This window comes from Acanthochromis polyacanthus, chromosome 2, assembly GCF_021347895.1.
Source record: "Acanthochromis polyacanthus isolate Apoly-LR-REF ecotype Palm Island chromosome 2, KAUST_Apoly_ChrSc, whole genome shotgun sequence".
Taxonomy (NCBI): Eukaryota; Metazoa; Chordata; class Actinopteri; family Pomacentridae; genus Acanthochromis; species Acanthochromis polyacanthus.
In genome coordinates this window covers 46,825,399-46,945,340 of record NC_067114.1, presented here as the reverse complement: position 1 = coordinate 46,945,340, position 119,942 = coordinate 46,825,399, and the positions used below count along the sequence as shown (strand labels likewise).

Sequence of the window (119,942 nt, the reverse complement as noted above, 5' to 3'; positions counted from 1 at the left end):
GTCAGACTCTTCTGATGCTCAGAACTCACAATGAACCAAAAGATCAGAAAAACACACAAAGCAACATTATTAGATGAAGTTGTAAAAACATAATGCATCATACATGCATGAAAGTCATTGGTATTCATAACTTTTCCGAACAACTGATCGATGTTGTGATACATGTAATGTTTTTTTTTTTTACATTTTTACTACTGTTGACTTGCAACGATCTGTCGGGACAGAACTCAGACGTAAGTCGAAGACCCCTTGTACAGTCAGATTAGTTTCACCTCTTTATAATGCACATTTATTAAAACCATTTTTATTTGCTTGTGGAATGAGCTGCAGCTTTTCTCTCTCTCTGTGCCACTGATTTCTACACGTGTGAACAGTTAATGCTTGAAATAAATTCTAAAGTTGTGATCAGTTGATGAGTAAATAGAGTTTTCTTGTGTCATTGCTTTGATTGATTCGATGTAGAAAAAACTCTGGTGGAATCAAAGACATCTAAATGTGTTCAGTTAGCAGACATAGAGAAACTCCCAGAGACTAACATTAACGAATTATTCAGCAGTTTGGTAAATGTTTGACATTTAAGCCTTTACTGGTCCTACGAGTGCGGTCCTGAGCTGACCTGTGTTCTCTACATCAGCGATCCCCAACTACTGGTCCATGGACCGGTACCAGACCATAGATCATTTGATATCGAGCTGCACAGAAAGAAGAAAAACATTGGAGACTGCACAGTGTTTTATTATGACAAATGACTAGATCGTCTGTGCTTGTTTCCCTTTAAATGAAGCTGTCAATCTCACGTTTGCCATAATGAATTGAAACAAACATCTCTGGAGAGGTTCTTAGAAAAGGGTGAGAGGCTGAGACAGAAGGACAAGTAAATACATATTTAACAAGAAAAAGTAATTTTATTCATTTAGGATACCTTTTTTGTTAAGAATTTAAAAAATGATTATTAGTTATGTGCGCAATGACTGATCTGCAGTAAATTATCTTGCTTGAAATGATACATGGTACAAGAAAAAGGTTGTAGACTGCAGCTCCACATGATGTCAGTAAATGTAGATCAGTTGCAGGTCCTGGTTGTTCCACCAGGTGGAGCTTCTTCCTGTTTAATCCAGGCGTAAACTAACCGTGACGTCACCCGTTGGTTTCAACGGCGAGAAAATGAAGCCCGGATTTTGCTCCTTCCTGGTCGCCGTTTTGGATTTTTTGGAGCCAGTGACGTAAAAAGCGTCATCAAACAGACTGGACCGGAGAGCAACTAGGGGCAGGATTGGCTGAGGACTCTCTTATCCCGCCCACATTTTACCGCAGAGGCTTCTGTTGCTGTCAATCAAGTATAGCCACGCCCCCTGGCTCCGCCAACTTTAACAATTTATTTAAAATTCAGTATTGATTTATTTTAAGATCGGCCACCTGATCTCTCATTTTGACCATGAAAACTAACGGGGAAAAAATCCTGAGCTGTAGAACATCAGTCTATCAGATTTTATTTTTTCCAAAAATGAATTGGGGTCTATGGAGAAAAAGCTTTTTGGAGCCAACCCTAGCGGACGGCGTGATATTGCAAGTTTTTGACACTTCCGGGTTGGCTTCAATTCTGGAGCCAGATGCTACGTCCACTATATATACAGTCTGTGGTTTCATCCTGTAGAGTCCAGAGGAGGCGTCACTCAGACTGCGGTTCACGTTAAAGCAGAGAGCATTGTGGGAGTTTAGCAGCTGTTACGTGCCACAGTCTCTCTCTCTCTCTCTCTCGCTCCTTCTCTCTGGTTTGGCTCTCTCTCCTCCTTCTGCCTGTTGCTCACCTGAGTGCAATCAGCACTCAGGTGATGAGAGGAGGAGGAGGGAATAAAAGGGACAGGGAGTGCAGAGATTGGGGGGCATGACACGGCACAGACACCTGGACAGGTAGGAGGGAGTGTTTTCCTTCCTCCGTAGTTTTCTTCCCTCCAAGCAGGTTTCTCCCCGTGCATGTTTAGGTGCCGGGGTTTTCGTTGGTTTTCTTCGTTGTATTAATTTGGGCTGGAGATCACCGACAGTCTCGTTATTCGTCTTTTGTTTATTTCAGCCTTAGTTCTTATTTTTAGGTAGTTTAGGGGGAGACGATGGGAGCGACGGCCCACTGCGTGGTTGGCCCAGCGTCTTCCCACTTTTGTTCTTTTGTCCGGGGTTTCCAGCCCTCTTTTGTTTCTGTTTTCGTTTATGTTATCTTCATTGATTATCTTGGGGTGGCCAAATAAAGCCTGTGGGTTTAATTGGAGATATTTTGTGTGGCGTCCTTCTGTATATGCTGCGGTCTCTCTCCCCTATTGAGCCTGTGTTTTTCAGTCTATGTGAGGGCCGTAACAGCAGCAGCGGACACCATGACAAAGACTAATGTGGAGGTTAATGACCTCCAACCAGAACTGGTGTTTCAGACGACAGACAAGTTTTATGGCTATATTATGTCTCTGAGAGTACTCTGGATTTATATTATCAGTTAACCAATTACTGATCAATTAGCACTGCAAGTAATGAATAAAGTCTTTAAATTTACAACATGAAAAGAACTGGACTTAGGTTCTTACTGATACCAATCAGTTAAGAATATATCTTTGGATATCTCTGTTTTTTTCCTTATAAAAGACACTCAGATTTAATTAGTTTTCCAGACTGAACACCAAACATGGTTAGTTCCATGGTTTGACTGAAAGTTAAAAATCTGACAATTCTCCCTGTTCTTACAGTTTCTGGGTCACGACTGGCGTCTTATTGACTTCTTTTATTTAAAGACATGTCTTTTCAACATGCTCAGAGTGTTAATCTCCCCACACCTCTGTTTTTAGGTGATCCTGATCAGGACATCCACAGTTTTGTCTTTTAAAAATCAAACACACATTTTCATTCACGGTACAAAGTGAGCAAACGCACAAGACAAGTATGAAAATCTTTACAACCAAAGAAGCAAGTTAAAGTCTGTTGGATAGAAATCTATTTTATAAATGAAACTACATTCAGATCCAACAGCTTCTGTAGTTGTGAGAAAATGAGTTTGCTCTAGATTGTGGCTAATAAGGTCAAACTAACTTTAAACTGACACATCCTTTGTTTTACTGACAGAATGAACGTCCTGCAGAGACTTTCCTGCTTCTTTCTGGTATTTTATTTGGTTGTTTGTGATTCTAAAAGCTAAATTCTGGTATAATTGCAGTGCAGCTGTCCGTCTGTCCGTCCTCGGTAGGAAACGTCTAAATAAAGTGAGTTGAGCTCATCGGTTCTTTCAACGGCGACATGTGACAAACAGCAGCTGACAGGAAGCAGGTCGGTCCAGAGCGGTGAGGTCATCGGCTGCCATCTTAATGCGATTTCACCTCAATGAGGAAGTCATTATTTCTGAGGCGGGGGGCTGTGAGGAGTCTGATGAATCCACAGTCGTCATGTCTGTTTGAGACGATGTGAAGCTTCAGGTCTGCTGCTGGTTTCATCCACAGAGTCAGAACAAAACTAGAAAAGATGGTTTCTGATCAGTAGTGACCGTTCAAAAGTTTGTGGTCACTTAAAAATGACCTTATGTTTGAAAGAAAAACATGTTTTTTCAATGAAGATGACATTAAATGAATCAGACAAAGTCTCGACATATAGACTGGTATATTTCTGGGCAATAGAGGACACAATTTGTGGCAGGATGTAGACATTATTATCATTCAGTAATTAGTTGGCAGTTTAGTTTCAGTTTAGTAATTTATGAGGTGACAATTTTTGAGACAATTTGGACTGTTTTTGCAACATTCTGCGTAAGCTTAGAGTCATTTTAGACAAATTTATATTCAGTTTAAACATTTTTTGAGTCTTTCTCAACAAGTTTCGAGTCAATAAATACATATGTACGCTACCATTCAAAGGTTTGGGGTCACTTAGAAATGTCCTTATTTATGAAAGAAAACAAGTTTTTTTTAAATGAAGATAACATTAAATGAATAATAAATCCAGTGTAGACATAGTTAATGTGGTAAATGACTATTGTATCTGGAAACGGCAGATTTTTAATGGAATATCTCCGTAGGGGTACAGAGGAACATTTCCAGCAACCATCACTCCTGTGTTCTAATGCTACATTGTGTTAGCTAACTGCCTTCATTAGAAAGCCCTTGTGCAGTTATGTTAGCACATGGATAAAAGTGGGAGTTTACATGGAGAACATAGAATTATCTGGATGACTACAAACTTTTGTATGGTAGCGTACATATAATTTATACAATACATATATGGACATATTTGTGACTCAGAAAGTCCTAGTTGTGTTGCGAACTTTGGTGGCTAAAGTCTGTCATAGCATCAGTTTTTCATGACTTTTACTCAAACTAAATCTGAGTTTAGGGAGATTTGTTTCTCCAGAGATCGACTGCCTTCAGTAATTGTTGATTTTGACTCTTCTGGGCTTTTGTTTTTCCAACTCCCATCTCATTTTTCTTCACTGTTGGCCAATTTTTCCTAATTGGGGGCCCATTTTTCCTCTCCATGGGCTAATTTTACTTAACCGTTGGCTCTTTTTTTTCACTGTGGACTAATGCTTCCTAATTGTAGCTCATTTTTCACTACAATCTAAAGTCCTGCAGCTCCATGGAAACCACGGCATGAAGAAGGAACTCTGAAAGGTCTTCTCATGCTAGAAATCAAGACAAAACAAACATTTCTTTCACTATTTATTTTATAAAATGGTTTAACCTGAAACCAACATGCTTCCACAGATGTTAAAACACTGGAAAACATGGACGCTCCGCATACTACATGTATAGACATTTAAATATTTTCCTTTACATTTGTTTGCTCTGTGGAATCACTGCCTACGGTTCAGCTAAAATTTTAGATTTGATTATTTTCCTAACTGAACAGCACATATCAGATGATTAGTTCAAAGACTCTGAAGGAAAATCTGATGCTTCTTCTGTTTTTCTATTTTCTGGCTGATAAATTGAGTCCCTTTAGTGATTTTTATAAAGACAAATGTGTCTCGTGATGTTCAGAGGCTTAATGTTAAGAACTGGAAGGATCTTTTAAAGGAAAGTTGCTTCCTGCAGACTGTAAACCTTCTTTTCATATCAAATCAGATGTGATGTTTGCTGCCTTCAATCACGGCCCTCAGAGACGTAAATCTACCTCCTGCCTGAGCTCGGCGACCTTTTCTTCTCCCAGAGTCCTTCACGCCGGCGGAGGCCTGTCAGAGTTTATCCATCAGGAGGCTGAGGCGAGGTAACGGACGGGGACCGACACCTCCAGACGCCAGCCACTCAGGAGTCTTATTTGTTTTTGTGTCTCCAGAACGTCTTCTTTCTGCGGAGGATGAGACTCGACGAGAATCTCAATTTCAGTGCAGCAGATTGGAGACAGACGAGCTGTCAGGACGATGGCAGGTGATGTTTGGAGAAAGTCATCTGTATTCAGGAGACTTCTGGGCAAAGGCTCAGTGTTTTCTCTCATCTGTTGGGCTGACGTGGCTGTTTGTGAACCACACAGCTTCATAACCTCAGTGTGTTTATACAGATAAAAAACAGTCCCATATGGTGCACTAAAGCTATATTATAAGCACACATTTCTGCACAAACACTATTTCTGTAGAGCAGAAGCTTGACAACAAACGAATACATGAGAATCTGCTGAAGAAGAATTAATAAATACAGGAAAATTACTAATTATCACTTGATATCTAAACTTACAGTAACAGAAATGTGTAAAATCACTTAAATGTCAAATAATTCTAAACCGTAATATCTCTTAATAACTGCGTTACTTCTAAGTTAAACAGCTGAACATTTTCCACTGATGAACATAAAAAACAAATACTTTATATTTTCTTTCAAATTCAAAGTAAAAACCCAAAGCAACCAGAACTAATCCAACAGTAATCAGTGAAACCAAACTGAGTCCAGCTGTGATTTGTCCAGATGTGTTCAGAATAACTTAAAATTTATCAAAGCTAGCTCAAAACCCGTCCAAGACAAGATAAACCTGGTGGCTGCTCAGGTCCAGGTTTAGTTCCAGCCCTTCGTCCATAAAGGTGAACCCTCAGATGATATTGGAGAACATTTAAAGAAGCCTGACGGATGCTGGAGAACATTCTTTGGTCAGATGAAGATCAATGAGTTGGGTTCAGATGGAGTCAGATGTTTGGTAGAACCTGACCAGGACGACCACAGTGGATGGATGGTCCCGACAGTGAAGCACTGAGGTGGGACCTACGCTGTAGGTCGAGGACGTCGTAAACCGAGGACCTGCTGTATGTGGAAATTAAAGGTGTCTAATTGTCCATAGTTTTAGTCAGACAGGTAAAACTGTGCATTCTGTCAATAAGAAAAGACTCAATAATCTCAAATCTAAAATAAATTCAATAAAAAGTTCCTTTAAAATTACAGTTTCTGCTCCTGAAGTTTGCTGACAAAAAGAGATTTCTGACACTAACTGATGTTACACCCCTTTGTGGAGCATATTTAACATGGATCCTAGATTTTATTTGATTTTTTGGAGAGTCGAGTGTTTTCATATAAATCTGAAGTTTGGGTGAAGAAGCTGCAGCTTTTATTCTGCAGAAAGCACAATCACTCTAAGCTGAGATAAACCCACTGTTGTGTGATTTCCTGCTGTGACTGGCTTTCTCTCCCACAGTGAGCGCTGGAAACCTGCTGCATTATTTAGAAATCAGCCTCCTGGTTAGCGCTGCTGCTAATGTGTGCAGAGGGAAGGCTTCAGAAAACCCAGAACGTGACTCGGACCACCCACGGAGAGGGCGGCAGGCGGAGGCTTCACGTCTTCATCAGCGCTCCCCGGTGTCCTGACAGATGGAGGGAACAGAGCGGCAGCGTTCGGCAGCCGGAGGACGACAACCTACTCTGCAACCACAGAAAGTGGAGGCCGAAACCCTCCAACACAAACACACAGTGTGGAGGAGGCAAAGCTGGTGAAGTCACCGCACAAAGCAAAGCATGAGCACATGTAGAAGTTTGATTAATGCTGCTTCTTAGCATAGGAATCTGATGTAATTAGACTATTAAGGGACAAAAGGTTTCCTCGTTCATAACCTGGCTCTTTTTAAGTCAGATGTTGGATTGACCCTATTGTCTATTTGATATTAATGAGCAGTAGACACAACAATCACTAGTTTGAAATGTGAGCCACCTTCATTGTAATCTCATTTTTTAGATAAAAGCTAAACTGAGTCGACTTTAAATGCAAATATTTGAGTTCAAGCATCACTCTCCTGAATCTAATAGCAGCTAATGTTTAAAAAAAAAAAAATTAAAGTAGCACCCAAACTGGTTCGTTTAGGGAAAAATACCAGCTAACATTACCTGTTCAAGCTAATGTAGTGGCTAACATCTTGTTTAGGGCTAACATAGCAGCTAATGTTACTCAATTAGGTTAAAATATCGTCTAACATTACCTGTTCAAGCTAATGTAGTGGCTAACATCTTGTTTAGGGCTAACATTAGCAGCTAATGTTACTTGTTTGGGTAAAGATTTAGGCTAACATAATGGTTAACTTACTTTTAATATAGTGGCCTATGTTATTGTGTTTAGACTAATGTAGCAGCTACCGTTACTTGTTCAGGCTAACATAGCATCTAAAGTTTTGTGTTTAGGCTAACAGTAATTAAAATTACATCATTAGATTAATGTAATGGCTAACTTTGTCTTAACACAGCAGTTAATGTTACTTCAAACCAACATAGCAGCTAAAGTTTCTTATTTAGGCTAACACAGAGAAACAAAATTACATGTTTAGGCTAATATAATGGCTAATTTTATCTTGATGTATTAGCAACATCTTGATAAGATAACATAGACCAGCAAACATAACTGGCCCATGTTATCTTGTTGAGACTAATGTAGCAGTGAAGCTAACATTACTAATCTTATTTAGGCTAACATAGCAGGGCCATTTAGCAGCTAATGTTTCTTGTTAAAGCTAACATATCAGGTAAATTTTTTTTATTTAGGCTAATATAGCAGTGCCGCTTAACAATGTTTCTTGTTTAGGCTAACATTACACGTTTAGGCTAATGTTGTAGCTAATTTTGTCTTCACATAGCAGCTAATATTGTCTTGTTTAGACTAATGTAGCAACTCACATCTTGTTTGAGCAAACCAGCAGCTAGCGTTACTTGTTCAGGATAATGTCACGGCTAAGCTCTTATTTAGGCTAATACAACAGCTAGCATTATTTGTTTTTAAGCTAACATGGCAGCAAATGTTACTTCTTTAGAATAATGTAGCAGCTAGCATCTTGTTTAAGCTAATGTAACAGCCAACATTAATTGTTTAAGCTAAATGAAGCAGCTAGCATTACTTGTTTAAGATAATGTAATGGCTAAAATCTTGTTTAGGCTAATGCAGATGTCAACATTGATTTTTAAGGCTAAATGTAGCAGCTAACTCTATTTGTTTAGGCTACCATTACAGCTAGTGTTACTTGTTATGATAATGTACCACTGACTGTCTTGTTTAAGCTAACATAACAGCTAAAATTTTCTTGTTTAGGCTATTATAGCAGCAAATATTACCTGTTTAGCCTAACATAGCAGCTAGTGTTACTTATTTAAGACAAAGTAATGGCTAACATCATGTATACGCTAAAATCTAGACATTGCCATTATCATTCAGTCTTGTTAGACCATTTTTTTTCTAAAATATGAGTTTATGTAGAAATAAATTCATCAGATTATGGTATTTCATTTATGGTATCATTAACCTTAAATTTCAGACACCACCACCGTCTGATTTTACATGTGAGTCTTTATAGTCTTTTTTCAGACACATATTTGAGTCTCTAATTTAAATTGCTGACAGTGAAAACTTAAAATGTAGTTTATGACGCATTTTTGTGCATAAAATAAGAATATTTTGTCATCTTTCTCTCCTTTAAAAGAGGGTTGAATCTGAAAATCTCTGTTTTACTGTTTAGTTTGGCTATGCTAAGCTAACTGCATCTGAACTGCAGCTTCATCCTGGATGGACAAGAAATCAGTGCTGATTTTTCCATCCTGCTCTGCAAAAAATTAGCAGGTATGCACTTTCTGGTGATGACTAATTGTTGTGATAAATACTGGTAATATTTGTTTTGGTTTTAGATTTATTCCATTGGTTGTTGTTGTCTTGTAAAATGTTTTGTTGGTTTTGTTGATAGAACTATTGAGTCACATTAAATTTGTCCAGTGTGACGGATCCAGTGATGTTTACAGCTGAACTTTATGAAGCCTCTGCTGCAGGAAGGAGTTAAAGGGCTCCAGATGAATAACTGAACTGTGGTGCCGCTACATTAAAGCTTCTCATGATAAAGTGCAGCAGGTCACCTTGCCCAGAGGCATCGCGGTAGCAGCATCGGTGGAGAGTCACCCGGCGAGTCGTCCTTTTATTTCTGGCCTCAATTCAGATTCTGCTGCTGTTTCCCGCAGACTGTGAGTGAAGGCTTTAGCCCATTAGCATAGTTACCCGAGCAGAGTACTAATTCAAACCAGGAGGTGAGAGGAGCAAAGTGCACAAATGTTTCAGACTTAATTTGCAGTTGAACTGTTTCTGATATGATGATGTCTTTATAGATTTGTACTAGCAGCGTTCTTAAAGGTCCCATATGATGAAAATCTATTTTTATGATGTGGTGTTTGTACATATAAACTGTTAAGATATAAAGACCTTTTGTCATTTCTGAAAAAACATTGTGCTTTTGCTAACATAGCAGCTAAAGTTAGGTATTTAAATAATGTAAAGACTAACACCTCATTTAAGCTAATGTCACCACCAACATTACTTGTATTTATGCTAACATAGCAGCTAACGTCACATGTTCATAGGCAAACGTGGCAGCTAACGTAACTTCTTTAGGCTAATGTAGCTGCCAACATTACTTGTTTTTACACTAACATAGCAGTTCAGGTTACTTATTTAGAATAATATAAAGACTAGCATCTTGTTTAGACTGACGTCACCACCAGCATTACTTGATTTTACACTACCATGTCAGCTAACCTCAGTTGTTTAGGCTAATGTCACAGCTAACGTCTTGTTAAAGCTAATGTAGCTGCCAACATTACTTGTTTTTAGGCTACCATGGCAGCTAACGCCACGTTTATAGGCTAACATGGCAGCAAATGTGACTTGTTTAGGCTAATGTAGCTGCCAACATTACTTGTTTTTAGGCTAACATAGCAGCTCAGGTTACTTATTTAGCATAATGTAAAGACTAATACCTCATTTAGGCTAACATTGCTCCCAACAACACAGAAAGAATCATGTACAGAAGGTGTTTTCTCTGGTACTTATAAAGCTAGGTGAGCCAACACATGGCTATGCTAGCTCATCTTAGCTTAGTTGCAGGAAGAACTAAGAAATTATACTTTATCCAATTTAGAAAACTTTTTTCCCTTTTAGGATGAGTGTCTTTTATATACATTTTATAATTACATTCAAATATAAAAAATAATTAAAATGAACGGTGAATAATTGATGTTATATTTAATTTACAGGTTTAATGTCAGTTTCGTGAAGCCACGCCCCTGAGTGACGTCACATCAAGGTGAACTTTTGTCTTTCTTCATTAATCACGTTAAGCTGTTGGTTTGAGGTGATTTTAAGTGTTTTCTGGTTAGAAAACTGTGGTTTTAGGAAAGTTTCCCATCATCTGTGTGTGTTTAATGTATTTATAGACGGAACAGATCCTCCTATCAGCAGCTCAGACTCTGGTTCAGTCCGACCCCACAGCAGCAGCGTTTATCTGCTGTTTCACTGTTTTTACTCTTCTTACTGTTCTATTAGTTCTTCCTCCGCTGTTTTGCTGACAGCGGGTCTTCGGCTGCAGCTCACGCCGAGCAGGGAGCTCCGTCCGCCGCAGACTGAGCTGCCGGAGGCGGTGCCGCAGCTTCCCCGGTCGGATGTGTGAGTCTGTCGGTGAGCAGCGGAGCGAGGAGCCTTTCGGACCGCGGAGCTCGGTGAGTTACCGGTTAGACCTCCAGCAGCCTGATTTAACCGATTTAACACTATGTGGACTGATTATTGATTATTGCTGCGTTTCTGTGTCGATCTGTGGTCGTTAGAACTTTAAATATTGTAACAATATATCAATAAATGAAACTAAAACAGTGTAAATTAGGCTAATATGATGAAAGTGGTTCATTTTTAACAACTGCGCTTTAATTTATTTTATAATTTTTCAGTTTTAGCATTTAAAATCTGATGAATGTGTGAATATTTAGCATTTAAATATAATAAATGTGTTTGAGCACAAACAGAATGAACTAGTTTTATGTTAAACAGTTTAAATCTGATTAGATTATCAATGTTTAAATGATTTTATTTTCTATATCATGTGGCATGTTCAGTGACATTAAACTGCAGTAGAGGATCAAACGCACACTGTTAGTAATGATGGTATATTATCTACACATGTATGTTATGCAATATCATGGAATTTACTGGAACTGCAACTTAATCAATTAATTGTCAACTATTAAATTAATCACCAGCTACTAGTTTACTCAATTGTTAGGTTTTTAGCTATTTTTTATTTTAAAAAATGTAAATTTAGTGATTTTGATAATCTAATCATCATTTTTATTCACTTTTGAGGAAAACAATCTAAATTCTGGGACTGCAGCTTCTTGAATGTGAATATTTTCTGTTTTTTTCCTCGTCTGCAACAGAAAACTGAATATAATTGGACAAAATCAGACATTTGTGACATTTTTCACCATTTTCTGACATTTTAGAGACCAAACAGTGACAATAATCCTTCAGTTTACTGTCTATTATTCACAGTAATTTACCTGTCATGGCTTTTCATCCCTAAATTATCCGTCCGACATGTTGTGTTTGGCTGCAGCTAATGATTATCATCAATCAATACTGATTAGTCAGATTTGCTGAATTGGTCGTCCTCCTGTGTTTCTTGCACTTTGCAGGAAGAAAATGTGTTTTTTTTTTTCTGGGAATCAGAACAAACAATGACTGAAACATTTGCGCTTTATTAATTTTTGCACATTTTAATCCTGTCATATCTCAGACAGAAACATTTATTCATTTTTTTATTCTGTGTGACTGAATCCTGCTGCTGTACTGTGACTGTCTGATCCACCAGAGAAGACAAACAAAGGAGAGTTTTTAGAGAATCTGTGTCAAGACGACTAATATTTATAGATCTAAAGCAACTTCAGTGAGAATAGAAAGTGCTTTAAATCAGGTCAGGATGCTGCTTGTATGAAGTATATAGAAGCTGCTGCAGTTTTTCCATACGTTGGTTTTTTTTTGCGGTATAGCTATAGACTATTTTTCCCATTTTAAATCCCCTGTTATTGCAGCGCTGCATCCTCAGTCTGAATCTGAACCTGTTTTTTTCCTGCTGAGTGGAATCAATGCAGAGTTAATCAGTGTTTAGAACCAGGAACACCTCTGCACAAATCACAGCTGAATACGTCTGGTTAACTCTGATAAATTAGTCCACAGTTTGTTCTCAGAGACAGTGTGGAGGAGATCCAGTGTTTTACCTTCTTATCGTGTTGTTTCACATCAGGAGTGAAAGTTTCCAGCTTGAAGCTGCAGCGTTCCGATGACAGATTCAGACTTCCAGAGTTTCATACGTCACAAACCTAAAGAACCAATCCTGTCAGCTGGTAGGGGGGGATTTATTTATCTTTATTCTAAAACATGCAACTTGTTGGTATTTCATGTAGATGGATGGATGGTAGATAGATAGATAGATAGATAGATAGATAGATAGATAGATAGATAGATAGATAGATAGATAGATAGATAGATAGATGCTTTTTTTATCCAGTAGCTCACACATTGCATTTATAAAAAGTAAAGAATCTAATGTACAAAGAACGTCCAAATCGTGCTGGTTGACTAGATGACGTGCAAAGCTGTACTGGTGTTACAATACAAAAAGAGTATTAAAAAGTCTGATGTGTCCACAGGGTAGTTTTTCCTCTCATGGAAACGTACTACATCTAAATATCGCCCGCTTGGTGGTCGTGTCACTAATGGACCACTAGGTGGTCACATGACTGCCGCTTGAGCTTCAGTCTGATAGAAGCATCGGACCAACATGGCCGCTCAGTCGCAAACTTCCTCTTTGATTACGAAAACAGTTCAGTGAACAGTATTTCTCAAAACATTTAATATGAGAAATAATCGGTTTAGATATTTTGCGAAGGTTTCGTGAGACGTCGGACCTCTGCTTCTCACACCTCATTTGCACAAAGTTGAAGCTAAGCCTACTTTATGCAAATGAGCTGCAGGAAACTTGGGTGTGAAGCGCAGCAATATAGCTGGAAACGAACCACAACGCAACCACAATGTGACGCAGTGTTTCACATAGACAACGAATGGAAAGCTGGAGAGTTTAGCCTCTAAACTGAAGGACCCTGTGGAAACATACCCTAAAGGTAGATTTTCCATTTATTGTCACATTCTAGTAGCATTGCATTGAGTTTTGAGCAACAGAGCGTCTTGTTGCCCGCTAGCTGCTCTTGACCTCAGCTTTAAGGAAATGAGGCACTTAGAGCGTAGGTCTGACGCCTCATGAAACTTTTCAAAGCCTCTAAACTCGCCGTTGTTGAACTCAAACCAGGACAGATTCTTATTTCTCGCCTCAAATGTTTTCAGAAATATTTCTTGCTGAACTGTTTGTGTAATTCAGCAGCTAGGACCACATCATCGATTCGAAGCTCGATTGTTTATTGGATGCAGAGGATCGTTGGTGAAGACTGAGATGAGCTGATGTGGTGTGAGAGAACAACTTAGTCAGAGATCAGTAGCTGATCCCAGGTCTGTGGACCACCTAGGAAAAGGAGGAAACAGGAAGAGGATGCAGAAGTAAAGGGAGGGTGGGTTAGAGAAGAAGAACTAACGAGTGTAAAGGACAGAGTAATAAGGATAGACGTAGGACAGGAAGGGCAGTGATGGAGGTCTGAGCCTGAACCTCAGCTGAAGGTTTTACCTCCATGTGAAGAGAAAGGTAGCAACTTATCCGACATTTTGGTCCGACGCCTCTGAAGGTAAAGCTCCATCATGTCACGACCTAGTGACACGCTAGTGACACGCCTATCAAGGGTGTGATGCTGAGAAACAACTCGTTGCCTCAGCTGAGGACATGAACCATGAATGTTTCGTAGTTTTTCAGTGTTTTAGTTGAAGGTGAGCTGGTGTGCTGAGCTGCAGCGACCGGTGGATGTGTGGGTTTCAGAGGCAGGAAGTGATTATTTAATGGAAAAACTTCTGAATATGTATCTTTGATAGACAGAAGAGTTTTTAGGGATTTAATCTACAACAACTTTGAAGTATCTAAGGATGCGTGTTGACCTGTTCAGGTTTGTTTTAAACATTACATGACGATCTTTTATCGTAGAATCACAAACTGAGGTTTTGATTGCATGTTTTTTTACTCTCATTTTGAGCTGCAGATGCTCTCATAGAGGATGTATGGATTCATTCAGTATCATATAACTGTAACGGTCTAATATGTCGTAATATTAAACCTTAAACTTTGACTGGTTCAGCAGCTCAATCTGATTTTTCCTCTCAGAGTTTCCTTCCTCCGTCTAATTTCACTAATTATTTCCTCGCCTGCTCTCGTCTTATTTCCTCCTCCAGAGGTAAGAATGGAGTCGAGGAAACAGATCCTAAACTAAATGAGACATGGTTTAAATCGGTGTCAGTTAAAAATCTGGTTTTAGTGTTTTTACTGTCTGTTTGAAGCTGAAACATGAAGCAAGTAGAAAATCATTTTATTTAGTTTATTCTTTTCCCAGCTCTAACATCTGACTTCTTCTAATGTCATATAGAGGAAAAAACGTGTTTATGGACTCAAAAATATCTGTCAAGATGTTTAGACCCTGATTGTTGAACTAGTTCAGATCCAATTTTATGTCCTTTTGTAATAATTATATGAACTATATTTCTATTTAATGTACTTTTATTTTCACTCTTATTATATTTATCAATAAATATTGTGTTTACATTTATTTTTATTTGTATAATGTAATAGTGAATGTATTTTTATTTACATTTTTATTGAACTCATATTAATAAATCTAATTTTATATTTGCATTTTTATTAAAATGTTCATTATATTATTAAATAACTTCACTTTTTATATTTATATTTTAAGTATTATTTTATGATTTTAATAAGCATTTTTATTTTATTATTATCATTTATTATTATAATTATTTTTTTCTTGCATATTTTATTTGTATTTCATTATAGTAATAATAGCTTAACCTTTTATATTTTAAATATTATTTTATTATAATAATATACATTATTATTTTATTTGTATTTTAGTATTACATTAATACGTTTATAATTTAGTCTTAATTTCTTTATTTAAATTCATATTTTGTCATATTAATACATATTTTATTTGCATCTACATTAATATATAGCTTAACTTTTTAAATTTCTATTTTAAGTATTATTTTATTATATTAATAAACATTTTTATTTTGTTTTTATTTTAGTATTATAGTAATACCTATATAATTTATTATTATTTTTATTTACATTTTATTATAATCGTGAATGCTATGTAATTTTTTTGTTTATTTTTTGTTTTTTCTTTATGCTTCATGATGCTTTGACTGACAAACTCAAACCCAAAAACAGTCATTTTACTGTCTTCTACTGCAAGTAAAACCTGCAAATGATCTAAATCTCTCAGTAGAAGCAGCTTAAATGAAAATAGATTGTTTTTCTTGTGAGTGACTTCAGGTCAAATGTTTTATCGTCTCTTAGAGGCCAGTCGGAAGCAGCACAGCAGGAATTTATGATGACAGAAAAACAGGCTCCGATCTTTAGAATGCAGCTACTTTAATAAAGTCTGAGAACAGTTTGATGTGTGTGAAGCAGAATGAATGTGACCAGCAGCCAGTTCAGGAGTGAAACAACATTTGGCTGCTGGTCGAAGCTTCTTCTTCACACCTCCTGAAGCTCAGCGACTCTCCAGTAACCCTCATGTCACTTTGGTTTTCCTTCCAAGCTGCAGCACCACAACGTCCAAGTTCTCTCTGCATTTAGAGTAATCCAGTCTGGCATTAACGTGAACCATCTGCAGGAGAATGTTCAGAATCAGATTATATTTACCTCCTGAAGTGCAAATCCACAGAAATTTATTTATTTTCAATCAGCGCTGAATCTGCTGTTTAGACTTTTAGTAACTGAAGCTTCTTAGATGATAAAAAAACAGAACTCAGAGTTTTCTTGCATTTAAATGAGTTGACTTGTCAAAATTAGTTCTGAATATTTGTAGTGAGTTTTGAACTAAATTTTTTAAATATTTTGGCAGAATTTTGAGAATTTTATCTGTTTTCGGACCTGGAAGTTTTCGTATTTTCACCATAAACAAAAAAAAGGTTCGGTATCTCCAGAAATAAAACTTCTCCAGACAGATTAATGTATAGTAGATCAGAATGATTGAATGAATTCAACAGAAGACACGTTTTTAGTTATTGGTCCAAGAAAACCGAATATAAGTATAAAATCTCCAGTCCAGGCTGGTCCAGTGTCTCCATAAAGTTCCTGTAAGTGTATCTATGGATCCATCCATCCATCCATTCTCTATACACCGCTTTATCCTCACTAGGGTTGCGGGGGTTGCTGGAGCCTATCCCAGCCAACGAGGGCGAGGATGGATCCATGTTTCTACTAAATCCAGTCTTTGGTCCACATTTCACCAACTGTTGAGGCTCTAACATCAGTAGAATCTGGAAAAAGGTTCTAGTGATGGTGATGTGGATCAATCAGAGACAAAATCAGCCTCAGATGTTGTTAAATTTCTACATCAATCAATAGGAAGTATCTTGTAACTCCAACATCTAGACCTCTATGAACATCTAGACCTCCATGAACACCAACATCTAGACCTCTATGAACACCAACATCTAGACCTCTATGAACACCAACATCTAGACCTCTATGAACATCTAGACCTCTATGAACACCAACATCTAGACCTCTATGAACATCTAGACCTCTATGAACACCAACATCTAGACCTCTATGAACATCTAGACCTCTATGAACACCAACATCTACACCTCTATGAACACCAGGTTCTGGTTCCTACCAATGAGTCCCCATCAACATTTAGTCTAAACATCTAAACCTTGTCTGACTTTCCTCACATCAGGTTCTACTGATGTTAGAGCCTCAACAGTTGGAGAAATGTGGACCAAAGACTGTATTTTAGTAGAAATATGAATCATCCATACTGTCTGAGGATATAACACCAGCCTTGTTTGGAAAGATTTTTGCTTTTTCCCGTTTTCAAGAACCAATAATTAATTCCTTCTCCATTCTGGATCTGTCTTGAACTGTTGTTAGCCACAACACCACAACAAAATATAATTTTTTCAACTAAAACCTCCTCATTTTGTCCCTTTCTTTGTTTAACAGTTTGCAGCATTTAAATTATTTAAGGTCTTTAAAAAATGTGTTTATTATAAATCTGTTGAGATGCTCACAGTGAATATTGTGATGTTGAACTCAGTAAATCAGTGACTATTTATTGTGGTGTTTAACTCAGTAAATGAGTGTGTTTTCAGCAGACCAGTGATGTCTTTAGACCCCCCACCAGTCAGAGCCGGTCACCATCTGCCTTTTAATTCACTTTGACTTTAATCAGGTTAAAGTGGAGACTCTGAAGCTGCAGCTTCATGTGTGTTCAGGACAATCGGTCCAGTTAAAGGCTGTTAATTCAATCAACAAATGCACCCAAACGAGACCTTCTTCCTGCTCGTCTTCCTCCTCCTGTCAACTGGTTACCGCTCAGACCTGCAGATGTCTCATCAGCACAAAAAGTCTGATTCAATTAGACGTCGTAACACGTGACGGAAGGTCAGAGGTCGCTTCAGATTCACCGGAAAACAGAAGGGTTTTATAGCCAAACATATGTGTGTGTGTGTGTGTTTAAAAATCTATAGATACTAATATAGTAATGTATTAATACAAGTAAAGATATGCGTTAATTTATTATTATGATGATGATTAATAATAGTCATCATAATAATAAAGTAAAAAAACATGTTTAAGTATAATAAAAAATTATGTGACTGTAAAAATATATAAAAATATTTTTAATATTTAAAATTTAAAAGAAAAAATATAAAATATACAAATTAAAATTTAAATGAAAACGTATTACTACCATAAAATAAATTATTAATATAACAAAATACACATGAATGCAGATTAAAATATGTAATAATAGAATACAATAAAAAAAATTAAAGGCATAGATATTAATAATATAAGAAAAATAAAACTATCAATACTTTTTAAAAATTAGTTTCAACAATAAACAAACATCAGACAGAGTTTTGTGGCTGCTCCTTAACCAAACATCAATAAAAAATAAAATAATCTGCTTGTTTTTTTTTTAGAATAATGAAATATTTTTGTCACATCAGTCAGAAAATGGTAAAAAAAAAATACACCAATTTTTAAAAAAATCTTAAGTTAAATCATCAACTGAACCTTTGAGACTAAAACAGCAAAATTAAAGTAAAACAAAATAATTTACTGATGACATTATAGAGTAATCTTTCAATTGTTTTGCTTTGAAACGTGAGAAAACTACACGTTTATCTATATTTACTAAAAGAAAAACATTCAGTCAAACCAAGAAAACAGAAAATCTGAAATTTCTTAAATTTTAAAGGCCTGAAATGAATCAGTGAACAGAATTATAGTTTCAGAATCTTCTGTTTTCTTCTGTTTAGTCTCACTGTAATCTGAATATCTTTGGAGTTTCAATTGTGATTTTATTTCTTTTATAAAGAAAACAACCAGCTGCAGCTCTAAAATCCACTAATCATCAACCTGATCCAGTATTTCAGAGCTTCAGTTCCTTCTGTAGTCACCATGTTGGTTAATTGAAGGACAAATGAGGCGGATTTCCTTCAGATGACAGCAGATGTCTGAGGTCTGAAGGTCTGCCTTGGACCTGCCTCCTCCTCTGTTTCCCCGGAGACCTCTTTGTCCGACCCGGCGACCTGCTGTGATCCACAAATAGTCTGAGAGAGTCGGTGCTGCAGGGACAGATGGAGCCGAGGTTCCCCGGAGATAAACCCGAGGATGTGGAGCTGCTGGGAAAGAAGAAGAGGGAACCAGCAAGAGAACCATGTTGGAGGATGTATCACTGCTTTAACACGGAAATACACCGAGAGGACGAAGTCTGGAAGCTTCGAGTGAGAAAAATAATATTTACTGTAAAAAAAACACAACTGGTTCTTTGTCTACAGTCACTTTAATTTATCTAATGAGTCCTTCTCCTTCTGCCTTCATACTGTGAATATTTCCTGAGCTCCAGGTCCTTGAAGTCCACAGAGATAGGTCCACATTTATCACCTTTTAATGGACTTTCCCCATCATCTCTGAGCCTCAGAACTTCATCAGTCCAGCAGATAGAACCATGACATTTAGGAGGAAAAATATCTGAGTTCTGGGAAAAACTGCAAATAAAACTAAAGAAAATCACCACAAAAATTGCCAAAGTTATCAAAAAAAACATAAAATTTCCCCCAAAACAGCCAAGGGTTCGGGTTAGCAGCGTAGGTTAAAATGTGAGAAAAAACCCAAAATCACCACAAAACAGGTGAAATTGTGACAAAACCTCAAATTCGGCTCAAAAAACTTGCTGAATTACCCCAAAAAGAGCCAAATCTACCCCGAAGCGTTCAAATATGCCGGCAAAAACATGGAAAATCACCACAAAAACAGCCAAATTTACCACAAAAAGGACTAAAACTACCACAAAACAAGTGAAATGGCAACAAAATCTGAAATTTGGCATAAATAGCATGCAAAATAACCACAAAAGCAGCCAAAAATTACCACAAAAAGACCAAAATCTCTCCAAAAGTGCCAAAACTAAATTGAAAGGTTGAAATATGCTGACAAAGACATGCAAAATCACCACAAAAACAGCCACATTTACCACAAAAAGGACCAAAATTACCACTGAAGGTATCAAGATTACCACAAAAAGGACCAAAATCACCACAAAACAGGTGAGATTGCAACAAAAACTCAAATTTGGCAGAACACGCAAAATAACCACAAAACAGCCAATAATAAAAAGACCGAAAATCTCTCCAAAAAGAGCCAAAACTACCTGGAAAGGTTCAAATATGCCAACAAAACCATGCAAAATCACCACAAAAAGTCACATTTACCTCAAAAAGGACCAAAACCACCACAGAACAGGTGAAATTGCAACAAAAAAGCTCAAATTCGGCACAAAACAAATCAACCAAATAGGACTACAGTTCCTTCCTGAACATCTGGTTCTTCATCTCCAGTAACTTCATCAATGATCAGAGTTCTACCTTCATGCTGGCCAGTTTTCAGTCATTCTAGATGTTTTCAGTCACTTTGGAATAGTTTTGCATAAATTTGGACACATTTTGAGTCAACTTTAACTGTTTTTGTGTCAAGTTCAGCAAATTTTTATCTTTGTTTTTTAATATATTTTATTTAATCGTTGAGTGAATTTATGAGTTAATGTAGACATCTCCATCAGTCAGTTTGGACTATTTTTGCATCATCTGAGGCAACTTCTGAACATTTTTAGACAAATTTCCAGCAAGCTTGGACTGTTTTGAGTGAATTTGGGCAATTTTTTAGATAATTTGATAAATTTTATGTACAGTTATGGAATCATTGAAATGTTTTCTGTCCCCTTGAAATAGTTTTGAGTAAATTTGGCCTAATTTTGAGTCAACTTTAACTGTTTTTGCATCAGTTTGGGCCAGTTTTTAGTAACTTCAGACATGTTTTAGTCACTTTGGACAATTGAGTGGATTTATGCCCATGTAGACGTCTCTGCAGTCAGTTCAGGCCGTTTTTGAGTCAATTTTGGGCAATTTTTTGCATCTGCATCAGCTTTGGCAACTTTTGAGTTCAAGTCAATGATTTTCTTCTGCAGATCTTTGTTGAGCTCCTCAGACTTTCCCCCTATAGTGTTTGAGTCTAATGAGTGGATCTAATGGTTCTATTTAAACTGGATCAGAGTCAGCAGCTGTAGTCGACTGGAATCACTCAGGAGAAGTTAAGAGGTCATGGAAATAAGAGAATATGATGAACACAACTTTCTACATCACCAGCACTTCTAATTACCTCCGCTAGGAGGTTATGTAATCACCGGAGTTTGTTTGTCTGTCTCTGTGTCTGTGTGTCTGTTTGTCTGTTAACAGCATAACTCAAAAAGTCATGGACGGATTTTCACCAATCCGTCCCATCTCTCAATTGTCCTTCGACCTTCAAAAAATTCCTGGATCCAAACGGTGATTCGGATCACCTCCAAAATCTAATCGATTCTTACTTGTGCTCTTCCGGACATCCTGTAAAAATTTGGTGAAAATCCGTCCATGACTATTTGAGTTATGCTGTTAACAGACAAACAGACACACACACACACACACACACACACACACACACACACACACACACACACACACACACACACACACACACACACACACACACACACACACACAGACGGACAAACGGCATGGCGAAGGTATGCGCTCTCCGAGTGCCTTTCTAGTTCAAGTTGCAGTTTGTGTGTTTTTGACCCATATTTCCATCCATCCATCCATCCATCCATCCATCTATCCATCCATTCTCTATTCACCGCTTTCTCCTCACTAGGGTCATGGGGGGTGCTGGAGTCTATCCCAGCTGACTCGGGTGAAGGCAGGGGACACCCTGGACAGGTCACCAGTCTGTCACAGGGCTACATATACAGACACACAATCACACTCACATTCACACCTACAGACAATTTAGAGTAACCAATTAACCTCAGCATATTTTTGGACTGTGGGAGGAAGCCGGAGTACCCGGAGAAAACCCACGCATGCACAGGGAGAACATGCAAACTCCATGCAGAAAGATCCCAGGCCCAGGCCGGGATTTGAACCGGGGATCTTCTTGCTGCAAGGTGAAAGTGCTAACCACTAGTCCACTGTTCCACCCCCATATTTCCAGAAGACCTTTAATGAATCTATGAAAGAACCAAAATAGAAGATTTTTTCTGTGACATTAGACTGGTTCTGAGAGGTTCAGCTGGAATCTGCAGTGTGGTCATGATGTCAGACGGTCTGCAGTGTGGTCATGATGTCAGACGGTCTGCAGTGTGGTCATGATGTCAGACGGTCTGCAGTGTGGTTGTTCTGAGAGCGGCTGAATGTTTGGCTGCTTCAGTCACTGCGGTTCATTAAACGCAGCAGAAGTGTTGCAGCTGTAGTTCAGCGGCTGAATCACGTTGGTGAACGCTCAGAGAGAAAGCAGCAGTTTATCCTCCAAACCTGAACCAGATGTTGATGCAGCCTGTGTGGTCTCAGATGAGCTGGAGCAGCTTCTGTCTCACCTGCTGCAGGTATTTCAGGTTCCAGCAGAGTGGACCTTCTCTCCTCTCTGGGTTTGGTGTAATTGAGTCTGTGGAGGATTTCGTTTCTGCCTCTTCCATCTTGTGAAGTTTGGTTTCTCTGACAGCTCAGCACTCTGAGGCCTCCAGTGTTTTTTCTAAGGAATAATTCTCTCTTCATCAGGAGTGAAGCTGCTCTTTAACTTTTAAAGCCACCAGATAACAACCTTTACTCTGAAGCAGCCTCTGACAGTCTGCTGGAGTTTTACTTTTCTGGCTCTGTTTCGTTGCTGGTTGTTAGTTTTTCCTTCCAGCAGCAGATCATTTGTCAGTATTTGGTTTCTTTTCACCACTTTCAGGCCTTAGATTGCCTTTTTGAAAGAGAGGTTGTTAAATTGTTGAGATGAAGCAGACAAAGGACCAAGAAAAAATGTCTTTGAGCTGAAGAATGAATCTCATTTATTTTTCTCATGTTTACTTTTTGGATTCTATCAACTTGAAATTACATTTTTCTGTCTTGAAACTGGTGTTCTAATTGTGGAGAAAGTCCAACAATGAGGTTTAGTGTTTTTTTTAACACTGCGTGTTCGAAATCTGTTTGAATCTTCAAGTTGGAAAAATTGGAAACTTAAATTAAGTTGCAGCAACTGTTCATTTGAGAGGAATCAAATAATTTTAGTATATCTAACTTAAATCAATTACCTTAAATCAACTATAGAAATTGATAACTTAATTTGGATGAACTTAGTTTAACGACGTGCTAAAAAATGAAGGAATCATTAAAACGGGTCCAGCAACTCTCTGTTTTCAGTGTTCTGGTGGATAAAAGACGATATTTTAGTTCTTTCTAGAAGAGTTTAATTCTGATTTGTGGTATAGTTTGTGTTTTCTCATCATCACGAATGACTAGTAAGAGAGACCACCGAGACTCCTATGACTCCTCTTCAGCAGCTGAGATGTTAGAGACTGTTCATCCAACAACTGCTGTCTGTTCTTCACCAGTCAAAGCTTTATGGAGACAAAGAGAAAGACTCTGATGGAGAAAGCTCCAATTAAATCTGGACTAGAGTTCACCAGAAGACATGTGGAGACTCTGAAGACACCTGGAAGAAGGTTCTTTGGTCTGAGGAGACCAGGATGGAGCTTTATGTCCATCAGGCTAGATGATATGTTTGATGGACACCAAACACTGAACATCATCACAAACACACCATCAACACTGTGAAGCACGGTGGCAGCATCATGTTATGAAGCATGGTGGAGGCAGCATCATGATGTTCCTCAGCAGCAGGTCTTGTAAAAGTAGAGGCTAAATGAAATCCTGGAGGACAACCAGATGATGAGACGTGGAGAAGATCAGTTTTCCATCCAGACGATGAGTTGAAGCAAACAGACAAAGATCCTCAGAGGTGTTTGAAGACAACAAGGTGGAAGTTCTGGAGGAGTCAGAGTCCAGACTTAAAGCCTACTGAGGATCTGTAAAGTCCCTGAGGAACCTGACCGTTTAACGGTTCATAAAGAAGAACATCCAGATGTTCAGACTGATTAAACCAATCGATGATGGAGCTGCAGTTAAAGGTTCATCTACTAAACGTTGAGTTTATGGAGGAGAAAACTGATAGAATCTATTTTGCATTTTATATTTTTAATCCGTTGACTTTAGTTTATAGAAGTCGGGTTTCACTTTGAAAACTTTCAAGTTCCTGTCAAACGCTGCAGTAAAAGGCGTAAATAAGCAGAGCTGTAATTTTCTTTTTGATCTGTTGATCAAACAGCAGCAGCCTCTTTGGAATCTGCTTTGATGAGAATCTGAGTTCAGGTGAATCATTAAACCCTGGAGGTTTCCTGAAATGATGAGCTGCAGCAGGATCAGCCTCCATGTCGCCTCATCTCCATGTCTGTGATTCTGTTTCTCCTCTGAGGGATTGGATAGGAGATGGTTCAGTGTGGGCAGATCTGCTGTCAGCTCTGAAAGGTCCACACATCAGCCAGCTTCAGTCTGACAGCTTTCATGGAGCTGGATGCAGGACAGCAGAAACTCTAAAATATTAACCACCATTATCCTGCAGCGAAGCTTCATCTGAGACTTCTGAAGGTTTCTGTGGAGGTTTAAAGACCGAGAACAGATTTAAGAAGCCTTAGACACAGATATGTTTTTAACTGTTGGAGTGCTGTCATTAGATAAATATGTACAAGAAGTAGTTTGGAGATTTTCCTTTAAAGATGAACTGAAACAAACACTAACACTACATTCACCCTCGAGCACTACATTTACCCTCTAATGCTACATTTACCCTCTAATGCTACATTTACCCTCTAATGCTACATTTACCCTCTAACGCTACATTTACCCTCTAATGCTACATTTACCCTCTAACGCTACATTTACCCTCTAACGCTACATTTACCCTCTAACGCTACATTTACCCTCTAACGCTACATTTACCCTCTAACGCGACATTTACCCTCTAATGCTGGGGTAATATTTATTACTAACATCTCTCGTGTTTACAGAAACTCCTTGGCCACTTGTTGTGTTTATTTTTATTAGATTTTTTCTACTAATATCTTTACATGTTTGCACTTCAGAGTTCACTCTGGGATTCATGAAAGCTTACTTTAGCTTAGCTTAGCTTGTCTTATGTTAGAATTAGTAGATGTAACTTTTGAGAGAATGAATAATAAATCTGTAAACCACCAACCAGATGTGCTGCATGATGTTCATCTTGAATTCGCTTTAAATTTAAAGTCAATTAGATGTTCTGCTCTGATCTAAAATAAAGTTTTAGTGAACAAAGTGCTGCAGATATCTTTAAAATTGACTTTTGACTCGCAATAAGAGTCAAAATGTCTCATCTTTGCTTAAATTATGACTCCAGAATCAGTCAGTCTGTCTTCAAGTCCAATTATTTTTGCTTCTGGTCGTCTGTAGCTCTGAAACCCAACCAGAGCTTCCTGTACTGACGGGCCGGTCTGTTGTGTTTGTCATCGGCTGAATAATAATAATAATAACAGGTTCTCAGCAGATTGTCGTGCTGCTCTCTTCGGTCACGACTCTTCATCTGCTGCTGACAAACGGTTTGAATCACGTTTTAGAAACAACAGTGTGAGTCAGTCGGATGAATCATTGTTCCTGCCGGAGTCCGTCTGTCTTCTCGTCCTCCCGTCTGAATGTTTTCGCCGACATCGATCAGGATTTTGTTCTGCTTTCATGTGGTGGTTGCCATGGAAACAGGTAGACAGGAGGTCGACTACGAAGCTAACAAAGTATGAGCTCATCGGGAGGAGAAAACTTCAGAATTAATTCTATTAATCCACTGCAGACATCTCAGCTGGATTACTGTCAGACATTAAAGGCAGTATTTACTTTTAAATTATTCAGTTTAGAGAGTAGACATGCACTGTAAAAAATGGCGTCAATATTCGCCAAACTAACATAAAAAATACTTGTTTCTATTCTTATTTTAGCATTTTATAATTTATTAGTGTTCAAATTGTTCAAGACTTTAAAAACTTTAAACAGTTTTATTTGTCACTTTTTTAAAGCAATTAATTGTTTTTTTTCTTGTGAAATTACAGATAATATATTGTAAAATCACTGAAAAAAGCGATTAATTTACATAGTAACTGTAAAAAAAATGTCCAAGATCATAAAAAATATTTTTTCTATAAATGATATTTCATGATAATTTACAAGAATTGACAGTAAAAATGCACAACTTTACTTTCCTTAAATCCGCCGAAACATTGGGATTTTACAGATATTTACCATTATTTGGAAGAAGAAGAAGACGAGAGAGACTGAGAGGAAAATCAAAGAGACATAACTGTTAGAAAGAGACCAGAAACGACATAAACGACACACAAAACGACAAAAATAAGATGCAAAACAACACCAAACAAGACAAAAGATACACCAAACAACCACAAAGTGCCAAGAAACAACACAAACAGACACAAAACAACAAAACAAGACATAAAATGGCCAACACAAAACGAGAAACGAGACCAAAAATAACAGCTAAGTAACGATAATGTAGCTAAAATTCATTTCAAAATTGTGCGAAATTACAAAAATGTCGAAAATGACTCAAACTTTGTTGAAAATGATTTAATCTTTGTCCAAAATGATAAAAGCGTCAATAAAATAAATGCAGCATGACTCAGAAACAGTGAACAGAGGATCTAGTTGTTGGAGATCCATCCAGCGTGGTGAAACATCTTTCTACTGATGAGGAGCAGAGTAGAGAGGAAAAGACTGGAAACATGGAGATAGTTAAACATCTGTATGTATCTATATGTTGCTAACAGCTGTGGGACTCAAAATTGGTTCAAAATGACCAAAACTTTTCCATAATGACTCAAAAATGGTCATTTTGAACAAATTTCCAGTGATATGTCACCATTTGAGTTTTGTTGGATGACCCTTAAGTCCATTTGGACTCGTTTCAGGTCTGTTTGGATATTTTTTTGGTGACTTTAGACAAAATTTGACTCATTTTGAAAAGACTTTGAGTAAATTTGTATCAGTAAGATGAAAATGAAAAACAAATTGCAAAGATTGTCGCTTCAGGAAGTTATTGAATCTTTTGGACGATGTTTGAGTCCATTAGGACAAGTTTCAAGTTATTTCTGACATGTTTTTCTTACTTTGGACAATGAGTCACTATGGACACATCAAGAGTCAGTTTGGTTGTTGTTTTCTGTGATATTATCTTCAGGTCTTTCTTCTTCCAGGTGTTTTCTCCATGAAGCTCTCTACAGTGCTGTCTAAACCAGTCTTTCTCTTCTTCTTCCAGCTGATGTAAAGCAGCAGAGTTTGGATGCAACCTTCTCCATCATCTACATCTCAACCCAGAAGCCATTAAACAGGTACAGATGGTATGATGCCTCCTGTTGCTACTCAGTCCTGTTCAACATGTTAAACCATCACACTTTGGTCTTATTCACCTGAACACTAGAGATGTTAATGATCAATATTACCCCAGCATTAGGGGGTAAATGTAGTATTAGAGGGTAAATGTAGCGTTAGAGGGTAAATGTAGTGTTAGAGGGTAAATGTTACGTTAGAGGGTAAATGTAGGGTAAATGTAGCGTTAGAGGGTACATTTAGGGTAAATGTAACATTAGAGAGTAAATGTAGCGTTACAGGGTAAATGTAGGGTACATGTAACGTTAGAGGGTAAATGTAGTATTAGAGGGTAAATGTAATGTTAGAGGGTAAATGTAGGGTAAATGTAGCGTTAGAGGGTAAATGTAGCGTTAGAGGGTAAGTTTAGTATTAGAGGGTAAATGTAGCGTTAGAGGGTAAATGTAACGTTAGAGGGTAAATGTAGGGTAAATGTAGCGTTAGAGGGTACATTTAGGGTAAATGTAACATTAGAGAGTAAATGTAGCGTTACAGGGTAAATGTAGGGTAAATGTAACGTTAGAGGGTAAATGTAGTATTAGAGGGTAAATGTAACGTTAGAGGGTAAATGTAGGGTAAATGTAGCGTTAGAGGGTAAATGTAGCGTTAGAGGGTAAATGTAACGTTAGAGGGTAAATGTAGGGTAAATGTAGCGTTAGAGGGTAAATGTAATGTTAGAGGGTAAATGTAGGGTAAATGTAGCGTTAGAGGGTACATTTAGGGTAAATGTAACATTAGAGAGTAAATGTAGCGTTACAGGGTAAATGTAGGGTAAATGTAACGTCAGAGGGTAAATGTAGTATTAGAGGGTAAATGTAACGTTAGAGGGTAAATGTAGTGTTAGAGGGTAAATGTAGTATTAGAGGGTAAATGTAGTATTAGAGGGTAAATGTAGCATTAGAAGGTAAATGTAGCGTTAGAGCATTGTGGGAGTTTAGCTATCAATGGGCACCATGACAGACTTCTGTGGGGGGTAGTGACCTCCAATCAGAACTCGTGTTTAGGAGAAACTGGGATCAACTAGAATAGTTCTATTCTTGATCAATGCTGATTACTGAAAGTTATTCTGAATTAGCATCGTTAGCATCCTGCCACAAACTGCGCTGTGTCTTTAGGACATCTGTGTGACTGCAGATGTAAACAAACGATGGAGCTTCAGTTTGTGCTGATACCTTAAAAAAGTCCTTTATTAGCTGACCCAGTAATTACACTGAGCTACAGTCTACTGTAGAGATATAGAGTTGAACAAACATTTCAGGGTATGAAGTGTGCGCTTTGTGCGATTTGTTTGCTCACTGTGAGTGTGGCTAACTTCAGCTGAGCTAGCGGGTGCAAACAACAACAAAAGCAACGTTCCATACGCTGTGTTTTTGATGCTCATCAGATCAAAACCTTTAACCTTCTTCTGTTATTAAATATTCATTTTTGCAGCTTTGTGCTCTGGAATTCAGCTTCATGTCAGAGTTCTGCTTCGTTCGCTGAGACATAGTATTTCCGCTGCTTTACGCGTCGTTAAACTGATCAAACAGAATTCAAACTGAGACTAATCGATGTAAATCCCTTCAGAGGTCACACTGCTCTCATTAGAACAGATTTATTTCCTCTGCTAGATGTTTACTGGAGCTAAAACACAAACTTATTTGTTGTTACAGAGCGCGATGAAAAAGTTTTTTCCCCCTTCTCAGATTCTTCTTCTTTTTGCATATTTTGCCCGCTTTAATGTTTAGGATCATCAAACAAATGAAAATATGAAAGATAACCAGAGTGAACGCAAAATGTAGTTTTTAAGTGATGATTTTATTTATTAAGGAAAAAACTATTTAAAGCTACCTGGTCCTGTGTGCCTCCTAAGCCCAGTAACTGGTTGGGTCGCCATCAGCAGCAACAACTGAAGTCAAGCGTTTTCTAGAACTGACAAGGAGTCTTTCACATCTCTGTGGAGATATTCTGGTCCGCTCTTCTTTACAGAATTGTTCTAATTCAGCAGCACTGGAGGGTTTTCCAGCATGATCGACCTTTTTAAGGTCCTGCCAGCATTTCAATCAGATTCTAATCCAGACTTTGACTCCAGAACCTTCATTTAGTTTTTTAAGCCGTTCAGAAGTCGACTTGCTGGAGTGTTTTGGATCTTTGTTCTGCTGCAGAACCCAAGTGAGCTTCAGGTTGAGGTCTGGAACTGATGGCCGATCGTTCTCCTTCAGGATTTTCTGGTTGCGATCAGAATTCATGGTTCCATCAATCACAGCAAGTCGTCCATGTCCTCAGACCATCACACTACCACCACCATGTTGGACTGTTGGTAGGAACTTCAACTTTGGTCTCATCAGTCTGTAGAATGTTCCTCAAGAGTCTTGGGGATCATTCAGATGTTTGTTTCCTTTATGTTCTCTTTGGTCAGCAGGGGTTTTAGTCTTGGAGCTCTGCCATGGATCCATTTCTGTCCGTCTCTTTCCTACTGTTGAGTCATGAACTCTGATCTTAGCTGAAGCCTGCAGGTCTGTAGATGTTCTCCTGGGTTCCTTTGTGACCTCCTGGATGAGTCGTCTCTGTGCTCTTGCTGTAATTTTGCTCGGCAGTCGTAGACAGGTTCTCCACTGTTCCATGTTTTCTCCATCTGTGGATAATGTCTCACTGTGGTTCTCCGAAAGCTTTAGAAAGGCTTTGAACCTTTTCCAGACTGACAGATGTTAATTGTTCTTGAATTTCTTTGGATCATTTTGTTGCAGCTTCTTGAGATCTTCTGGTCATCTTCATTCAGTCAAACAGGTTCTATTGAAGTGATTTCTGGATTGAGCAGGTCTGGGGGTCATCAGGTTTGGGTTTGGTCGGTGAAACCGAACTCGAAAAAATATGATGAGTCAGTTAATTCATGATTTAACAAGGGGGGCAATTACTTTTTCACACAGGATCAGGTAGCTTTGGATGACTTTTTACCCTGAAAACATTAGATCCTCATTTAAAAACTGCATTTTCTGTTACTTTGCTTATCTTTTTCTACTATTTACATTTGTCTGATGGGCTGAAACATTTCAATAGGGGAAATATTTTTACAAAAAGAACTCCAGAAGTGGGCAAATACTTTTTTACGGCGCTGCATGTTTGTTTGTGCTGAAACCAGCTGCTTATTAGAGCTGCAGATGGTGAACGCTCGTCTTCACCAGGAACAGTTTAACACAAACATCTTCTCTGAGGACGCTTTCTGTTTTAATAAATGATGGATTCTGTCTGTAACTGTGGTCACTTGGAGTCCTCGTCAGTAAAATCAGTAAAAATACATGAATCAGTGGCGTTGTCCTCAGTTGTCCTCATGTTAACGTTTAGAGCTCCTCTGAACTGACAGGCTGGAAAAGCAGCAACACGACATGTTTTCTGATCCTGGCAGTTAAATATTTCATTCTCAGATTTCTGGGTTTTATTCGTCCTCGCCGTTACATCACTTTAACCTCAGCTCAACGTGTTCACAGAACATGCAGGAATTCAGTTATTGTTTGTCCTTTAATGACATTTAATTCATGAAAGCTTTGTTTAATGTTACATCGCAGCAGAAACATGAGCGTCGGGTTGTTCCCAGTAAAAACGACCTTCATTTAGCAGCTGATAATCGATATTCCCCCAGAGAGGCTGCTGGACCGTAACCAGGTCAGACTGCTGCTGGAATCAGGTCACAACTTAACCACATAAACAGCAGGTCGGTCCAAATACAGCAGGACGTGGAGATAAACTCAGATCATCCAGACTTTATCCTGCTGTGGTTCAACATTCAGTCTACGGTGGCCCTGAGAGCTCAAAATACTGAAACATGAGGAAGCAAAGAGATGATCGTTTGCACTGATTGGACGACAGAAACGAAGCATTGAGAGAAAGTTCTGCAAACTTAAAATACCAAACAAAAGACACCAATCAGACACATTACAACCAGATAACACTGAGTAATACCACCTCTGATTGGTCGAGGAGTCTGACGGTGTCCAGTGCTCCTCTCTGATTGGTCTTTAGACCTCTGAAGGTGTTCTATGGTCTTCTCTGATTGTTTGAGCCCTCTGAAAGTGTCTTATTGTTTCAGACGTCTTCAGCAGACTTTTTCAGTCCTGCAGCCTCTGTAAATTGGACAGATTTTTCCAGAACACCTCACAGATGCTCCATCAGATTGAGATTTAGTGAATTTAGAGGTGAAGTTGACACCGTGAACTCTTTGTCGTGTTCCTCTAATTATTCCTGAACCATGTTTTCAGTCTGCTGGAGATCTTCATCCTGCTGAAAGAGTCCATCAGGGAAACATGTGTAGGAGTCAAAGCAACATCTACATGAACACAGGTCTCAGGTTTCTGCCTCCACCTGCTCACCTTGTTCCCATAATGCACTGCTGCACCTGTTCTCCAGGTAAACACACCTGGTCATCCACATGATGGCAAAGACAATTCTTCTTCTGCTGCTTCATAATTCACTTCTGATCTCATCATTGGAACTTTTAGTGATAAACGGGACTCAGTATGGAAACTCCAACAGCTACACAGATATTTAATAAGGATCAGCTGATTATCAGCACCAATATTTAGCATATTTTTATTGGCTTATTTCTAAATATGTAAATTCTAAACACATATTTTTGGCTCTAAATAGAATGGAGGCTTCAAAGATGTAGTACTTTAACTTAAACCAGGATGTTTCCTGACAATAACCAAACTTAACCATGGAAGTGATGTTTCCCTGAACCATTTGGTGCCAAAATGTAAATAAAAAATGTAAAAATCGATCATAAGACAGAAAATGAAACTTAATTCTCCAACTTCATGGTGAAAGTCTGGTCTCTGGTTAATGCTCTGTCTTCACCTCCTACCCTTAAAAACAGACTGTGTCGATCTTTTACATGCCACAGATTATGTTTATTTCTAAACTAAATTCTGTTTTCTGCCAGAGGTAACTGAGAATGAAGTTTAGTTGTACAGGAACTGATTTTCTCTGTTGTCTACAATATGCAGTTTTTCCATAATCTAAATAAATGAAGCTCAGTCTTGTATTTCCCTCTAACTCTGTATTAAAGTCTTCTGCTGGTTGGGTCAGGGTGTTGCTATCGTGAGTGTTAAACCAGGAACATTTCTCTGATCTCTGGGACTGGAAGCTGCTGGAAATAACCATCAGCTTTAATGAGAAAAGACACGAAACTAAACGAAGTGGAGCGTCTCTGAAGAGCTCCATGATTTGACTAATTAAAGCCAAACTGCTGCTGACTGAGAGCTTCATCCTCCTTCACTTGGTATTCAGAGCACAGAGGTGATCACTGATCCTCCTCCACCTTCACAAACTCCTCCGACTTTATGTTTTCATCAGCGGATCTCAGTCTGTTTGTTTCTCAGGATTGAAATCAAAGCTCAGATAATTCATCGTGTCTCTGTTGGGTTCTATTTATGGTTCTGTGCCTTACATTAGTACTGAGTTCTTTTGTTCAGACAGAAGGTGAAGAGATAGATGTTAAGTACCTTTCTTGACAGTTTTGGCGAAAGCTCTCGCCATGTGATGTGTCAGCCGGCATTAGCGTCACGCCCAGTAGAGCCGCCAGGTTCACCGGGCCAACCACGGCCACGCTGTAACGGCATGTCATGGTGAGCCCAACGGACTTTACATCCAGTCCAAAACCAGCACTGAAACCAAGTTTAACCAGCCAAAAACAAAGTCCAAAACCAGTCTGAAACCAAACCCAAAACCAGATCCATAACAGGTCCAAAACGAGACTACATCTCGTCCAGTATCAAGTCTAAAACCAGTTCATAACCAGCCCAAATAAAGTCTAAAACCAGTTCATAACCAGCCCAAATAAAGTCTAAAACCAGTCTGAACCCAAACCCAAAACCAGGTCTAAAACAAGACTCAATCCAGTCCAAAACCTCGTTCTAAGCCAGACTGAAACTACTTCCAAAACCAGACTACATCCAGTCCACCACCATATTATATATTTGGTATCTATACTATACAAACTGTTTTGTATTTTGTCGACTCTTTCGTGAACTAGAGAACTAAATGTCTCCATCATATAAAGTCAACCTAAAGCTCTGACCCTGTTTCTGTACGTTTAATTAATTCAGTGTGAACGGACGTGTTGAACATCTGAGGTGTGAAAAACATGAAGTAGAAACTCAGACTGTTGACTGGAATCATTTTAAAGTAGTCTTCATATAATAAACCAACATCATTGAACGTCTGGTTGGAAACCGCTAAAAAAATAAATCTTTGTTCTTTGTTCCAGAAGCATCTTATTTATTAAACTTATTCAAGTAAAACACAACTTTAACCAGTTTTATGTTTGATTAGATCCTAGAATATATTTAATTCAGGCCATTTATTTGGTTATTTTACTGTTTTTACACAATTTCAATGTGATTTACTAAAAGCAGAAAGATGCTGATTTACATTCATCAGTCCGTCGTCTACAGAGTCGATATTTTTCCTTTTTTTATTCCTCTAAAACCTCTCAGCTGTCAGTATTGGAGACTTTAATAAGTAAAGTCAGGAGGAGAAAATTAAATCTTCATGTTTATAAATGCTTCAGTTTCTGGGAGGTCAGTAGCTCTTTTCTGCAGCTGAGTTTATTTCTGCTGCTTCTTCCATTCAGGTGTAATCCTGTCATTCTATCTGCACTGACTTCATTAAATCAGGATTATTTGCTGCTTTTTGCTTTTCTCATCTGCACGTTTTTAATCCAGACGTCTGTTTCCGTCTCAGCAGGTTTTCTGGTCGGTGTGTTTGTGGAGCTGTAATCGTGGCGACAGACAAACGTTTTTATTTTATTAACCTCGACCTCGGCCGAAGAGCTGGAATTACCCAGAATGCAGCAGCAGAGTCACACTACCTGAGTTTAACTGCAGCGTCCAGCGTTTTACTTCATTAGAGTAAAAGCTGCAGACAGAGCAGCAAATTAGCAGCAAAATACATCAGCAGGAATCAAACAAATCCTCCTCGCAGGCTGCTTTTTGTTCTTTATTTCAAACTAGATTCATTTTAATTGTGAGTTTAAGAAAGAAAAAGAGCAATAAATACACTGAATGCGTCATTTATGGTCTTAAATATTCGTTTGTTTTTTGTAGGACAGTTTCGGTTCAGTTCTGCTAAAATTCTCTTTAAATATTCAAATTTTTCTTTCAATATAATGAATAAACTTTACAGTGAGCTGGCTTGTTGCTCTGATCAGAAGCGACGTTCTGGTTTGTGACTAGTCGGTGTTTTCAGTGATCTTCTGTGGCAGGTGGCCGAATGTAAACAGCATCAAGACCAGTTGGTTCAGTTCTCAGCCAGCGAAGCTCCACGGTCAGCAGCAGACGATCTGTTAGCGTCATCCTGTTAGAACCGGCCTTCATCCAACAGAACAACGATCCGTTAGCGTCATCCTGTTAGAACCGGCCTTCATCCAACAGAACAACGATCCGTTAGCGTCATCCTGTTAGAACCGGCCTTCATCCAACAGAACAACGATCCGTTAGCGTCATCCTGTTAGAACCGGCCTTCATCCAACAGAGCTGCTCTTTATCTGCTCCATAAAACACCACCACCATCCAGTTAGAGAGTTAAATTGTGGTTTTCATCCTGGAGGTTCATCAGTCTGGTTGAAAAATATAAAATGAGTTAACTTCTAGAAACTGGCAGAGCCTGAAATCTGGAGTAGTAGTACTCTAGAACTTTCTCCAGGTGTCGGCCTACTCCAGAACTTTCTCTGGTTGTCGGTAGGTCTGCTCTAGAACTTTCTCCGGTTGTCGGTAGGTCTACTCTAGAACTTTCTCCGGTTGTCGGTAGGTCTACTCTAGAACTTTCTCCAGTTGTCGGTAGGCCTACTCCAGAACTTTCACCGGTTGTCGGTAGGTCTGCTCTAGAACTTTCTCCAGTTGTCGGTAGGCCTACTCCAGAACTTTCTCTAGTTGTCGGTAGGTCTGCTCTAGAACTTTCTCCAGTTGTCGGTAGGTCTGCTCTAGAACTTTCTCCAGTTGTCGGTAGACCTGCTCGAGAACTTTCTCCAGTTGTCGGTAGGTCTACTCTAGAACTTTCTCCAGTTGTTGGTAGGTCTACTCTAGAACTTTCTCCAGTTGTTGGTAGGTCTACTCTAGAACTTTCTCCAGTTGTCAGTAGGTCTACTCTAGAACTTTCTCCAGGGGACGTTCTTTATGGACTTCAAAGACCTCGAACTCTGGAAATATTCACATGATGAAGGTTTGATCATTGATGAAGTTCGTGGAGATGAAGAACCTTTTTACAGGTTTGTTTGATTATATTTGGAACGACCCAAAGGTCTTCAGAAGATTAATTATTTAAAGGATTTGTAGATAAAATGCTCCTTTAGCTCCTTTTGCTGATGTGTAAAAATACTATTATGAACAGTTATTTTTTTCATTGTTTTTTCCAGGTTTGGTGACAGTTTGGAGTTAAAGATGTTCAGAGTGTTTTCTGTGTTTTTGTGTTCAGGGTCAGGGGGAGGTTTCAGCCATGGAGGGCGACTGTCTGAGCTGCATGAAGTATCTGATGTTCATCTTCAACTTCTTCATCTTTGTGAGTTCCACTCTGTTCAGAATCTCAAACTGTGAAATGATCCTGCTGTCTGTTTCTCCGGGTGGTTTTATATCGATTCACACCAGAGAAAAATAAAAGAACATGCAGCATCTCTTTGCGTTTTTAAAGCTGTCAGATTAAAGGATGAAACATTCAGCAGCTTATTTCAGGTTCTGCTACACAAAAACTACAAGGGTGATTTTAATGAAACTCAGTGCTCAGGTTGAACAAAGGAAGATTTCATTACAATTTGCTGCAGATAGTTTCTTTTTTTAGAGACTGAGACCTTCTCGTTCCAGCCAGCAGTCAGGAGAATTCAGGTTATCGTGTCCTTTAGAAGGACTTTTACAAACTGAGGAGACAGCCAGGTAATAGTCTGACCCTCACACACACTCAGGTATTAGTCTGACCCTTACAGTTACCCAGGTATTAGTCTGACCCTTACAGTTACCCAGGTATTAGTCTGACCCTCACACACACTCAGGTATTAGTCTGACCCTTACAGTTACCCAGGTAATAGTCTGACCCTCACACACACTCAGGTATTAGTCTGACCCTTACAGTTACCCAGGTATTAGTCTGACCCTTACAGTTACCCAGGTATTAGTCTGACCCTCACACACACTCAGGTATTAGTCTGACCCTTACAGTTACCCAGGTAATAGTCTGACCCTCACACACACTCAGGTATTAGTCTGACCCTTACAGTTACCCAGGTATTAGTCTGACCCTTACAGTTACCCAGGTATTAGTCTGACCCTCACACACACTCAGGTATTAGTCTGACCCTTACAGTTACCCAGGTATTAGTCTGACCCTCACACACACTCAGGTATTAGTCTGACCCTTACAGTTACCCAGGTAATAGTCTGACCCTCACACACACTCAGGTATTAGTCTGACCCTTACAGTTACCCAGGTATTAGTCTGACCCTTACAGTTACCCAGGTATTAGTCTGACCCTTACAGTTACCCAGGTATTAGTCTGACCCTCACACACACTCAGGTATTAGTCTGACCCTTACAGTTACCCAGGTAATAGTCTGACCCTCACACACACTCAGGTATTAGTCTGACCCTTACAGTTACCCAGGTATTAGTCTGACCCTTACAGTTACCCAGGTATTAGTCTGACCCTCACACACACTCAGGTATTAGTCTGACCCTTACAGTTACCCAGGTAATAGTCTGACCCTCACACACACTCAGGTATTAGTCTGACCCTTACAGTTACCCAGGTATTAGTCTGACCCTTACAGTTACCCAGGTATTAGTCTGACCCTCACACACACTCAGGTATTAGTCTGACCCTTACAGTTACCCAGGTATTAGTCTGACCCTCACACACACTCAGGTATTAGTCTGACCCTTACAGTTACCCAGGTAATAGTCTGACCCTCACACACACTCAGGTATTAGTCTGACCCTTACAGTTACCCAGGTATTAGTCTGACCCTTACAGTTACCCAGGTATTAGTCTGACCCTCACACACACTCAGGTATTAGTCTGACCCTTACAGTTACCCAGGTAATAGTCTGACCCTCACACACACTCAGGTATTAGTCTGACCCTTACAGTTACCCAGGTATTAGTCTGACCCTCACACACACTCAGGTATTAGTCTGACCCTTACAGAGATTCAGGTATGAGTCTAACCTAGCTGAGGCTCTGGAAACAGTCTACATCCTGGTGTGGTAACAATAATTATTCTGTGTATTTGAAGAGCAGATAGGAACCAAACCTCCATTTCAAACTGAGCAGAAGATCCATGTAACTCAATATACAGAACTTCAAGTGCAACATTTTTCACTATTAAGATCGTCTGCTTAGTACTTAAACCACCTTAAACTAGTCTTCAGTCACCAGGTTCCTTCAGGTTCCTTCATATTCCTCCGGGTTCCTTTAGGTTCAGGTGTATTTCTGGCCCTCGGTTCTCTTGGTTCTGACTAACTGACCCGTTCTGTCCCAGCTGGGCGGCTCCTTCCTGCTAGGTGTGGGTGTTTGGGTTCTGGTGGACCCGATGGGCTTCAGGGAGATCGTGGCGGTGAACCCTCTGCTGTTCACGGGGGTCTACGTGATCCTGGCCATGGGGGCGCTGCTGTTCCTGCTGGGCTTCCTGGGCTGCTGTGGAGCCATCAGGGAGAACAAATGTCTGCTGCTGTTCGTGAGTCAGCCAAGACTTTCTGTTTTAAAACAATGAGACGGAAACACGAAGTATCAGGTATTAGTCTGACCCTTACACAGGATCAAGTATTAGTCTGACCCTTAAACAGGATCAGGTATTAGTCTGACCCTTACACAGGATCAAGTATTAGTCTGACCCTTACACAGGATCAAGTATTAGTCTGACCCTTACAGATTCAGGTATTAGTCTGACCCTCACACAAAAATTCAGATAAAATGAATTAATTCATAGAATAATCAACAATAATAATAAAGGTTATGTGCAGTTCTATTACAGATCCAGTGTTCCTGTTAAACATATATTTCGTTTTTATTTTCTTTTAAATGAACCAGAAGTTGTTACTCTGATTTATTTTCTATATTTTTAGTTTTAGTGTGAGTCTGTGGAAATGTTAAACATGTTAAGCAGGTAGTTCTTCATCCAGAGGTAAACTGGCGCCACCCAGAGGACATCCTGAGGAAACGCATGGTTCTCTGTAGTTTCAGTCTGAAGCTGTTGGATTCCTTCATACATGTGGACTTTAAATGTTCCAGCAGAAACGTTCTGCTCTGGTCCAGTTCTTCTTGTTCTTCTGTTCCAGTTCTTCTTCATGTTCTTCTCTTCCAGTTCTTCTTGTTCTTCTTCTGTTCCAGTTCTTCTTCATGTTCTTCTGTTCCAGTTCTTCTTCTTCTTCTTCTGTTCCAGTTCTTCTTCATGTTCTTCTGTTCCAGTTCTTCTTCTTCTTCTCTTCCAGTTCTTCATGCTGATCCTCTTCATCTTCCTGGCTGAGCTGGCTGCTGCCATCCTGGCGTTCCTCTTCAGAGAACATGTGAGTTCTGGATCAGGTTGTTTGTTTTGCAGATTGAAGTCTGGTTTTGGAATTTATTTTAAATATGTTTTAGTTTGGTTCCATGGTGGTTTTTAGAAGTATTTTTGGGTTTTAGAAGGGTTTTAGGTTTCTCTCTTGTTTGTTTTGCAGATTGAAGTCTGGTTTTGGAATTTATTTTAGAGATGTTTTAGTTTGGTTCCGTGGTGGTTTTTAGATGATTTTTTTGTAGTTTCAGCCTTTTTTTTCTTTGTCAGATTTAGGGACGGTCTTGGACCAGTACTTTTTCTGACTTGTTTTGGACTGTTTCCAGGGATATTTACAGACTTTGGTTTTTTGTGGTTTGCTGCATGTTTCTTTGCGTTTTCTTTTTCTTGATGTGTTTCGCTGGTTTTTGACCTTTACTTTAGAGTGTTTTTGACTGGTTTCAGACTTGTTGAAACAGTTTCAGTGTAGAACCAGAACAGAACCTGTGAGGTAACTTCTGAAGGTGTTCAGGTGATCGTGTGATGCTTGTTTTTTTACCTAAGATTAAATATATTAACGGTTGTTAAAAGCTACCAGAAGCTGTTCTGTGTTGGTGGAAACAGCTGTGAGGTAACTTCAGAAGGTAATAGGTTCAGTCAGGTGATCATTTGATGCTCAGTTTGTAGTTTTTACCTCAAATTAAATTAACTAGCTGTTAATAAAACCTAGCAGAAGCTGTTCTGAAGGTGTTCAGGTGATCATGTGATGCCTGTTTTTTTCTCAGATTACATCATTTAAAGGTCAGTAAAACCTAACTGAAGCTGTTTCTGTTTCCAGCTGACCCGACAGTATTTCACCAGGGATCTGAAGCGTCACTATCAGGGCCGGAACAACACCGACGTCTTCAGCTCCACCTGGAACGCCATCATGACCACGGTGAGGCGTCGCCACTCTTCCTGTCCATCAGCTGACGGTCCGTCGCTGAGCTGTTCTACTTCCTGTTTTCCTGCAGTTCGACTGCTGTGGCGTCAGCGGTCCCGAGGACTTCGAGGAGAGTCTGTTCCGGCTGCTCAGTCCCTCCAAGATGGTTCCTGAGGCCTGTTGCCAGAGAAACGGTTTCCTTGGAGACGGCGGCGTGGAGCAGTGCGTCAGTGGCAGTGTCATCTTCCGACACAACAAGGTAGGAAACAGAGAGATGGAAGTTCAGAACCTTCAGGTGGACAGAAGTCAGAGAAAGAAGACTTAAAGAGTCGAGTTAAGCCTCGTGTTATCCTGTGGGTCAGTTTGACCCGTTTTAAAGTTTCGCTGGATTTTGGTTGATTTTTATGTGAAAGTTCTGAAAGAAAATATCAGAAGTTTTAGTGATGTAAATGGAATCACTTTAGATGTTGCTCAGATTTTTTTGGAAGATTTTTACTTATTTTGAAATTTTTACTTATTTTGAAATATTTACAAGAATTTTCTTGCTAAATTTGGGGGATTTCTTTTAAAATAAAACTTTTACTGAAACTTTTAAGGAATTATTGGAATTTTCTTCCTGAAGGTTTTGCAAATTCTCAGAAATTTGTGGAATTTTTGATTTTTTTTTTTCAAACAAAGAAACAATATTTTTTGGTGCCTGTAAATGAAGACAACAGGAGGGTTAAGGAAGAGATTCAGTCCAACGTGAAACTCGATAAACACTGAAGATAATTAAGTTAAAATAAGATAAAATCATAATAATTTTACTAATGAAACAGTAAGAAGGCTTTTAGAAGCATCATCTGCTGAGCTGCTGAATAAAACCTGAAAAATTCTGTGATTTAAAATAAACTCTGTTAATTCTTTTGGTCCATTGGTGTCGATCAGCTGAAACGAAAACACAAAAATAAAGATCTAAAACTTAAAGCAGCTCCTTCACAATAAAACCTGTGACTCTGCTGCAAAACCCTCCAGCTCTAACAGATTTACAGGATGTGACCAACAGAATAACATTTGAAATACTGAGTGAGTTTAGATTTACTTTCTGCTGACGTTTGTTGCCTTTAAATGTTTGTTTTCTTGACTTTTTAATTTTGCAGCGAAGAACAAAAACCTTCACAGCCTGCGTTAAATAAATTCTTATTTAGCTGTTTACTGTGGGTTTCTAGGTCAGACTGGGGTGTTATATTTATGTTTTTACTTGCTGCTGTCTTTCTCCTTATTCTACTTATTTCTGCACAGCAGAATAAACTCATGTCTGTATTTTAGCTTCAGTGTTAGTGCTGCTTATTTTAATTTACTGCAGAAGTACATTTACAGATGATGCTGTGGTTTTTATGTACAAATTATAAATAATAACAGATATAAAGAAGATCAAAATTGCAAAAGTAAGAGTTTCTCAAAGCGAAAAAGCTTTTATTAAACAGTAAAATAATGAAATTTATATTATTTTGTTAATAATTTTACAGTAAATCTGAATTTCTGAGATAGAGTGTTATACCATATAAAATGTGTTTTGTGTGTAAAGAAGTTAAAATACTAACCTCAGAGTGTGTTTTGTCTTCAGGGCTGTTACTCAGCGATGGTGGATTATTTTGAGACCTACATCTACACGGCTGGAGCTCTGGCCATCGTAGTTCTCACCATCGAAGTATGAACAGATCTCTCACTGCTTTTTATTAAAATAACAGCTTTTATGTAATATTGCAGCAGTAAAGAATTAACCAAAAAGAACAAACAAACCTGAATTACTGCCTGAATTCCTCCAGTTATCCATTAAACAGCACGTTAAAAGGTTAAAACTGTAAAAAAATTAACTAACTTCTGTGACTTTAGCTGCATAATTAGCTTCTGTTTTGTAACTTTATCTACGTAGTTAGCTTCCTTTTCTGACTTTAGCTGTGGAGTTAGCCTCTTTATTTGACTTTAGTGGTGTGGTTAGCCCTATTTCAATACCTTTAGCTGTTTGTTTAACTTGTTCCTATGACTTTAGTCATGTAATTAGCCTCTTTTCATGACTATACCTGTGTAGCTCCTTTTTATGACCTTAGCTCTGTAGTTAGGTTCTTTTTATAGCTTTAAAGGTGTATTTAGCTTCTTTTAAAGCTTTAACTCTGTAGTGAGCATCTTTCATACCTTTAGCTCTGTAGTTAGCTTCTTTTTATAGCTTTAGCTCTGTAGTTAGCTTCTTTCTATGACTTTAGCTGTGTATTTAGCTTCTTTTTGTAGCTTTAGCTCTGTAGTTAGCTTCTTTCTATGACTTTAGCTGTGTATTTAGCTTCTTTTTGTAGCTTTAGCTCTGTAGTTAGCTTCTTTCTATGACTTTCGCTGTGCATTTAGCTTCTTTTTGTAGCTTTAGCTCTGTAGTTAGCTTCTTTCTATGACTTTCGCTGTGCATTTAACTTCTTTTTATAGCTTTAGCTCTGTGGTTAGCTTCTTTCTATGACTTTAGCTGTGCATTTAGCTTCTTTTTATAGCTTTAGCTGTGCAGTTAGCTTCTCTCTGTGACTATTGAGGCTCTATAATCTGCATTAAGCAGCTTTTTAGTTTTTAATAAACCTTGTTAAAAATGAAACAGTTCGAAAATAAAAATTATTATTTATGAAATGAATCTGCATATTTCTGAGATGCTTTCAGCTTCTCTGCTCTGTCTGGTTCTCTGCAGCTCTTTGCCATGGTGTTTGCGATGTGTTTATTCAGAGGCATCCAGTGAGACGGCCTTCATCATCGTCATCATCATCACCTTCATCAGCAGGAAGAAACAAACTAAAACATGAAGCGTATCCGTCCAGTGGTAGTTTGTGTCGTTGGTTCTGTGATCACCGTCATTCTTCAGGTTTCTGAGGTTCTGCTGTGAAGTCGAGGTTCTGTTCAGTCCGTCGACCCAGAAGCTGCTTCAGAACCGACCTGAGTCCATCAAACTGGAAACACAAAGACGTGAAACCTGGACTTGATCCGAGTCCGTCTGAGCTTCATGAGGAGTCGGTGGTCGTGGTGTCGTCTCCGTCCAGTCAGCTGGGACTGAAGGAAGAGTTTATTCTGTGTAAAATGTTCTGAAGACAACGGACGGTTCAGTGTTTCTGTGTAAATATTCCTCAGAAGACCTTCAGGTCACACTTTGTCTTCTTCTCTTTGTGGATTTAATCAGCAGATATAAAACTTTTTTCCTCTAAATGTGTTTGTATAAACGACCGATGGTCATTAAACTGGTGTCTGTGGTTTTACTGGTTTCATTTGTCCTTCATGCTGTGAACATAAAACAGAACCTGGTTTGTACAGAATGACTGAATAAAAACAGAATGAGGAAGATGGTTTAGAAGAGTTCAGATCTGCTCACATATCCTGATGTAGATCATCATGAGTACAAGTACGACTGAAACTAAAAGAGTTCATGTCTCATAAAATATATAAAATCAGGCGTTAACTTTCAATTGACATTTTCATTTCATTTCTTGCATATTAATGAAGAAACAATCTCATAAATTTACACAAGGCTGCTGTAAATAAGTCGGGTTTAGCACAAGGCAGATGTAGTAGGGGTGGTAGATGTGTGGTAGTGGTGTGGGTGATGGGATGGGACACTGTTACTGAGGAGTCTTATGGATTGTGGAAAGAAGCTGTTGGCTGTTCAGGAAGTTCTTGCTTGGATGGATCTGAACCTTCTCCCTGATGTGGAACAGATGCTGGGCAGGGTGTGAGGAGTCTGATGATTCAGGGAGGTGGAGATGGAGGTGATATCTGGTAGTGGAACTCCTGTAAATATGTATACTTTCTATAATTCCGTCTTTAATGAAACATCTTCAGGATTGTCGTAGCTGCACTAAAGTTATCTGATCTATATTTATATCCTGATCATTTATATTCTGCTATTAATTAAAGAAACAAGAAGCAACAGTGAACCTCTGACTCCTGTTTCTGACATATTTCATGATTATTTCACTTCTTTTCTCTTTAATCTTCAACACTTTCACGATCTTTTCTCTGCACGTTCATTCAGACTGAAGAAAACCTTGAAGCTGCTTGTTTCCTTCACAATAAAAGCTGCTCATATAAACCTCTAACAGAAGTGAGCTGATGGAGCTGCAGCGCCACCTGCTGCTCACACTGGGTTAAATCACATTCAGCATTTACAAGATGGAAAATTCACAATCTGTGCATTTGAATGAACTGATTTTAGTGTTTTCTTTGACATAAATAAAGATGTTTCCACCATGAACTGGTGAATAAAAACAGAAAATCCAGTCAAAGGGAAGCGACCAGAACTTCCAGCTGTTTGTGACAAACACTAAATGAACAGCAGTATTGGGACGCCCCTCCAGATGATTGGATTCAGGTGTTTAATCACTTCCACAGGTGGATCAGATCCAGCAGCAGACTGCTTCTACAAACATCTGGTAAAGAACGGGTCGCTGTCAGGAGCTCAGTGGATTCAAACCTGGAATTTCAAATATTTCTGTCCTGGTTTCATGTCTGTTTATGGGATTTTATCATGATTTTAGCATCTTTTATGATAATTTCACATGTCTGAGCTGATTTTATGAAAATGTTGCATCATTTTCTGTAGATTTTGCATCTTTTGTTGGATATTTGCATCCTTTGTGGTAATTTCACATATTTTTGTCCTGATTTAACATCTTTTAATGGAAATCTTGGATCTTTTGTGATGATTTTGCATCTTTTTGTGACAATTTAGTTTCTTCTTGTGGTGATTTCCTTCTTTTATCTTCTGATTTCTTATCTTTTTATGGAAATTTATCATCTTTTTCTCATGATCTTTCCATGTTCTGTGGTATTTTAGGACCTTTTATGATCATTTCTCATATGTTTTTAGCTGGTTTAATATTGTTTGATGAAAATATTACATCTGTTTTGTGATGATTTTGCAGCTTTTGGTTGTATTTTTACATCCTTTGTGGTCATTCCCCCCACCCCTCCACCCCCTTTCTTGCTGATTTCATGTACTTGTATGGATGTTTTTCTTTTTTGTGATGATTGTGCACCTTAATGTTTCAGAATATGAAGACATTTTGGACAATTTCATGCTCTAATTTTGTGGGGAAAAGCTGGAGTTTGCAGCATATTAAATGACTGTAATCATGGTTATTCCTGTTAGACCTTCAGTCAGTTCCTGCCCAGAGAATGATGTTAGGGAGTGGCTGTCTACCTGAGGAGGAACCAGGAAACACTGCTACAGGTTGGACTGATTGTCGTCACTCTGAGGTTATGAAGGTGTGACGGCGTCCTCAGATCAACCAGGACTGATGAAGGAACATGAGCAGCTTCTTCTCTCACTGTTTTGTGGACATGTGAAGGTGGAAAGTGTCTCTAAGTGGACCTGAAGTGAGTTGAGCAGGTGAGAATCCTTCCAGGTAAATGTGTGAACAGGATCACTGTGTTGGATCACTGATGGACTGACAGCAGAAATGTTTCCCAGCATTCTTTGATCCTTCAGGTTTCTCTGGAGGAGTTTTATTCTGATTTCTTCTTCAGTTTGTGTCAGAGTTAAAGCTTTGAGAAGGATCTGCATGTTTTCCTGTTAGTGGTTCTCAGGTAGAAGCAGCAGTTTGATTCTGATCTCTGAGCTCCAGCAGTGAAAAATGATTAATTACTAACATTCACAGTCAGTGTTACACCTGAACTACTGAACAGCTCAGAACAGAATGAACCTCTGATCTTCTTACTGAACATGTTTCCTTCCAGCTGAAAGTCTCTGATTTGTCTCTGGTCTGTTTGTATCAGGATGCAGCAGCAGAGATCAGATTCTCCTGAACACAGCTGGGTGTCCATGAAGTCTGGTCGCTCTATGGGTCATCCTGTTAACTTTAAAGATGGAAAACCTGCTGATAGAAGGTAAGAACATCAAACTGAATCTGTTCTAATGTGACTCTCCTGAGAAGAGGATCCAGTCTGGGTCCAGAACTTCACCAGATGTTGGACTGAACAATATAATGTCTGACATCAGCATCAGTCAGTCCTTCCAGGATTTTGCGGGCGTTTTTCGTGATTGTTGCGGCCGAAAATGCCTGAATCTGCAGCAGCTTTTCTAAAAAATTGCGACAAAAGTTGTGATGTTTTAAGCTTATTTGTTGTGATGAAATTGCGGGAGACAGTGACAACTGCTAAAAAGCTGCATTTTTCTTCTTGAAGCAGCTGATGTGGGTTAGTGGAGCTCAGTAGATCTCAGTCAGGGGGACAGGTGGTCACATTCACCTGCATGCAGGTACAGAAGGACACAGATCAGAGAGAAAGACTCTCCTGACTGAAAAATACAAACTGAGAAATGAAGAATTCACAGCAGAGAATGTCTGAAACAAGAATGTTTGAGCAGCAGAAAAACCTTTAATTACTATAAACTGATCAATAAAACACAGCAGACAGACTCATGGTGAACATTTTAGGTGTTAATACTGTCAAACTTTACCAGAAATATTAGTTAAAAACATGTTTATGTTCCATTAAAACCAATCAGAACATGTGAGCAGATTTATTGTGTTTCTGTGACTGAATGAATGAATGAATGAATGAATGATGAACCAGTGAGCATCAGATGAACTCCAACCACTGATCAGTGAACTCTTCAGATCAGACAGCATCTTTCATCACATTAGTCTGAAGAACAGGAGAACCTTCCTCATCCTCTGTTCTGACTGGGTTTCTATGGTTCTAACATTCCAGCCACTGACAGTCTGCTCACAGTTCATCTGTTCTTCAGCTGAAAGTCTCTGATTTGTCTCTGGTCTGTTTGTATCAGGATGAAGCAGCAGAGATCAGATTCTCCTGAACACAGCTGGGTGTCCATGAGGTCTGATCACTCTAAGGGTCTTCTTGATGAGTTTAAAGATGGAAAACCTGCTGATAGAAGGTAAGAATTTGAAACTGAATCTGTTCTAATGTGACTCTCCTGAGAAGAGGATCCAGTCTGGGTCCAGAACTTCACCAGATGTTGGACTGAACAATATAATGTCTGACATCAGCATCAGTCAGTCCTTGCAGGATTTTGCGGGCGTTTTTCGTGATTGTTGCGGCCGAAAATGCCTGAATCTGCAGCAGCTTTTCTAAAAAATTGCGATAAAAGTTGTGATGTTTTAAGCTTATTTGTTGAGATAAAATTGTGGGAGACAGTGACAACTGCTAAAAAGCTGCATTTTTTCCAGCTTGTAGAACATTTCAACGCTGTAATTGACAATATTTATTCTGAAATTAGACTAATTATGTTGCGTTCCAACCCATTTCCAAAAGCTGGCACACCACAGTGGGACATTAGCAGCAGCCAGATACTGGTTTAACATGATGTAGCCTAACTATGCAGGGGGCGACAGGAATTGATGGGACTCAGAAACACCCCCACAATTTAATCAGTTGTTCCTTGTATCATTTCCAATACATCCACAGTGGTAGATTTGTTGTAGGATAACAATCATGTGATCGTCAGCAGGCCGCTGAGGTAGCGTTCACTTGTTGCCATGGTTACCGTGCTGCTATGAATCCTTAACAAATCCGTTTATCCAAGCCGTATCACTGCTGAAGTCTAATCATTTGGTCCTTGTGTCATTTCTGACCGACCCTGAAAACTTCATTTAAATCTCTGAGTCTGTTCCTGAGTGATGTTGGTAACAGAGGAAGGATTCACACACGCTGATCGTCACATAACTCCATCGTGTTCTTTGGTGGAATAATTAATCTAATTTACCTTCATTCTTTCAGAGCTCTAACAGATCTGGATGCAACAGTTTCCATCATGGTGATTTGTCTGGTCTGCTGTCTGATCATTTCAGCCGTTCTAATATGTTTCGTGTTTTTTTTTTTTTGAAGAAGTGTATCAATCGATTTTTTTTCTTTCTATTTTTGTATTCCACCACGATATTGCACGGGTGTAAAACAGTTTAGCTCCGCTTTGGTGAAGAACATCAGTGAATTAATTGTTTATCACGGTCTTCAGCAGTAATATTTGTTGGTAAATCAGAGACATTAGTATCGCACATGTCTGCATCTTCAAACCATAAACAGGAAGTGAATTCAGTGACATACGTGCATTACGTTTGCGCTGGGAGCTGCTCTGATTGGTGGAACTCACGGGAGGCGGGCCAAAATTGCGAGAAAGTTGCGGTGATTGGACAAAATTGCAAGGCCGCGCAAAATTCGCGGAGATTGGTTGATTTCGCACGATCGCAACATCGCGAATTCCTGGAGGGACTGATCAGTGTCCAACATGTGGATCAGTTCAGGGTTCTGAGGTCCAACATGGTGACTGGAACTGAGCTGAACACGGAGAAAAATAAGTGAAACCAGCAGCTTTTATTAAAATCTGCTCTTAGTGTTTCTGAGGAGGAAGAAACAGGACAGATGTGGACTAGATCCAACTCACATCCATGATAAACAACCACCTCAGAGACACTCCACTGAACAAAGGTCAGAGGAATAAAGATTCTCCTGGTTCAGAAACTGAGAAATTAATCATTCACAGATTATTTCTGAGCTGCAGCAGAGATTGAAAAGGATAAAAACACAGCAGCATGAATTAAAGCTAAACAGAGTTCCCTGAGGACCAAATGTTCCCTTTGAACAACTTTTGTAAATATCTCATTTTCTGATCAGATTCCAGACTTAGATTTTCCTCCAACATCATGAACTCCCAAATATTCACACACTTCAGGACTTTAACACTTAGTTTACATGATGTACCTGTAGTTTTTATTAAACACATGAATGATCTGTTGTTTTCCTCATATTCAGTGCTCAGAGTGTTTTATTAAAGTATTGGAAATGTTCAGGATCAGCAGCAATGTGGACTTTGATGCATCTTTATTATTTTATGTTATTGACCTTTATTGAACCAGAAAGTCCCACTGAGATTAGAGACCAGTCCGAGGTAACAACCGTACAACATTTAAAGTTCTATGAAACAAATCCATGATACACGAATTAACAATAAAACAGATTATCAGCTGTTGAAGGACAGAGACCTCTCAGGAAAAACACTGACATTATTCCTTCACTGGATTCTTTATCATGTTCTCAAACGTGTGTTTTATAGCAGCAGAAGATGGAATAAAGTCACGTGTCAGCTTCAGTTTGTTTAATGATTAGGACCCCCTTGAAAACGAGATGATTCATCTCAAGGGGTTATCCTGTGAATAAAGAATAAAGTCCATATAAAATGTCCTGATAGTTTTTCTCTGATCAAAGTTCTCAGCTCTGATTGGCCTGTTGCCTCAGATTACGGTAGAAAAACCTCAGATAGAAGATGACTTGGAAGCAGATTTCTGTTCTACCCGAGGAACCTTCATCCTTAACCTGGCAATAGCCAGATTAATAATTGTGTAGTACTTGATAGTACTCCACATTATCAATCTGGGACCGCTCCATGTAAATCCATTGGGAGGAAAGAGGCACGGATTGGACAATGCAACAGTATGTCCCGCCTCTGACAGCTTTGTTTTTAGCCAATCGCGGGATCTTCACAACGAGCGGAGCCAATTGGTAGATTAAACTCTGACCAAAACCCGTAGGTAAAAAAGCACAAACATCTTTACCATCCAGAAATGCGCAAAGCGCCTCTCGTTGTTCTTCCTTCAAAGAAGCGATAGGAGATTCAGCTAAAACTGACTTAATAGCAGCATCTACACGATCGTTGTCCTCCGTTCCCGTGTTTGTTTTGATCTACTGGCGCTTGGTGTCGTCTTCACACCCGGATATCCCGCCCCACACACGGATACTGCTGCGTGATTGGCCCGTGCCAACTTGGCTCTGTACGAAAAGTGAATGCGGGAGCGGAGCAAGATGGTTTCTTGAGAGATTTGTGAACTCACAAATATCACGAGAAATCAACTTGCTGGCAAGGTTACTTCATCCTCAGAGTCATCTGATGCTGCTGGTTGTCAGCAGGCTGCATCATCATCTCCAGAGCTTCTGGAGCTGTCAGCTTTCTCTTCATCTTCACAGCTTTGATATGAAATGACTCCAAACTACACAGATTTATGGTTTTACTGCAACAGCAGCTGTGGAAACTTACTGCTGGTCTGAAAGCAGATGAACTCAGAGCGTTTTTTTAGTTTGGACATCAGTGGAGGAGCTGCACTTTTCTTCTTGAAGCAGCTGATGTGGGTTAGTGGAGCTCAGTAGATCTCAGTCAGAGGGACAGGTGGTCACATTCTCCTGCATGCAGTTACAGAAGGACACGGATCAGAGATAAAGACTCTCCTGACTGAAAAATACAAACTGAGAAATGAAGAATTCACAGCAGAGAATGTCTGAAACAAGAATGTTTGAGCAGCAGAAAAACCTTTAATTACTATAAACTGATCAATAAAACACAGCAGACAGAATCATGGTGAACATTTTAGGTGTTAATACTGTCAAACTTTACCAGAAATATTAGTTAAAAACATTAAGTTCCATTAAAACCAATCAGAACATGTGAGCAGATTTATTGTGTTTCTGTGACTGAATGAATGAATGAATGAATGATGAACCAGTGAGCATCAGATGAACTCCAACCACTGATCAGTGAACTCTTCAGATCAGACAGCATCTTTCATCACATTAGTCTGAAGAACAGGAGAACCTTCCTCATCCTCTGTTCTGACTGGGTTTCTATGGTTCTAACATCCCAGCCGCTGACAGTCTGCTCACAGTTCATCTGTTCTTCAGCTGAAAGTCTCTGATTTGTCTCTGGTCTGTTTGTATCAGGATGAAGCAGCAGAGATCAGATTCTCCTGAACACAGCTGGGTGTCCATGAGGTCTGATCACTCTATGGGTAAGCCTATTGTCTTCAAAGATGGAAAACCTGCTGATAGAAGGTAAGAATTTGAAACTGAATCTGTTCTAATGTGACTCTCCTGAGAGCTTCATCGTAGAGGAACGTGTTACCACAACATTTTAGTTTGATCTGATGTCCAGCATAGCTAAACTGCTCTGAATGATTAAAACTGCACTAGTTTAAAATCAGAAATACCACCTGATAAATTATCTGAAGTTCATCATTTCATTGCCTCTGACGTTGATCATCAGCTCCTCATTTATCTTCTACACAGTAAAAACTCTTTCTTCCCCTGAATGGAGATCAGCAGCTGCTTCTCATTTTATCTGTGGAGGAATTTGAACTCATCACTTTAAAAAAAAATTAATTAATCATTGATAATTATGAATAAACCAATCATGTTCTTTAAACACGTCTGGAATGACCTGCTTCGCCTGCTGCCCCCGCGACCCGGCCCCGGATAAGCGGAGGAAAATGGATGGATGGATGTTCTTTAAACATGATGTTTCCTCCACAGAGTTGTGCAGCAGATCTCAGAGGTTCCCAGACCTCCATCTGACCAGCAGCATCAAACTGACCTGGACTCCATATTTATGGTATTGTCCGCCTGTCTAGCCTTCCTTAATCCTTACTTCAGGTTAAATCAGGACCAGCTCTCCGTTTAAAGGGTCGGATTCTATCTGCCTATTAGAATTTTACCTAACAGGATTCAGTAGAATAATTAAGCTGGCGTCGAGGAATGCTCGCCTAGGTTCTGACTGCCCTACATCCAAACATCCTACCCCTCTTATCTGATAAATACTCTCTTACTAAGCAACCCTCTAAGTAGTAGAATTGATTTATCATTCACGTTTGTTAGCGGCAGCTTTCCTCTTATGACTGCATGCACTTGGTGCTATTCCTAGGTTGGTTTTAGAGGTTTGGAAAACTAACCTCAGGGGTAATGTTTAAACTCTCAAATTGGACTAAGTAACCTTTAAGAACCATTAGATTTAATGCTCACAATCAGCTTAACTTTTTACCACTATGCAGCATCAGTGGTTTATAATAATTTCATAAGACTTCTCTTTAAATGCAATATAGCGTTTTATTAAGCAATATTAGCAGGGGCACAGCATTAATTCATGATTAAACAATTATTTCTGATTACGAAAACTAAACTAAATTAAACTAAGCTGAGCGTACCTTACAATCTTCTCTAATGAGTAATTTAGGAGAGAGAGGACGGACAGCCAGGCCTAGCTGTCATGCCCAGTCTTGACTTGCGTCTGGAAGAGCTACTCTGTCGACCAGTAGACTCGTTACGATGTCTTCTTGTGGGCGAAGAGTGTTCTTCCTCAGCAGGGGGAGAGGAGAAGTCCCGTAGGCCAATCGTGGTCTGGCAGTTCTCTCTAGTGGCAGTTGGGACGCAAGTGCGAATGCCTCAGCTGTCTTCTCTGTCGGATGGTGGTGGTGGAAAGTTCCCGTCTCTCCAGATTGCGATGGGTGGCTGGCTCTCTCAGCCCTGTGGAGGGGAACAGCCCTGTGCTGTTGCCTCCTTCGACTCTCTGGATGTCGCGGGTTCTTCCTTCTCTGGGTCTCGTCTGGATAACTGTAGACCTCTTAGGACTCTCCGTTTGGCAGAGTGTGGTCTTCGCGTGTTGAACAAAGTCAGAAAAAGACTTTGCCTCCAGCGATGTTCTCAGCGAACTCTGGAGCCTAAGTCCTGCATTGTCTTCACATCGTCTGGGCAAAGAGTCCGGTGAAGATTCCTCAGAACTCTGGCAAAAGTGCTCCTTTGCAGCTCTCAGGCAGCTCCAGCGAACCACTCCCGTACAATGTCTCTGCGCTGTCCGTTTTATACTCTAGCTCGACCTCAGCTTAACACATACACATTTTACACACAATTCTATCTTTTGGTACGCCCAGTTGATTGACTCATAAGTCTAAGACACAACCTTTTTCCTGTTACACACACAACAGTTACATCGAAATCGTGTTCTTCTCAGCAAATATACAGGATCCATCTTTCATTGTTAACACACACTCCTGTTACCATGACATTGTTTAGTAATAGGCCTCTGCCCATCCTGTCACACAGTGGAGAGGTCCAAGTTCCTCAATACTGAGGAAACTAGTGTCATTCTCACTTCTGCTTTTTAACCACGCCTGACAAACGTCAGCGGGGTTATTGCATTCGGTGCGGTATCTGGCTGGGTATGTATGTATGTGTGTATGTATGTGTGTATGTATGTCCGGTTCGATATCTCTGCAACCGCTGAAGTCAGGATGATCAAACTTGGCACTGAAGATCAGTCTAAGGTCCCCTGCGCAGTTGTGGAGTTACAGGTCAGCAGATCAAGTAGGGAGGGAGATACGTACGATGATCAAAATTGATACATATTGCATCAGTTGTATAGGGAGGACAGGGTTTTCACCAGCAGAGGGCGTGGTTCTGCCCTCTACTGAGGGCTCATCTAGTTCCATCCTGTGCACAGCTCAAAAACAGTCACAGATTATTGCAGCTTTAAGAACACAATCTGTCACAGTGAATCACTTCTTTAAATCATTTTCTTAGATTTAAACTTATAATAATCATTTTAATCATCTTCTTCAACAAATCAACATTCTAAAATATATATTTCAGCAAGCAAAATCATGTGGTTAACTTATGTTTCTTTATGAGATTTTTTTCTTTATCTGCTTAAAACCTTTGTTACCTTAAGGCCTGAGTGCTCACTAAGACCTCAACTTCTGCATCCTACTTGACAGCATGTACATGAACAAACTGACCTTTCACTGTGAACTACAGGACAACAGATGAAGTTCTGAAGGATCCTTCAGGTCCTAACAGTGTCCAGGCTGCTGTGTTCAGACCATGAACCTCTTTAAATCTAATGTTCCTCTGATCTTTGTGTTCCAGCTGCTGGAGGACAACATGGTGACTTTTGTAAAGAAGGAGCTGAAGAACATGCAGAAGGTTCTGAGTCCATATTACCCAGAATGCTCAGAGAGTCAGAGGGAGGATGAAGATCAGAGGAGCAGCAGAGAGAAGTTTCAGCAGATCACAGTGATCTTTCTGAGGAGGATGAAGCAGGAGAAGCTGGCTGACCGTCTGCAGAGCAGTAAGAGATTTTCTGTAAAGACTAAATCTGATGGATAAACATTTATTAAATTCTCATAATATCTTCACAGAATCAGTCTTTAGGGGACAAACTGTTACCTTCATTTTCTTGCTACTTTGGTGCTTTAATATCCAGGTTACTTCACTCTTTCTTTCTTGTGTTTTCATTCAGAACTTGCTGCTGGAGTTTGTGGACGTGAACATAAATGTGGTCTGAAGAAGAAGTTCCAGAGAGTGTTTGAGGGCATCGCTAAAGCAGGACAGAAGACCCTCCTGAATGAGATCTACACAGAGCTGTACATCACAGAGGGAGGGACTGCAGAGGTCAATGATGAACATGAGGTCAGACAGATTGAAGCAGCATCCAGGAAAGCAGACAGAGCAGAAAGAAGCATCAGACCAGAAGACATCCTTAAAGACTCACCTGGAAGAGATGGACCAATCAGAACAGTGATGACACAGGGAGTGGCTGGCATCGGGAAAACAGTGTTAACACAGAAGGTGACTCTGGACTGGGCTGAAGACAAAAGCAACCAGGACATCCACTTCATGTTTCCATTGACTTTCAGAGAGCTGAATGTGCTGAAAGAGAGAAAGTTCAGCTTGATGGAACTTGTTCATCACTTCTTCAGTGAAACCAAAGCAGCAGGAATGTGCAGCTTTGAACACTTCCAGGTTGTGTTGATCTTTGACGGTCTGGATGAGTGTCGCCTTCCTCTGGACTTCCACAATAATGAGGTCCTGACTGATGTTAGAGAGTCCTCCTCAGTGGATGTGCTGCTGACAAACCTGATCAGGGGGAATCTGCTTCCCTCTGCTCGCCTCTGGATAACCACACGACCTGCAGCAGCCAATCAGATCCCTCCTGACTGTGTGGACATGGTGACAGAGGTCAGAGGGTTCACCGACCCACAGAAGGAGGAGTACTTCAGGAAGAGATCCAGAGATAAGAAGCAGGCCAGCAGCATCATCTCCCACATGAAAACATCACGAAGCCTCCACATCATGTGCCACATCCCAGTGTTCTGCTGGATCACTGCTACAGTTCTGGAGGAGCTGCTGAGAAGCAGAGAAGGAGGAGATCTGCCCAGAACCCTGACTGAGATGTTCATCCACCACCTGGTGGTTCAGACCAAAGTCAAGAAGGTCAAATATGATGGAGGAGCTGAGACAGATCCACACTGGAGTCCAGACAGCAGGAGGATGATTCAGTCTCTGGGAAAACTGGCTTTTAATCAGCTGCAGAGAGGAAACCTGATCTTCTATGAGTCCGACCTGACAGAGTGTGGCATCGATGTGGAAGCAGCCTCAGTGTACTCAGGAGTGTTCACACAGGTCTTTAAAGAGGAGAGAGGGCTGTACCAGGACAAGGTGTTCTGCTTCGTCCATCTGAGTGTTCAGGAGTTTCTGGCTGCTCTTCATGTCCATCAGATCTTCATCAACTCTGGAATCAACCTGCTGGAAGAAGAACAAACTGCTTCCAAGAAGCTGAAAGTGTTTCAAAAGAAACCTAAACTCCACCTTCTCCACCAGAGAGCTGTGGACGAGGCCTTACAGAGTCCAAACGGACACCTGGACTTGTTCCTGCGCTTCCTCCTGGGTCTGTCACTGCTGACCAATCAGAATCTCCTACGAGGCCTGCTGACAGAGACAGGAAGAAGCTCACAGACCAATCAGAAAACAGTGGAGTACATCAAGGAGAAGATCGGTGAGGATCAGTCTGTAGAGAGAAGCATCAATCTGTTCCACTGTCTGAATGAACTGAAGGATGTTTCTCTAGTGGAGGAGATCCAACAGTCCCTGAGATCAGGACGTCTGTCCACAGATGAACTGTCTCCTGCTCAGTGGTCAGCTCTGGGCTTCATCTTACTGTCATCAGAAGAACATCTGGAGGAGTTTGACCTGAAGAAGTTCTCAGCTTCAGAGGAGGCTCTTCTGAAGCTGCTGCCAGTGGTCAAAGCCTCCAAGAAAGCTGTGTAAGTACAAACTTTACTGTCCAGAATAAATGAGGACAAAATTTTCATGTTTGTAAATGTTTGTTTCACTGATTCTTCAGATTGAGCAGCTGTAACCTCTCAGAGAGAAGCTGTGAAGATCTGAACTCAGTCCTCAGCTCTGAGTCCTCCAGTCTGAAACATCTGGACCTGAACTACAACATCCTGAAGGATTCAGGAGTGACGCTTCTTTCTGATGGACTGAAGAGTCCAAACTGTGGACTGGAAACTCTCAGGTCAGGATTTAAATGGTTGAAAATCTGTGTGTAGCCCATCTAGCTATAAACTCTCTCTGCTTTCTGTGAAGAACAATGTGAAAACAAATCTGTTGCCAACTGGAAGAGGGTTTATTTCCACAGGAGCACTGCTCAAAATAAAAACACCAGTAGAGCAACTCCTAATGATCTGACTCCTTCATGCACATCCTTAAAGAAGAGGTCAGAAACAATGAACCACATAATAACCCACCTACATGCTGCAATGACCTAGCTTGAAATTGGTAAATTAGCATGTGAAACAAAATTGCTGTACTTCATATAAACAGTTGTAAACTCCAGTATCAGCTAACATGAGGTCTTTAAACGGCATCTGTGAATCAAACAAAAATCAAATTTAAACCACTATTTAACACTTTTAGAGTATTTTAACTTGTGATGAGGTTTAATAGGTTTATTTCAAACTTGGATCAAAATAAAAACAATACTTACATATATGTATACATTTATACATATTCAACAAAATAAAATAAAATTGTAGCTATGACAGCATTTTTTTTTGTACTACCAATAATCAATTTCACAACCAGATTTTGTTCGAAAAAGGGTGTAGGAAGAAGTAAAAGAACTTATCTGGTCCCACCTCTTATTCCTTATCAAAATGCATCACTAAATTCACCCTGAAACACTGTTCAGGTCATGGCCAGTCATTACTTAACGACAAAAACAGCAGCGAAATCAAAAGAATAACAGCGTAAAATACAAAATTTAAAACAAAAACAAAACAAAACAAAAATAACATCACAGGATACACAACACCCCTGATGTTACTGATTTTACCCTTGTTTTCTAGTCTTTTTCTACTCTATATCTGTTCAATATTTCCGTTTTAAAGATGTATTTCAGCCTACCTATTGTTTTACATAATTTCAGTTCATCACTGCAGCTGTTCCATCGTGTAACTCCTTTTACTGAGACACAGTGAAGTTTCATATTGGTTCTGACTGGTTGTTTTTTGAACATAAAAATTCCTCTGAGATGATGTTTGCCTTCTCTCAGTTGAAAAAACCTCTGGATACTACTCGGTAACTGCTGATTTTCAACTTTATACATAACTTGAATTGTTTTATAATTAACCAGATCCTTAAATTTTAATATATTAAATTTGATGAAGAGTTGGTTTGTTGGTTCTCTGTAGGTGGATTTGTTCATAATTCTTATTGCTCTTTTCTGTAGGATAAATACAGGCTGTGTATTTGTTTTGTCTTCCCCCAAACCTCCACACAATAATTCAGGTACGGGAGTATGAAGGAGCAGTATAAAATGTATAATGAAGATTTATTTAGGAAATATTTGACTTTATGTAAAATTGCCACTGACTTTGCTATTTTTCCTTTGGTGTAGTTAATGTGTGATTTCCAGTTCATTTTCTCATCTATTATAACACCAAGAAATTTGATTTCAGATACTCTTTCAATCTCTACATCATTTGTTATGAGTTTTTTGGTTGAGCCGGTTGGACTGTTTCCAAATACTATAAATTTTGTTTTGGCTAAATTTAATGTTAGTTTATTTGAATCAAACCAGCTCTTCAATTTTTTTTAGCTCGTCACCTACTTCATCCAAAAGTTTTTCCAAATTGTCCCCACAACAGAACACATTAGTGTCATCAGCAAATAATGTAAATTTTAATGAACCAGAAGCTTCACAGATATTATTGATATATAAAATAAACAACAATGGTCCCAATACTGAGCCCTGAGGAACCCCACACTTTACTCCTAACAGTTGTGATTTGGCCGAGCCCATTTGTACATACTGATTTCTTTTATTCAAATAACTAATAATTCATGCAAGTGCTAGTCCTTGTATCCCATATTTCTGTAGTTTTATTATTAACAGGTTGTGATCAACCGTATCAAAAGCTTTTTTTAAATCTAAGAACACTCCCACTGCATATTTCCATTTTTCTACAGCAGTTATCTCTTCCACAAATTCCATGAGTGCCATTGAGGTAGTCCTGTTTCTCCTAAATCCATATTGTTGATCATAAAGTATGTTATGTTTAGTGATGAAGTCTTACGTAAAATATTTTTTCCATTATTTTTGAAAATTGTGAAAGCGAAGAAACTGGTCTATAGTTAGAGAGAATGTGACAATCTCCTGCCTTATAACAGGGTATGACTTTTGCTGTTTTCATTTTCTGTGGAAAAACACCAGTTTTCAGGGATTGGTTACATACATGCATAAAGGGTTTTACCACACAGTCAATTATTTGCTTAACCAATGACATGTCAATACCATCACAATCTGTAGATTTCTTGCCCTTAAAACTTTTCACAATATCAATAATTTCTTTTTCATTAGTTCCTTTTAAAAACATGGTTTCAGTAACTTGAATATTTTTACTTTCAACCTCATTTCTGTCACCCAAACCTATAATGTCTCTTGCTAAAGCAGGACCAACACTGACAAAATATTCATTAAATTCCTTTGAGGCTGAAGTCATATCATTTATAGGCTCATTTTTTGGGGTTACGAAATAATTTGGATATCCTTTTTTTCCCAGCTCTGTTTCTAGTAATTTCATTCAGTAGTTTCCATGTATGTCTGAACTTAATATACCGTTTGTAAGCCAAGGTTTTTCAGCAGCTTTCTGGTTTACTACTTTTGTTACCAGAGGACAGTGTTTATCATAAAGAGCAGTTATTATGGACAAAAATGTTTCAAATGCTTCTTCAACATCTTCCACATAGACTTTACCCCAGTCATGGCTCATGAGATCTGATTTAAATGAGTTAATTGCGTGCTCAGTTTTATGTCTTATCGTTTTGTAATCTACAGCCCGTATCTTTTCACTACTGTGGCTCTGTATAACTGCAAACACTGGCAGATGATCAGTTGTATCATTTATAATCAATCCACTCTTGACTTCTTTGTTAATTACATTTGTAAAAATGTTGTCTATTAATATAGCACTCTGTGTTGTGATTCTAGATGGACGCGTTATAGAGGGGTATAGACCTAAACTGTACAGTGAATTTATGAATTCAGATGTGTTTCTTTGGTTCTGTGGATTTAAGAGATCAATATTAAAGTCCCCACAAACAAATAACATTTTCTTATTATTTACTCTGTCATACATACGAACCAGCTGATCCCTAAATGTGTCAATGCATGACCCTGGAGTTCTGTATACACTGCTAATTATTATATTTTTACCTTTTTCTACTTCTACTTCCACTGTTACACATTCCATAATATTATCTACAACCAATGACATACTTTCCATATTTTTACATCTCCAGTTTTTGTTAATGTACAGAGCAACTCCACCACCTTTTCTTTTTTTCCTATTGACAGAAAACATTTCATATCCTTCTATATCAGCAGTAGCTGTTTGCTCCGGGCTAAGCCAGGTCTCTGAGATAGCAATTGCCATAAATTGTTTAACTGTCTTTGACAGTATTTAATTTTTGAAAGGTTTGATTTCAGACTTCGACTATTGAAATGTATAATTGATATTCTTCCTGTTATTATATTACTGTTAAACTGTTCTTCAGCATAATATTCACAGTTGTTCTGTGTGTTGTAAAAATTATTCTCAGGGTCAAAATCGTTCTCCTTGTCATGTTCTTTATATTCAGTAAATTGAAAAGTCTTTAGTCCAAGAGATTCAAATTCTGTCTGGGGTAGGAGGTTATCACAGACTCCAGCTTGAGGTCTGTTGCAGGTGTTAATACTTGTCATGGGTTGATATGGCTGTATCATAATTTCATTTTTCTGTATATATTTGACTATTTTTTACTGATCTCTGTTTTGGTTTCTTTGATACTTTTCCAGCTCAGTGATCTCTTTTATGGACAGTATTTTGGCCTCCTCTGGTGGGCCATTCAGTTTTATGAATACTTTACAGTTATATGTCCATGTTGACTGTAGCAAACCTTGTTTTCTCATGAGTCTTGCTTGTCTGGCAATGTCGGCATTTTTTTTTTGTCAGATGATCATTAATATAGACATTTGTTCCTCCCAAATTTTTCCCTTGTTTTAGCAATTCCAATTTCTGCTTGCAAAGCATAATACAATAGAATATTTCATGCTTTTGTTTTTTGTTGGCAGGATATGGCATGTTTCAGTATCCAGTCTATCCACTTTTATCCCCTTAGTATCAAAAAAATTAACTAACTGCTGCTCAAGTGAGTCTAGATCAGGTTCAGTGGGCTCTCCTTCTGCTCGGACTGCCCTTGCGTATGACCTGGGCTTAGTTTCCAGGCCACTAATTATAATGTCATTTATCCTTGAGTATTGTTCCAGATCTGCAACTCTACACTCCAGTGCAGTAATTCTTTTGTCCTTTTCAGCATTTTGTTTTTTGAGTTCTTTAATTTCATCCATCAAATCATTATAATCTTCTGCTGCTTTGAAATATTTGACAGACAACAGTCTGAACTCATCTCTCCTCAGCGGGAACTCAAGCCGACTGAGAGCACAAATCCACCGATGGTAACATCAGTGAAAGTTGTTTAATCAGTCAATCAATCAGTCAATCAAAATTTATGTCTGTAGTCCTTTACAACAGCCCAAAGAGTGACCAAAGTGCTTCACTGTGGAAAAACAAGAAAATAACTTCAACAGTACAGTAACTCAAAGCAGGACAAACAATCGCACCTACAGGAAAATTTAGAGTAATCAATTAACCTCAGCATACTTCTGGACTGTGGGAGGAAGCCGGAGTACCTGTAGGAAACCCAACATGTACAGGGAGAACATGGAAACTACATGCAGAAAGATCCTGGGAAAGCGGGGATGCAAACCAGGGATCTTCTAGCTGCAAGGCGAAAGTGCTAACTGCCATGACACTGTGCAGCCTCTAAAATGTCCAATAAAACAGTAAAAGAAAATAGAAGCCTCCAAAGTGAACAAAAATCCATGGAAATATGAACATGAAAAGTAATGACAAAATATACATTGGAAAGTGAGATGGATCTTTTGTGAGATATAACATGTTCTTGTAACACACTTGTTAGATGTGTTTGTATTTACTGAAATATTTCCTAATTATTTGTCCTGAAAATCTTTCTTCAGACTGAACGCCTGTAACCTGTCAGAGAGAAGCTGTAAAGATCTGAACTCAGTCCTCAGCTCTGAGTCCTCCAGTCTGAAACATCTGGACCTGAGCTACAATGACCTGAAGGATTCAGGAGTGAAGCTTCTTTCTGATGGACTGAAGAGTCCAAACTGTGATCTGGAAACTCTCAGGTCAGGATTTAAATGGTTGACTATCTGTGTGTAGCCCATCTAGCTATAAACCGTCTCTGCTTTGTGTGAAGAAAGAAATCAATCAATTAATCAAAGTTTATGTCTGTAGCCTTTTACAACAGACCAAAGGGTGACCAAAGTGCTTCACAGTGAAAAGCAAGAAAATAACTTGAACAATGCAGTAACTTTAAACAGGACAAACAATCGCGCCTACTGACAAATTTAGAATAATCAGTTAACCTCAGCATACTTCTGGACTGTGGGAGGAAACTGCCGTGGTTTCTCTTATACATCAAGGCCGTAGATGTAGAATAAAACGTCTGTTGACACCGTTGCTTTAATATAATATGGTTTCATTATAAAAAGACAGCATCTGATCAGGCCCATGGTCTGCCTGAGGAGAGTTCCAGAGCCAATAGGAATCTGACCTTGAACAAAGAAGTCAGGTCGCTTTTATACCTTCTGGTGAAGGATAAGATTACAACATCTGGTTCATGTTTGAAGACCCTTACTCAAAGACAAAACCACCCTTGAATAGAACCCTTTGGCTCTATGGTCCCAAGGGATCACATCCATCTTGTAGCTCGACAGGGGTGCCCCAGAATCAACACTGTATTACATTTCTCAGACTGAAAGGCCCATTCTATTAAAATCGGTAAAATTAGTGACACGTGGTCAGATGGCACTATGACACACAACTCAGATCAGATACTAGAACAGGCAAACAGATTCCATTCTACTTAAGTAAATCATGTCTCAGTTCAGATACTTCAAAACCCACACATGCACAGGGCAAACATGGAAACTTCATTCAGAAAGATTCCAGTGAGGTCGGGATGCGAACCAGGGATCTTCTAGCTGCAAGGCAAAAGTGCTAACCACCACACCACTGTGTAGCCCCTAAAACATAAAATAACACAGTAAAATTAAGAAAATAAGATTCCAAAATTAATAACATCCATGGAAATGTGAACATGAAAAGTAATGACAAAATATACATTGGAAAGTGAGATGGATCTTTGATGAGATATAACATGTTATTGGAACACACCTGTTACATTTGCTTGTATTTACTGTAAGTGTTTCCTAATTAATTGTTCTGAAAATCTTTCTTCAGACTGAACAGCTGTAACCTGTCAGAGAGAAGCTGTAAAGATCTGAACTCAGTCCTCAGCTCTGAGTCCTCCAGTCTGAAACATCTGGACCTGAGTAACAACGACCTGAAGGATTCAGGAGTGAAGCTTCTTTCTGATGGACTGAAGAGTCCAAACTGTGAACTGGAAACTCTCAGGTCAGGATTTAACTGTTTGTAAAGAATCATCTGGAAAGTTCTATACTGAGTCTCTGTGTGTGTTTAGTCTGTCAGGTTGTCTGGTCTCAGAGGAAGGATGTTCTTCTCTGGTCTCAGCTCTGTTATTAAACCCCAACCATCTCAGAGAGCTGGACCTGAGCTACAACCATCCAGGAAAGTCAGGAAAGAAGCTGCTGTCAACTCTACAACAAGATCCAGACTGCAGACTGGAAACTCTCAGGTATGGACAGATGGACTCAGTACAGACAGATGGACTCAGTACGGAAAGATGGACAGACTGTCTCTGATGTTTCCTGCTGATATGAGTGGAGGTTTATAAAGCTGGTTGTGACTTTGGTTCTTCTACAGGTTGGATCATGGAGGAGCTCACAGACTGAAACCTGATCTGAACAAATGTGAGTGTCTTTGAAGCTTCATTCATGTTTTATTTTCACTTTTATTGCTGCGACTCAACAACCAGCAGATGATTAACTGCAGCTCTGTTCTGTTTGTTCTCCATCAGATTCCTGTGAACTCACAGTCGACATGAACACAGTCAACAGAAACCTCAGACTGTCTGACAACAACAGGAAGGTGACACGTGTGAAAGAGGATCAGTCGTATCCTGATCATCCAGACAGGTTTGAGTCTTGGCCTCAGTTGCTGTGTAGAACTGGTCTGACTGGTCGCTGTTACTGGGAGGTCCAATGGAGTGGAGCGGTTCAAATATCAGTGAGTTACAGAGGAACCGGAAGGAAAGGAAACAGTGGAGGTAGTCTGTTTGGATTCAATGATCAGTCCTGGAGTCTGATCTGCTCTGATGATGGTTACTCTGTCAGACACAAGAACACAAAAACATCCATCAGATCCTCCTCAGTCTCTGACGAAGTAGGGGTTTATGTGGACGTTCCTGCTGGAGTCCTGTCCTTCTACAGTGTCTCCTCTGGTTCTCTGATCCACCTCCACACCTTTAGCACCACCTTCACTGAACCTCTGTATCCTGGGTTTAGACTCTCCTCAGGATCCTCAGTGTTTCTGTGTGATCTGTAGGTCTGAGAGTTTCAGAGAACAGAAACTCTGCTGAGTGAAGATCAGCTGCTGGTTCTGTTCACCTTCATCCAAGAGTCTTCCTCATTTCTACCTAACTGGTGAGGAGTCTCAGGTTATTATTCTCAAAGTAAAAACATCTGACTTAAGGTCCTTTAGTGACCCACAACTCACTTGATGGAGGTGTTAATGGAGCTGAAACTGCCTGGTGAGGGATGTCAGGATGCATTCTAAGTACCTGATAAGTGGTGTCTTCAGGAAGCACAAGGAAAAGTCAAGTTTCATTCATCTGAAGCACTCGAGGTCATTAGTTATTCTATGAACCTGTTTCTACTGAACTTTGTGCATAAAAACTGTCGGATGGAAACTGAGAAATTGACATCAGCTATTGTGTAAAATGAGTGTCTATGTGAATGAATCATTATTCTTATAAATCCCTTTTTAAAAATCTGACCAAAGTAACCATGTTTAATTAAAATCATTCAAATCAATCAATCATCAAAATCAATCTTGTGTTATTTCTCAGTGGTCTCCTTTAGCATGAGTGCACTTGGTCCATCCATGTTAAAGCTTCGGTATCTTTGTGGAAGAAGGTCACATGTTGAACCTCCAGATACACTAACAGCATGGATGGCTTTTAGTGACCACACAAGTGTAATTACATTTGAGGAAACAGAAGTCTGATGGAGAAGGTCTGGTGATTTAGGTTCATGGAGCAACGGTTCAAAGACGCATCTGTCTGCTTCAACTGGTGCTGTATGGATGGACTCATTGTTCTGGAGCAACAGCAGCAGCTCCAAGCTTTCCACTCCTGATTTCTTTGATTGCTTCAGACATTTTAATTGTTGTGGACATTGATTTAGGGCATCATGATGTCTGGTAGATTAGCCACCACCAGTTTATCAGTCTGGATTAGAAGTCCAGCAGCATGGTAGTTCAGTGGATAGCACCGTCACCCCACAACTACAAGGTCCTGGTTTGAATCTAGGCCTGGAGTCTTTCTGTGTGGAATTAGTATGTTCTCTCTGTGTGGGTTCTCATCAGGTTCTCCAGCTTCCCCCCACAGTCCAAAGGCCTGCTGAGGTTAACTGGTGATTCTGAATTGTCTGTAGGTGTGAATGTGAGTGTGCTGGTTGTTTGTCTCTATGTGTAGCGCTGTGATGGACTGTTACCAGTCCAGGTGAACCTGCCTTCAGTCTCAGTCAACTGGATAGACTCCAGCCCCCTAATACCCTACAGAGGATAAAGTGGTGTATAGATGATGGATGGATCTGGAAGTCCCACAGAATCTTGACCCGGTCGTTCTCTACCATCTATATACTGTATTTAAATAGACGCCCGCATTCTCCACCAATATTGGATGTAAATATGGTTGAGAATGCAGGAGTACATTAAAACTGATTTGTGAACAAGAATACAGATGTGTGCAGTTGTGCTGGTTTGTTGCATGGTCATGGTGTAGTGGACAGTTTTATTTAAAATCCAGAGTCATTTGGATCTTATTATTTCTCTTGTGGATGTGTAATAAAGATACGCACCCCTAACAAAATTAAAATAATAAACTGCAGTAATTATTTGTATCTGACGAGTTTCTCAGTACAGTTTAATTGAGAACAGATCCAGGTGATGCTTCCTGTTCAGTCCCAGAGAGCTCAATATTCAAACAGTTTTTATCATTACTACGAGTGTCTAGTCTCAGGTGTAACCCAGGTTAAGTGACGGTATTATTCTGAAAGTCAGGCTTTTATTGTGAAGGGGAATTCCTGCCGTGGGCCCTGGTGGAAGCAGCTTTAACACAGCTGATGGCAATCAGTGGGTCATTTGAGCTACAGCAACTGACACAACAGATACAGGAAAAAGTTTGGATTGAAGACTAAAACTCAAGAACTTGAGAAAACACCTGAAGCTCTGGCAACATCCCTTCGCCGCACCTGAGAGGAAGGAGGATCCACTTACTTTCAGAGGTTTTGAGGATTTTGCATGGTGAGCTCACAATCTCAAACTGAAGCTCTGATGCCTGTGCCTGTTAGCCTGCTAGCTACAGATACTAATAGCTTTAGCAAACCCTTCACAGCCTGTATAACATGTCAGTGTTACCCGCTAGCCGCGGGTGCTAACGGCTATTAGCACAGCCATGCATTCACCCTATTGTACACTGTTAGCTCTGCTAGCGGCGGGTGCTAACGGCTGTTAGCACAGCCATGCATTCACCTACTTTACAAATGTTAGCTCCACTAGCCACGCAGGGCTTAAAGTTTTCCGGCGCCGCGCCAGATTTCCGGCACATGGAAGTGTACCATTTAAAAAATTTCATCCATCTCGGTCCAGAAGGCTCCAAGCATGTGCGTCATTGTGCATTCAGTTGCTCCGCGTTAATCAATCAAACTCCACATCCTACATTAAAAAATATACACCTTCTGTCCAGGCATGCGACTTTCTGATAGAACTTTTATCCAATTACAGTTTTCTAACTGCGAGTGCGCATCGACTGCTGGGCCACGATATGCTGCCCCCTCTTGGTTCGGCATCGTCAGTGCTGCTGAGCCACTGATAAGAAATAACAGTATCCCACAAACAAAATCCAAATTTGCAATATTTGTTGGTGTTTTTTGTAATTATATTTAAAGGGAATTACTGGAAACACATTGATATATATTGCATATTATTTATTTTATTTCTGCTTGGACTGTATACCCATTCCACGTGTCCCAGCCCTGCGGCTGCCTGGTCTCTCCAGAGCGCACGGAGCTCCAATCTGTGAGCGGTGCGGTGAAGAATGGAGCAGCTGATCACTGGTCAATAGCGTTGGAGCTTGTGTTTAGCCCAAAGACGCAGATACTAAAGTTTGCTCAGACTTTGTGTGACAGAGGAGAGAGGATGTGTTTCTGCTGATTAACAAAGAGAGCAGCCGCTGCCGCGATCCCTGAGCTGCGGTGTGTTGACTCGCCCCACTGGCGTAAGTGCGTGCCGTGGAGAACTGCAGGAATACACGCCTCAGTGGCGATGCGCGTGCACGCCCCACAGTCCCCATGGTTTCTCCACAAAATAAAACCAAACGGGCTTAGGTATTGAATTAAAAAAAGTAACAAAAACAGAAGTTGTTGATTTTGTTTGATTTCTTAATCTTTAAACATTTTCTATGTGTTTTACAACGGCAAAAGGAAATAAGCACGCTCCGCTTAAAACATCCCCCGCCTTATATATAGTGCCTCTAAGTGCAAGAAATAATGTATACTGGCTGATACACCTACAAAATGATACGTCTTCACTACAATGGAAACAATCAGGTCAAGGTCGTACACCAAAAAAGGCAGATCTACATTATGCACAGGTGGCGTTGGTGCAATATGCATGAAATCCTTCAGGTAGTTTCTGACATATGCTCCAGAAACGGAATCAAAAACATATTTGATGTGCCTCACTATGACCTTGAAAATCAGGTCAAGGTCATACACCCCAAAAGGCACATCTATACTACATAGAGATGGCCTGGGTGCAATATGAATGAAATCCCTCAAGTAGTTTCTGAGATATGCTCCAGAAACGAAATGCGGATGGACGGACGGATGGACGTGCCCATGTCAAAATCCCCCTTCGTGCCTACGGCCGGCGGGGGATTAAAAGGAAACAGCTATTTAGTTTGCTGGATTTTATTTTGAAAGGAAAAAAAATCAAAGATCAATCCATACGGATTTGTCCCATTATTCTCCTCAGAACATCTGTTTAGTTAATTATGCACAAACTGAATGTAGCTTAGGTGACATGAACTTTTTTTATTTGAGGACATATAGGATGTTTGTAATAATGAGTTAAATAGCTCTCAGCAGATTTTCTGACCTTATGCATCTGAATGATGTCTAGCCACAAACAAAGTCTCCAATCTTAAGCAAATATTAGTAAGAACAGAACGAACGTATGGGTTGTGTGAAATGAATAATGGATAGATAGTTAAATAAGAATGTTCTTAGCCTGCTTTTCACCGTTTTTTCTTCCCAAAATATAGATAAAAAATAGAAACATTTAAATTGAAAGCCAACTGAACAAATTATACAGTGAATACATTTTTTCCCCTTACCAAAAACAAACAAAATGTGTGTCAGTTCAAATTGAAAATCAAATGATTTAAACTAATCACACAGATTATTGCGTTGTATCAAATGAGCAGTTACTAACGTGTATGTGTGGTTATGTGCTACAGAGGGCTTCTTAATCACATCTGTGTGAGAAATGGGCTGACTCCAGAGGAAAAGGCCAGAGTAGAAGTTCTTCAGCATGAGCAGTCCGTTGCCACCAGGGGCCTGTTTCACGAAGCAGGTTTTACAAACTCTGAGTTTCTTCCACAACTCTGAGTTGATCTGCTCTGAGATAGAAAACTCTGAGTTTTCGGTTTCACAACGGCTGATTTGAGTTGAGTTAATCAACTCGGAGTAGTTTGACCCGGAGTTACGCGCGTGCACCGCAACTCTGAAAAGACAGCATCAATGGAACCCCGATTCGACGAGTCACCATGGAAACGGGGAAGTGAAAGGCTGCGTTTTTGAACGGGAAGTTTTTAACGCGCTCATCTGGCGAGTTTGAACACGTTTTTAGAAAGAAGTGCAACACCGCTGCAGCTGTAAAAGAGAGAGAGACGGCGTGGAGAACAGCCCGGATCAATGCGTAAGTTTAAATGTAGTCCTTTGTAATCGTAATAATATTACAGGGAATAACTGTCTGAATGGTAGAATATTAAGTTATTTCATTTAGGTGAAATCCTGACGGGGAGAAGCTTAAGATGAAATATAAAAACATTGTTCAAATAGGTCAGACCTCGGCATTATCTCATGGAGGTACTTCATGTTGATCATGTTTTACATTGTAAAGTAGCCTAAATATTAAGTGGCTGTTTGACTGTGCAGTTGTTTTATCCACACACAGCCTAAATGTCTGCATCCATATCATGTCCTGTTAAATAATTAAGACTATTTAAACTAACACAGACTTCTGCTCAGCCAACAGAAAGAAATGTAAAACGGTGGAATAAAATGTCATGGATGCATATATATATATATATACACACACACACATCTTGTAATTGTAAGTAGGCAACACTCCAAAGATTTATCCAAATGGTAGTTTAAATGTACTGAAACATGTCACTGATCTAGGATGAAGAGGATGAAACTGTGTCTGCTGCCTTTACAGAGGGGGATCCAGAAAGGCATACAGAAATGTTACTGATAGTTCTCTTCTCATTCACATTTTGGGTGGAATATAGAGTGTGACATTTAGCCTACACTGAAGTGTTGCACATTCTCATCCTTTTTAACAGAGCATGGCTGGACAGCAGCAGGATGGTTCCTCAGCTTCCACTGCACAGACTGACACAGATGGATGTTCAGGAAACACCAGAGCTTCATTCTGTGGAATTCATGTGCAACTGTATAACTGAATGTCCTCTATGTATTCCCAGTTATCAGTAAAACAGATTTACAAACTGCATTTGCTGAGAAAAATCCAAAAACAGATTAGGAGGGCAGATCTGGAAATTGAAATACTGGAGCACAAGTTAGAGGTGGTGATGGTCACAGGTGAATTATGTTAACTACTGGAACATGAACTGAACTATCTGTTTATTTGTAGGAAATAAAGAAGAGCAAATGAAATGTGTATCATGTCTTTATTTGCTGTGGTGGTGATGATGGAGACTTAAACTCTAAAGTGATTATTGCATACGGTGTCTCTGACTGCTCTGCTGTCCTGGATAGCTGCAGGTGGATGGGCTCATCATCTGGGTCTTCAGTTTGTAGGGCAGGCTGTTGCTCTCCTCTAATAGTGGTAATATTATGAAGAACAACACATGCCACAGTAATATCACAGGCCCTCTCAGGGGTCACCCTGAGGAGACGTAGGCTCTGGAAACGGGCTTTCAGCAGGCCTATGGTCATCTCCACCCGGGCTCTGGTCCTGCAGTGAGTCCGGTTGAAGTTCTGTTGGGGGCCTGGTTCAGGGTCAGGGTATGAGGTCATCAGTCTGGGTTGTCATGGTAACCCCTGTCACCCAGCAGAAGGCCATCAAACTCTCCTGTAATGTATAGTGGATACATCAGAGCATATTAAAGGAGGGAGACAAGAGAATTCTATTGTGAAAATCTTTATGCTGCTGACCACGCTGCAGTCTGTTGCTCAGGTTAGACTCTCCATAAATCCTGGAGTCATGAACAGACCCAGACCACGTGGCCTCCACATTAGAAATGATGTATGCAGCATCACATCTGATCTGGACAGTGCAGAGAATGACAGATGTTGAACTATGATGCAGTCTTTAACATTCAGAAACAGTAGTCAGTCTACCTGTAGCCTACCTGCACATTTATGCTGTGAATGGACTTCCTGTTCATGATGTGAGGGAGCTGTGATGGGGATGTGTGTGCATCTATGCAGCCAATCACACTGGGAAATCCTAAAAGAAATTCAAATGACTAATCCCAGTCTGAGGCTGCAGCACAATGTCATGAACAGAATATGACTTAAAATGAATTTAACAGATCTCTACATCATTCACCTGTAATCCTGTGGATCCTCCTTGATGTTCTGACAGGTTTGTGTCCAGGAAAACCACAATGACGAGTAAAAGTCGTTTCAGAGCCAGGAACACTTTTCTGACTGTCCTCCATACAGTTGTCTTACTCTGCATCTCTGACATCATATAAAAACTTCCATTTTCAAAGAACCGCAGCGCAACACACAATATCTGCTGGATGTGAGAGCATGACTGTGGCTGGTAATGTAAATGTAAGGACGGATTAGGTTGTTTATGTAGATTATGGACTTAAAACAATTACGAAACGGTACCGCTCAAACAGATAACTGTCCGGAAATGCGAGAACATTTATGCTCGGTCTGATAATCTACCGACGAATATTTAATGATCTGTGCAGTAATGCTGCTCCTTTATCCACTGGATCGTTAATAAAAGCTGTTCTACGCCAAAACTCGCTCGCTTACTGACTGAATGAATGAGGAAATGAAACAGTGTGTGGCTGAAAGAGGGCGGAGACGGAAAGAAACTGGAGGTTTTCTCAGATAAACCTGCTGGTGAGCAGGTTAGAGTCATAGAGTCTGTTACTGCGGTAACTGACCGAGAGTTGAAGTTACCCCTCTTTGTGAAACAGGCTCGAGTTACCCCTCATTCCCTGGTTAGAGTTACCTCACTTCTTGAAACGGAAAACTCTGAGTTTCCCTCATTTCAGGGTTAACAAACTCAGAGTTTTCATTAAACCTGCTTCGTGAATTAGGCCCCAGGACCCAGATAAACCAGATCAGGAAGGCCCGAATTTCTTTGCTAGTTCCACAGTTTGAGAGAGTCAGCATTATGATCAACTTATTCAGAGGTATCTTATATTGTGAGGCAATAACTAAAATCACATTTAAGAGTTAATACTAGTACTTTTATTACCTGCTTAAATACAAAGTTGGTATAGCAGTGACATATGACAGTTTATTCTCTTGTAGTGTTCCAGAGAATATTAAACAAGTTCATTCTGTTGTCTGTGTTTTGCAGTTTATTTCAACAAACAACATTTTGAACATGTTAAAAAGAAAATGTTCAGAAAATTCACAAACAAAGCAAAAAAGAAAAAAGAAATGACTTTTTCAAACAGTATTCTCCAAGCACTTATATTCTCTTGAGACTGACACTTGAGATAATGTAAGTAAAAATTGTGCCTTATGAAGGAAAGCAGCAGAGTTTTGTAGCAGTTTTGTTGTGGTTGGTGTTTTGAGTTCTTGTTAAATCTACTGAAGAGATAAAATTTATTAAGTTATTAATAATACATGTACTTGATTTTCATGATTTTTCCCCTTTACACTAAAATAAATCTTTGCAATTATAGTGATGTGGTATTGAAACATCAGCACAAAAAAAATCTGACTTGGGGCACTTTCTAAAATGTCTTAAGTTTTGGCCGAGTAAGGTTTTACATTTGAGCAACAATAAAATAGTGTGATCATAATGAGCTTTATTTCCACCAGATGACCTCATATTTGCTCTGAATTAATAGAATCTCATATATATTGTGTTTTAGTGCGTTTTAAAACACATTTAAATACGTTTATTGACACTATAAATTGGATCTTAGTTCAGGCTCAGGATTTTTTCTCACTTTAAGCCCTGGCCACGATTACTAATAGCATCAGCTTTATAAGATATTGAACCATTTATTTAGCTGCAAACATTAACATTAAACTGTCACATCTAAACTCTGATCATGTGTTTAGTTGAAAAGCAATAATCTATGAATTGAATGATTTCTTTTGTTTATAAATGTATTTATTTTGCTTCATAGCACTTTAAATGAGTATCTTTATTTAATATTTGCATATTTTCAATTGAATACATGAAGCTTTTAAATGCTTCAGAGTGTAAGAAATTATTTTATTGTGCCTTTGAATTCTGCATATAGTAAATGCACTTATTTAATTTTGGACATTTACTGTTTTATTTGTTATAAAAGGAACACTTTTGGTTAAATGTCATGATTTATTGTTTATTGTTAAAGTGCATTATTTGAAGTTATATGGTTGAGGTTATTTAATAACCATGTTTTTTCTGAATATAGAGATTTTATTACTGTTATTTCAAAGATTTTTTATTTCTAATAACTCATTAGTTATAACTGTAATCATGTTAATATGGAATTTTTGATTTAATAAAAGCTAGCTGTTTTTGTTTAATAGTTTAGAAATTAAAGATGATTCTGAGCTTATTTTAGGTCAGGTTTTTTCCGGACGACCAGGAACTGGATCCTTCTCATTTAACCCAGTAAAGCCTGATCCATCAAAAAAAAAAATAGCCAGAAAATTCTACATTTTTGGAATTGACATGTTTATCACTCCTTTTAACAAAATCCCAAAACTTTTTTGCCATATCATTTTATGATATACTGTTTGTATCACATATGATACATCAGGCTTTTGGGGTAACTTTTTGCTCACAACTATATACAGTGAAAGTCCACTTGCTCCAGTCTATTGGCACTGAGTGATCTGACACACTTCATAACAAAAAATAATAAATAATAGATCAAATTAAAATAAAGAACAAAACAACAAACTTCAGGAAGCTTTTTCTCCATCTCCCAGTAGATTCTCACTCTGAACATATGAACTAATCCCCTGTGTATTTATTTCCATGCCTAGACCCTGCTCTGTCCCCTCCTCATCCTCATTTTCCACTAACTGCTCCGTGTCACTTGTGTTTCCAGCCAGTATCTCCTTGATGACATTTTCAGTGTACTTTCTTTTTCTCTCTTCTTTGTGTGGTCATTTTGACATCTAAAAATTGGTCAATATAGTTTAGCAATTATGATTTCAGAGGAATTGTTCTTGTACAAATACTCAAAATGCATTTGAAGATGGCATTTTATTCATTAAGTGAATTAAGTAACCAAAGTAGTGTGTTGATTACATTTTCACTGTAATTTCTTTTTCTCTGTTCTTCCTCTAGTCTTTTTGACATATAAAAGTAAGTCAATAAAATACAGCGATTATGATTTCAAAGGAACTATTATTGTAAAATTACTCAAAATGCATTTGAAGATGGCATTTCATTCCTTCATTAAATTAATTAAATAATTAAAATGGTATTTGTTTGTATTTTCACAGGTATAATGTATATTACATTACAAAAATGGTATATGACAATTCAGGAAAAAAAAGTATGTTATAATCCTGGAGTATCATATATGATACAGACATTCTGACATGGTTTAACTGAAACATAAACAATGGATTACTTAGTAAATATGCATTCTTTCAATGCAGAAACTGATTTTTAAAAATGAGTAACAATTTAGATGTTATTGTTACCTTTACTTTTGAAAATTAGCAATGATTCTCCTGAAAAACGTGCATGGACGGTTTCATGAAAGTAGCCATTTTGAAAAGGGGCAAAATACGACTTCAGCTGTCAGTAATGGAAAGATGATTCACAAGGGGGCAGAAAACATGTCAGTTTACATACAAAAGGTTTTTAAGCAAACTGCTTATCATGTTGATGAGATAGAAGTGTCAGAAACTCATGTATCATATATGATACAAACGGCTTTACAGGGTTAAGGACTCGTTTGGAGACCAAAGATGGCAAGCTACCCCAGGGATTGAACGGAACCCCAACTGAAAAAGGGATTTGATGAACTTGAAGACTGTACACTATGGTGTGGTAGGACCAAACTGTCTACTACTAAAGTGACAACAGCATTCTTGTGACCTCAGTCACAAACAGAAAATTGAAATAAGCTGAAAGGCCTGTTTTTGTTTTGGTTTATATTGTTTACCCGGGTAAAAATTGTTGATTTGTTACTAAATATGAGGAGAAATCCTTTCAATGCAACATGTGTATCTGTGATTCTTCTGGTGTTGCCTGGTTATTTTCTTAGGCTCCGTAGTCATTCCTAATCTTCTGAAATATAGCCCATATTGTTAAACTATTAATAGTAAAATTAAGCTAACCTCAGTTAAAGGGTTACACAATCACCTGAGCTTTTAACTCCCAGCAGCTAATAGATTAACTACCTATCAGTTGTTCTGTCAGAAGCAGAAAAACCACAAACCTGATGAAAAGCATCCTGAAGTGTTTTATTTTGAAAGGGAGTTGTTTTAGTTTTATGTTGTCTGATCGACTGTGATCACATGACACAACTGTTCTGATCATAAACGCTGCTCTCTGAATGTAAATACGAGCACCGACTGGTCACCTTAAATGATTGTGTTAATCAGCAGCCACGCTGATACTAACCAGACTGTGTGTTGATTGTGTTATCAGACTGTGTTGCTGGGATCTCATACTGTACTGATACTAACAAAGCCTTAAAATAGTCTGGAAGTTAACTTGTTGTTCCTCCTCTCAGGTGTCAGTAGTGATGTCACCGGATGTCTTAGAAGTGTTTCCAGGTCAAACAGGTCTAAAGGGTGACTGTGGTTCCATTTTGGGATCATACACTGACCCATGCAACGTCCCAACTAACCCTGCCTCACAGCGCCATCTAGTGGTAGGTTGTGAATTATCATTGGTTCAGCCGATGCACACAGCCACCCAGTGCTAGAGTTTAACCTGTCTGTATGAGAAACTCTGACTCATTGGTGATTTTACTCAATAATCACAGTTTTTGTCAAATTTTGAACATAAATTTGCTGTGATAAGTTGTTACGATTATGGAATTCTGCTTCCTTTCTTGGACAAAGGTTTGTTGAACAGTGTGTCTCCTATCAGCTCCTTGTTGTGTCTCACTCCCACTGTGTCCACACCTCCTAGCCTCGTCGTAAAGGAGGGTCCTCAGCAATCGTGACACCTCAAGTGGTTGGTTTAATCAAATGTACTTTTTGACTTACTATAATATATTGGAAGTTTAGAGTGTTGCTTGGTCTTAGTTAAATCCTTTGTTCATTATCTGGTTGGTTCTCCTCCAACACTCTTAAAGTGCTTCTCCAGCGATCGGGGGCTGCTGGGTGGAGGATGGAGATGGTGGGTTTATTAGAGTGATTTATGAGGTGTTTGGTGAATGTGATGAAATGGACATTGTTTACCTGAAGTAGAAAACTGTAAATACAGTTCAACAGATAATATAAGATCTACATTGATGGTGAAATAAATTAAAATAATGGTGTTGTATGCTGTCTGCTGAGATTCCTGATTGATTATTTACCCAGTGATTCTTCATCTGCTCAGTTCTGTTTGTATCTTGATTATTTCCTGTAATAAAATCCTTTGTTAATCTGACCTGTCCCTCCTGTTCCTGTGTTTCTGTACTTTGGGTTCAGACTCTCAGTCGTCACACTGACTGCTAATGACCAGAGATGATCAGGCAGCTCTGTCAACCAGGAACCACGAATCAAACCACATCCACAGAAGCTTAACTTCACTTCTTAAACCACAATCCCCGTTCAGACCTTTCTCTGGCTGGGACGTCGTGGAAACTGCAACAACTCAGAGATAAAAAGCAACAAAATGTGGTGCAGGATAAACTTTTCTAAATTCACTGCTTCAACACCAGATAAATCTGAATTCTACTGAATCTGAATTCAATCTGAGACAAAGCAGCACCTGATTAAAAGTGGTCTGATGGCAGATTACTGGAAGAGAAGGTTCATACTGAGAGACGAAACTGATGGCAGGAACCGGAGAGTTTCAGGTAAGAACGTCCTGATCAGATCAGCCCATGAATATTCATGACCTGATGTTCTGTAGGTGTTCAGGAACCTTGGAGTAAAACTCTGGTAGGACACTGTCTAAACATAGTATTAGAGGGTAAATGTAGTGTTAGAAGTGTTCTCCTATATTAGCTTCTCTTCATTGATTTCATGTGAAATCTAGAACAGAATTTAAAATCCTTCTCCTGCAGGCTTACTAGTGGTTCCCAGTGGTAACATCCAGCAGAACATCTACCAGAACCTCTGAACATCTGGACCATGAAGACTCTGCTGCCTCTCCTGACTCTCTTCTGCCTTCTGACCTTCAGCTCCTCCAGTCAGTTTCTCTCCATTAAACTGTGAGTCTGACCTCTGATTATTGATTACTGATCAATGACTGTGTGTCCCTGCAGGTGTGATCAGTCCACAGGAGGAGCTGGAGGACGGATGTTGTTCCCACCACGGTCAGATTCTGGTTGTAAAAACAAAATAAAACGTGGTGATGACAGCCAGCAGATGCCGACTCAAAGCAGTGATGTGAGTCCAGTTTACTGTCTAAATACTGCAGTATCTTATATACGTATTATATTTGTTGGTGAAGCTCATTTTGAAGTATTAGTACTACAGTAGTTCTTTTTTTACAGTGTAAAATTAACAGTAGAATACTGTAATGTTCAAAAACGATAAAATCTGTAGAAATAATCCAATACAGTAAAACTGGATATTTTTATAATCACACATTTTTAAAATTATATTAATATTTGTTGTTGTTAAACATCTAAATTATAAATAATTAATAATAATATTTTTCGGTGATTTTAATTTAATTTTATTTATTTGCTTTTAATTTAACAAAACAATCAACTGCTGTAAAATAACAGTAAACTGTTAAAATTCATAAATAAACTGAATATTTTCCAGTGGTCTGTAAGTATTTCTACTTTCTATAGTTGCATCTTTAATGAAACGTCTTCAGGATTGTCGTAGCTGCACTAAAGTTATCTGATCTATATTTATATCCTGATCATTTATATTCTATTAATTAAAGAAACAACAAGAAGCAACAGTGAACCTCTGACTCCTGTTTCTGACATATTTCATGATTATTTCACTTCTTTTCTCTTTAATCTTCAACACTTTCACGATCTTTTCTCTGCACATTCATTCAGACTGAAGAAAACCTTGAAGCTGCTTGTTTCCTTCACAATAAAAGCTGCTCATATAAACCTCTAACAGAAGTGAGCTGATGGAGCTGCAGCGCCACCTGCTGCTCACACTGGGTTAAATCACATTCAACATTTACAAGATGGAAAATTCACAATCTGTGCGTTTGAATGAACTGATTTTAGTGTTTTCTTTGACATAAATAAAGACGTTTCCACCATGAACTGGTGAATAAAAACAGAAGATCCAGTCAAAGTGAAGCGACCAGAACTTCCAGCTGTTTGTGACAAACACTAAATGAACAGCAGTATTGGGACGCCCCTCCAGATGATTGGATTCAGGTGTTTAATCACTTCCACAGGTGGATCAGATCCAGCAGCAGACTGCTTCTACAAACATCTGGTAAAGAACGGGTCGCTGTCAGGAGCTCAGTGGATTCAAACCTGGAATTTCAAATATTTTTGTCCTGGTTTCATGTCTGTTTATGGGATTTTATCATGATTTTAGCATCTTTTATGATAATTTCACATGTATGAGCTGATTTAATCTTCATTTATGAAAATGTTGCATCTTTTTCTGTAGATTTTGCATCTTTTTGTTGTATTTTTGCATCCTTTGTGGTAGTGATGGGGAGATGAAGCCTCATGAGGCACTGAACCACTTGAGCCAATTGGTTCGAGAAAGGGTTCATTTCTTGAAGCTTCATGAGCACACGAAACCACCTCGTGGTCAAGTGTGTAATCACAGGCAGCTGTGTCTGAACCACATGCCTGATAGCCTAGCTTAGCTAGACTGTATTCCCGTTATAAGGGATATACGGGAATACGGTCTAGCCCTCCTCCATTGACACATTTTGACAGGTTTTCAAGCTCCGATCAGATCAGACCGAACCAATCAGAGCACCAGAGGCGGGAGTTAACGATGCGACCGCAACAGAGTGAGGTTTCTCTCGTGCGCTTTCCTCTGTTTTGCACGGGCTGAATTTGTCCTTAAAACCTCAACAAGAAGCAGCTCTTAAAGCTTTTCTTTTTAAAAGGGATGCATTTTTAATTCCGGCAGGCTGTACGATAGAATGCGTAATGCTGCCCTCCACTGTTGAAAGGGAGAGCTTAGATTTTCCTCAGGACCCCTGTACGGTGAAGGAAGCTGTTAAAACTACAAAACATCACGGCGGAAAGGCAACTGTTAGGTCGCTTAGTGATTGCGTCACTCATGTGTTACGCTGATTGGCTCTCTCCAATTCAAGCTGTGATCGGTAGTCCCGCCTCTGGGCTAGATTTGGTTCAATGGAGCAGTTCCAGACTGACTTTATGTGTATTTGTAATACACAATATAAAGGCTGTCTGGTCCCCAGGCAATATGCCTGATGCATTGAATCATTGTTCATTATGGCTGTTGGGAATGACTGTGAAAAACAAAAAATGTATGATCAAATAATTTCTATATATAAATGATCACATAAGTGTATATTCAAATATATTTTCATGTATTCTGTGTGTGTACATTTTCCTCAAAATATCATATAATGTGGCAGGTTGTGTAATAATGTCTGTCACCTTAGGAAAATGGCATGGCCTTATGCAGGCAGAGGACAGTGAAAGTTCTTGTGTAACTAGGAAGATTGTACTGAATATGTTTGTGTAACTTAGACAATGATGTACAGGAAAGGGGAGATTTTATTCATTTTATTGAGAAGTAACGGGTTTTCAACAGTTTCTGGTTTTAAACGACTTCTTTTTTTGACACACAATAAACACCTTACCTTTGAATAAAATAAGAAACAGTGAAAAATACAGTTCTTGATAAACAAACCTAATGTGTTTGTAATAATGTTAGATTTAGCTTATCTTATTAGGAGTTAAAAAATCAAAATGTTCCCACACAGGGGAAATTTTCCACTTCCTGGTTGGCTCCTTCCTATCACCTATCTTTCTCTCATCACTCTCCTAAATCTCCAAACTATCTCTCTCTCTCTAAACTCTCCAAACTATATAAACACTATCCAAACTCTAGTATCCAGACTGTCAAAACTCTATCCAAACTATCCAAACTGTCGTGTATTCATTATAAGAGCTGCAATATTCGGTTTGTCCCCAAGATGACACTGTAGCTTGTTCATGTTGTTACTGTGTTGTGAGACCACAGAATAAAAGGAGACCTGTTGATCACCAGACATGGCGTCGTACACAACGTATATTACATGGTGTCAGAATGAATCTAGAAGTTGAGGCAGAGAAAAGGACATGGAGCAGATGAAACCCCCGACCTCACTAAGTCTAGAAGGAAATCTAGCGGAAAATTGGAGGATCTGGATCCAGAGGTTTGAACTTTTTCTTGTTGCCAGCGGAGTTAATGAAAAGTCTGATGAAGTGAAAAGAGCCACATTTCTGCACGTGGCCGGGGAGGAAGCAATTAAAGTTTTTAATACGCTTGACTTCGATGAAGACGTGGATGATTACGACGTTTTGAAAGAGCTGTTTCGCCGACATTGTGAGCCATGAAAAAAATTAACATATTTAAGACATTTATTCTTCACACGAGTACAAGGAAAGTCTGAAGGTATTGATGCATATGTGACAGATTTGAAGAATAAGGCAAGAGACTGTGAGTTTGAGCATCTCGCAGACTCACTGATTCGGGATTGGATCGTGTGTGGCATCACAAATGATCAAGTTAGAGGACGACTTCTAAGAGAACCTGACCTCACGCTGAAAAAAGCAATAGATATTTGTAGAGCCAGTGAGCTATCCAAGACTCAGCTCAAAAGTCTACATGAAGAGGTTGAAGTTCCGGTTCACAAAGTCTCCAAGCAAAAACAGCATGACAGACAGCAAGCTAAAGGTGCCACATCACAGAGTACAAAGATGAAAAATCAAGGAAACTGCACCAGATGTGGATTCAGACATGAGCCAAGGAAATGTCCTGCCTACGGACAAGTGTGCAAAGCCTGCCACAGAAAGAATCACTATGCAAAAATGTGTAATTCAAGAAGATGCATAGATAACCATAAAGTGCAACAGATAAACAAAGCAGAGGCCGATGATGAACTCTTTATTGGCTCAATCCGAGCAGAAAAACATGACAACCCAGTCTCACAGATCAATACTGTGGATACAAAGAAAGAAAAGTGGCAAGAAAATCTGATTGTCAACCAGAAAGTTTTGAAATTCAGGCTGGATACAGGAGCTGACTGTAACGTAATTTCTGTGAGTGACCTCAGAAAGCTGAGATTGGACAAAAAGATGAGCAAATCACATTCCAAGCTTGTTGCATATGCAGGTCACAAAATTCAAGCTAAAGGAAGAATCATGCTGACCTGTCAGTACAAAGATAACAAGTATGATGTGGAATTTGAAGTAATAAAGAACAAGGCACCTGCAATCCTGGGAGGACAGTCATGTGAAGAAATGGGTCTTGTCAAAAGACTACATGTACTTAAAACAGAGAGTGACATTCTTAGTGAATATGAGGACTTGTTCACTGGATTAGGCTGCATACCAGGTGTGCACCACGTCAAGATGAATCCAGATGTTACTCCAGTTGTTCATGCACCCAGGAAAGTTCCTGTCGCACTAAAAGACAAGATTGAGACAGAACTGACGAGAATGGAAAGTTTAGGGGTGATAACCAAACAAACTGAACCTACAGATCGGGTAAACAGTATGGTGACTGTAACAAAACCTAACAAAGTCCAGATCTGTATTGACCCACAAGACCTCAATAAAGCCATTAAGAGAGAACACCACCCACTACGCACAATAGAAGAAGTGGTAGCTGAAATGCCAAATGCTTTTCAGTTTTGGATGCAAATCATGGATTTTGGCAAATCCAACTAGATGAACAAAGCTCTCACCTGTGTACCTTCAATACACCATTTGGGAGATATCGATTTAAAAGGCTTCCATTTGGTATATCATCAGCACCAGAGGTGATCCAGAGGTGCATGGCCAGACACCTAGAAGGGCTAGAAGGTGTAGTCAATGTAATGGATGATATTCTAGTTTGGGGAGAGAGCATAGAGCAGCATGACATTCGTTTGAGGCAACTGCTAGATCCCCTCAGAAGCAGTAATCTGAAACTGAACAAAAGTAAGTGTAAAATAAGAATGACTGAAATCACTTACATTGGACATGTGCTCAGTGAGGAAGGACTCAAGCCTGATCCTGAAAAGATCAGAGCGATTCAAGACATGCCTGCACCAGAAGATAAAGCTGCGCTCCAGAGGTTCACTGGGTTACTTCAGTACCTCTCCAAGTTCATCCCTAACCTCTCGGATATCAGTGCCCCTCTGAGGAAGCTGGAAGGAAATGCAGAATGGCACTGGGGGACAGAACAACAACAAAGTTTTGACAAACTAAAAGTTCTTGTAAGCCGAGCACCAGTACTCAAGTACTATGATGTCGACAAGCCAGTAACATTGTCTGTTGATGCGAGTTCTGAGGGTTTGGGAGCTGTGCTACTTCAAGAGGGACATCCAGTGGCATATGGCTCCAGAGCGTTAACCGACTGTCAAAAACGTGATGCACAAATTGAGAAAGAGCTGCTTGCAATTGTATTTGGCTGTGAGAAGTTTCACCAGTATCAATATGGAAGACATGTACATGTAGAAAGTGATCATAAACCACTGGAAGTGATATTTAAAAAATCACTTCTCAGCGCCCCAGCCAGGTTGCAAAGAATGCTCTTGAGGCTTCAAAAGTACAGTCTTGAAGTCAAATACAAACCAGGCAAGGAAATGCATATCGCTGATGCTCTAAGCAGAGAGTTTTTGAAAGAACAAAATGAGAAACTTCTTGATGATGAGCTGGAAGTTAACTCTGTCAGCCAGCAACTTCCAGTATCAGAGGAAAACTTGCAGGAATTCAGAAAGGCCACGGAAGAAGATGCAGAGTTGGGACTGGTCGTGAATGCAATTCTGAAAGGATGGCCGGATAAACAGAGACTGCTTCCAGACAAAATCAAACAATACTGGACATTCAGAGAAGAACTGTGTTATACTGATGGACTAATATTCAAGAACTCAAGGTTAGTGGTTCCAAACACACTGAGAAGTGAAATGCTCAGAAAAATCCACGAGTCACACATGGGTATAGTTAAGTGTAAAGAGAGAGCCCGTGACATACTGTACTGGCCAGGTATGGCAAAACAGATAGAGGAAGTTGTATCTCAGTGTACTGTATGCAATGCACACAAAAATGAGAATCCTAAAGAGCCACTCATGTCACATGCAGTGCCTGAGAGAGCGTGGGAAAAGATAGGTGTGGATTTGTTTCATTTCAATGATGCAGAATTTCTTTTGTGCGTGGATTATTTTTCGAAGTTTCCAGAGATTGTGAAGCTGAGTGGAACCTCAAGCAAACATGTAATCATTGCACTCAAGTCTATCTTTGCAAGGCATGGTGTGCCAGATGAGTTATTTTCAGACAATGATAGACAGCTGGTGAGTCAGGAGATGGTGGACTTCAGCACCGACTGGGGGTTTAAACACACCACCTCCAGTCCGACGTTTCTACAGTCAAATGGGCAAGTTGAGAGAGCTGTTTAGACAGTGAAAAACCTGTTGAGAAAAGCACAGGACAGCTCTGGAGACCCATACTTGGCCCTGCTGGAATACCGGAACACGCCACTGAGCGGGGTTGGCCTCTCACCTGCTCAGATGCTCTTGGGGAGAAGGCTCAAGTCAAAATTACCGGTGACAAAAACATTGCTGCAGCCAGCTCTCTATGACAATGTTAGACGCAACCTTGTGAACAGACAACAAAGACAGAAACATTACTTTGATCGAGGAACCAGGACACTGCCTCATCTCCGGGTTGGTGAGCATGTGAGGATTAGACAAGGCAGCAAGTGGGAATCAGCTACAGTGATACAGAAACATGACTTGCCAAGATCCTACATAGTCAAAACGACGGAAGGACAAGTGTACAGAAGGAATCGCAGACACTTGCTTAAAACTAAAGAGACATCTCTCCCAGGGACACCTGATGACACACTATCAGAGCACTCAGGCGATGTGGGACAAGGCACTTTGCCAAGTGCTGATACACCCAGTCCTACACCTGACTGTTACACTGCACCACCAAGTCCAAGAGTAGTGACTGATGAGACTGTAAATAGCCCTGTGACTACAACACGCTGTGGAAGACCAGTAAGAGTGCCAAAACGTTATTTGGAATAATTAAAATAGGCTAACTTACTGACTGTTACGGTTTGGTTCACGGTTTGAATAAAGATGTGTATGCGTATATAAATATATCACGAAAAAAAAAAAGCCACAGGGTTGGTATTTAACTGCTGTATACTGAATGTAATGATGTGATTTTGTCATGACTTTGAGGATAAGTTATGTTCTGTTAGAATTGAAATACAGAGTGTTGGGTTGAAGTTAATTGTTTTATGATACGCAGGAAATGTGTAGACAGTCGAATGTTTGAGTACTTTTGGGTGATATAGTTGTTTACCTGGTTCACAACGGTTACAGCATTCTTCTACAGGAAGGGGAACATTATCTTGAGAAAGGGAGATGTAGTGTATTCATTATAAGAGCTGCAATATTCGGTTTGTCCCCTAGATGACACTGTTGCTTGTTCATGTTGTTACTGTGTTGTGAGACCACAGAATAAAAGGAGACCTGTTGATCACCAGACATGGCGTCGTACACAACGTATATTACACTGTGGTATCCCCCATTGCTCGGCACGTCAGGGACATCTTCATTGCTGATATTAAATGCTGAAAATCCTTTTTCAGCAATAAGCGTTTCTGCAGTGTTGAGGGTAACCCATTGTTTGGCACAACAGACAAATCTCTCCCAGCTTTTCTGTGAAAAAGGCGTTACTGCAGACTTTGTGTCAGACTAAATGCATGCAGCACTTCATCTTCCCACATACTGCCAAACACGGGGGGGAGGGGTCACAGTGTAAGATGCTCTTCTGGGGGTACAGTATGTAAGTGTGTGTGCAGAGGTCAAGTGAGAGGACGGACCAAGGGACGGACCACAGCAGTAGAGACCATGGTAAGAGACTTATCCATCATTGAAAATAGCCAAAACAATCTAGTACATAGTTTTATTCTTGTAATTCAATTATGCCCATAGTTACACCTCAGTGTTGTGGGATATAAATAACACACAGACAATTTAACAGACAATGTATGTTTTATTTGGACATTCTGGTATTTAAATAAAAACTGCTTTAAATATTGTTCATTTGACACTGTAATAGTGGCAGCTGTGTTGAATTGGAAAGATAATGTAGTGTGAAATATGACGAAGAACGTCAAAGAACGTTGGATATTTAACGCCAGGAGAAAACAATAGCGTTGATTTTTGCCGTGCAAGTGTACCATAACACTGTTAGGAATTAATGATTAGGACCATGTAGTCTAGCTTGTAAGCTCATTCGGAGGAAAAACGTATTCCGTTTATTTTAAGTCTTTCCGAAGCCGGCGTTAGCATATTTTGCCGCGGCTTGTTCCTGGTTGTCATGGAGATGACGTAAGTAGCCCCCTTCATTTGCCTGCTCAAAATTAAAAGTTATTGTAACCTCAAGAAAGAAAGTACACACTCTCGGTAGAAGTTTAACTTGGTTTATCTTAAACTCTTTGGAATGAAAGAACAGAGCGGCCGGAGACCAGGCCGGTGCGCCATTGAACCACACAAAACCCAGGCCGGGTGGGGACAAGTGTCCAACACAAAGGTTCCGGGGCGCAGCACTAACAGCTCTACTTTAACACAATCAGTCTATAACACTTCTCCCCCCTAAAATCCAAACATATAACATTACTCAAAGTGCACGACCTATTTCTGTTTAGCCTGTTTCAAAAGTGCAAAATAAAACTTTGTCTCTGTTACGTCTTTCTTTTTTTGTAAACACAAATCAAGTTTTGTTTTTTTAAATCAAGCATTGCTTAAGTATATTCTATGTTTATTGGCATTATCATTTAAACACAATTCAAAGCTTCACATAGCAAAGCCAGTGTGTCATTATAGGCACTCTGCCTGTTTTACTTTTATTTGTCCACTTGATGGCACAGTAGAGCAAATGAAGCACCATGAAGCTTCGACCCATGAGTGAACCAATTGGATGGAAAGCCTCATTGCTTCATGAAGCTTCATCTCGCCATCACTACCTAAAACACACCAAGAAACACATTAAAGAGGATTTTACTGCTGGAAGCTGCAAGCCAACGCCTAAAGAACAAACTAAAGCAACAGAACCAAACCAGATTCAGTGAAGAGGAGCAGAGGAAATGTTTGACGGCAGACATAAAGCAGGAAGACACTGAGCTGCTCAGGTGTTCCTGATGACACCAAGCAGCCACCTGGACAGCCAATAGGAACACAGCTTACTGGAAGTCCAGAGGGCTGGCTTAGTGAATGAAATTTAGTTTAAAGTTGAAGCAGAAAGTTAAGAGAGAAAGTTGAAAACCACCTTCTGATCCCTGAAATCTCTGAGTTTTCACACAAAGAACTAGCCTAGCCAGGGCCGTAGCCAGGATCTTGGAATAGGTGAGGTCCATGATGCGCGCGCAAAGTGCGCGCCGAAAAATTTTCAGTGTTTTTTAAAAATATTTATTTTTATATATTTTTTTTAGGCTACAAGTCACACAAGATGTTTGTTGTTTAAATATCCTTTAATGATGTGAAATCATCATTTTCCAAACAAAAATGTGTATTTTTTTCAAAAAAACAAATCAACTTTTTACATCAAAGGCTAGCTGAATCCTCCTGTGACCAGAGGCATCCCACCGTTGAAGGATATTCTCCCGGTTCACCTCCACTTTCTGATGCACATGCATCATCGCCAGGCCTGTCAGTCTGTCGTTGGACATGATAGATCTAAGCCATGTCTTAAGTCTTCGCATGGCTGAGAATGACCTCTCACAGGCACAAGTCGTCACTGGAAAGGTTAGAAATATCTTCAACATACATTGTATGTTGTCTGATGAGCCAGGCGCTCATCAAAAAAAAAAAAAAAAAAAAAAAGCGCCGGACGCGCTCTCCGCTGTGGATAAAAGTAATTAAACTCTTTGATCAGATGATCTGACAGGCCGAACTAGTGCCGAATTATCTAAAAAAATATATATTGTGGTCACCTTGGTGTAGATGGGGGGGGGATGTGGTCTACAAAGTGCTAATAATAAAAACACTAGTTTTTGAACGGGGTTTGGCCCGCTGCCAAGCGCGTCACAGGGCGCATTTGCGGGTACGTGCATCAGCTGATCAAACAGCTTTTCACTGCAACACGCACACAGGCACAAACAGAACACAAAGCCCATGGATGTTTACCACAATTTACAAGCACGTTTCACAGAGAGGTTTCAAGTTTTTATGAGTTTATGTTTTATTCAGTTGGGCATATTTGGCGAAAAAAAAAAAAAACTCGGAAAAAATAGGTGAGGTCCGGACCTCGCTGACCTCATATCTGGCTACGGCCATGAGCCTAGCCGTGCTAGACAACCCACGGCAACGAATTTAATTCTCTGCCAGGGAGGGTTTAGTTACCCTCCATAAGGCTCGAGGCTGGATTCTCCTAAAACTGGCCGGACCAATCACCATGAAGTGTAGAGTCAGAAGGCGGGCGTAACGAAGTGACGACAGAGGCACGACGATTCTGACAGAAACAACCGGAAACAATAAACAGTTATCTTTGGACTCAGTTTTGGCCACAGCCCTTAAAGATTTGACGCTAAAATTCAACTTGAAAGATAAACAAAGAACGGCACTGAAGTGTTTCATTGAGAAGAAAGACGTATTTGGACTTATGCCGATGGGATATGGCAAATCCTTAATATACCAGTTGGCTCCGCGGCTCCGCTGGTTGGGAAGCTAACGGGACTTAGCCACAATCCGCCGGTGCGGAACTACGTCAGCCTATTCGTTGCGTTGATTGGTTGTACACCTACCCAATTGCTGCAGAGGGATTTGATAGACAACCTTTTAGCCCGCCTCCCTCCCTGTCGAGCTTCCCTAGACCCTTGTGCCGTCAGAAACATGGGATCTAGCATGGCTAGGCTAACAAAGAACACCTGAACATGTGAAACTGGTTCCATAATAGAACCTTCACTGTAAAAACGTCATAGTATGGTGTGCTGCTCAAAAAACATTATGACCGGCTGTCTAAGAGCGACACAAAAACAGGACAAACGCTGGTTTCCAGGGGTTGAAAGAGTAAGTTTACAACAACACAACATGTGAGCAGAAAAATCACAAAGTCTGTCTTTAGTTCAGCTGAAAATATGAGTTTTTGTCTTTTTTATTGACCAAACTTTTCAGGAAGTAGATGAAGAATAACTAAAGCTCTCATGTAGAAGTCCAACTTATTTTGGATCCTTGTGAAAGTTTTCTTTTCATCATCTTCAGCTCTCAGATAAAACAGGGGCCTCATTTATAAAGCATTATTTTTAATAATGACTGAACAACCTGAACTCACTTACATACGTCTTTAATAATACCTAAATCGAAAAAAAAAAAAGCAATTGAGCACTTAATTTCTTCTATCATTCTCCTTCTGCTTAAATTCGAGAACTGAGCTGCAGCTGCCAGTGTTTTAAATCGTGATCTGAATGGTGTCAGCGTCATTCTCAAACACATCTGGAGCTCATTGGTCAGTGTGGAACCAGATTTAGTTTGGACTATATTTATAGTTGAGAAGCTGTATGTTTCGCCGAACATAATCAGCATGTGCAGGGCGACTTTCTTCACTGTGTCTTGTTATTTGTATTTCTATTTTGTCTATCCTCCTCTCATCTGTCCTTCTCAACTGTTTTCTGAACACAGACCTTCGATGTTTAGCTGCTAAACTTTAGCGTCTGCAATACAGGGACTACATTGGCTGAGGAGCCAGCCCGGTCTCACGGGGATTCGTGAAACTGTCACGTCAGTTTTTGTTTCGGTTTCGTGCGCACCAACACGATGTCGTCATGTTTTTCGTGCCGCTCACCACGAGCGAAACCCGCTGTGGTAATCACATCTGAAAGTGGTTTATACCGGCGGATTCATGACGATCTAAGCTGTCCATCGGCGTTTGCGGTGGCCGCCAGACATCCGGCCGCAGTGGCGGCTGCAGTGGCGGCCGCAAACGCCGATGGACAGCTTAGATCGTCATGAATCTGCCGGTATAAACCACTTTCAGATGCGATTACCACAGCGGGTGAGAAAAACACATTTGTCCGACAAACAACGAATATCCATCCATCCGTTCTCTATACACGGCTTCAACGTACACAGCGCGACTGACATTTCCGGGTTCATTATTACACACAGATGAAAATATTCCACAAAAAACGGCCATAATCCAACCTTTTACATCCAGACAAAACAAGTCAGTAAAATATTTCGTCCAAAACATGTCTTGAAGTCGGTATATTTACCAAGAATAGGTCGTTTTCAAGGAAATGCACCTCGCGATGCCCGTCCAATATTCCCTGTATGTCTCGTCATATTTTTTTTATTTAAAAATAGAATATTAGCGATTTTTTTGTCCTGAAAATGGCTGGAATTGACTGCAGCTTAAAGGGTTAACAACATTTATGTTTTGATTTGGTTCCAGGAGAGTGGGTCCGTGTACGTCGTCATTTCTGATGTTTGTCTTGCAAAAGTGTAGTTAGAAAACGGATATCAAAAAATGAAATTTAACTTCTAATTTGTTTTTTGATATCCGTTTTTATTGAAAAAAGAAAATCGGAAAACGGGTTGGTTTTCCGTTTTCCGATTTTTGTTTTGAAAACGAAAAACGGGAAACGGCCGTTATCCGTTTTTGGTGTTTTGACCCCAAATCGAAAATAGAATGACGGCGACGTACACGGATCCAGAAACAATTCATCTTCTGTCCCTGGAATGGTTTTGGCAGCAAGAAAACATTTTCCGAGAAGAAGCTCTTCAAAAAGTCACTTAGTGGAGTTTGAACAGATTTAGCTTTTGATTTGTGAGAAGCTTCTAAAGATCTGATCTTAATAAATTACTTACTAAATTTCTCCTTTGTGAGATGAATAAAGTCTGTCTTATCTTAATATTCATCCCCACTTTAGATGCAGAAACCAGTCATGTTTAAGACGCTTTTTGTTGCTTGGTGGAGTCAGAGAACCCACATTTGAACTTTGGAACTTTTTGCAAATTTTTTTGTCTCATTTTTTGTCCTTCTGTCTCTTTTTGTATTATTTTGTTTTTGTTGTTTTTGTCTTTTTTTCTGACTTTTGTCATTCATCTCATGTTATTGTCGTCTTGTTTCTCATTTTTGTCGGTTTGTACTTCCTTTAGGCCTCGCTTGTTTTTTTGTCTTATTTTTGTAATTTTGTACTTCGCTTTATTCAATGTTTTGTGTGTCATTTTTGTCATTGTCCATTGTTTTGTCGCCTTTTAACTTTTAAATATTTTTTTGTCTCTTTTTGTTTTGTTTCATGTTGCTAGTCTGGTTATTTTTGTGTCTTTTTTAATATTTTGTCTTGGTTTTGTTGTTCGTTGTCTTTTCTGTTTGACTTTTGTTGCTTGTCTCATGTTTTTGTCATTTTGTTTCTTGTTTTGGTCGTTTTGTTTCCTTTTTGTCTTGCTAGTTTTTGTCTTATGTTTTTCATTTTGTGGTTCGCTTTATTTGTTGTTTTGTGTGTCGTTTTTGTCATTGTTTTGTTGTTTGCCCTTTGTTTCATCTACTTTTTTGTCTCTTTTTTGATTGCAAGAGTTTTTTCTCATTTTTGATGTTTTGTGCCTCATTTTGTAATATCTTGCCTTTTTAATGTTATTTTTTGTCTTTTTTTTTGTCATTTTGATCCTCCAGTAAATCCTCTCTGGTTCAGTTCCAGGTGACTAAATGTTGTGTTCCTTTGTAGACACTCTGTGATCTGGAATTTTTAATGTGGAAATGATAAACTGAGGATGAATTTTGATGAAACTGAACTTATTTTTCTTGATAAGTTTCGGGTTGTTGATGTTTTGTCTAAAAGGCTCTGACTGATGAGGAGAGATTTTCTGAGCTTCTCTGTTGTTTCTCTGGAAATAGTTCAAAGTTGATCCAATCAGAGAGAGGAAGAGGGATTTGGTTTTGGACTTTAAATGTATTTTTGCAACCCTGTTCCATGCCGAGTAGAATAAAGCAGATGAATAATAGCCAGCGGATATAATGTCTGTTTGTAATGAAGAACTCAGAGTCAGGATTTTTAGCCACAGCCCTTTATTTTTCTCCATCACACACAAGATGAAGGAAGTTCTCACTTCATCACTAGAACAGGACTTAAAGACTCACATCAGGATCAAGTGTGGCTGCACAAAAAGCTGATTTTCACTGGACAATAATGTGTGAAAGTCTGTCAGCAGTTTGTAGATTCACTGCTTCCTCTCTCATTTCACACTTTGTGCAGCTCAAATGCTTTTAGTTCAAGTGAGCGTCAGAGGAACACCACATCCTGATTTTCACTCTCAACATTTGACTGGAAAAAGACGCAAACACCACATTTGGCTCCTGGAAGAATCACAACTTCATCTTTGAAGAGGAAGTTTACAAGGAATCATTTAGAAGGATTTGACAAAGAAACACATTTAATCCATGAATGTGAAAACATGTTTGTGAGGGACAGAGTCATGGAGAGACTCAACCATCTGTTCAACACTGTTTCTGTACCAGGAGGAGACTCTGGACATGAGACTCAGCACAGAGACACTGAGGAACCTAATGACCAGGACCAAAATCCAGGATACAGAGGTTGAGTGAATGTGGTGTTGAAGGTGTGGAGGAGGATCAGAGAGTCAGAGGAGACTCTGTAGAAGGACAGAGTTCCAGCAGGAACGTCCACATAAACTGAAACTCTGTGAGAGACTGAGGAGGACCTGATGGGTGTTGAACTGCTATTGTGTCTGACAGAGTAACCACTACCAGAGCATCTCAGACTCCAGGACTGATCATTCCATCCAAACCTACAGTCATCACTACCTCCTTTCCTTGTGATTCCTCTATAACTCACTGATATATCAACCTCTCCTCTCCACTCCACCTCCCAGTAACAGCGACCAGTCAGACCAGTTCCACACAGCAGCTGATGACAGTCAAACCTGTCTGGATGATCAGGATACGACTGATCCTCCTCCACGCGAGTCACCTTCCTGTTGTTGTCAGACAGTTTGAGTTTTCTGCCTACTGTGTTTGTGTCGACTGTGAGTTGACAGGAATCTGATGGAGAGAACAAACACAACACAGCTGCAGTTATTGATGGATCATGTGATCAGTATTAAAGCTTTGATGATGACCTCAGAGATGTGACACTTTGAAGATGCTTGAATGTGCTGCTTTGTTTCCATCAATCCATTCAAACACACTTACACTTCCTCAGACCTGGTGTCAACCATCGGACTCCAGCAGGCGTCACCCTGAAAGGAGGAGGACGGTCAGAGCAGCAGAGACTCTTTCAGCAGCACACATGGACGTTACATGGCTCTCACACTGTTCCACTGATAAAGGACCAGTCCAACATGGAGACACAGACACCTGAATGCAGCATCTCTAAAGTCCTGTCCTGTGCTCGTCACGTTCCAGCTAAGTTTACACTCATTATTCAGCTTTACTCATTGATGCTTCCTCTGTTCATGGAGCTAGGCTAACAGTTCACCCTGCTTCCTGTCTTTGAGCTAAGCTAGGCTAACAGTTCACCCTGCTTTCCGTCTTTGAGCTAAGCTAGGCTAACATTTGACCCTGCTTCCTGTCTTTGAGCTAAGCTATGCTAACAGTTTAACATGCTTCCTGTCTTTGAGCTAAGCTAGGCTAACAGCTTCCCTTCAGTCATGGTGAGTAGCTGAGCTAACAGTGTTCTTCTGCTTTCACTCTTTGTGATACTAGGCTGATATTTCCTGAGAGTGTCTGTCTGTCTGTACCTGAGTGTTTCCAGTCTACAGTGTGGATCCTCCACTTTAGCTCTCAGCATCTTCTCTCCTGAGTCTCCTGGATGGTTGTAGCTCAGGTCCAGCTCTCTCAGATTTGAGGTCTTCAAGCTCAGAGCTGAGGCCAGAGAAGCACAGCCTTCCTCTGTGACCAAACAGCCTGACAGCCTGCACACACAAAACAACACAAACCTGATGGACAACACTTGGCTGAATGTTTCTCAGTATTTGTTTTCTTCTTTGTCTTTCAGATACATTTTGCTGCACATTTCATGCGTCTCAAGCAAATCAACAATCTCAACAATGATTAGTGGGATTTAATCATGTAAAAATAAACCCTGACAAAGTCCTGCACAAGTTCAGTAAAAGCTCATTTGATGAATCCCATCAGCAGAAATGATTGTACTCAGGTTAGCTGTTTATCCACTGATAGAAATCACATCACTTTCAAAGTGTGAGTCCTGACCTGAGAGCTTCCAGTTTACAGTGTGGACTCTCCAGTCCAGCAGAAAGACTCTCCACTCCTGAATCCTGCAGGTTGTTGTTAGTCAGGTCCAGCTCTGTCACACTGGAGGACTGGGAGCTGAGGACTGAGGACAGAGCTCCACAGCTTCTCTCTGACAGATTACAGTTATTAAGTCTGCAGCAACAAAGACAAGAAAAGAAGTAAAACATTAAGTTCAGTATTTTCTGTCCAGTTGAAAAGACAGCAGTGAATTTAACAACAAATACATCCCACTATGTCCAGAATACAGCAGCACTGAGGACAGTCCTCTGTAATATTTAAATGTGAAAATAATCCAAAGTGGAGCACATTTTAGTAATCAGATTACTTTGAAGCTGAGCAGTAAGTATTTGATGTGATTAAAAGCAAACTGACAGTTTAGATTCACTAAATGAAGAATACAGGCCAAACAGCAAGAAATGAATACAATAAAGGTCAGTACATCTTTCATTACTGTCAGTAGAATGGTGGATTTTTTCACTACTTTCTTTGTCCACCTTTATTTTTGATGACACATTTAATCCTCCTCAGCATGAAGAAACCACATTTCTGCAGAGATGTTCCTCCATCTTCAGAGACAAGGTCTTCATCTGCTCTTTGTTGGAGGGTTTGTGTTGCTCTACCTTTGTCTTTAAAATACCCCAAAGTTGGTCTGTTGGATTCAAATCAGGACACACACTTGGACAAGTCACACTTTGGACTTTTTCCTTTTTTACAATCTGAAAAATAGTCAACTTGATGCTGATGGCAGCCATTAAATCTCTGTCAGACTCGCTTCCATCTCTGATGTTGTTCCAGAACAAACGTCTTCTGATCTCCAGTCCTTGTTCTTCAGGTTCCTTCACTTCTACTTGTGCTGTTGAGACTCATGCTTTGGTTTTCACTCACACATCAATCCCACTGGAACCAAACTAATGATCTCCAAACTCATGTGTTTAAACTCTTCATCTCCACTCTTGATGAACTCTGGACTCCTCATAGAGTCAGTGATCTGGACTCTTCATTCTCTCTCAGTCTCAGGAGACACTCTGCTGCCCAGTGATTGGTTCTCAGTCCCTACAGTCTGAAAGGAACCAACAACCTTTGAACAGCCTCACATCTGAAAAGGCTCATAGGGTCCCTATGAGGGTGTAGTTCCTCTTCAGGGAGAGCAGAGAGACCATGAACCTCACCACAGGTGGGATGGATGTTCTATCCTTCACCAACACTTCGGTTGAAGGGACTCAGCCATCAGCAGCAGGAAGACTGGACTGACCTTACCCACAGACCAGAGGACATGAGGACACTGCTTATCAACAGACATGATGACTTTCCTCACCTGCATCGCTGCTGCTTCACTCCATCATTTCTGACAGATCTGGAGTCCTGGAAGCTGTTGGTCCAGGAAGTCTTTACAAAAATCTTCAGCCAGTGTCTGAGTATGTTGTCATGGTCTTCAACCCAAAATCTCATGAACCAACAAAATCATGAACCACCTGAGGTAGGGACGTGTCCTGAAGCCCAGTGAAGACAAAGTTGGGAGCGATGGGATCAGAGTCCACAACATCTGAGGAGGTGAACCCAAGAGGATCTGAACTGAGGATCCCTTTGATCTCAGTGGAGACAGAAAACAACACTGCTTCAGTGGCTGTTTGGCTCCAATGGTGAGAAGGAATTGAACCTGAACCTCAAATAAGAATGGAAACAACAGTTCAACTGTCCACCAGCGGAACTGCACTGAGTTCAGTCACTGAACAAACTGAACATTCTACAGTTTCATTTAGCAGATGCTTTGATCCAAATCAATGAACATCTGAGAGTAGAAACAACACAAGCAAGGATCTAGTCAGGACAAAACAACCTGGAGAAGATCCATAAAACAAGTTCAAGTGTGAACATGAAATGTTTGCTCTGGTGTTTCCTTTTTCATCAACAGATATCTGAAACATTCTATTTAGTAAAACAGTGAAAACTAAAACAGAACCTGGAACCAAGACTTCACAAGTTCTTACGGGTTCTGGTTCTGTGATGCAGGTTCCAGGTTGTTCAGTTCTTGTAGTGGAAGAGGCCTCATTAAGAGAAACTAGTGCTAAATGTCAGTAACACAACTGATCTGAGTCATACAAATACAGAAAACCTCCCACCTCAGCTGTTCTGTTCATCATGAATAAAAACACATTTTAAATGGTCATCAGCTGAACAGGTTGATGAGCCCTGACCTGAGAGCTTCCAGTTTACAGTGTGGACTCTCCAGTCCAGCAGAAAGACTCTCCACTCCTGAATCCTGCAGGTTGTTGTTAGTCAGGTCCAGCTCTGTCACTCTGGAGGACTGGGAGCTGAGGACTGAGGACAGAGCTCCACAGCTTCTCTCTGACAGATTACAGTTATTAAGTCTGAAGAGACAAAGACAAGAAAAGAAGTAAAACAATAAGTTCAGTATTTTCTGTCCTGTTGAAAAGACAGCAGTGAATTTAACAACAAATACATCCCACTATGTCCAGAATACAGCAGCACTGAGGACAGTCCTCTGTAATATTTAAATGTGAAAATAATCCAAAGTGGAGCACATTTTAGTAATCAGATTACTTTGAAGCTGAGCAGTAAGTATTTGATGTGATTAAAAGCAAACTGACAGTTTAGATTCACTAAATGAAGAATACAGGCCAAACAGCAAGAAATGAATACAATAAAGGTCAGTACATCTTTCATTACTGTCAGTAGAATGGTGGATTGTTTCACTACTTTCTTTGTCCACCTTTATTTTTGATGACACATTTAATCCTCCTCAGCATGAAGAAACCACATTTCTGCAGAGATGTTCCTCCATCTTCAGAGACAAGGTCTTCATCTGCTCTTTGTTGGAGGGTTTGTGTTGCTCTACCTTTGTCTTTAAAATACCCCAAAGTTGGTCTGTTGGATTCAAATCAGGACACACACTTGGACAAGTCACACTTTGGACTTTTTCCTTTTTTACAATCTGAAAAATAGTCAACTTGATGCTGATGGCAGCCATTAAATCTCTGTCAGACTCGCTTCCATCTCTGATGTTGTTCCAGAACAAACGTCTTCTGATCTCCAGTCCTTGTTCTTCAGGTTCCTTCACTTCTACTTGTGCTGTTGAGACTCATGCTTTGGTTTTCACTCACACATCAATCCCACTGGAACCAAACTAATGATCTCCAAACTCATGTGTTTAAACTCTTCATCTCCACTCTTGATGAACTCTGGACTCCTCATAGAGTCAGTGATCTGGACTCTTCATTCTCTCTCAGTCTCAGGAGACACTCTGCTGCCCAGTGATTGGTTCTCAGTCCCTACAGTCTGAAAGGAACCAACAACCTTTGAACAGCCTCACATCTGAAAAGGCTCATAGGGTCCCTATGAGGGTGTAGTTCCTCTTCAGGGAGAGCAGAGAGACCATGAACCTCACCACAGGTGGGATGGATGTTCTATCCTTCACCAACACTTCGGTTGAAGGGACTCAGCCATCAGCAGCAGGAAGACTGGACTGACCTTACCCACAGACCAGAGGACATGAGGACACTGCTTATCAACAGACATGATGACTTTCCTCACCTGCATCGCTGCTGCTTCACTCCATCATTTCTGACAGATCTGGAGTCCTGGAAGCTGTTGGTCCAGGAAGTCTTTACAAAAATCTTCAGCCAGTGTCTGAGTATGTTGTCATGGTCTTCAACCCAAAATCTCATGAACCAACAAAATCATGAACCACCTGAGGTAGGGACGTGTCCTGAAGCCCAGTGAAGACAAAGTTGGGAGCGATGGGATCAGAGTCCACAACATCTGAGGAGGTGAACCCAAGAGGATCTGAACTGAGGATCCCTTTGATCTCAGTGGAGACAGAAAACAACACTGCTTCAGTGGCTGTTTGGCTCCAATGGTGAGAAGGAATTGAACCTGAACCTCAAATAAGAATGGAAACAACAGTTCAACTGTCCACCAGCGGAACTGCACTGAGTTCAGTCACTGAACAAACTGAACATTCTACAGTTTCATTTAGCAGATGCTTTGATCCAAATCAATGAACATCTGAGAGTAGAAACAACACAAGCAAGGATCTAGTCAGGACAAAACAACCTGGAGAAGATCCATAAAACAAGTTCAAGTGTGAACATGAAATGTTTGCTCTGGTGTTTCCTTTTTCATCAACAGATATCTGAAACATTCTATTTAGTAAAACAGTGAAAACTAAAACAGAACCTGGAACCAAGACTTCACAAGTTCTTACGGGTTCTGGTTCTGTGATGCAGGTTCCAGGTTGTTCAGTTCTTGTAGTGGAAGAGGCCTCATTAAGAGAAACTAGTGCTAAATGTCAGTAACACAACTGATCTGAGTCATACAAATACAGAAAACCTCCCACCTCAGCTGTTCTGTTCATCATGAATAAAAACACATTTTAAATGGTCATCAGCTGAACAGGTTGATGAGCCCTGACCTGAGAGCTTCCAGTTTACAGTGTGGACTCTCCAGTCCAGCAGAAAGACTCTCCACTCCTGAATCCTGCAGGTTGTTGTTAGTCAGGTCCAGCTCTGTCACTCTGGAGGACTGGGAGCTGAGGACTGAGGACAGAGCTCCACAGCTTCTCTCTGACAGATTACAGTCACTCAGTCTGAAGAGACAAAAAGCAGATTATACTGATGAAACAGCAGAAAAATGAAAAAGGATCTTCAGTCTCCAACTACTTACAGAACTTTCTTGGAGGCTTTGACCACCGGCAGCAGCCTCAGAAGAACCTCCTCTGAAGCACAGTATTTCTTCAGGTCAAACACGTCCAGATGTTCTTCTGATGACAGTAAGATGAAGCCCAGAGCTGACCACTGAGCAGGAGACAGATAATTTGTGGACAGACGTCCTGATCTCAGGGACTGTTGGATCTCCTCCACTAGAGAAACATCCTTCAGTTCATTCAGACAGTGGAACAGATTGATGCTTCTCTCTGCAGACTGACCCTCACTGATCTTCTCCTTGATGTACTCAACTGTTTTCTGATTGGTCCGTGAGCTGCTTCCTGTTTGTCTCAGCAGGCCTCGTAGGAGATTCTGATTGGTCGGCAGTGACAGACCCAGGAGGAAGCGCAGGAACAAGTCCAGGTGTCCGTTTGGACTCTGTAAGGCCTCGTCCACAGCTCTCTGGTAGAAACGTGCTGATTTACTTTGGGACGCTTCAGACCACCAGGATGTTTTTTGTTGTTCTTCTTCCAGCAGGTTGATTCCAGAGTTGATGAAGGTCTGATGGACATGAAGAGCAGCCAGAAACTCCTGAACGCTCAGATGGACGAAGCAGAACACCTTGTCCTGGTACAGCCCTCTCTCCTCTTTAAAGACCTGTGTGAACACTCCTGAGTACACTGAGGCTGCTTCCACATCGATGCCACACTCTGTCAGGTCGGACTCATAGAAGATCAGGTTTCCTTTCTGGAGCTGATTAAAAGCCAGTTTTCCCAGAGACTCAATCATCCTCCTGCTGTCTGGACTCCAGTGTGGATCTGTCTCAGCTCCTCCATCATACTTGACCTTCTTGACTTTGGTCTGAACCACCAGGTGGTGGATGAACATCTCAGTCAGGGTTCTGGGCAGATCTCCTCCTTCTCTGTTTCTCAGCAGCTCCTCCAGAACTGTAGCAGTGATCCAGCAGAACACTGGGATGTGGCACATGATGTGGAGGCTTCGAGATGTCTTCATGTGGGAGATGATGCTGCTGGCCTGCTCCTCATCTCTGGATCTCTTCCTGAAGTACTCCTCCTTCTGTGGGTCGGTGAACCCTCTGACCTCCGTCACCATGTCCACACAGTCAGGAGGGATCTGATTGGCTGCTGCAGGTCTTGTGGTTATCCAGAGGCGAGCAGAGGGAAGCAGATTCCCCCTGATCAGGTTTGTCAGCAGCACATCCACTGAGGTGGACTCTCTAAGATCAGTCAGGACCTCATTGTTGTGGAAGTCCAGAGGAAGGCGACACTCATCCAGACCGTCAAAGATCAACACAACCTGGAAGTGTTCAAAGCTGCACATTCCTGCTGCTTTGGTTTCACTGAAGAAGTGATGAACAAGTTCCATCAAGCTCAACTTTCTCTCTTTCAGCACATTCAGCTCTCTGAAAGTCAATGGAAACATGAAGTGGATGTCCTGGTTGCTTTTGTCTTCAGCCCAGTCCAGAGTCAACTTCTGTGTTAACACTGTTTTCCCGATGCCAGCCACTCCCTTTGTCATCACTGTTCTGATTGGTCCATCTCTTCCAGGTGAGCCTCTAAAGATGTCTTCTGCTCTGATGCTTCTTTCTGCTCTGTCTGCTTTCCTGGATGCTGCTTCAATCTGTCTGACCTCATGTTCATCATTGACCTCTGCAGTCCCTCCCTCTGTGATGTACAGCTCTGTGTAGATCTCATTCAGGAGGGTCTTCTGTCCTGCTTTAGCGATGCCCTCAAACACTCTCTGGAACTTCTTCTTCAGACCACATTTAAGTTCGCGTCCACAAACTGCAGCAGCAAGTTCTGAATGAAAACACAAGAAAGAAAGAGTGAAGTAGAAGTAAGCTGGATATTAAAGCACCAAAGTAGCAATAAAGTGAAGGTAACAGTTTGTCCCCTAAAGACTGATTGTGTGAAGATATTCAGAGACTTTAGTAAATGTTCTGTTGATCAGCAGCTTCAGTCTTTACACAAATCCTCTTACTGCTCTGCAGACAGTCAGCCAGCTTCTCCTGCTTCATCCTCCTCAGGAACAACACTGTGATCTGCTCAAACATCTCTCTGCTGCTCCTCTCATCTTCATCATCACCCTCCAACTCCTCCTCATCCTCCCTCTGACTCTCTGAGGAGCATTCTGGGTAATCTGGACTCACAACCTTCTGCATCTTCTTCAGCTCCTTCTTCACAAAAGTCACCATGTTGTCCTCCAGCAGCTGGAACAGAGAAATGTGTCAATGAGTCCATCAGAGTGAAATCATGGAGCCAAACATCAGATCCATGTTGGACACACTGACAGTCCACTGGACTACAAAGAGCAGCATGGAGACGCCTGAACACAACAGATGGAGAACAACTTGTTGTCCATGAACTCACCATAAATATGGAGTCCAGGTGATGCTGCTGGACAGACTGAGCTCTGGGAACCTCTGAGTTCTGCTGCTCCACTCTGTGGATCAACATCAACAGTTAACTCTCACTTTATCACACAGAGACATATACAGGGCTTAAAGTGAAAAATATTCTCCATGTGACTACAACATGCTACAAATAAAATGTTTAGCAATTAATCAGTAAAAGACATGGAATAGGACATTGATTCACCTTTTGCACAATTTTTTTCAGAAATACAACTATGTAAACAGCTACAATGCAATATATACTAGGGCTGCAACAACCAATCGATAAAATCGATACTAATCGATTATTAAAAGCGTTGGCAACGAATTGCATTATCGATTCGTTGTGTCGCGCGATTCATATGTCACTCGCCATCGCTGTCTACTTCACCTGCAGAGCGAGGTGGAGGCAGAGCAGAGGCAGTGTTTTCAAAGGAAGAATAAATTCAAGAAATGAAACATGACCAGCACGGAGAAAACAGTTTGACCTAAGTCCTCAAAAGTGTAGGAGCATTTCACACTTCACAAAACAAAAACATGAAGCTTGTCCACTACATGTGATTTTCCCGCATGGCAACGCACAGATGACGGACGTCACGAGCGGACCACTACGTGGTCATGTGACCGCGCTTTCAGCTTGACTGTCCGGTAGATAAGTCTGATAAACACAGCGGCTCGGCGGCAAACTTTCTCTATTATTTCGGAAACACTTCAGGGAAATGTATTTCTGAAGCAATTGAGACGAGAAATAAGCTGCAGCAGCTGAATCTGTCTTTGTTTCAGTTCACCGAAGGCTAGTTTAGATGTTTGAGGACAGTAGAAGTCGAGTCTACTTTATGCAAATGAGCTGCAGGTAAATACACCGGATCGCAGCTGGAAACGCACCAACCGGACCAGCATGCCACATGCGATGTGTTGCATCTAGTGGACACAAACTTTAAGTCACTACATTATCCTACGCTAAAGTGAGGAAGCATAACTTTAGTCTCTCTGGTAGCTGCCTGATGTTAGCTTGTTAGCTGATTAATGACAGTGATAGGGCATGTGTGACTGTGAGAGATAGGTTTTATTTCAGTTGAATCTCATCCTTTCCCCACTGTGTGAGATAGCGTTTCCTCTAGTGTTCTTAATTCCTGAGTTTGTGTGAGTGTGTGTTTATGTGGATTTGTATGTGTGTGCGCGTGTTTGTTTTTATATCTCTTGTATTAAGTGCTTTTAATTGTTGTATTGTTTTTATGTAAAGCACTTTGAGCTGCTCCCTGGCATGAAAAGGGCTTTATAAATAAAGATTGATTGATTGATTGATTGATTGATTGATTGATTGATTGATTGATAGATAATCAGCTTAAGCAGGGTTTGGATATGCATTATAAATAAACGTAACTTGCACACTATGGTGGTAATAATTTGAAGATTAAGCCTCAAGTTTTAATTTTCTGTCAATGTCAGAGTGAAGACACTGGTCTGTGTTGGAGTGAGGCAGGATGAATTACATTGACAGGCTTCATGATGAGAAAGACATCATGTCCACCACAGCAAGCAGCTGTCTGACTGAGAGCATCCATGACCGTCACTGACATGAGGCCTCTGTAGATGGCTGAAGAGAAAGGCTTCACTATAATGATCGTATTTGCTCTGTCATTCCAAATCTTCTATTTCTGAATAAAGAGGAGGAAATTAAATTTTTTAAAATCCGATTCATCGATTAGTCGAAAAAATAATCGACCGATTAATCAATTATTAAAATAATCGTTAGTTGCAGCCCTAATATATGCAGATGTGGCCGGACGGTTTCTCCCTCCTGGCCACTGTGTGGCACTGTGCCAGTTCAATCGCCGCTGTGACAGCGGGGCGGCATCCGGCGCCACTGTGTATATATGTCAGGGTAGAGACTGCAATTTGTTAGAGTTGGAGTTTCTACCAGTAGAGACTGCGATCGCAATCTCTACCAGTAGAAACTCCAATCCTACCAGTAGAGATTTGTCAGGGCTAAGGTTAGACTTTTAAGGTTAGGGTCAGGGGTCAGGGCAGGGGTCAGATTTAAAGTTCCATCTCTACTGGTAGGATTGGAGTTTCTACTGGTAGAGATTACAATCGCAAACTCTACTGGTAGAAACTCCAATTCTACTGGTAGAAACTCCAATCTCTACTGGTAGAGACTCCAATCGCAATCTCGACTAGTAGAAACTCCAACTCCACCAAATCGCAGTCTCTACCCTGACATATATATATATATACACACACAGGTGGATGGATTTATCTCAGCCACATGCTTTCTTTTGAGCTCTCCTCGTGGCGGTGACTGCAGCCGGGCGTGCTGGGTCTGACGTGGCAGATCGAGGCGCACATAATACCGCTGGTACAAGTAATGGGCTTTTCCCCTCCGTCTTTCTGTAATGTGCGGCGCACTTAGTGACAGCTTGTTTTGCTCTGTGTAGTGACGCTGGGAGACGGGTCGCTCCGTTCAGCGTGCCATGGGTGCGTCTGTGTCGGCAGGGTAAGCTAATGTTGTCCGCTGTGTGTTATCTGATGTGTTAACTGGTCCCTGATTTTTGTTGTGTGGTTGCTGTAGCATAACTGCCACGGTTGTTGGTGGATTTCCTCCGCCTGCTTGCTGCTACGCTGTGCCACGGCTAATCGGGTATGTATCGCTCTAATGGGGAAGTGATCAATGAAGCACAGGTGGTGAATCATTTAATGATAATTATGCTTAATTGTTTACCTTTACTAGGCTGCAGCTAAGCATGTGGTTTGTTGGACGTCACCGCTTCCCTGGACTGGCTGCTGTTTCGGCTCTCTTTTTCCCCCTACGACTGTTTCGGCTCGCTTTTGCCCCTACGGCTATGTCGGCTCTGTTTGCCTACTATGGAGTTAGAACAGTCTCATAATTCACAAATGCACACAGAAGAACTCACAAATGTAAACTGCAATCCACAAATGCACACAGAAGAATTCACACATGTGAACTGGGGTTCACAAATGTAAACTGCAATCCACAAATAAATTAAGAAAGTTCGCAAATGTATTTCTGCATTCACAAACTGCTTTTGTGTGTGAATCTTTTTTGAGACTGCTCTGCCGTCAGCTCGATCCACAAATGCATTTTTTTCAACACGGAAGTTTCTGTAGCCAATCAGATGTCTCCCTCCTTTCAGCCAATCACAGAAACTCACCCCACGTGGGGGTGGGTGTACTGTTCAGCCAATCATATGAACGCGTCCGCACAGCGTTATACTTGACCGTGTCATTGGGCTGAAGAGTGAAGCTGCTCGTCGGAGAGACCATGGCGTCTGATGGGGACAATAGACCCTTTATTTGTTTACAAACATTGTGACGTTTTTTGTGGGCGGGGCTTATGCTGGAGGCAAAAGCTGAGCGAGAAGTCAAGCGGGACTGGGAGTATACAGTTTGCACTGGGAGTTTGCAGCGCAAACTCGAGCATTTTTAACCCGTTAAACTTCAGTGTACCGCCGGCGGTACACTTACTAATTTGCATAGGAATTTAAAGAATGTCCGAAGACTGCAAACGCGAATATATAAACATTATACGCCGATGGAAAGCTTAGATTCTCATGAATCCGCTGGTATAAACCACTTTCAGATGTGATTACCACAGCGGATAATATAAACACATTTGTCCGACAAACAATGAATATCCATCCATCCTTTCTCTGTACACGGCTTCAACGCACACAGCGCGACTCACATTTGCAGGTTCATTATTACACACAGATGAAAATATTCCACAAAAAACGGCCATAATCCAACCTTGGACATCCAGACGACACAAGCCAGTAAACTATTTTGTCCAAAACATGTCTTGAAGACGGTATATGATCCACGAATCGGTCGTTTTAAAGGAAATGCACCTCGCGATGCGCGTCCAATATGCCCTGTATTTCTCGTCATATTTAACGGGTTATTGTTTTTGATTGCATTTTTTTTGTGTGTCTTGTTGTGTCCTTATGGTGTGTGTATTTGGACCCAGTGTCTGGAATAAAGCTGAACTGAATTGAATTGAATTGAATATTTTTTATTTACAAATAGAATATTAGCGATTTTTTGTACTGAAAATGGCTGGAATTGACTGCAGCTGATCGTCTCTGTCCAGTCTTTTCACCTCAGTGCATTTAACCACAACTGTCTTCGTTCCCTCTGAGCACGAGTGTTCGGTGGAATCCTATAAATCGCGAGGTGCATTTCCTTTAAAACGACCGATTCGTGGATTATATACCGACTTCAAGACATGTTTTGGACAAAATAGTTTACTGGCTTGTGTCATCTGGATGTAAAAGGTTGGATTATGGCCGTTTTTTGTGGATTATTTTCATCTGTGTGTAATAATGAACCCGGAAATGTGAGTCGCGCTGTGTGCGTTAAAGCCATGTATAGAGAACGGATGGATGGATATTCGTTGTTTGTCGGACAAATGTGTTTATATTATCCGCTGTGGTAATCACATCTGAAAGTGGTTTATACCAGCGGATTCATGAGAATCTAAGCTTTCCATCGGCGTATAATGTTTATATATTCGCGTTTGCAGTCTTCGGACATTCTTTAAATTCCTATGCAAATTAGTAAGTGTACCGCCGGCGGTACACTGAAGTTTAACGGGTTAAAAATGCTCGAGTTTGCGCTGCAAACTCCCAGTGCAAACTGTATACTCCCAGTCCCGCTTGACTTCTCGCTCAGCTTTTGCCTCCAGCATAAGCCCCGGCCACAAAAAACGTCACAATGTTTGTAAACAAATAAAGGGTCTATTGTCCCCATCAGACGCCATGGTCTCTCCGACGGGCAGCTTCACTCTTCAGCCCAATGACACGGTCAAGTATAACGCTGTGCGGACGCGTTCATATGATTGGCTGAACAGTACACCCACCCCCACGTGGGGTGAGTTTCTGTGATTGGCTGAAAGGAGGGAGACATCTGATTGGCTACATAAACTTCCGTGTTGAAAAAAATGCATTTGTGGATCGAGCTGACGGCAGAGCAGTCTCAAAAAAGATTCACACACAAAAGCAGTTTGTGAATGCAGAAATACATTTGTGAACTTTCTTAATTTATTTGTGGATTGCAGTTTACATTTGTGAACCCCAGTTCACATGTGTGAATTCTTCTGTGTGCATTTGTGGATTGCAGTTTACATTTGTGAGTTCTTCTGTGTGCATTTGTGAATTATGAGACTGTTCTAACTCCATAGCCTACGGCTGTATTGTCTTTTCTGTGGGCTCGTTGCGTCGTTTTATTGTACTGCACTTTCGGCGTTAAAGCCCTAGGCTACAAGGATTATTGTGGCCTAATATTGTACATGTGTTTTAAATACTGTTTTGTGAAGTGAGTGTGTGTGTGCGTGTGTGTACTTTTAATAGAGTATATTGGTCTGGTCACCAGGTCTGTTAAATTGGGAATCATTTGTTTCTTTTGTGCAGGTTTGGTGAGCCTCGGTGGCAGTTTAATCCCTGGTGGTGGTTCACAGATCCCCTTTTTTTCGTTGGTTTCGTGTCACAGGTGTGATTATTTGGACCCCTTTTTCTCTTTTGATTTTCTGATTTCTTATTTTTGTCTGCCGCTATGGTAAACCAACCTACTTCTTAATATTTAAGTTGAGTACTCCTGATCTCCTATTTTAAACTGGTGGCCTTGACTTATTTAAAATTAACATTATAAGTAAATAAATAAATTGTTATATTTTTGGAACACGTCTCTTGACCGAGTGATTTTGAACCTGTGTGCCTTGAGTGTTTAAATGGTCCTTGGTTGATCATGTGAGTAGAATGTCCCAGGGGTGAAATTCCCCTGGGTGGCGTTGTCGCAACATCTGTCTAAATCCTAGCCATTCATTCCCATTCCCCTCCAACAGCTCCTCACGCCACACATACACATATCTATTTATCTATCTATATGTACACACACATATACATATATATATATAGTTTCTAACAACAAGCTATAGTTCAGTTCAAATAATATCAAAACAACATTAAAATGCTCTAAGAACTGATAAATAATTACAAATAAATAAGAAAATAGAAAATAAACAAATACAGTTTAATAAAGAAAACTACAGTTCAGCTCAATTAAAGAAAAACATTTACAGTGCTACAAGAACAGGTAAGCTGAATCTATATTTTTTCCCATCTATTTCTTCTTTCTTTCTGACCTCTTTTACTTCTTCCATTAGTGTTGAGGCAATGTTCACTTTTCTGTCTGCCAGATGTTGCGTTACTTTGGAAGCATCATCATAAAAACCAACAAACACATTAAGAATGTTGTCCATGTGCTGGCAAGGGGTTTCGTCAATATCCAATGAAAACACATTTATTGAGCTTTTCAGGAAGACTTTTCTTAATGCTGTTGCTATGCTATGTGTATTTATGGAACCAGCATGCTGATTTGACACGGACAGTTTGGACCAGGGGTATCAAACTCAAATAGACAGTGGGCCAAAATGTAAAACTTGGACAAAGTCGAGGGCCAACATTGATATTTAGTGAAAAAATATTCCTCCAGATAATACAATGAACCTTTACAATATACAGTTCGTGACATGAAAATAAGAACAGGTATGAATTTACATATAGAATATCATATATTTTCAAATTTTGTTTTTTTGAATCCTTTCACTACTAAAAATATCTATTTTTTTGTTCAAGTCTTTATAGTTCTTTACATTTCCTTTGAGGGCTAAATTTGATAACCTGGCAATATCCAGATTAATAATTGTGTAGTACTTGATAGTACTCCACAATATCAATCTGGGACCGCTCCATGTAAATCCGTTCGGAGGAAAGAGGCACGGATTGGACAATGCAACAGTATGTCCCGCCTCTGACAGGTTTGTTTTTAGCCAATCGCGGGATCTTCACAACGAGCGGAGCCAATTGGTAGATTAAACTCTGACCAAAACCCGTAGGTAAAAAAGCACAAACATCTTTACCATCCAGAAATGCGCAAAGCGCCTCTCGTTGTTCTTCCTTCAAAGAAGCGATAGGAGATTCAGCTAAAACTGACTTAATAGCAGCATCTACACGATCGTTGTCCTCCGTTGCCATGTTTGTTTTGATCTACTGGCGCTTGGTGTCGTCTTCACACCCGGATATCCCGCCCCACACACGAATACTGCTGCGTGATTGGCCCGTGCCAACTTGGCTCTGTACGAAAAGTGAATGTGGGAGCGGAGCAAGATGGTTTCTTGAGAGATTTGTGAACTCACAAATATCGCGAGAAATCAACTTGCTGGCAAGGTTATAAATTTGATTAAATATAATTAAAAATTAAGATAAAAAGGTAAGAACTTAATAATTTATTGTCTCAAATAATGTAAAGTCACTTCTGCACACCTTTTTGGTGATGAATCAGAGAAAGCAGCAATTTCCCATCAATTCTGTCCCATCTTTAATCATTGAGTTTTTCAGATCATCCTTGTTATTGAACTGTTTTCCATCAGTATAAACTTTTCTTGTCATAAATCCCCATAACGTTCTGATGGGATTAAGGTCTGGGGACTTGGCAGCCAGTTCATCACATCTGTATCACTCTTTTCAAAGTATTCTGTGGTCTTCTGTGATTTGTGTCTTATTGATCGATCCATTTTTCATTTTGAGAATAAATAAGGGGTTCAATGTTTATTCATAAGTTTCATATTAGATTCTGAATTTATCATTTCATCAACAAATTCTAAACAGATTTTATTTTTTCCATAAAAAGCCCCCCAGGCCATAATGCTCCCATAACCTAGATATCTCTGGCTTAAAAAAAAAAAAAAAAAAGTTTTTCAGCATCGATATGATGCCACTAGAATTGAAACCTGCCAAGGCCATGGAGATTTCCTTTTTCTTCATCTGAAAAAATATATTTTCATATTCAACTCTGTAAATTATTATTTTTTAAGTCTATTAATTCTATAAATGTTATTCTTGGCCTTTAAAGGAGGTTTTCCTCATATTTTGATGTATTTTAACCCTTTGATGCTCTAAATTCTTTGAACAGATCTTGTGCTGTAATCAATGTCTAACTTAGTTTATACTTTCATTGCAGTGGTTGATTTTTCCTGAACAAGATCAATGATTTTTAATACGTCTTTCTCCAATTTTATTTGGTCTACCTGTGGGTTTTAAAGTATTATAACTTTATTTTTTATTCGATAAATTACTAATAACACATTTTGATCTTCATGTTTGTTTGCTTATTTGTTGATGAGTGGAATTAAATTTTCCATGTTGAATAATCAGCGTTTGTCCTCTTCCATGGCAGAAATTAAAGGTAGTGTCTACAGATACGGACCCGTACCCGTAGCCTGTGGCCTACGGATACGGCACTTTCCCTTACTATAAATATTAATGAGACGGACATGACTATTAATGAACCAGCTGATGAGCGCGCTTTGTGATTGGCTGGTAATCCGACATACATAAATATTAATGAGCCGGTTTGGTAATCCGAGTGATGAAGGCGCTTCCGTGATTCGAGGTGAATCTGCGTGCCGAGCCTGTCATGTCAGTCATCTGCTGTTCTCTTTTCTATCATGCATAATGTCTTATAAATATCATTATCTGACTTTTTCACGGACAGCGATTTGGGGGTTGAAATCAGCACTACTATTAAAAATAGCAAAACTTTTTATTCACGTGACCCTGTTCTAATAAAGCACAAACAGCAAACAAAACAAATGGCGGAACTAACAGCCAGCAAACTACAAGTATTTTTTTTACCTTCAAAAGTAGCGACAGACTATTACATATTAACAACCTAAACAAAACCCTGACGTATTTTCTGCGTCTGTCAACACAGACACTGCACGTCAGTCACTTTAATGTTAGCGGACTCTGTTGAATGGCTAAGTTACATAACCACAAACAAATCTCACAATATCACAGTAAATCGAGTTTGTGGGTTTTTTTATTCATGCCGAATTAAAGAGCTGCTCCTCACCATTCACGAGTGTTTGTTTCATATTCGACATCCGTAACTTTATCTTGTAAATTAGCGTCCGAAATTAAATGGGAACATTTGCAATGGAGTTCGTCAGCCGCTTCCACCACTGAACGCGGTAAACTAATTAATAGGAACTGGACTTCAAACAGTTTAGACACGGCGTCTAAAAGCGCAAAAACTGCAATGTCTAAAGTGTGAGAGGAGACGGTGTATTTTTAGTTAAATTATACAATGTTCGCCGTCAAAGTCATTCATATAAACTGCCTGTAATGTGCAGCAAATAGTAGTTAACCGGCGCCAGCTCTTCAGTGACCTTAACGGGTCCGTACCTCTAGTAGAGATGCTACGGGTACGGGTCCGTACCTGTAGCATCAACCGAAATTAAAATAGAAAAAAAATATCTTTTTTAAAGCAGTAAAGCTGATGTTTTTATTTTTGTTCTTACCTTTTTGTCTCCAAATTTTAATTATGTTTAATTAAACTAAGCCCTAAAAGCAAATATAAAGAACTACAAAGACTAGAGCAAAAACATACATATTTTTAGTATTGAAAAGACACAGAAACAAAACTTGAATAATATATGACATTCTATATTTTAATTTATATCTGTTATTATTACACAGTCCGCAACCAAGTAAAACATGAACAATATAAAGTTAGGAATATTAACTTCTTTCAAACAGATTTTTCTTGAAACAATACACGAAAAAAAATCCTTTTCAACTGCTATAGAACCGTCAGATCCAGCGGCAGATTCTAAAAAAGTTTTGCCGAGATAAGGCTGCTCTCAGCTACAATGAGGCCGTCCGTCCGCTTATAGCCGTCTATCCTGGATGCTCACAGCTCCGAAACCGTTGGAGTAAATTTTTAATCAGGCTTTCGCTGGATAAACTGACCACAGATCTGACGTTTATACAACTACATTCTCGCCTGAAATAATCTGAAAACTACTTTTTGTGTCATAATACTGTAAGGCAGTAACTAAATCACACCACTAGGTGGTGCTGTTTCACTGCAGGTTTTTTGGCTGAGCCGAGGATTTCTAGCACTTTGTCCTTTCCAGGACACCGTAGCTTGTCTTGTTCGGTGGAGACCATAGACATAACAAAGAGTAGACGCCGCTCAGGGTGCTGCACAGCGAGAAATACGGCCGCCATCTTGGTCCAGTCACCAGCTCCACTCAGCGCTGTTTGACAGCGCATTTAATCCATCTTAACTCTGAATATTAAACTGATTTTCAGGCGTTTTTATTTTTATTTTTTGCTGCAAACGTCATACATGTAGCTATGATACAGGACAAATGGTTCAGCGTATTTTAATATTCATAGTGGGAATAATAGATAATAATAATAATAATAGGTAATAGAATATTCTGATATTAAGCTCGACCGTAGACAGGTATTTTACAAACACTGTAAACACACACACACACACACTAATATATGTTAGAGAACCAGATAATGGCAGTAAAGCCAATTATTTTAATAATTTGAAGAGACAATATATGATTACACTATATATACATATATAAACAAAATACTGACTAATGAACACATATTTCTATATAAAACAACAGATAGAAGTTATATATCAGAGAAAATGAATACATATAAATCATAGATGGAGTATCAACATCATTCACATATATATAGGCTATAATAGATAAAAGTTATATATCAGAGAAAATAATACTACATATATAAATGATGCATGGAGTATCAATATAATCAATATAGCAGAGAAAATTATTATATAAATCACATATAGACTATCAATGTAATTGATACATATATATTAAAAAAAGATATATCAGAAAATGATATTGTATATATATATATATATATATATATATATATAATCTCACATATATGTTTTCTGATATATTGATTATATTGATACTCCATACATGATTTATATATGTAGCATGATTTTCTCTGATATATAACTTCTATCTATTGTTTTATATAGAAATATGTGTTCATTAGTCAGTATTTTGTTTATATATGAATATATAGCGTAATCATATATTCTCTTAAAATTATTAAAATAATTGACTTTACTGCCATTATCTGCTTCTCTAACATATATTACTGATATTACTTCAGGCTTCGCCCCCCTGAAGCGCTTGGGTTTTGGAGATTTTACAGCAGTAAAAAGTGACCTGAGAGTCCTTAAAAACAATTTAATATATATCAATCTGGTCCAAAATTATTTCTAAATGTCATGGTGATAGGGACTATGCTCTCAGTTTGCTAACATTACTAGCAGTGTAGGTAAGCCAAATGGCTAACATAACTATCCATCCATCCATCCATTCTCTATATACCGCTTTATCCTCATTAAGGTCGCGGGGGGTGCTGGAGTCTATCCCAGCTGACTCTGGTGAAGGCAGGGGACACCCTGGACAGGTCACCAGTCTGTCACAGGGCTATATACACAGACGAACAATCACACTTGCATTTAACATAACTATCTTCATGTAAAATAAATTAAGTCACCTTTCTCAATATTCTCTTCCTCTCACCTCACCAAGAAGTCAAATAATACTTCTGAGAATTCATTCTCAATGCAGAGTCACACATGAGAGAGATTGTACTACAGTCAATGTTCTCTTCCTCTCAACTAACCAAGAAGTCAAATAATATTTGAGATTTCATTCTTAATTAATAGTCACACACATGAAAGATTATACTCCAGTCAATGTTTCTGAGATTTTATAGCCACACACACACATCTACACATTGTTCCAACTAACATATTTACAAGCTGCATCATTCTGTTCAAATGCACTCATGGTTCATTGCAAAGATTTCTTTTTCCTCTTTGCAGCCAATTGGATCAGTTTCTCTGCAGCTTTTCTCTTTTCTGACTTATTGTGTGACAGTCTTTCCATCTTTGCTGCTTGCTAGTGTCCTCTCTTCTAGGCACGCTCGACAGGGAGGGAGGCGGGCTAGAAGGTTGTCTATCAAATCACTCTGCAGCAATTGGGTAGGTATACAACCAATCAGTGCAACGAATAGGCTGACATATCCTGTCAGAATCGTCGCACCTCTGTCGTCACTTAGTTACACCCGCCTTCTGACTCTACACTTCATGGTGATTCGATTACAGTACTGTACATGACTGCTCTCACTGAGTGGCGGCTAGCATTCAGCGCGGTGGATATTAGCAGCCGTTCGATATTACGACTCGCCGACCATAAACATACCTCACCCCCCCAAAAAATTTTCTCCTCGAATTTAGACGATTCACAATAATGACCCTGGCAATGATAAAATCCGCGGAATTCCGCAGATCCGCGGAAAATTCTCATCCCTGTGTATTTATATAGTTTAGTGACATATATATTGAAATAGTTTTTTATTTAGAATAATTTTTGTTTTTTACCAGTCCAATGTTGAGCTTTTTGCATCGGAATTTCAGTCATGATGTGCCCCAACTAATGTACATTCTGGTTGGCTATTCTATTCTATTCTACAGGGTGGGCCATAAGTTTCCCTATATAGCAAAATGTATAATGTATATTTTTTATGTTTGAGATATCCTAGAAGATGTATTTGAGCCTATGTTTGGGGACAAGTGAAGGCCATGGTGTATCAGGTGAAGATACGAGACATAAATCATCTCAAGGAATGTATCACCAACACCATTACAAGCAGAACTTCAACTGTGCTAATGCAAGTTCATCAACAGTGGAAAACACCTATTAATATGTGTATCTGAAACAATGATTATCATATAGAGCACATTATATAAATAATAAAAACGGTTGTCCAACATAAAATGTTTATTGTTCCTTTGTATGGAAACTTATGGCTCACTCTGTAGACAAACTCGATTGGCAACATAGTCTTATCTTTTTTTCTTGAGTCAAACGCAGGATCCGCACGCTGGAAATCTGGCACGGTGCCAGAATACTTTAAGCCATGCATATAGGCTAACCTACAGGCTAACCTACCGGCTAACATACAGGCTAACATGCAGAATAACATATAGGCTAACACACAGGCTAACATACATACTAACATACCGGCTAACATGCAGAATAACATACAGGCTAACACACAGGCTAACATACATGCTAACATACCGGCTAACATGCAGAATAACATACAGGCTAACACACAGGCTAACATACAGGCTAACATGCAGGATAACATATAGGCTAACTAGGGTTGCCAACTGTCCCGTATTAGCCGGGACGTCCTGTAAATTGGGCTAAATTGATTTGTCTCATACGGGATCTCAACTGTCCTGTATTTGTGGGCGCTGCCATTACTGTGGTGGAACAGCGCGTCTACTCCCAAATGCTGCCTGCTGAGACAGTGGCAGATATGCTTGTAATCAAAACGTTTCAGAACCACAAGAGTACTGTCAAATATGTAGGTCTAGAGCTCACGCTACACTCTGGCAGACCTGCCAACCTTGGCGAAATATTTTGCGTACCACTTAATCGCACGCACGTGCAAACACGCACGCGCAAACACGCACGCGCAAACACGCACGCACGCACGCATGCACACACACACACACAGCTCGCGCTCATGTCGATAGGAAAAAAACTCTCGGTGCTTATTTCCCCGATATGACATCGTATTTTCAACGTGAAAGTAACGTTATTAACAGAATATATTTGCCAAAAGACACACACACACACACACACACACACACACACACACACACACACACACACACACACACACACACACCATTTTAACCGTCAGCTGCTGTGGGTGGGGGCACAGGAAACGGGGAGAGAGGCGGAGGGAGGCAGAGGACAGGAGAGAGAGGGCCAACAAGGGTTCTGCAGACTCGTTATTCTCCGCTACTCTATGATGATTGGTTGAAATTGCACCACTACACTGCTGCATTATGCATGAGTATTGCACGTCCACATTTCTAACAGCACTCACAGAAGTCTGCAGCTTTTTGCGTAGTTTAATGAGGCGGAGCGTACCACCGTATTTTGATGTCAAATTGCGTACCTGCTACGCAAAATGCGTACAGGTTGGCAGGTCTGCTCTGGCAGCTGACCAAACTCCAGAATTCAGTCAATAACAACTACCGGGCATAATCAACAGCAACAAAACAGAAACACGAACACTGATCCAGCATCATGTCTCACAAGAACAAGGCTGGAGCCACATATTTTAGTTCACCAGAGTTTAAGACGATAACAAACCAAACCTCAGCCTGAGCTGACCGTCCTGTTTCTACAGCCCGTCTGTGAACACAGATCACACACAAACACAACTCCAAAATGACTGGAAAAGTCATAATTCCATCTATTTGCTTGCAAATTGGATAGAATAGATCATTCAGCATGACAATCTGCTTCATATCTGTCTTTGGTTTCATTTCACACATTAAGTAACCAAGCCTGAGTAAACTCCCAGTTAGCCCATAGCATTTAAACTCTGATTAGCAGCTCACAGCCACATATCCTCCAAACAAAACACCAACACAAACTCTGCATTTTAAATGAACTGTGTCGCTCACCCATTGACGATCTTACGATCTTCATAAGCCAATGAATTTAGCTGCAGCCGCTGTTCATCTTAAACTTAAACATCCAGCCGTGAAAAATGGCTCCTCCGGTCCAGTAATAGTTTGGTGTTGTCCTCTGGTCCAGTAATAGTTAGGTGTTGTCCTCCGTTTGTTGGTAGTTTTGTGCTGTCCCTTTGTTTTTTATCCCTCCATCAGCTTTACGTCTTCACCGCTGCTAGCCTGGATAGCCTTTAGAATGCTAACCGGCTCCACCGTGCTTATCTCATGAATATTCAATTAGCCATGTGCTGCTTCAGCTTCAAATATCTGTGAACTGTGACATGTCATGTAAGGACTTCTCTGGCTGTGCAAAAAGACAAAAACTGCTTGAGTCAGTCAAGGGCAGCAAAAAGTATCCATGGAAAAAGTAAACTTGGTGAGTTTTTTTGCATTTATTTATTTTTGCCTGTTTTTATGTAAAGGGCCAAATTGCGGTAGCCTAGCCGCACTAGACAACCCACGGCAATGAATTTAATTCTCTGCCAGGGTGGGTCTAGTTACCCTCCATAAGGTTCGAGGTTGGATTCTCCTAAAACTGGCCGGACCAATCACCATGAAGTGTAGAGTCAGAAGGCGGGCGTAACGAAGTGACGACAGAGGCGCGACGATTCTGACAGAAACCACCGGAAACAACTAGCCTAGCCACGCTAGACAATCCACGGCAAAGAATTTAATTCTCTGCCAGGGTCAACAACAAAAACGACAACAGTCGTTGAGCTCCATTAGCACCGACTCTGAATAATCTTTCTGTTAACATGTCTGTAATATACTTGAGCTCACCCACTGACTGTATAAATAAGGCTTCACCGAACTACCGCATCCTCTGGTTTCCGGCGCTCTAGGAGTCTATTCGTTGCGCTGATTGGTTGTATACCTACCCAATTGCTGCAGAGTGATTTGATAGACAACCTTTAAGCCCGCCTCCCTCCCTGTCGAGCGTGCCTAGACCCTTGTGCCATCAGAAACATGGGTGTATCGTGGCTAGGCTAAAATTGTGGTGTATTTTAGGTTAAAAATTAAAGGGAATATACACATTTTTTATTTCCTGTTAAATCACTGAATGAATATACACTGTGCTCACACATCATGCTCACACCATAGTGGCACTGTGCACCTGTCCCTTATTTAGTTGTGAGAAAGTTGGCAACCCTAAGGCTAACACACAGGCTAACACACCGGCTAACATGCAGGCTGACATCGAGGCCAGGGGTCGGCAACCTTTAACACTCAAAGAGCCATTTCGACCCATTTCCCACAGAAAAGAAAACGCCGGGAGCCGCAAAATCCTTTTGGCATTTAAAATGAAGACAACACTGCATCTATCGTTTTTTTTTTTTTTTTTTTACCTCTAAGCCCTTGTTAATCAGTCGTGATTACTTAATTACAAAGCCTCTAATTGGATAGATTCATTTTTTAATTGTGCCCTTCCACTAATATGTATCTTACCTGGTTAATGTCATTTTTGCTCCTGGACCTCATATGTTACGTAATGTTAGCTGGAAATCAATATTTTGTGAGTGTCTATTTAACTTGTAAAATCTATATCTATTTATCTTAAGCTAATAACTTTTCTCCGGTAAGGCGCTGCCCTATTTTCCAAGACGACACTCCTCTGACTCTCTGACCTGCTGCCTGGACATCGAGCTGTGTTCTTGCGAGTAACGTGTATTACCCTATCATGAGTACTTTTGACTCAAAGACGTGTCTTTCTTGGAGTGGAGCTTTAATATACAGGCTTGCCATTCTTGAGTACAAAACGATGTGAAACTACAGGCGTTGCTTCTCCAGGAGTAAAACAAAAAAAGGCATGAAACGTGTGGGAATCGGAAGCTCCGTGTTGTCTCTCTGCATCAGCTTTGCGCTCTCATGTCACAGGCACAGCACATCCGGTGGAGTGACACGTCAAAGTAAGAGCGGTAATTTCACAATAAAACTCTCTATATTAAAATGCACTGAAACGCGCCTGAAAGGCAGAACAATGTATTTTCCAAAGTTACAGGGAGCCACGACAGAAGGCTGAAAGAGCCGCGGGTTGCCGACCCCTGGTCTAGGCTAACATGTACGCTCACATCCAGGCTATCAAGGCTTATATGAACACAGAACTGGAGTTTTGTTCAGTAAAACTATTTCTTGATATTTCAGTGAACTCAGAGTTCTTGCTGTGATCCACCTGGTTCTGTTTTTAATGTCTCTGTGGATGATGTTCACGTTATCAGCATCACTTTTTCAAAACATTTGTTCTGTTTGATGACGAGCCAATCTGCTATCAAACTAGCAGCTCTGAAACCTTGTTCTGAACATCTTACCCCTCTGCAGCAGGACCTGGTTCTCCTTTAAATTCAATAGGATGACCTTTAGACCAGCCACTCTTGAAGGACACACAGCTGGATGCAGGTCCAGGTCCAGGTCCAGGTCCAGAGGACTCTGGTCTCTGATGAATTCTGGTAAATAGAGAGGAAGATCACCAGGAAGAAAAAATCATGTTGCAGAGTTTCAGAGTGATTTAATGATGGAACATATTTGGAACAATGACAGAACATTTGACACAACAGTCAGTAGTTTGATTTCACAGCTTACTTCTCTGCAGCAGGAGGTTGATGATCTTTAAAGGAAATGGGATGATCCTTGGACCGATCACTCTTTAAGGACACACAGCTGGATGCAGGTCCACGTCCAGGTCCAGGTCCAGGTGGATTCCTATCAATAACGATGCAGCAGTAATGTGATGCTGAGCTCTGACATGCAGCAGAGTCCTGGGGCCTCATTTATAAAACATTGCATAGGATTCATACAAAAAGTTTGCGTACGCCGAAAATCTGAAATGGGCGTATGCCCTTCACCCTGATTTATAAAACTGCGCGTAAGCACAGCTGCACGCAATTCCTTTATAAATCACACACCAGCTGGAAGATTGCACAGGTGGATCCACCTCACATTCCGCCCACAACACACCCACATTTTACCATGAATGGTCAATGCAAAGTAACTCATGAATGTATCTGTATATAAATAAGCTGCTGATCCACGGCATTTCATGCAGCGCCCCCTGCAGTCTGTTCACTGCTGTGTGTCAGGATGAATGAATCATGTGTTGACCCAGGCCACCCTGACACTAAATTTGCTATGATCATGTCCGATGTACAAATAATTTGTACACTGATTGAATGTACATTTTTTTGGTTCATATAGACAAATTCATCTTCACTCGGAGCCCTTACAGCAACATGAGTGCAGTCAGTTACACCGATTACATTTGGGAAACCGGACATTGCTGCAAATTGCCGTTTAATGTTGGCCTGTTCACCCACAGTGTAAGGAAGCCTGATGTATTGACTGGTCATGTTTATAATGTCATCCAAACAGCTGGCATTATTGCGCTGAGGGATGGTTGTGATATCCCAGACCTAAAGGACATCATTTAACAGTTAATCAGACCCAGATAGGATTTAGACAACAAATGTAACCTCATATATTCTTCATATAAAACACATACCTGTCGGCCACTTAACGCTGGAAGGAGCCGGTGTCACCAGAAACCCCCGAGTCGTCAGCTCCTGTGTCTGTACCGGGATGGTTTCAGTGGGGGGGTCTGTCTAAGACGGCCCAGTTCAGCACATAGATCCAAGAGTACTGCTCTAGGGAATCTGAATCGGCTTATTAGCCAGTCATTGTCATGGGCCAGGAAATCCCCGTGATCCCTAAAAACTCTCTCCATTCTTAACGTGATCTTCCAGCAATGCCAGCGCATCCATTGTGCCACATTACACACGGCTGTCAACCGCTATTTATCCGCTTGATCAGCGATTGGACTGATTGTCACAGGCCTTTTCTAAATTAGTAATCAATCAGTGCCGCTCACCGCTCTATTATATCATTTGAAGATGGAAGTTTGATATATGAACATAGTTCTGCAAATACAGTCGTAGGCAGAACGGCGCACTATTGAACATCTACAACAATGAGGGTTTATGATTATCCGGCTCTACAAGTCTAATATGTGATAACAATAAAGGTTTGAGATCAATCTGGTTTCAATTCACCACTTCACCCTCCATCACTGCCGTTCCCTCTGTCTCCAAAATGTGCTTAAGCAAGCATCAAAGTTGGGACACCGGTGCGCACATTCTCACACCAAGTTTGTTTTAGAAATCACAACCTTTGCGTAGAAAGTGGCGTACGTAACTTTCTAGCCCTGTTTTGTGCGTACGTGAGCTTTATAAATGAGGCCCCTGGACAGTTAGAGATGGTGGTCTCACCTCTGAGCTTTGCTCTGGTTCTCCTGTTCCCCACACAGAGAGCTTTTAGAGGGAGGAACTCCCTCCTCTCTGTCCTCACACTCATCCATGATGCTCAACTCACAGCAGCTCACACACACTTTCTACCTTCACCTGCACAGGAAACAAACATCATTCATCCACTCAGATCCTCCTGGAGAAGATCAGCTGCTGCACTTCTACTATCAGTCCAGCAGATGGAGTCATGGAGCTGCAGAGACTCACAGAGAAACCAAAAGTAAAAGACACTATGCAGTTTGTATTGTGAAGAAACAAAGAAACATCAGCAGCTGATCAAACTGACTGAAGTCCATCAATAATCTCATAGAAATATTGACTGATTGCAGTCAATCAATAAGCTAATAATCATATTGATCCATGTTTAAACAGCAGTCATCCACAGTTTGTGCTGAAATAAGAAGTGAACATGTAGAAACATGACAGAGCAGAAACAAACAGCAACATTACTGAAGTTAAAGCAGCAAACAAAGCAAACTTACACTTTATTCAAAGCGCTGAAGAAGAAGAAGAAAGTTTCCAGTCCACTCCTGGACGCTCAGAAACAATGATCTGTTTACTGGAACCAGTCAGGACTCCACCTATGAGGAAGCAGCAGGCAGACTTTCACAATAAGAAGACATTTTACAGGCTGATTCAGACTGATTTCATGTGACCGATTATTTCAACATTCAACCTTTTTAATAATAAAGATGAACAAATGGACTGAGTCTAATTCAAACCTGACTGAACGAGCAGCAGAGTCACAAACTGCAGCTTCTGATCAACACACTGCTTCCTCCAGCAGCCACAAACTGACCGTCCACCCACTTTCACTCTGATTTCTAACCACTGATTCAAGATCTGGAATCAGTTCTGACAATATGAAGGAAAACTAAGGATTCATTTAAAGTTTCATCTCTGAGCCTCAAACCTCCAGTCACAGCAGGTTTTCATGTTTGAAAACTACATTCTACAAGAGACAACCTGAGACAAAACTACCACAATTAGTCAACCTGAGAGACAAAAGTATTAAAATGAGACACAAATTTACAGAAATAAAGCTGAAAATGACAACAACAACAAAAATTGACATATATAAAACAAACTGACACTAAATAGAGGAATTAAGACACAAAACTAAAAACATGAGACAAATCACTCAAAATGGTAAAACTGAGTCAAATTCAGATCCCAAACTATAAAAATGAGACAAATTGCAATCAGGAGTTTATATATATATATATATATACATATATATATATATATATATATATATATATATATATACATACATATATATATATATATATACATATATATATATATATATATATATACATATGTCAGGGTAGAGACTGATTTGGTAGAGTTGGAGTTTCTACCAGTAGAGATTGCGATTGGAGTCTCTACCAGTAGAGTTTGCGATGGTAATCTCGACCAGTAGAAACTCCAATCCTACCAGTAGAGATGGAACTTTAAATCTGACCCCTGCCCTGACCCCTGACCCTAACCTTAAAAGTCTAACCTTAGCCCTGACAAATCTCTACTAGTAGGATTGGAGTTTCTACCAGTAGAGATTGCAATCGCAGTCTCTACTGGTAGAAACTCCAATTCTACTGGTAGAGGTTGCGATTGCAATCTCTACTGGTAGAAACTCCAACTCTACCAAATCGCAGTCTCTACCCTGACATATATATGTATGTATATATATATATATATATGTATATATATATATTCGGCCTTCTTGGAGTCTCTGGGTGGGGTCCTGGAAGGGGTACCGCCCGGGGATTCCATAGTTCTCCTGGGAGACTTCAACGCTCACGTGGGCAACGATGGAGAAACCTGGAGGGGGGTGATTGGGAGGAACGGCCTGCCCGATCTGAACCCGAGTGGTGTTTTGTTATTGGACTTCTGTGCTAGTCATGGTTTGGCCATAACAAACACCATGTTCGAGCATAAGGTTGCTCATAAGTGTACTTGGTACCA

General features: G+C 40.0%; 4 protein-coding genes and 2 long non-coding RNA genes across 10 annotated transcripts; 4 read left to right on the top strand and 2 right to left on the bottom strand.

The window, feature by feature from the left end:
- Window positions 1-10,562: 10,562 nt before the first annotated feature.
- LOC110966855 (tetraspanin-18-like) lies at window positions 10,563-42,977 on the top strand. The gene is made up of 9 exons (XM_051940843.1): window positions 10,563-10,958; window positions 27,197-27,278; window positions 35,752-35,835; window positions 37,806-38,000; window positions 38,755-38,829; window positions 39,631-39,729; window positions 39,806-39,973; window positions 41,321-41,404; window positions 42,419-42,977. The coding sequence occupies exons 2-9, from the start codon at window positions 27,276-27,278 to the stop codon at window positions 42,464-42,466; spliced, it is 756 nt and encodes a 251-aa protein (XP_051796803.1). The 5' UTR covers window positions 10,563-10,958; window positions 27,197-27,275; the 3' UTR covers window positions 42,467-42,977.
- Window positions 42,978-53,370: 10,393 nt separating this feature from the next.
- Window positions 53,371-63,857, top strand: LOC127532968 (NLR family CARD domain-containing protein 3-like). The gene is made up of 7 exons (XM_051944903.1): window positions 53,371-53,617; window positions 53,789-55,592; window positions 60,911-61,084; window positions 62,202-62,375; window positions 62,443-62,616; window positions 62,745-62,791; window positions 62,899-63,857. The coding sequence occupies exons 1-7, from the start codon at window positions 53,371-53,373 to the stop codon at window positions 63,423-63,425; spliced, it is 3,147 nt and encodes a 1,048-aa protein (XP_051800863.1). The 3' UTR covers window positions 63,426-63,857.
- Window positions 63,858-65,201: 1,344 nt separating this feature from the next.
- LOC127531486 (uncharacterized) lies at window positions 65,202-76,016 on the top strand. The gene is made up of 3 exons (XR_007938569.1): window positions 65,202-65,405; window positions 73,514-75,591; window positions 75,802-76,016. It is a non-coding gene; the product is annotated as an uncharacterized LOC127531486 (long non-coding RNA).
- On the top strand, window positions 66,162-69,067 carry LOC127531483 (uncharacterized). Its single transcript, XR_007938566.1, has 2 exons — window positions 66,162-68,081; window positions 68,734-69,067. It is a non-coding gene; the product is annotated as an uncharacterized LOC127531483 (long non-coding RNA).
- On the bottom strand, window positions 69,063-70,108 carry LOC127531443 (putative nuclease HARBI1). The gene is made up of 4 exons (XM_051940842.1): window positions 69,966-70,108; window positions 69,766-69,863; window positions 69,569-69,680; window positions 69,063-69,485 (listed from the first exon to the last, which is right to left on the bottom strand). Exons 1-4 carry the CDS (start codon window positions 70,075-70,077, stop codon window positions 69,430-69,432), a joined length of 378 nt encoding a protein of 125 aa, XP_051796802.1. The 5' UTR covers window positions 70,078-70,108; the 3' UTR covers window positions 69,063-69,429.
- A 13,886-nt stretch (window positions 76,017-89,902) lies between the features above and the next one.
- Window positions 89,903-118,555, bottom strand: LOC110967928 (NACHT, LRR and PYD domains-containing protein 3-like). Of its 5 annotated transcripts, XM_051940512.1 has the most exons (13): window positions 118,457-118,555; window positions 117,939-118,167; window positions 116,260-116,379; window positions 115,989-116,123; window positions 99,179-99,251; window positions 98,790-99,018; window positions 96,808-98,608; window positions 96,557-96,730; window positions 94,320-94,493; window positions 92,083-92,256; window positions 91,611-91,784; window positions 91,063-91,109; window positions 89,903-90,912 (listed from the first exon to the last, which is right to left on the bottom strand). In XM_051940512.1, the coding sequence occupies exons 2-13, from the start codon at window positions 118,025-118,027 to the stop codon at window positions 90,392-90,394; spliced, it is 3,711 nt and encodes a 1,236-aa protein (XP_051796472.1). In that variant the 5' UTR covers window positions 118,028-118,167; window positions 118,457-118,555; the 3' UTR covers window positions 89,903-90,391. The 5 variants fall into 5 exon arrangements, with proteins under 5 accessions (XP_051796472.1, XP_051796471.1, XP_051796477.1 ...); XM_051940511.1 differs by lacking the exon at window positions 118,457-118,555 and having other exon boundaries at window positions 117,939-118,450; XM_051940517.1 differs by lacking the exons at window positions 92,083-92,256; window positions 118,457-118,555 and having other exon boundaries at window positions 117,939-118,450.
- Window positions 118,556-119,942: the final 1,387 nt, after the last annotated feature.

Coding starts and splice junctions, on each gene's coding strand:
- LOC110966855 (XM_051940843.1), top strand. Junction 38,830..39,630: donor CGTTCCTCTTCAGAGAACAT/GTGAGTTCTGGA, acceptor TTCTGTTTCCAG/CTGACCCGACAGTATTTCAC. Junction 39,974..41,320: donor TCATCTTCCGACACAACAAG/GTAGGAAACAGA, acceptor TTTTGTCTTCAG/GGCTGTTACTCAGCGATGGT.
- LOC127532968 (XM_051944903.1), top strand. CDS start 53,371: ATGAACCTCTTTAAATCTAATGTTCCTCTGATCTTTGTGTTCCAGCTG. Junction 53,618..53,788: donor GGCTGACCGTCTGCAGAGCA/GTAAGAGATTTT, acceptor GTTTTCATTCAG/AACTTGCTGCTGGAGTTTGT. Junction 62,376..62,442: donor TGTGAACTGGAAACTCTCAG/GTCAGGATTTAA, acceptor GTGTGTGTTTAG/TCTGTCAGGTTGTCTGGTCT.
- LOC127531443 (XM_051940842.1), bottom strand. CDS start 70,077: ATGGAGGACAGTCAGAAAAGTGTTCCTGGCTCTGAAACGACTTTTACT. Junction 69,864..69,965: donor GAGGATCCACAGGATTACAG/GTGAATGATGTA, acceptor AATTTCTTTTAG/GATTTCCCAGTGTGATTGGC. Junction 69,681..69,765: donor TTCACAGCATAAATGTGCAG/GTAGGCTACAGG, acceptor TGCACTGTCCAG/ATCAGATGTGATGCTGCATA.
- LOC110967928 (XM_051940512.1), bottom strand. CDS start 118,027: ATGGATGAGTGTGAGGACAGAGAGGAGGGAGTTCCTCCCTCTAAAAGC. Junction 99,252..115,988: donor CCAGGTCCTGCTGCAGAGGG/GTAAGATGTTCA, acceptor GTTGATCCACAG/AGTGGAGCAGCAGAACTCAG. Junction 92,257..94,319: donor TGTAAACTGGAAGCTCTCAG/GTCAGGGCTCAT, acceptor TTGTTGCTGCAG/ACTTAATAACTGTAATCTGT.